Raw genomic sequence first — 139,691 nt, 5'->3', positions numbered from 1 at the left:
CATATAACTTTACAAAAGAAACTAAATGTTAATATGTAATTTTTATAATATTATTTGAAAAATTGTTTCATTTACGTTAATTTTCACGATGATTAATTACATATATATCCTTAATAAACTAAAATATTATATATGATTCATATTAATAATTTATTTTCTATTTTTCATAATAAGTTTTTAGTTAAATTTTTAGTCTAATTTTCCTTTTTGAAAACACAAGAAAGGAAACATTTATAAAATATTAACATATAAAATTAAAATGAACTTTAATTATTATTTTAAACTTTCCTAAAAAAATATAAATAAAAAGGAAAATATAATTTTAATATATACATATATAACATAGATTCACAAACAATTTTAAATATAATTTCTTTTAAAAATCTTCTTTTAAAAGATAATAATATTTTACTTTGAATATATTAAATTTTCCATATTTTATTGTTATTCCCTTTTCATAATAAAATTTTAGTTAACTCTTTAGTTTAATTTTATTTTTCGAAAAACAAATAAATAGAAAAGTAAATATTTATAAAATTTAAACACATAAATTTTAATTATATCTACTAAAGTTTCTCAAATAACCACAAATAAAAAGGGAAAATATATAAACTTTTACTATATATGAATATATAATGTAGCTTAACAAAAAATTGAAAGTATAAATTATTTTATAAATCTTCTTCTAAAAAATAAAATTTTCATTTGAATATAATAAATTTAATTATTCTATTGTTAATTCATTTTTATTAAGACTTTAGTAAGTTTTTTAGTTTAAATTTCCTTTTTTACAAAAACACATAACTAATAAAAAGGTAAATATATAATATAAATTCTATAAATTATATATATAAACGATTTATTTATTCTTTGTGTTTGTTAAAAACATAAATAAAAAAAGAAATACTTAAACAAATTTAAGAAATAATTTATAAAATAAATTGAAACTAAAATAATATAGACATCGTTATTCAAAAATAATAATTTTATTATAACTATATTTTTATCAATGATTAAAAACATTTTAAACAAGATAACTGATTATTTAATATCATTTTTCAAAAAAAAACAATTAGATTTTGTGACTATTTTAAAACCAAATACATATTTAAAAATGTGAGGCTATAAACAAGACAAATAAAAAATTACGATGAATATTAGTTTGACTAAATTATTATAAATTTTAGTAACAAAAACTTATCATATAATATTATCTTTTATTTTTTATTTTTTAATTACTAACTGAATAAACAATTCAAACAATGTTACAATGAAAATTAAATTTATTAATATTGCTTCATCTGAACTGAATATAAACAAATTGATGGGGATACAACTCATGAGTTTTTGGTGTACTATCTTATGAATTTTTCAACACTTCAATTTTGAAAATTTTATCAAAAACAACATATATCAAATTATACACAATCTTACAAAAATATTATTCAATCTAACCAAAATATAGCTAACAAGTTTATTCTTATTTTATTCTAATTGTAATACAAATGTTTTGATTTATTTCATAAAACAATAGATCCCAGTATACCAAAATATGAATAACCAAACTAGTCAAAATATGGAGATCAAATCAACCATTTTTTATGATTTAGTTTTATTTTATATATTCATAAATGTGCATGAATTTAAAAATATTACAAGTTATGTTTATTAAATGCAGTTTGATTTAATATATTTTCTATTTTTCTGAAACATTATATATCAGATATACAAAATATATATGAAAATATAAGAGGGCGAACTGAAATTTGATTAAAAAGAAAGGATGAACTGAAATACTTGAAGTTAAAATAATAATAATTCAACTTTAACATAATTAAAAAAAACAAAAATCGTTCCTCAATTTAAAAGAATAAAAATAACTTAAAAAAATAAATGTTTGAATTAATATAAAAATATAAAATTTTAATATCACATATCTAATTAGGATGGTAACATAATGATACTTAATATACTTTTTATTTACTTATCATACATATGAATTACAAAATAACCTAATACGAATAAAAAATACTAAAAATATTTAATAATTATTATAATTTAATCATTTCATAAATATTTATACATGTGCATGAGTACGGAAAAGTCACCTAATATATGTAAAAATGAATCAAATCCAAAATACTAATATTTATAAAAACGAATATCCGATTCAAACTGTTATATATATAAGTTATATAAATATTATATTTAATCAGTTTTACAGTAATTTTATTTACTTAATTTATTATACTAGTTATTAGAGTTTAAAAAAATAAATGATTTTTGTAAAAAAATATTATTATTTATATTATTTTATATTTTATATTTTAATTTATTTTTATGGTTCGAATCAAATATTCAGTTAAAATTTAAAAATTTCAGATATCCGGAACAACAAATATACGGGACAGTGGATATCTGGTTGGCTACTGATCGCCAGGAGATAGCTCAGATCACTCTTTTATTTGCCTATTTTTTATTGGCTGGTTGACAACCATTCTAACAAAACAACAAAGAATACAAATCTTTAAAACAATTTAATTAAAATACAGAAAATATTAAATAAAAAGATTGTTCAACTACAGTATAACCTCTATAAATAAATAATCTATAAATTAATATCTCTATAAATTAATATAATTTCATAGTTCCAAATTGATTTTTGGTTCAATTAGTATCTCGATAAATTAATAATCTTTATAAATTAATAAAAAATTATAGTTTTGGTGTAGTCCCAACATTATTAATTTATAGAGGTTTCACTAACAATCATGCGCTTTCAACGTGGATCAAATTCTAGTTTTTTTATTAAAAAAAATCATTTAGATTCAAATTTTTTTGAGAAAATTGCCAAAATAAAATAAAAATTCCGACATATTTTTCCTTGTAGGATATTACCAACTTAAACTTGTCTATTTCGTATAGTATTTGTTGAAACCCTAATTAAGTCGTCTTTTTATATTTCAACAAATATTTAAAAGCTTAAAAACAAAATAACTTAAGATAAATCAACTACCAATCCTCTTTAGCCTAACCCTAAATTCTTATCCCGATCGAGTTGTATTCTTTGTCACATTACCTTGTTCTCTCAGCTGCTCTCTCTTGGTTTCAAATCTCCGACTAGAACCCTTTTCGTTTTGAGTTTCAGGGTGAATCAAGTAACTTCTCACTCAGGTCTTTTCCCAATAGATTCGACGTGGCATTGCGTTTGTTTCCGTAATCAGAAACACAAGTCTTTCTCATCAATAGGAGCTGAAGGTTCGTGCTACTTCTGGCGTTTCTGAACCTCAAAGGTGAAAGCTTGATTTGTGTAATTAAAAAAGACTTTATATGACTTTTCCTTTGTTTTATGCATGTTGGCGGGATGTAGTCATCACTAGAGATGTTTGAAAATGCTATACTCACGCATCAAAGAACTGTTTGTATATTGGAGAGCAGATACATTAATGATCTTATAAACTCGTGTTTGGTATATGTATGATCGTCTTGTCTTCGTTTGTCATTAACCAACATTACTTCTCACTCTTCTGCTAGGTGAATGCAATACATTGCTCGTCGCACCATTACTTGGGTTGGCTAAGAGTTTTGGTTCATGAGGAAAAGCCACTAAAGCCACTAAGAGTTTTGACTAGTCTACCATTTGGTCTGGCCATGCGCCCTTTAGACCAAATGACTCCTATCAACTACATATCCATGTGTCCATAAGGTCACCTATCAACAAAGCTACCTAGGCTATATTCCTTGATAATATGAACTACAAATAGTTTGATCTCTCACTAAATGGTACATATGCAATCTCCACTGAATGATCCAACTACTCTTCCATGGTGACACGTCTATGTGTCCAAAAGACACCTTTGGAAATAGGAACCAACAACTGGAGCAGGAAGATCATGTGGTCATCACTATAGAAAGGCAGCTCTAAGCCATACGATCCATCTCCCCTGCTGCAATGAAGACATTAATAAGATATACTGGCACATACCATATGACAGTAGACTAAAGGCACGATCTCCTAGTTTATCAATAACTGAAGCAGGAGAAAGCATTGCGACATATTATTACTTCCTATCATTCCATAGAGATAACCACGAATCACCGTACCAAAATTACCATTAACAATTTGACACTATAAAGAGGAGAGAATGGATGCCAAAAAAAAAAATAAAGAAGAGAGAATTTAACTACATGACGATATGGTAGGCGGAAGAGATATTATACTCCCTCCGTTCCTGAAAGTAAGATTTTCTAGAGTTTTCACGTTTATTAAGACTACAATAAATATTTACCAACTTTAGTTTACTATTTATGTTTTATACAATTTCCAATAACTATCAACCAATAAAATTTAATCAATTCAAATATTCATAATTAATGATCCTCAAAAATATACAAAAGTACCTCAAAAATATACAAAAGTACCTTAAAAATATAGAAAATCTTTCTTTGTGGAACAAAAATAAAATCCAGAAAATCCTATTTTTAGGAACGGAGGGAGTACATCTTTTTGCAAAAATTCACGATCCGAATCATTTATGGCAAGGAAACAACTTAATCTCACCAGATCCAAAGCTTATGCAGCTGGAATCCCTAAACACGAATTTAAGGGAGTAAAACACGGTGCTAACAGTAGAAAGAAAAGTCAGCACATTAACTAGTTATGAGTTCCTGCAGATTCTGGGTCCCAACCACAAATAACACATCTACAATCTTTGGATCCAATGATCCCAACCAGGAGGAGTCATTACCAGCATCAATATCAGCGGGTAAGCCAATACCAACAATCTAGCGTGCCCTAAACGTCACCAATGCGTCCAGGTATACAGTTCTACCCCACATGAAAAAAATGTAAGGTCCCTTAGAATGAGACAATATATTTTTTCCTGGTTTTAGACTTAGAGGAATTCCAAAAGAAAGAGAAGTTATAAGAAAATTTGTTGGGAATACTACAAGCATATCATACCACCGCTAAGAGTTAATTGTAAAACCATCTTTCTTTCTGGTATCAGCAACTAGATAGTAGTTCATTCTTTTTTTTTTTGGGCAAAGTAGTTCATTCTTAAATCAGCTAAAAAGCAGGGTGAAAAGAACAGCTATCAAGTACTCAACAGATCCCATAAAAATGTTATGTGAAAGGAACAATGACTACAATCATAAAACAAATAAATACATCTCACTGGAGATGAGAATTATTGAACTTCTGAAAAAAGTTCCTTAATAGAGTTCATATAAAAAAAAGACAAGAACATACCAAAATCAGGAGAATCACTTCCCAAACACCAGGCGAGTTGCAATTACTACTTTACCTCCAGCTATTAGCATGTTTTCCAATCTTAAGAGCCGAAGAAAAATTCTAACTCTACATCATGACGTGTTAACCATCATATCCTCTACAACATTTAGAAGAAAAGGGAATAAAAGATGTACGTGAACACAAGTTCCCGCTGTAAAATGAGAAATTCTTGGGTTCACCCTGAACCTCCCTACTAATAAGATTTTGTTATTTCATATTCAATATCTTTTAAAAAAGAAATAAAATATTGTCAAATTTTATTATGTTTTTAAAATAAAAAATAAATAGAAAATAATAGTAGTCGCAAAAAAATATATTTAAAATACCGTCAGCAAAACACTAAACCCTAAACCCTAAATCATAAATCCTAAATCCATTGTGAAATCCTTGGATAAATCCTAAATCTTTGGATTTTTTTAAAAACATTTTTAGCACAATCAGCAAAACACTAAACCCTAAACCCTAAATAGTAAACCCTAAACCCTTGGATAAATCCTAAATTCTAGGATTTAGAATTTATCCAAGTGTTTTGGATTTACCAATGATTTACAGTTTACCCAAGGGTTTAGGGTTTAATATTTAGGGTTTAGTGTTTGGCTGACGGTATTAAAAATATTTTTTTCTTCAAAATGTGTTTTTGTTTGCTGTTAATATTATCTTTTATTTATTTTTATTTTTAGTTTAAAAATATAATATAACTCGACAATATTTTATTTCCTTTTTTGAAAGATACTGAATATGAAATCCTATTGGTTGGTCCCAAAAATTTCTCCTATAAAATCATTGTAAAAGGAAATAATCTGATCTTAGAAGGAAATAATAATCTGAGCTATTAGCAGATTTTCCCTTCTTAGGAGCCGAAGAAAAATGCTAACTCTACATCATGACATGTTAACCATCATATCCTCTACAACATTTTGAAGAAAAGGGAATAAAAGATGTACGTGAACACAAGTTCCGGCTATAAAATCATTGTAGAAGGAAATAATCTGATCTTAAAGCTGTAAACAAAGGCCACCTCCGACATTCCATGCAGAAGAAAGGATTATGTACATTCAATCCAATGCAGAAAAAGCCAAGATTGCAACAAAGGGAACAATAACTATGAGTTTATGTCCGCTTACTTGATAAAGAAATGAGTCTCGACTCCCTTACTACTGCTTATCCTAAGAGGAGGCAGAAATCTATCAAGTTGCAACTACTTACTCCTGAGAGCATGTTGCACGAATCAGAATGATACGCAAATGATGTAAATCCTACAACTTTCTTAGTTGTTCACCCCAAGAAAGAAGCAGCAGCCGTCACGTTTATTTCTGCCTACCCAAGGAGAAAACATAGTTCAACATAATGGATCTCCTTACCCATAAAAAAATCAAAGCTATTTCCTCACAAGCTCCTACAAAGCCATAGCCACAAGCTATCAACAAATCTGACATAGAAGAAAAAATAAGCCTTGACCACTTTACTACTGCTTTTCCTGGCAAGTTACGCTGATATACTTTAAAGTGAAGCAAGGTAACATGCTTATACAAGTTCCTTAGGATGCTAAGGTCATGTGCCTCTACAAGTTTCCATGGCTATGTGCCTCTACAATGTTCTAGGAACCAGAAATTCAACGAGAGGAAGTTAAGGTTACATGCCTATATAGGTTTCCAAAGCCACATGCCTCTACAAGTTTCTAGAACTAAGATTTTTCAGTAAAGGAGCCAAAGAAATGCGTTTACAAGCTTTCAATAAAGTAGGTCCAAGGCCACATGCCTCCATAAACTTCTTAGGAAAGGTTAAAGGGTTACACAATGCAATGTCCTCATCGTGGCTTTAGAAAAGAAAGCTTATTGAGCACATTCTTCAGAAGCGTTTTTTCAGAGTAAACATGCTTGACATTGCAAGCTGTTAACACTTCTTGGGAATGTTTGAGTATGAGGAGATGGAACTTGTTGAGAAATTGGCTCAGAGTGACCCAATTTATAGTAATGATTATAGAAGAAACAACAGAGGAGCTGGGTATGATGATATGCATACCAAAAAAGAATTGAGTTTCTGAAAACAAGCTAAATCTCCTTCTTTTATACATAATTTAACATGGCAAGGTTAACTTTGTTAGGATCAAGAGCAGCAGCACCCCATTGAGTTTATTGAGGTTGAAAAGGTTTAGAAAGTCAACAAGTAATGTGTTTTGTCAATGCAAATGGTACTTGGTACAAGAGGGATCGAAGATATCAATTTCTACCAAAAGACTAATGTTATCAATTTCCCTTTAGAAATACATCCGGTCCAACGAATACTGACTTTTTACTAATGCACAAATATTTGAGACATTTCTAGAATTAACACTTACTATATACTCCATGTTTTAAATGCGTTGAATCAAGCTCATCCCTAACACATTGGTATCATACAAGTTCTTCTTGAATTAAATTTTTGTTTTTCAGTGATACTGATAACAAATAGCATCTTCCATTTCCGCAAGGAGTTTTCATAAGAAATTATATCCTTTGAACTTATCAAGATCCAAAAAGTCAAAAAGGATAATAACAAGAGAAGTTTTCTAAGATACCATTAAACATATTTATCATATATATATATATATATATATATAATACCAGGATTAAAATAACTAAAATATTTTATTAAAGAGGTAAATATATATATATATATATATATATATATATATATATATATATATATATTTATACACATAGAGTTAACTAATCTAGATGTAGGGTTTAGATTTGAGGGATATGGCTGTGGGGGGGAGTGGGGTGTAGGAATTAAAAAACAATAGTTAATATTTGAAATAGAGAATTTTAAATAGTTTCAAAAGAATTTTTAATTTCACAAAAAAATCCAAATATTATTTTTTGAAAAAATAAAAGAAGTTTGAATTGGAAAAATATTATATTATTCAAAAATAATAAAAAGTTATTTCATTTTTATTTCATTTTTATTTGTTTTTATTATTTATTTAAATAATTATTTTATATTATGTTATATATTAATAAAATAAGGGTAGAAGAATCTTTTAACTCTTTACTAAAATTTCATCTGATTATCTTCCCTTTATATGTTTTTGGTTGAAAAAAAAATATTTCAGTGTCTTAGGAAAATTGCCCTAATAACAAAATAAAAGAAATATCCTCTACCAATGCAAAAACCTTGTTCAGAAAATTAACCTTTTCAAAATACTCTTACTAATTAAGCCAAAACAGCTTAATCATGAGAGAATAAATTAGACGGCTCATGATATTAATTGTGGACACATATGGTCGGTAGGTGCTTCTCCAGCTGGTAAAGATTTTCCTAACATTAGTATATTTGTGAGATAACTGAACCTGTTAACATAGGCTTTTGAAGCACTCCTAAAAGAATATTGTAGCAATTAACTTGTTAAGAAGATTCATCATGTAAATATCCTGGTCTCTTCCTGAGACGAAGAGGACACAAGTAATATGCAAATAGGGCAAAAACACTTCAGTACTTATCCATGTTGGGAGCAACGGTAACTCGACATGAGTTATTGTGGAAACAGAACCGTAATATTAGGATGTCTTCTATATCAAGCTAGGATACGTCATATTTTTTTCCTGCTCTTTTTTAAATATTTATTATTCTCTTATCATTTAAGAATTTAACCTAAACCATTCTACTGTAGAATTCTAATAATTTTCTTTTATTTTTATAACTACAAGTCATGAATATATAACATATTATTGTTCTAAAATCAATCCCTTACACTATGTTTTTTTTTTATTATCTGGAGGTTCTGGGGACAAGGTCCATAGGTCCGGGATCCGGCGGACACTGATACCATGGGAACAAAGTCCATGGCGTAAAGTATCCCTTCCACGGTGGATCGAACCCAGCAGCACAACAACACTAATGTATGCGCTTAAACCAACTGGGCTACTAGCACTGTGGTCACTATGTTTTCTTTCAAGGTGGCATTATATATAGTTACAAATTTAGATTGAGAAATATTGTTTTTTGTCACATGCATTTTGAGAAAAACTCATACAAATAGACAAATACAAATTAACTAGTTTTTTGGTCTAGTACCAAAGCTAGCTTAATCCTAAAATACAGAAAACATAGATAGCATAATTGGATTCCAAGAAGTGAAGCATGGAACAAACATGATCTGAAGGGATATCGAGCTTCAAATCACACCTAGCTCTCTGAGAAGAGAGACGGACAGGTCCAAGAAGAGAAATTGAGGTCCATCAGCTTTCTGGATGTCCAGCACGTACTTTCCCTCACTTGCTTTGTACAACTATAACCAAAAAATAAAAGATACAAATTATTTTCGCATTTAACTTTATTCGATAAATTAACACCCTTGTATATATATACCTGAAGTTCAAACTTAAGAACGGTTGGTGTGATTATCGCAAGTTCAGCTTCCATCATGTTAGATTTCTCTTTGGAGATACTACTCTTGTGAACCCATCTGCATTTCATGTTGTACTCTCCAATCTGCTTCCAGCTCACTTTAAGGTCTTGAAGAGCCTTAAAAACAGCACTCATTATGTCCTTAGGACGCGCTTGACACTGTCAACATAACAAGAACAAAACTTAAACTACAGTAATCATAAGTTTTGACTGGTAAAAGTTATAAAGTAACAACATGTGAAATTCAAAAGTATTTAAGATGGAAGTGAGAAAGAAAAGATTTATGAAAACATATTCAATATACTATGAGTTAATCTGTAACAATTCAAACTCAACTGTATCAGTTTAGACAAATAGTGCACGGTATAAAGTCATTTTAGTATATTATATAATGATATTCTACAAACAAAAACGATTAAGTCCAAAAGTATAATGTTTGTATATTGGAGAGAGATAGCACGATTATCAATTGTCCTAAATTTCCAACCATTAAACAATTGAAATGCCAAACGAAAAAGATTCAACAACCATGGGCTGACCTGAAGTCCAAGGGTCCATTTTTTGTCAGCGCTAACCCATGGTCTTAGTCCAGCCATGAGTTGATGATTAACCAATGCAGGAAACGGAGGAACTGCTTGAGTTGGAATCGTCGAATTAAAACCCTAAAACAAGAAATTACGACACAGGCTATTAGATCAAAATTTAGGATTACTGTAAACTACCTAAGATCAAAAGTTGAATGGCAACAAATGGTAAGATCAAAAGTTGGATGGAAACATAACAAATTAATAAACAGCTAAATTTTGAGCTGGAAGTTTTATATTGAATAATCATAAAATGCATCAGAACTTTTTCGAAAACGAAACAGCACTTTTTCAAAAAAAAAAAAAAAAATTCAAAAACGTAAAAAGATGATAATGTTGTGAATGTTTAAAAGTAGCAGAATTGTATTCTCAAAACGTGAAAAGATGAGTAATGGGTATTTTATTCATCACCAATGTGCAAAAAACAGAAGTGTTACTGCATCCATATCCATTTCTTTTTAATTAGTTTTATTGATTTCGTATAGAGTTTATGTTGTAGAGAAAGAGAGACAAATAAATACCGATATCCTATTAACATTGGACTTGAAATAGTCACTGGGACTACGACGTCGACTGTCCAGTAACAGATAGTATGCAACGGTTGCCTAAAACAGCGACATATGAAGCTTTAGTAATCTTTTTAAAAACTATTTGGAGCATAAATATAACTAACTAATAATTGGAAAAATACTTTATACCTCGTTTTGGATTCTGTTAAAAAGAGATTCCATAACCTGGTTTCTATCAAACCCTATGTTGACCACGTCTCGAATGATCTCCTCATTAATCTGGAAAAAAAATATGCGAACTTCACTAATTCATACAAAATACAAATGATGTTATTTTGCTACGAAATAATGAAAAGGGCTCTGACCTCTCTAGCTTGTTCTGTATTATCCAATGGAGGAGCAGCAAGATAAGGAGGAAGTTTACTATCGAACCAACGATGTTGACGAATCCCAGGAATGCTAATTCTCATCATAGGATCAACCGTAAGAATTCTTGGTATCAAATCTCTAGCCTCGTACGATAAATGATCTGGAAGAACATACTCTCCCTTCTGAAAAAAGGACATAAATATTTGACTGGTAAACATGTTAGATGATTTTGTGAAAAGATCGTTGGATAATATACCTTGATTTTGCTGAATAGACTAGGCATACTTTCGTCATCGAAAGGAAGATAACCGCATAGTAGAGCGTATAATATCACTCCACAGCTCCAAATATCCACTTCTGGTCCCGCATACAGTTTTCCTGAAATAACCTATGAAACACATATTTTCGGATGTCATTAATTGAAACTTGAAATATATACTGAATTTAACTAAATGATTATTAATTTTTCCAAATGATATCATATATACCTCCGGAGCAGCATAGTTAGGGCTTCCACAACTGGTCTTCAAAAAGTGACCATCAAGCATGACATTACTTAATCCAAAATCTGCGATCTTTATGTTGCATTTCGTATCCAAGAGTATATTCTCCGGTTTGAGATCTCGATGAGCGATCTTATTTTGGTGACAATACTCCACACCAGATATGATCTGAATATTTTTAAGCAGATTCTCGAAATCAAAGAAGATATGATATATTTTGCAAAATACCCTAAAAAGTTTAAGAGAAAAACTAACCTGCTGAAAAAGATAGCGAGCCTCGTCTTCATGTAATTTACCTTTCTCTACAATATAGTCAAACAGTTCTCCAGACTTAACATACTCCATGACAACGTAAATGTCTTCTGGTGTCTCTATAACTTCATATTGACGGATGATATGAGGATGCATCAACAATCTGAGAATTTTGATCTCCCTTTCCACTATGAGGTTAAAGAATGCATTAATCAAGGTTAGATGACAAAGATTGAGCTCTTACGTATATAAGAACATATGTATGAATAATATTAAACAATAAAAGAGTGACCTTATGTACATAAAGCAACATAGTTGTTCTCTGTCGAATATAGGTGATGACATATTGACAACACTAATTTGTATACGTACATACAAGTGAAGATTAAACGAAAAAGTGATCTTATGCATATACAAAGACATTCAAATTATTTTTTTGGTTGAATATGGATAGTAACACATCAACAACAATAGCACAAAACTATCAGTTAGGTTATATTTGATTGTCACATTCCAGGTCAGTTTCGAAATCGAATATGAGACAGATTAGAATACATTCCATACCGAAAAGAACTAGTTGTACTATCAAGAGCATACTTTAGCTATTGATTACCATGGAAGGATTGCCACAATCTTGTAATTTTTTCTACTTATACCGACGTTATATACCTTTTGCTTCAATTGTCATCTCCTTAATCTTCTCACGATTAAGGATTTTGATAGCAACGTTGTGTCCAGTAGTTTTATGCACAGCTAATTTCACTTTCCCAAAAGATCCTTGTCCAAGAGTTTTACCAATCTTATAAGTTGGTAGAACTGATTTCCTCTTACTGGAAGTTTGACTCGATGATTCATTCATTTTACTGTTGGAGAAAATCTGCAATAGATAAAATTCAAGATCAAAATCGGAAAAAGTTTTGACTGATAAAGAAAAATGAAAATCTATAACACATATATGAACACATACACGAAAACAGGGACAAGGAGGAGTAAAAGATAAGAAAAAGCAATTGTATGGCTTCTTTGCCCACGGTCGCAACTCTTTGGTCTTTATCTTGATTTGACTTATGTAAGAATCTGAGTCAAGAGTGACAAAAGAAAACAAAAAAGAAAAATGAGTCACACTTTTTCCATGAATCATGATGACTCATTACATAACAATAAATTAATTTTGACACCCGAACCTTAAAACTAATGGTCAATATCTGTTTTAGCTAATACTGGATTAATTTGCAAAATGACAATATGAATTTAAAATATATTAGTAAAAATGGTTTGTTTTATATGGTATCAGAATCCACATATATATGCAACATTTCTTAAGGCAATATTATATTCTTTTTTTAAACAATTGCAATTAATGTTAATGGGTGGTTTGACTAACTAGACAATTTTATTTCTTAGTATATTTATTATAGCATATATACATGATATGTATCCATAAGTAGAACAACCTGCGGAGAAAACAATTAAAGACCGGACTGGTTCAAACGTAGCACTTGCGATTGCAAGTGTGAGAGTTTACGGATGTGGGTGGTTGCGGTTTCAAGTGTTATTTAGCGTTTTGTATGGGAAAATTGCCAAAACAGAACAAAGATTCAACATGGTTGTCTCTTTAGTATAAATCTATTTTGTCCATTTTGTCTCTTTTTTACCATTTCTATTTCTGAAACTTAATTAAATAAATAGTTTTATGAATCAAAAAAATATTAAAAATATAAACAATAAATAAAACACCCATATACACAAACTGGTAATTTGTTTTGGTTGAAAAAATGATAAATAAAATTTTAAATTACGTTCTATTAAAAGTAGATTTCGTTTTCTACGGAAATGAGTTAGTAGAAAACGAATTCTATATTAAACAAGTTCATCTATTTATCTTAGAACACACCATCTACTTTTAATTAAAATTCTAAATATGGAGAATGCGAATTTTACTAATTATAAAAATAGCTATTTTTCTACCGAATGCAGTTTTTCCTTTTATAAAGTATTCTAAAATTTCTGGAATGCGAAATCTAAAAACTATTCGAACGTCTACATTAGGTAGAAATTGCATTCAAGATTTTTGTCATGGTTCTACACAGTGTAGAATGTGACTTCTACGAATAATTTTTTTTTTTGCAAAAATTAAGGAATATTCAGTTAAGAAAATATTATAATTTCCTTGTCAAAATATCAGAAAAAAACATTTTTTCCTTTTTTCTTCAATTTTTAATAAAAATAAACTTTTTAATTTAAACATTTTAAAAATGTTTGTAAAAAATAAAAATAAAACTTTGTAAAACTTTTTTGTAATTAAAATAAAAATGTTTGTAAAAAATAAAATTAAAAACTTTTTTTCTAAGCTTTATAAAAATAAAAATAAAACTTTATATTTTTTAATAAAAAACTTTAAATGAACTATATTAAAATGTTTGACAAAGTTTTATTTTTTATTTTAAATTTAAAACATTTGTAAACTTTTAAGTTTTATTAAAAAATTTAATAAATTTTTTTTTAAAATTTTAACGTTTTTTTCGTTTTTGTTAAACTTTTTAAAATTCAGTTAAACTTTTAAAAGGTGTTTAATATATTTAATTTGATTAATCAATGGTTAATTTTGGAATACGAAAAAAATTATGCTAAAGGGACAACTCAAAGATGGTATTATACCAAATGGACAACCATGCTGAATTTTTGTTCCGTTTTGACAATTTTTTCCTTTTGTATGACTGGCACAATGTTTGAAAATTGTTACGTTTGCGGGATATTTGTGACGGGTAGATTATCAGCTGTTGCAGCTGTTTAATAATAAATTATCAATATAAACATATTATAACATTATAAAAATATATAAACATACTATTGTAATAAATTATAATAATTATCAGTATATTATGGTTAATAATAATATTATGTTTATTTATTTAATTTTTAATTAGTTAAGTTATCATTTTATTATTTTGAAGATTTATATATATTAAAATTTTTAAAAGAATATTTTGCTTCGATTTGTACATGTGTTTTTTAAACACTAAAAAAACACATATATAAAACGAAGCAAAATATACTGATAATTATTATATTATCAATATAAACATATATAACATTATAAAAATATAAAACATACTATTGTAATAAAATATAATAATTATCAGTATATTATGATTAATAATATTATGTTTATTTATTTAATTTTTAATTAGTTGAAAGTTATCATTTTAATATTTTTGAAGATTTATATTAAAAATTTAAAAGAATATTTTGCTTTGTTTTATATATGTGTATATCTTTATATATGTATGTATATTAGTTTTTTTAAATTCTAATGAACAGTTAGTTTAATTTTTTTATAAAACTAATTATGATACTTTTGTGAATTTAAAATAATATATAAAATTTGTAATTATTTTTATTTATAATATTATCATTTTTAGTTTTAGTTTAAAGTCTTAAAAATTTTATATAAATTGATTTTATATTTATTTATCCACCTGCAACCGCAAACAATGACTGAAATCAGCTTTTGATTTTGAGAGGTTCAGAGCAGTTTAAAGCTATTTTTAGTGGTTTATATGATTGTTTTGAAACATTGTCAAACACTACCAACCGCAAAAACTGAATTTGCGGGTGGTAGCGGGAAAACTAATCAAGTCCTAAAACTAGAAGTTAGGAAACCAAAATATTTTATGTTTATTTTAGTCCATGCAGTAAAAGAAACATATGGATTTCAGATGGAATTTTGGACAAAACTAAATCTGTAGGAATTTTCGAAGGAATCTTGACAAAACACCGATAAAATTTAATTAGTTAATAGCTGTAGAAAAAATCTTGATAGATTTCCGAAAAAAATAAATAAACAAAACTCTATATATATCCGTCAGAAATATTTTTGAAATCATGATAGATTTCTAACAGTATAAATAAATATTTATTTTAAATATACTATCGAAAATCTATCGAAATTTTCTAAAACTTTTAGATAAAAGTAAATAAATATTTAATTTTAAATATATCCTTTTGAAATCGGCCTCGAATCCATCATGAACTCCCAACAAATTCATGATGGAATTAAATAAATATTTATTTTAATACATTTATCGAGAATCTATTTATTTTAATACATTTATCGAGAATTTTTTAGGAATTTCTAACATATGTCTCTGAAATTAAGTAAGTATATATTTTTAATATATCTGTCAGAAATTCTTCAAAGATTACCGGTAAAGTTTTTTTTTTTCCGTCTAATATTGATTTATTTATTATGAAGGCCCAAGGCCCAAAGTACAAAGCCGAGGCCCATAATAGACAATACATAAGCCCACAAACCGAAACAGGCAAACTGGTTAAAAAACGAAATGGGCCGACCATGCCCCACTAAAGCCCACCAAGCTGAAACGGTCTACGCGTCCAACGAGACGAACACGTGTCGAAACCTCGACTCTGAGGAGACACGCGTCGTAGATATATCGTTGCGACCGCCACCGCTCTGTTCCACCACCGGAATCCGCAAACCGACACCTTCGGTTCGCCGGAGCCTACCGGAATCTACTCCTCACACCTTACGCATCTGAGCTCGTTTTGCAGAGAGCCTCCATCGAATCTTAATTCGAGATCTCATCCCGAGCCTTCAGACGCCGCTCACGACTGTAACACCAAATCTTCTCCGCCTTCGATTCCTTCGATCACCGAGGAGCTTCATCGTCGCATGAGATCTCACCCGTTCCCACCGAACCGAAATCGAGAAGACGAGAAGACATATCCAACCGTCTCACGGTTCACTTGAAACCAACCCCGGAAACAAACCTTCGAGAGCCGCCGTCAAACGGAAAGAGACCAGACGACTCCAAACTTAAGCCGACCATTCACCTGAGTCGACAAGGTGCAACGCCGGAGTCAAAAGCCGGCCGACCACCGCGAGTAGAGTGCGTCGCCGGAAGCAAAAAGACGATCCTATACAGGATTAGAAACGAAAAAGCAGAAAAACAAAGAAAAAGCAAAGAAAAAACCGGACCGACGGCGGTTAAATGAGCCTGCTCCGTCGGCCGGGAACCCTAATCACGGCAGAGGTTTTGTTTTTTTATAGAGAGAAGACAGAGCTCTTTCCTGGATTACCGGTAAAGTTAAATAATATATATTTTATATAAATTTTCCTTAATTTTCTATGAAATCAATAGAAATTGATTGATATCAGGAATCTGCTGGGCCCTATAAATTTTCCAATAAATACCAATTTAGAGTCGGAAATATATATTGGTTTAAGGGTTAAAGTCTCAAATAGGTTAACGGGTCATATAATAAATGTAAGAAGAATGTTGTTCATTATAAACGCTCAATATTTGAAAATAATAACATCACCATTTTGGTAATTCATGTATCTTTATATAAATGATTAACAATTTCGCAGATAAGTTTCTTAAAACAGTGTTTAATTGTTTTTGATAGTGTGTGAGATAGTAATCCTTTCTGTATATGTTGTATGATGTAATCGTATATCCTAAATAATTGTTTTTCATTTTTCATAACCTGGAATGGCAATTCGTTTCCGATGGATTTTCAAGTCTATTAGGAATCTGCAACAGTTTTCTATGGGTTTTTGACGGAAGATATATTCAAAAAATTCAGAAGAATTTTTGATGGAAAAACTATTTGCATCCATTCCCGAAACTTTATGGGAAATCAAAATTTTACAAAATCTAATTAAAAATACTGACAAATTCCCGGCGGATAGGAAATAGAGTCAAAAATCCCAAATAAATTGGAAAACATGACCGCCAAACTTTTAGGTTACCACAAAAAATCAACGGACTCCTGATGAATTTTTTTGTCATCAAATTATTAATACATATTTGCCAAAAAATATTTTCTTCTCCACCCGTCTCTCTCCCTCCCTTAAAGCACCAAAAACTCTCCCTCTCCCTCTCCCTCTCCCTCTCTCTCTCTCTCTCTCTCTCTCTCTCTCTCTCTCTCTCTCTCTCTCTCTCTCTCTCTCTCTCTCTCTCTCTCTCTCTCTCCCTCTCTCTCTCTCTCTCTCTCTCTCTCTCTCTCCCTCTCTCCCTCTCTCCCTCCCTCTCCCTCCCTCTCCCTCCCTCTCCCTCTCCCTCCCTCTCCCTCCCTCTCCCTCCCCTCCCTCCCTCCCTCCCTCTCCCTCCCTCCCTCCCTCCTCCCTCCCTTTCCCCCTCCCTCTCCCTCTCCCTCTCCCTCTCCCTCTCCCTCTCCCTCTCCCTCCCTCCCTCTCCCTCTCCCTCTCCCTCTCCCTCTCCCTCTCCCTCTCTCTCTCTCTCTCTCTCTCTCTCTCTCTCTCTCTCTCTCACATGAAATCACCTCCAAATTATGTAGTTTTCCATTTAAAATGAGATTTTTTGATTAAAAATATGTTATGTTGTTGGTTTTAGTGATTTGGATTTATTTTAAAGGATTTTGAATATAGAATTAAGATTGAATGGTAGTTTCAGGATTTTGTCGTTTGTATTAGGTTCTGTTAGTTTTAGGAATAATATTTATTTTTATCAATTTCTTTTTTAAAGAATTATATCTTGTGAAAAAATTGATTGTACATATATCTATATATAACACAAAATTTAGTTATTTTTTATAATTTTAAAAAAGTTTTAAAAAATATTTATGATTTTTTGACAGACAATTTGTTATGGAAAATTTTCAACAGAAAATATTTGATGAAACTTGTTCGTTGAAAATTTGTCGGGAGTTTTCTCAAAAGAATTCTGATACAAATGTTATCGAAGGAAAATATTTTCGGAAAATTATGTGAGAATCCTTTTTTTTCTAATAATTCTCAGTAAATGTTTTTCCTGAAAAGATATACGATATACCAGATGAAACGTATTCCTCAGAAATTTGTCTAGAATTGTTTTTTCGACAAAATTCCAACGAAGACCATCTGTCAGAATTATTATATTTTCTTGTAATGAGATACTTAAATATTTTAATCTGAAACAGATTGTACATTTTTACAACTGATGAATTTTTTTTAATAAGAACCTTCTGTCGAGAATTCAACTGCTTAAATATTCATTCCAAACATTGCATTTACAAATATACTATATGTAAAATATATATCTTATTGAAATAAAAAATTTCCGTAATAATTTACTATATGATAGCTAAAGTAAAAGAGTTAAAACCAATATATTCTGATTTACCTAATAATTTACTATATGATAGCTAAAGTAAAAGAGTTAAAACCAATATATTCTGATTTACCTAACAATATCATACAAAGTAAAGGAAAAATAGACAAAACATCAAAAGTTCAAAACTAGCAAGGTAATGCTATTTTGTAATTCTTAGTTTCTTTTTTTTTTTTAATATTGGTGAACCTTTAATACTATTTAGTTTTGTTTTAGGTTGGAATAGGTTGCTTATCAATAAATACTTGTCATCTCAATTGTAAATTTGCAAAAAAAAAAAACCAGTTAAAGTTTAGTTTTTGTATTTAAGTTATGTTTTCCTATATACCAACTCAAATCCGATAATATATATTTTTTCAATAATGTAAATAACATACGAATTAAATCGATCATATTTTTTTAATGTATGCATTGAATGCTAAATAAGCAAATCGGTAGAGTTTGATACTAAAAAAGAACGGAATGAAAACAGAGAAAAACACACAACAGCTCAACCTTAAGTTAAAGGCCTATGAACTATTAAACGAATTCTCTGAAAATCTGATTGTGAAACCATGATGGTCCTCCTAGAGCGTGGCAAAATTGAAATTGACTATCCCACAGGACATTGTTGGCAACCTCTTGAGAAATCTGATTTGAGGTAGATGACTCTGACTCAAAAACTACTAAACTGAAAGCTGAACATTGCAAACCAATCCGTTGCAGCAAAAAACGATAATGTGGCCAATCTGAAGGTTTTTTCACCGCTTCGACAATCTCCTAGAAGTCTGTTCTAATCATTACCTCTTGATATCTCAGGTCCTTCATACTTTGTAGAGCCCATTCCAAGCACCTCAACTCCTCTGTGAATCTATTTCACGAGAAGGTAAAGGCGTTTCTTCCATGATGTAGTACCCCACCTCTAATTCTTTTTAATGAAAGACACACCACTATGTAGTGAGGAATTTCTTCAGATCACATGAATGCTGCACTAACATAACCATGAATCGGTGGCTCCCACCTTTTGTTATCTTCCAAATGACTGATATCAACTTCATTGCTTCTTTTATCCACATTGAGTTAATTCCAGATACGGGGTTCCTCTTTTATGCCTTCTGTATTATCCACATTGAGTTAATTCCAGATACGGGGTTCCTCTTTTATGCCTTCTGTATTTGGTAAGAAATTTAATCTTGTACACCTGCATACAAAATCACATTTTGATACCACAGAACCCAAGGAATCGATCTTCTGTTCGCTATAAGTACTGTTTCCTCCGGTATCATTGGTAGATAAAATGTTAAATGATTCATCGGAGGAGGGAAGTTGAAAACTATACAACTCCAAGCATCCTTTGCAACCAGACATAGAAACAAAACATGAGCAATCAATTCTGTTCCTGTCGTACACAGCTTGCATCTAACATCCATGGGTATTCCACTTGAAGTCTATCTCTTTGCTAGTGCAAATACACCTGAAGCAGCCGCCATAAAAAACTACGAATTTTAAGAACTGTTGGAACTTTCCATATATTTCTCTTAGCTCCAAAGCCCTTGTTCCTGTGATCCTTTTGCGAGTGCTTGAGATTCTTTAGATTTTTTAGTACCCACTCTTCGTTGTATATAATCAATAAACGGTTAAATCCCAAATATCCCTATCCGAAACATCCCAACCATAGTTGTAGAATGCGCTTTAATGCTGAAGGAATGCCATAACCCATTGGCCATTAGTTCCTGTTAATGCTGAAACCTTAAGACTCACATCAATCTCATTGTTTTATTCACCGGTCTTCTGGGTAGATCATCCATGATCCATTTCTCTGTCCATGCATGAGTCGACTTCCCACATCCAGTCGACCTAATTAGACCATTGTTAAATCAATTCTCGTCCAAATAAGATACTTCTCTAGGCATAATAAGGTCTATACCCTTTTCTACATTCCATAAAAAATTTGTTAGCAAGGTACCGTACTTTGTATATCCGTGCAATCAAAATGTTGGTTCATTCAGTAACCTCCAAGCTTTCTTAGCCAATAATTCTTGATTGAAATCTTCGATATCCCAGGAGCCCAACCCACCTTTTTCCTCTGAGACAGCTTATTCCAGGAAATCTAATGTATTTTCTTCTTAATCCCACCAAACTCACCATCACACTCGTTATCTTTTGACAATGATTTCTTTTAAACCGAAAACAAGACATCGCATAGAGAGCCATAGCAATCGACTTAAGAAACACCTCCTTTCCACCAAGGGAACACTTTTTGGCGAACCACCCTTTGAGTCTCTTGTTAAGATTCTGACCTATAAATGCTAACAACTTCTCCTTTGATCCACTGAAACATTCCGGCGACCTGAGATACTTTTTTATCACCTTCCTCATTTTTTATGTTCATGAATTTCATCGGGTCAATATCCATCACAAAAGTAATGGCCAATTTTTGAAAATTAATGACCTGACTCAAAAAAAAAAATTGTAACTTGATGACCCTTTAGGGATGTTAACATGGGTTATCACCCATAGATTTACCCAAACCCACTAATAATGAATTGGGTTTTTATTAATCTAAAATTAATTAGGTCAACTATGGGTATAAATTTTAAAACCCATATTTATGTTGGGTAAATACAAAAGGGCAATTGGATATCCATGGGTTTTCAATTATATTATTATTTTTTTCACCATTTTAATTAAATTATAAAATTTTCAAAAACCGTTTCTTTCCGCCAAAATCAGAAAAACGATTTTTCCGCCAAAATTGTAAAACCGAGCTTTCCCACCAAAATCAGAAAACCTAGTTTTCCCGCCTAAATCGGAAAAACGATTATTTCCGCCAAAATTGAAAAAAAAATTCCCGCCAAAATCGGAAAACCGAGGTTTCCCGCCAAAATCAGAAAACTTAATTTTCCCGCCAAATCAGAAAATTGAGTTTTTCCGCCAAAATTGGAAAACCGATTTTTTTCCGCCAAAACTGCAAAATCGAATTTTCCTGTAATCTTAATGTTTCTGGGTTTTCGCAGACTGAGTATAAACTGGATTGGATTATTTTTGGATAGGGCTGGACTGGGTTATTTTACCCCAGGTACGGAAGCAAAGCCAACATAACGGGGTCACCATCTAAACTTTGATTTTCCTATAGTAATATGTATGAAATCTAAAAAGTGCCCCCATTTAGAAAGTTGGATGTAATGTAAAAATTTCATGTGCCCCCATCTGAGTTTAGGCATCCGCCACTGTTTTTACCCTACATTAACATCCATATGACCCATGATAGTCCAAAACCTTTAAAAAGATGATCCGTCATCCTATTAATGCCTGGTGAACAGAGGTTTAATCAAACCTCTGTTCATTCTCTCTGTGATCAGTCCATCCCATTCAATAACTCCGAAGGATCAGATGCTCCCGTGGACCAGAAAAAGTCAGTGAAATATTGACTGCGATCTCCTCTTTCTTCGCATTGGAAAAGTGTTCCAGGCCTGATTCATCCACTAGGCAATGAACCTTGTTTTTCATCTTCCCTGATTCCACCCAGCCATGGAAGATCTTTGTGTTTTTGTCACCCACATGTAACCAAGAGTTCTTACACTTCTATTTCCAAAAAGCCACTTCCTAATTAAAAGCTTTCTCCAACTCTGTCTGAAGTATTGGTAACATGTTCAAGTCCAGTGATTGTTTACTTTCTGCCAGCTCTAACTCTTGCCGTAGTCTCTTAATATAGAGAGTTTATATTCGAGCCTCTTTTCCACTTCGATAAATTCTTTCTACAAGACTTAATTCTTTATGATACCGTCCCTTGACCAATAGGAAAGTTCAAACACCAAACCTTCCATATCACATCCGTAATATCTGGTTTCTCATTCAAGCGTTTGTCAAACATGAAATGCCCTGTCAGTCTTTGCCGAGATTTTTTCAAACTCGTTATTTAGTGGCCTACGATCCGAACCCAATCTCTCCAAATGTGAGATCGGGAATAGCCTAAAACATTCAGCATTGAAAAAAAATCCCTTTCTAATCTACAGTGAATCAAAACCTTCTTTTTAATGCAGTCACTCAAGATTTCTCTGACTCCTGTCCATGACAGACGATTTCCAAAGCTTAAGAGTTTATTTAAACGACACTCTCTTGCCAATGCTCTGAAATCAAAAAATGAACTCTTCTGTCTCCTTGGTCCTCCTATTTCTTTTTTTCAGAATTATTCATGAGCTCATTAAAATCTCTCACTATAAGCCAATTTTCAAACCAATGTTCTTTAAAGAATTCCAAACTGGAGACCTGTTGCCGGAAAGGATCCAGTAGACGGAAAAAAATATAGAACACCAGTTAACCTAACTTCACCTTTGTATAAATTATCCTGTCCGATGCTGATAGAATATTCACTTCACAATTACTTTTTCAAAATAGAGCGCTGAACCTCCACTCAGCCTCACTAGGTTCACTAGATAATAATGGTCATAAGTCATAACCTAGCGAACTTTGGAGTTTTAATGGTCATAATGAGCACTAGAGCTTTTAGTCTCTAAAAAATAATCTGAAAAATATTCACAACACATCTTTTTAAAGCATCAAACTGTCAACTTGCTCTTTAAATCCTTGCAGTTCCAACCGGATATTGTCATCGAGCTTTAGATGGTCTTTGGTGAACTATCACATGGATGATATATAACAGAAGATCCAGGAATGCTAGCTCTCGGCTAAATCTGCAATTGCTTTCATATTATATGATAGAGAGTGCGGTTCATAGCCAAAGGGAGGGGGAAGTGCTCGTCATGCACGGCTGATATGGGAGAAGAAAAAAGTTTTTTTAAATTTGGTTTAGACTTTTGAATTAGGTTGATGATACTAAACCAGTTTTCAGAGTAATTTTGACTTATTGTTTCTTTCATTTACATTTGTTTTTATCTAATTAACTATTTAATTTTAATTAAATATATTAGTTTTTATTAATATATTAATTATAAATAATGTGAATTTATGTTAATTATATATATATATATTCATCAATTTTTTATTTTTAACATATGTTAGAATCATTTAGAAAACTGATATAAACATAAAATTAGTTATGTATAAAATAATAATAACAATCTGATTAGTAATTATAAATGATAAAACTATTAAAATTATTTTGAAACATTGATATTAGTTTTGAATCATTTAAAATAAGTGATATAAATAAATGAAATCAATTTTTTAGTCGATACTAATACTAATATCATTTCACAAAATTGACGTAAAAGTTAAAATCATTACAACTAATAAAGTTTAACATCACTTAAAACAATTGATGTAAATATGTAACATTTTCACATCAATTACTAATAAAATGATACAAATTATTTACAACTCCATTTTCAAAGTCATTTATTTAAGTGATGTAAAATTCACTTACATCATTTATTACTAATGCAATATAAAATAAATTATGCAAACTAATCTTTTTCTTTTGTATTGATTACTGACATTGGTAAACGACCCAAAGCTATTTGATTATAATTCAACATGTGACGATCATAAGTTGAAAATTCATATTATTAAGTCATCGATAAACAATTTGTTGGACATAACTCAACACGATTACCGCAATATATACAAATTCCAAAATAAATATTGTAGTTAATCAATCATTTTTTGAATATTGGTTTCGAATTTACAATCAACAACAGGCAGATCTATAGGACATACTAGAATGCATACTTCACAAGCAATGCCTTTATCAAATTTGAAATGGATTTGACTGCGAAAACTTTCTGATATTATTAATTTTTCATAAGGATATTGCATATTACATGTAAACAATTTGTGTGGGATAATGTAATTATGAAATCCTGACCAATATACCTTGCACCTCGTAGGGGTTGTTGTGAATCCGGTTATCATAGGACATATTGTAATTATCTATGAAATTTGATATTTGTTTCTTTCTCTTGTTTAAAACAAGTAATGAATATTTTGGATTCATTTTCAATTTAGAGTGAAAAGATTTGGAAGGAAGTTTTTAATAATAGATTACCGAGGGAAATCAGTAAAAGAAATTATCATCCAAGATTTAATAGTTTATCCATTCTTAGCCTAGGTAAAGTCCATCTGGTTGCGAGAGAAATAAACAATAAAAATTATTAAGTTTTAGCTTATGTAATAAAGATACTAATTGTTGTTCCAAAATTTTAATCCTTGTTAAATAGCTCCAGAATAAATATATATGGAAAAAAAAATATTTCAACCGCCTAAGTATAGAACTGTTACAAATAATGAGGCAATTAATGGATTTAGAAAAGAAGCAACGTAAAATAAAACAAATTTGATACTGGAATATTCAGTTTGATAACCTGGTGTTAATTCTTCTTCCTCTTCTGGTAAATAAAAAGGTAACATCTCACATCCTGCTAGGGAGAAATTAGAAAAAATGATAAAACCTATAGGTTGACGCCACAAATTCTATCCCAAAAAACTATATTTTGATTGTGCCTCAACTATATCAACTGTACTTCAACTATTAAATAATCATATTCGGTGATAACATTATTATTCTCACCTCTATTACAAAACCATACATGAGTTCTTCACCTCATACGGCTCCTCGGGGGCCATAAATAAACCTAGACAATTTTAGTATTATTTAGATGGATACGATGTGCTCTAAAATGGATTAAATAGAAATATATCCAGAGTCCCGAATTTTACCAATGGAATTACATCTGCTCAAATTTCTAAATTAATAATGTGCTTCAAAATTCATCTCATCCTTTACAACTTTTAATTTCTATTTTTTGAGTAATAACTTAATCCTTTAAAAAAACACCCATTGTAAACATCAAATTAGGTACTTCAGCCCGTCGCCGTCTTATTTAGTTTATTATTCATGATAGAAATTCTATTTTAATTTCAAAATCTATCAAGATAATTTCTTTGTTTTTTTCATATTCTTCTTTTTTTCTAGAAGAAATTTCGGTGGACTTTAAAAGTAAAGGATTATTTTGTTTCTCATATTCATTACATTTATTGGTAAATGGAGCATACTCTAAATTTGAATCGCGGGGAGTAATGTTTGATCATTTCTACTAATTTCAAGCCTCAATTAACCTTTTTTCTTGCTATCTTATGTTATGCATAAATATTCTTTCAATTTGATCCACAATGGTCCAGTGTTTCACGTCATCGTAATATCAAAATCATAGCTATGATTTACTGGCTTGAGAGTGTGAGAAGCTAGAATCTGAAGCTTCCCTTCCTTATCCAAAGAAGGCTTCCCAGCCTTATCCCTCTTAACAGTGTCCTCCGCATTTCCGTGATCAGCAGTTACAACATAAACGCCTTTCACTTGTTCAATTGCATCCAGGGTCATCTGCAACAACCAAACAAGACAGCACCATTTGTGGACTGAGTCACTAACTCATAAAATCAAGAATCTTTGATGAACATAAAGAATAAAAACAGTACCTCCACAGCATCATCAGCAGTTGTTGGGTCAAAAACGATAATCTCGAAACCAACTTCCAAGATTGCTACTCTTAAGGAACTGCTGGGGTCAAAATCAGTAACGACGAAACCACAGTTAGAAAGTTCCTGAGAAACTTTTCTAAAAAGAAAATAAAAATACGGAAAACTAAACATCATAATTTTAAGAGCAGAAAACAACAAGATCCTCGAACAGATGATAACCAAACATCAAAACGATCAAACAAGTGTCATCCGACCTGCCATCAGACAAGATTGGACGCACCACATCCAACTCGCCATTGAGCGAGTTGGATGCACCATATCCAACTCGCCCAATGGCGAGTTGGATGAACCACGTCCAATTCGCCATCAGTCGAGTTGGATCAGTCCCGACCATCTTCTCCTTCGAGCCTTGACTACACTGTCTCATGTTTTTTCTTGATTGAATTTACCGTTGAAGTTTTACGATAAAAACAACAAAGACTTGTCTTTCGTAAAAGTTAAAAATTAATTGTATAAAAAGGTAACGGCAAACTTACACCATTGTTACCTTATGATACGCTCTATATTGAAGGATCACTCTAAGGTTGGTGGATTGTATAAGCCTTGCACCGAATGAGATAGAAAGCAAAAATGATCAAGGGACGTGGATCGAATGGTCGCACAAGGGCTGCGGAAGACCCTTGATTGAATGACTTGATTTGTTTGAAACCAGAGATGGTAGTCCGGATTTTGTACTGGTGTGGTGGTTTTATTGATAACTATGTTGGCAGCATGCTGAGAGTGGATATAGTGATGAGACCGAGTAACCTCTGAGCATCGGAAACACTTCAAACAAACGCTTTCAGAGGATGTATTTCTTCTCTTCTCTTTGAGCTTGATTTTGATTATCTCGACTATAGTTAGAGTGAGAGGAATATAAAGTTGTATGGCTCTATAGTGCATAGCTCTGATACCATAAAAAAGTTTACAGAAAGAAATAAAGAAGATGAAGCTTAAGCTTTATTGAGTTTCATTCAATCTTCCTTAACTGAAGTGTTAACATCACAGTTTGATTTATACAAGACATGGAAAACCCTATAAACTCTAAATAGATGTGAAGATAATATTGTCTCTAGTCATCAAGGTATGCAAATCAATTTGACAATTTGAGGCTATTAAATTAAATCTTTCGTGCATGCTTTCGTCATGGTCTGCAACTGTACTTTGCTTTTCCCATTCTTATCTCAAATGCAGAACATAGACGTTGCACGATTGATTTAAATTCGGGCCACTACTTGATGCTTGTTGTTTGGGCTTTACTTCTTCACGACCCAACTTCTCTTTGCCTTTCTGTTCTTCTTTGTCAACACACTGCCATTAGACATTAACAAAGCATTCTTGTCTGTGTTCAACAGAATCTACATCAAGAGAAATCCGGTCACAGAAAAGGATAATATATTTCCTATACAAATATACAGTCTCAATCCCAACTAATTTTGGTATTGTTATAAGTAAAACTAATTTTATTATTTGAGGTTCCTACCAATGATTTAACTATCTAAATTAGGCTCGACGAAAAACCAGAACTGAAGAACCGAACCGAAACAACCGAAACCAGACCAAAACCCTCAAATACCCCAATGGTCATATAACATAATATATATTTATAATTTGAAAATCTAATAAAGGTATCCGAAAGTATTTAAAAAAGAAATTAAATTATTACAAAATATCTGAGTTATCCCAAAATATCCAAAAGTATCAGGATATTTTTATCCAAAATATATACGATTTTTTATCAAATCATCCTAATTATTTGATATTTTACCTCAAATACCCGATATTTAACTCAAATTACCCCCAAATTATCCGAAATAACCAAACCGAAACCGAAATCAAATGAGAACCGAATTGTCTGATATTTTCTGGTTCTTAGTTTTTCTATAAGAATTGAACCGAACTCAAAACTACCCAAACCGAACCTAAAATAAATCAAGTAGTAAAAGGATTCTCTAGCTCCCTACCTGAACTACTCGATACCCAAAATATTCTAACCGAACCGAACCGATTCCCCAAATGCTCAGCCTACTCTAAATCTTAAAATCCGTTCAGAACAAATATTTTATACAATAACACAAAGAAGATGTTAGTAAACAAAAAAAAAAAGAAAAACAATGTGTAGAAAGATATAATGCATTTACACGGAATATAAAAAGTTTTTTCTCTCTGTCTATGACTTCCTTTAGAGAGAGCAGAGGGAAAGAACGGAGAAGCTGAACCTTTCTTTGCAATCGTTTGTGTCTGTGTTTGGGATCCGAATTTTGAGGGTCCTATCCCCTGAACCATCCCATCTATATGTTTGTCTTTCTTTTCCTCCCATCGTTTGTTTTTGTCTAGCTTATATTTTAACGGATAACAAGTTTTTTTGAACAAACAAAAAAAGAACATTTGAACAAATCCTTTTTTCTTTCATAACTCTGTTCTATACATTGCTAGTCATTGCATGAACTTTGTGCATAATTTGGATTTATTTCAATTCAGCCAAGAATCGATTTCGAACTCCATGTATTGCATTTGCCATGTGATATGTAATGTTCAGTGAATCTTTTTTATTCAACTTCTTGTATGAGATGTTGACATTCTTGCCATATTTGTCAATTCAAATTATATGTGAAAATGTTGTTACACGAACCTCACTATAATTGAAATCTGTAATGTCTTTATCAATGAAAATTCTGAATATTGTTCCCAAAAGCTACCAATCCTGAACAATTTTATTTCTATAACCCATAAATCTTCAAATTAATAAATATAATGTTTTCTACCAAATTGTATGACCCGTGATAGCAGCATTAAGGTTTGGTTTAATGTATGAACCATGTTTAGTTCTTTTGTTTCATCATATGTGCCCTTCTGAAACAAAAAAAAATTGTAACACCCGCATTTCCAAAATAATAATAATAATAATAAATAATAAATAATAAATAAATAAATAAATCTGAAATCTTCATTTATTACTCTGCATAAATCGTTTCTAAACTCCATAAATCCATAAATAGCCATAAATCAAAAATAGCATAATAAATCTCAAGAATATCAATAAACCATAAAAACCGCAAGTCTGAAAATGAAAGAAAGCAAACTCTCAAAAGCACCAATCCGGAAACAATCACTCTTGTTTGTTAGTCTCACCTGAAAGGGGAAAGAAAGAGAGATGAGCAACCGGGAAGTCATCCAGTGAGGTATGGGATGCTAACCCGCAAACCACAGACTCAGTATATAGCACTATGACTACGTAGACCTAGATCTAGCATGAAACAAACACAGTGTCTAGTACACCACACCGAATAACAATCAGTGCACTAATAGCACATAGCTACTCTCTGCACCACGCATTTCCTCATAAGGATATATACATATACTCGTAGTGTCGCTACTACAGTATGTCTTTGTACCCCCGCCCATCGTAGCGTCGAATGCAAACGTCTCTGCACCACGACCCCACGCAGTAGCGTCGAAGCTCAAACGTCTCTGAACTCACGCTCAGATCACACCGTAAGCGTCGAAGCTCGGACATCTCTGAACTCACACCCCACCACATAGTTCCTACTCATAACTATGTATATACATATATATAACCGTCCTTAACATCAATCATTTCACACAATCTGTTGAATCCTTTATTATTCTATTTCCGGTTTAACAATCAGTAATAATAAACAAACAAGACTCTCAAACCGACTCACTTCACAGAAACAAACATGTTTCGAACCTAAACTTTCCATAATAGCAGTACTAAACTAGTTCGGGATTTAACAGAAATAGTCCTCACCTTTGCCACGGGTTCTGAAGAAACCTGAGAAAACACATAATGGACTTGACAGCTCTAAAATAGCAACTCTTAAACTCTCTGAAAATAAAAGAATATAATGACTCTGGCAGAACTGAACCATAAATAAAACAGGTGAATATATCAATAACTGACCGTTCACTTTTCAATCCCTCTGGTCATAATGTAGTCATAGATGTCCTCTGTCCGTAGCCACCGAGTTTACTCCGATCGGACACCGTTTGATCAACCAAAATGGCTTCACCCCTAGGCTGATCACAAACGCAGACTGCACCAACACCTCTCACGAAAACAAGCATAATTCTCAGAAAATAACTCGAAATGACGATCCGCTTGTTGAAAATGATAGATAAAGAACGAACTACTTACTGCAAAATTTCCAGTTTGAAAGCTTTCGTTTAGGTCGACCGTTTAACCTTTACGCTGACACTGATCGGAACTGTATCTTCATCGCTACAGCTTAAACTTATCCTTGGCCAAGAAGCAACGTCCATTACTTTTGCTGTACAACTCCGATCTCGATTCCGTTTGTTGCTATAGATTGTTTGCAACGAGATATATCCAAAAAGCCATGGTGTGAAGCCTAGAATCCCCTGAATCGATCTAGGATCCTCCCGAAAAACCACTCCTCAGCCATGGATCCAATATAGCTCATATCTTCTCCTCGGCTTAGGACATGGCGGAATCTCTGGCGCACAAAAGCATATCCGGTTTATATGAGCCTCAAATCTGGTGGCTTTAGCCTTACAGTGGCGCAAAACAATGGTGGTTGGTGATGATGAGATGGTGGCTCCGGTTCGTACGTCTCTTCTCCACGTCAAAGCCTCTCGGATCCGATCCACGCTGACAATAAAGAGAGGCTGGATCTATGACGGCAAGGCTTGTCTCCAGCACCGTGTGACATCTCCGGTGACACAAGGTCCCCCCAACGGTGAAAGCTGCGTAGTGGTGATGAGGCGTGACATCTCCTTCTCTTTCCATGGGATACCTTCCCTCGAGTTCACCAAATAATGACGGCATGAAGGTGATGGTGTTGACTTGGTGGAGGCTTGGTTTCATGAAGACAAAGAAGATGGTATGAGGAGGTTGACGGCGTTGATCCTTTTACAACGAAAGTGGAGACGTATACAATATTTATATTGCACGCTTAGGCCAAACTAAAGTAGAGGAGGGTTATAGTTATAATTTTAATTTTAAGATTTTGATCCGCGCTTCGAAAGCGCGGGTATTATTTTTCACTTTTATGAAATATATTATTTGTTTGTATTTATTGAATGTATTTATCTTAATAAAACTTTTTTTATAATAAATTCGACACATATAGTGTCTCTGGTAAATTATTTGCTTTTCTGGCTTTGTTTTATTCTATTTCCAATCAACATATTTATTTGGCTTATTGTTAAAATTAATAATTTTAGAACGCAACTGTACAATACTTTTACATTGATATTTTGTTTAAACAATGTGACATATTTCTATATTAATTAAATATTTACATTTTAATTTAAATTTGTATACAAATCAACATATTTGTGTAGTTTGTTGTTAAAAGAAATGATTTTGAACCCAAATGTACAATACTTTTATATTGATTTTTTTCAGTTCATATAATTTTTTAAAATATATTTATTTCAACTGAACCAACTAATATTTTGTTAAATTGGCCCCTGAAACATATTTTTATACATTGATATTTACTTTTCATAATTAGTGTTATATATTTTAGATGTATTATAATATAACTAAACGATATTCAAAAGACCTGGACCGAATCAGGTTATATGACTATTTTTGTTACAAATATCTGAACCCGTTTTAGATACATTGGTTATTTAAATATTTTTAGGTTCCTATACATTAGAACCGAATTCATCCAGATCCAGAATGGACAACATGTACCTAAATGGACAGATAATATTCATGTCTAACTGATGTTATAAATTTTTCTATGCGTTTGGCTAAATTAAGTGAAATAGAAAGAGTTTTTTATATATCAATATTTATTTTTCATAATTAGTTTTATATATTTTAGATGTATCATAATATAACTAATGATATTCAAAAGACGTGGACCGAATCAGGTTATATGGCTATTTTTGTTACAAATATCTGAACCCGTTTTAGATACATTGGTTATTTTCAAAAGACCTGGACCGAATCAGGTTATATGGCTATTTTTATTACAAATATCCGAACCCGTTTTAGATACATTGGTTATTTTCTAAAGATCTGGACCGAATCATATTATATGGCTATTTTTGTTACAAATATCCGAACCTGTTTTAGATATATTGATTATTTAGATATTTTAAGGTTCCTATACATTAGAACCGAATTCATCCAGATCCAGAATGACCTAACTCAAAATCCACACATAAGTTTATAATATTTAAGTGAGAATTGGTTTTAAAAAAAAAAATACCCGAAAGGAATAACATGTACCTAAATGGACAAATAATGTTCATGTCTAACTGATTTTATAAATTAATAAAAATTCTTTCTGTGTTTGGTTAAATTAAGTGAAATAGAAAGAGTTTTTTATCAAGTAAAATAATTATATGGAGTGAAAAATTAAGTGGCAATAAATGTAACACATTTTAATTATTTTGATTTAAGTTATTATTTTATTCACAAAAACATATCTTTGAACTATGTTTTTGGGTACGTAATTTCCACCGATTGAAACTAAAAAAAAATATTTTAGTAAAATAAACTAAACTAAACGTTTAATCATATGTAAAACCTAATTATTTAATATTTTTATCTTATAATTGGCACAAAGTTAATATTGATTAACTAATAAATAAAAATATGCAGTATTATTATTATGATAATATAATTTATGATGTAAATTATTATTAAGGTAATATAATTAATTAAATTGTTAAATTAAGTGAAATATGGAAACACAATTAATAGATACTACTATTCATGTACCCAAACAAATTTCATTAAGACTACTATTCAAGTTTCCAAACACTTTAAATTTTTTTAATCTTTCTATTCAAGTCTCCAAACACTCTAATTTTGTACTTCAGTTTTAAATAATATAGATTAAACAAAACCAAACCGGTTTGGGTAAAACGGGTGGTTACAAAATTGTTGGAATCTAATGACATAGTATTGTTTGATCAGTTTCCTGGAAACTTCCACTTGTGGTTTTTGGCCTCATATAAAACTCTTACATGTCTTAAACTTCCACTTGTTATTGCTAAATCTTCATGTGTTCCACTTTGTCTTTTTAACTAGTTTTCTATGTTTTTGAGAGACGGCTAAACATTACTAAAATTTTGTATTTGATGTTGAAGACAAAGTCAGGCAATGACTTGATCCAATGTAAAAGTAAACTACAAAATCATGTCTTAGTATTTCTAGGGATGATTATGTTAAAAGCTTGTTCAGCTCTGATCTCCTAACTATCTCTCTTTTGAGGAAAACAAATCACATTTGTTGCTTATAGAAAACGTATTTGTTGTGTCTTTGGCAGGATATAAATTAAACGAATAGAAAGAAAAATGGGTACGTGTATGTCAACACATTCAAAAAGCATAAGGCCATGGAGGAAGAAAGGCCGTCGCAGATTTTCCAAACACATTTCTAAAGTCTCTGATGTCATCTCCCATCCAAAGATTAGACGGGCAAGTGATGTCGGGATCCAATCCGCTTTCGGTAAGTATCATCAGGGAGCGTTGTGAAAATCGATATTTTTTTAATATAGAAAAATATAGCTGAAAATGTTGATTTTATTTTTGGTTGCAGATGTTTATCAAAATGATGCTTGGTATGATTCTTTAAGTATGTTTTCGGACTCGGATGATGAATTTATCAGCCTACATGAAGGTAAGTTTCATACATTTATGAAAATGTTTGGTTGTTTCTTTTTTATTTTATTAAGCATTACGAATGATGGAATCGCTCTCCCCAACTAAGTTCTGATTTTCAATAATCACTTTCAAACCTTGATTTGTCGAGTAATTAGCTCAAATCCTATAAAAGTGTTCCGATTAACTTAGTTCACGAAAATGTATTCAGTTAAATTCTCCACGATCCACTACGGGGTATTGGGAATTGATAGAATCTAAATTTTGTTTACCAGGTGATAATATTTGGTCAGAGAATGGTGAAGTGGTTCAGTTTGAGGCTTCATCATGCATTGTTGATGAAAAAGGAAATTATGAAGAATACCATGAGAGTTACTTGAAGATTGATAGCGGTTGTAAAACTGAGAAGTTTATGAGCAAAGGTTCATACAAAGATCTTAATAGTTTATCGGTTATCACTGGGAACAACAAGAAACTATTGGATCATACTGTTGGAAGTTTCAAAAATTCGAAGGAACAAAAACGCGCCTCTCAAGAGAAAACATTGATGCCAAACTTGAGCCGGTTGATCCCAACGGTTAGTTTCAATGACAAGACTTTACACTCTCCCACATCTCAGAAAAGAAAGTCTGCAGTTTACAGGCTTTCATTCAAGAGGACATCATGCAACGGTGAGGAAGTCGTTGAGCATAGTAAGTTTTCCCAAAGTCTTGCAGAATATGTACATATTGTACTGGGCTGGATATAAGATTTAGGAGACAAACACTGTTAGGTTTATTTTACTTCAAAAAGAACTTTTTGACAGTTTAGGGTGGCTTATGTACAATAGTTCTTTAAATTTTTGGGGTCAGGGCAAATGTTTTATTAGGTTGTACTTAAAACCGGCACTGATATTGTGTATGAGCACATGTTTTGATAAAATTGTGTATGAGCAATTGAGCAATTAGTTTTAACATTTACCTGTTTTTATATAAAGGGTCGTCCAAGAGCTTCTTATACCGTCCAAAAGCAGGATTCACGGTTCCTTGTTTGGCCAAAGAGAAGCAACAATCCTCAGGAACTTGGTGTGAGATACCTCCTTCAAATTTTAAACTACGTGGCGAAACATATTTCAAGTACACTTTTGTTTCTTTATTTTTATATCTGCGTTTCAAATTATTCAACGTGGACAACTCTTGAGTTGAAACTGTTGAATCTGCAGAGATAAAAGGAAGACACCAGCTCCAAATCAATGTCCATACACTCCTATTGGTGTTGACCTGTTTGTGTGTCCAAAGAAGATTGATCATATATCTCAATACATTGAGCTTCCCAACGTCAAAGCCGAGTCAAAGCTCCCTGCTCTTCTGATTGTCAACATTCAGGTAATAACCGCACGCTAAAGGAATCTAGAAATGTGTTTTTCGTTAAGACTCAACTATATCTGGCTTTTGTAGTTGCCAACCTATCCAGCCGCAATGTTTCTCGGTGATACTAATGGAGAAGGCATGAGCATTGTACTTTACTTCAAATTACGTGAAGATTACGAGAAAGAAATCTCTCCGCAATACCAAGACAGCATCAAGGTTAACCATTAAAAGAACAAAAAGAACATCCATTTTCTTTAGTTTCTTGTGACTTACGTAAACTTTGTTAACAGAAACTAGTGGACGATGAGATGGAGAAAGTTAAAGGGTTTGCAAAAGACAACATTGTTTCGTTCCGAGAAAGGCTTAAGATCATAGCAGGATTAGTTAACCCTGATGATCTCAGTCTTAACTCCACTGAAAAGAAACTTATACAAGCTTACAATGAAAAACCTGTCTTGTCACGCCCTCAACATAACTTCTTCAAGGTTTATTATTAATTTACAATCACTCTTTTTTTTTGTCCGATAAAATACCATATTAGTCGCCTAATCTAACACTAACATGATGTATACCTATAACCAGGGTCCTAATTACTTTGAGATTGATTTGGACGTTCATCGGTTTAGTTTCATATCAAGAAAAGGGTTTGAAGCCTTTCGTGATCGACTTAAAAATGGAACTCTTGATCTTGGCTTAACTATCCAGGTAATGTTCCAGTTAATTATATTTCATCTTTTAATAGAAACTATTTGTTGCTGAAGAATGCAGAGTATTAGTTAAGAACTTGTATTTGTTAATAGGCTCAGAAACAGGAGGAGTTACCAGAAAAAGTCTTATGTTGTATAAGGCTGAGCAAGATTGACTTCGTGGACCATGGCCAGATCCCAACGCTTCTAATCCCTGAAAAAGGAGAATCACTTGATTGAACCAGAAACAGTGTGAATTGTTTTCAGTGAATTTGTTGTGCATTAACACTAATATATAGCATATCATTATCTATCTATAATCACAAATTGTAACAACTGAATGTCTTCTTCTTCTTTTGAACAAAAAAAGAAAAAAAAAAAAAAGAATGTCTTCTTCTTGAGTTTGTCCTTTGTTGCGACGTGTTCTTGCAACTTTTTGCTAACCTCTTTATTTTATTTTACTTTAATCAAAAGGCTGATCTAATAATCAAACTTGAGATAGTAATTCAGGACCGTGCTTGATACCAAGCAGATCAAGCATTGACTTTAGGACCGACAAAGTACTATTTATTTTAGGGGTCAAATGTTACCGAAATTCTTCGGTAGGTCTGTTGGTAAAGAGTAGGAATAAGATAATTTGAGATTCTAGGTTCGACGAACGTGGGTATAACTTTTAATATTTTTCTTGTTTTATTATATTATGGGTCAAAATATTTTTGTTTGTTTATAGGCCAAAAATTGTTAGGTCCGGCTCAATATAGGTTTCCGATAGCATTACACTATCTACCTTTGTCACTAATATTAATAAAACAGATCATAATACATGGTTGGATACATAGACAGATACATGAGCCGGCGAAATCATATATATAATGCCACAGTTTCCTCTATTCCTAAGGTGTCCACGTCAGCGATTTTTTAATGTTTGTGGGACCCACTCGGTTTGGTTAGGACATTGTGTTCTCGGGTCTTTTGTAATTAGGCGGTATGATTTCGGTTGGAAATAAAATGTTCGGTTATGTTATTAAACTCAGCGTTTTGTGTTCAAGTTAATCAGGGCTTTTTTTTCCTTCGTCTCTTTAGCGTCGCCGTCCCTGTTCGGCTTCTCTGCAAATACGAAACAGTTTTTCTCCAAACTTTTAATCTTCTCTGTTGTTCAACTTATGGGAGTCCCAACTTATGTCTCTTGATTTACCAATTAATGTTTTCGTCATTTACTTCAGAAGCGATGCTGACCTCTCCGTATTCTTCACATCAAACCTATAAATTGAAGAGGGTCGAGGGTTGGATGAATCTTCAGAACCTCTGTCAGTTAATCTTCTTTATCAAGCGTTCATCGTTGCTCGGATTCTCCGTTTTTGGGACTCAAAAAACATCAAGAAGCATGGTGAATTCATGGGAATCACTCTTCTTCTACTTGATGAAAACATACTGTATCGACAAAAACTTAGGAGATTATTTACTTTCATTTTTTCCGTTGCTGTATGTTTCAGATTGTCTCTCATCACACTGCAAGGAATTATATGAAGTCAAAGAAGGCAAATAAGAAGTTTGATTTCAAGGTGTTCACCGAGACTGTTCCAAATGAGCTTAAGGTGAGACTTTTTCTCCGTTGAGCTCTATGGCTTGGTCAAAGAAGAGTCTGATTACAGATGGTACACAACAAAGTAAGCGTACAACTGGATTTCTTTTTATGAATCAGAATTTAAGAAGAAAACATCAAAACAAAACATAAGAATTTTATATGATTAATTTTCTATATTATAGCTTCATGATGGATGATAGTGACCTTAAGAATGGCGAAGGCAAGCCTACTGTTAGAATTGCTAGCCTTGGCCACGCGTCGCATGTCTGGCTCAATGGAGAATACCTTGGTAAGATTGAGAAGCTACACCATTTAGATGTTATGTTTAGAGAACTGGAATAATTAATGAATTTGTTCAGGCAACGGACATGGTAGCCATGATGAAAAGAGCCGGTGGCCACTGTCAGGAGCCTGCTTCTATTGCTTTCGCTGTGTTAAGCCTAGGCGATGCATTTCCATGGCTGGCTCTCCTTCATTACACTATACTATAAGTTGCCTCTCAAAGAAGATAAGATGGGTTGCTATGAATACCACGGTTTGTACGGTGTCCTGTCCATGAACTCTTGGTTCTGGAGTGCAGTTTTCCATACTCGGTAATCATCTACACATTGCTTTTATCATCCACAATCTTCTGGTGATCCGTCTCCATGGTTTCTATGACATCACAAAGAGGTTGGACTACTCATATGTAATAGCTGTTCTCGGATTCACACTCATCGTATCCATTTTAAGAAACTTTGATGTTCGGGTAAAGGCTGCAAGAGTCATGGTATCCCCCCAGTACTAGCTTTTGTCACCACCCAAATATTGTACATTAACATCTACAAACTTGACTATGGTATACAAATTCTTTCCTCTATCTGAAACAATTTTTACTTTTTTTCCCCCACATTCTCTATGAGTTCACTGTTGTTTACAGGTTGGAACGTGATTGTGACTTTTTTGTCTCATTTAGAAGAAAGAGTTTTGTTGAGATTTGCATTGACAAAAACTTTAGAGAATAATCTGAGGCTGTTTATATAGAGAAAAATAGAAAGTAAAACATGATATCTTCTTTTGGACCAATCCAACATTCGTTTTTAGATTTACTTTGCTAAAGTCCTCTTAGTTTGTTTTCGTCCTCTTAGTTTGGACAAAATATCAAATTATTGCTTAATATTTCCATGCCCACATGGAAGTTCTGAATAATTTTTTTATTACATTCACGTTTAGGGAATGCCAATTGGATTGACTTGATTTAAGCTTAGTAATGTTTAAGCTAGGTCTAATTTTAAATCAGGTTCGACCCTGAGAGAATTATAGAACATTTTTGAATTTTCAGAATAACTATTATATTTATATTTATTGTTTTTACTATTGCAAGATCAAACATGTTACTTATACAACTCAGCAACAAAATGGTTTTGGGCCTGAAAACCTAAGTCCTACAGCAATTAGGATGAATGGAAAGGGAAAGGGTTTGATTTGGGTTTAACGGGGAAGGTGTTGGTCGATACTGAATGTAGATTTTATCTCCTTTGAACCAGTCAACACGGTCGAGTATCACACCTCTAGGTAGTTCTTGAAGCCCAAGAAAATTCTTCTGGTTATATTCGAGGAAGAATCAAGTGTGAAGCTAGAGTATAACATTTCTAAAGTATCACAACAAGTTTAATTGTCAATGACCCCGCGCTTGCGCGGGGCTCCGCCCCTAGTAATTTATTAATCCCTAAACTTAGTGCGGATATAAATGTTTGTCGCGTTTGTATATCAGAACATTGGAGTAGTTGAATAACCATATGACACCGACCGCGCTATACACAAAAGAACTTCAAATCTTGAAGCTAATCAACAGCTAAAGTAAAGTAAACATCTTTCAAATGCATTATATTTCAAAACCACCATGTTTCATGGACCTACTAGCAGGTGATTACAAAAAAAATCTCACGAATCCACATTTTAAGCAAAAGAAATAATAAAGATTGAATGAATCAAGGCTGATTTACTCATCAGCTCTCAAAGTTACCATCACATCTCTACAACATTGGATCTCATTACTGATTTGATTGATTAAACAACAAACATACGTAATAAATATATTATTATTTATTCGATGAATCAAAAGATATGATGATCTGTTACTTCCTTTACGACAATGACGTGTAATTTACATAGTGGTCGTCATTGTCGGTGGTCACGAACCTCCATAAAGACTTTTCTCCCACAAAAGATCTCTCTCTCTTCAACCCCAAAAGTTGTTTCTCTGAATCCGTACCCGATCACACGATGGACCCGACCCAAAAACCCAGCCCGGTTTACGACATCGTCATACTCGGAGCATCCGGATTCACCGGGAAATACGTCGTCCGGGAAGCTCTCAAGTTCCTCCAAACTCCGTCTTCTCCGCTAAAGTCACTAGCTTTAGCGGGTCGTAACCCGACCCGGTTAACCCAGTCTCTCCAATGGGCGTCCCGCCCGAACCCGCCTCCTTCCTCCGTCGATATCCTCACTGCCGATACGTCGGACCCGGATTCGCTTCGCCGTCTCTGTACTCAGACCAAACTCGTACTCAACTGTGTTGGACCGTTCCGTATCCATGGCGATCCCGTCGTCGCCGCTTGTGCCGACTCAGGGTAAAAATCGTCTTTTTACTCTTTTTCACTAGGTAGTTACTGTGTGAAGAATTAAGAAAAAAAAAGTGGAACTTTAGTGTGTTTATGAGCTGATGCAATCTAAGGAACGGTTAAAGCTTGTAACTTTGATGACAAGTTTGCTTATTACATTGGTTCTCTCTGTCTCTGCTTGTGCGGACTTAGGGTAAAATCGTCTTTCCTCTGCTTTCTCTATTGTGTGCAGTTAGTGAACTAAAGAAGTTGAACTTAGTGTCTTATGAGTTGGTACAATCTACGTAATGGTTAAAAAAAAAGGGTTAAAGCTTGTAACTTTGATGACGAAAGTGCAATCTTGTTATGTTATGGTTTGCTTGTTACATTGGTTCTTTCTCTTTGCTTCTGCGGACTCGGGGTATAATCGTCTTTTTCCTCTTTCTTCTCTAATGTGAACTAAAAAGTTTGAACTTTGCATGTGTTTAATGAGTTGATGCAATCTAAGTAATGGTTATGTTTGGTTTGCTTGTTATATTGTAAGGTGTGATTATTTGGATATAAGTGGTGAACCTGAGTTCATGGAGAGGATGGAAGCAAAGTACCACGAAAGAGCAGAAGAGACTGGCTCTTTAATCGTTTCCGCCTGTGGTTTCGACTCAATCCCTGCTGAGTTGGGTCTTCTCTTCAACTCCAAACAATGGGAGCCTCCATCGGTTCCTAACCAGATCGAAGCGTACCTCGCCTTGGAGTCTACCAAAACGATGGCTGGAAACTTCGGGACTTACGAGTCCGCGGTTCTAGGTGTTGCCAATGCAGAAAAGCTTAAAGAACTTAGACGTTCGAGACCAAGAAAGCCTAGACCATCTGTGAGTTAATGCATTAGAATGTGACATTTCTTGAAGTGATTAATATTGAATGTGTTTTGCAGATTCATGGTCCACCTGCTAAAGGGCCAACGCTAGAAAACCAGAAGAAGATTGGTCTTTGGGCTTTGAAGCTACCTTCTGCTGATGCTGTAGTCGTTCGTAGAACACTCACAACTCTAACGGAGAAGCCACGTGGTCTCCCTGGGGTTAACGAGAGTCCTGATCAGATACAAAAGAGAGAAGCGTTCTGGTCAGCGATCAAACCGGCTCACTTCGGTGTGAAGATAACATCAAAATCACTCTTTGGTATATTTAGATACGTTACGCTTGGTGTCTCCCTCGGTCTGCTTTCAAAGTTCTCCTTCGGGAGATGGCTTCTACTGAAGTTCCCTTCGGTTTTTAGCCTCGGTTGGTTCCAGAAGAAAGGACCGAGCGAGGAAGAGGTGGAGAGCGCTACGTTTAAGATGTGGTTCATAGGTCGTGGCTACAGCGAAGAGAGTCTTGTCTCGGAAGGGAAGACGAAGCCTGACATGGAGATTATCACGAGAATCTCGGGACCTGAGATTGGGTACATAACCACACCGATAGCACTTGTGCAATGCGGTTTGATAGTCTTGGGACAGCGGGGAAGCCTAGTTAAAGGAGGTGTCTACACGCCAGGGATTGTGTTTGGTTCAACGGATATCCAGCAGCGGCTTGAAGACAATGGCATATCCTTTGAAGTCATTTCAAAGAACAAGATCTAAGACTAGAAAGTGATCATGTTCCTCCTCTTCTCATGCTTTTTCTTCTTTTCTGTTTCCTAAGTTATGTTTTGTCCACCTACGTAGCTTGGTCTAAGAGCTTAACGATGAGGACGGTTTAGTCAACTTGTAATAAAATTTAAAACTTTACTCAGAAGCAGACTATCCTCGTGAAAAATGGATGGTGAGAGAAGTCCAAAGATCGCATTACTCTCTATCATTTTACCAAAATTGCAAGTCCCTTCTACAAAAAAGAATGTTGGGTGTTTGTGTCATTTGCCTTTAGCTCTACTTGCTCTTGCTGCTAGTGTCTGAAGATTTCTCACTTGCCTCTCTGCATTTGTCCAACGAGATATTGCCATTTTAAGCCAGTGAAGTCTTTGCAGGATCAGCTGATCAATTCATAAATAACTCGTTTGTGGCTGATCTTCTGAAACAGAACTTCTGAGTCCTTCCTTTGAGCTTTGAAAAACAATGATAATTCAAGGTACGAACTAATAATAAAAATATGATATATAAACAATGTTAGCTAAAATCACGGAGAAGCTGATAACTAAGCAAAATTATTTCATAAATAATAATATAAATTGCTAATACAAAATTTCACATTTAAAAAATAATATTTTACTTATATTTATATAATTTTATTAAAGTTTATAATAAACATATTTTACTTATATTTATATAATTTTATTAAAGTTTATAATAAACATAATTTGTGTTTATATGATACTGTATGTCTAAAGCACAAATACAGTAGAACTTCTATAAATTAATACTCGATAAATTAATAATTTCTATAAATTAATAAATTTCGTCGGTCCCAACTTGGACTGGTGTAAAAAATGATACAAATCGATAGGATAATAAGATAATAATATTTTTTAAAAATTTCATGTAAGAATAAAGTCCCATTAAATTCATAAATTAATATTCTATCTATCTATATTTTTATATAAGTACAAACTAAACATTATATTAATGATTTTATATTCACGATGAAAATACATTTATTTTTCTTAACATTTTACTATATTTTGATAATATTTAGTAAAATTATATCGAAAACCATATAAACAACATAAAAATATACACAAAATAAGATAATTAAACAATACGAAAGTTAAAAAAATATTTTATAAAAAAAATTTAAAAATAAAAAAAAATCTAAATAAGGAAAATTTTGTAAATTAATATCTGTATAAATTAATAAAATTTGAAAATTCCAACATTTAATTTATAGAGGTTTTACTGTATTATTTTTGGAAATATAATTTTATTAAAGTCTATATGTATCGTGGTCCTAAATAGAAGTGTGCTTTTAGGAAATATTAACTAAAACCAAACCTTGTTAGTTATGCATTTTATATTTATAGATATTTCTGTTTTTTTTAATATTTACTGTGCATATTACATTCTGTAAAAAGTGATAATTTGGATAAATACATTCGTTTGACATTTTTGAATTTCTTTTTTTTGAAAAGTACACTTATGTATAAATAAAATGACTAAATTATCCAACCTTGAGATTTATAATTATTCTAGTGATTTTTAAAATCTAATAAATAAATAAAAAAAATATCTTCAAAGATGTAACAATCTCTTTGATTTTTAAAATACAGTGTTTTTGTTTGCCGGTGTGTATAATTGTGTTTAAATAAGAATTTCAGTGATTATCATATATTACTAATAGAACTTCAAATTCTCTGATTTTGATACAACCAAGTTAAGTTTCATTACTGTCATTGTTGTTCTAGATTTTCTGTAAATTGCAAAAGAACAATAACATAAATAAAAGTCTTCAAAAATATTAACAATCTAAATCTAGGTATTCATTAATTTGGCTTGATAGAGAATGAATTACAACAGATTTGTATATGTTGGGTGAACGAAAATTGTTTTATGTGAGGGATGAGAGTTATTGTGCAACATTTTCTAAAAAGATTTATAAAATTATTTGCAGAGATGACTTAAAAATATTTCTTACGATGTTCAAGTGTTATTTTATGATAGTGATAATAATATTATTGAATTTTTAAAATTTTGAATTATAAATAGGGTATTTTTCAAATTGTCCCAAAAAAATGGTATTTGTATATAATTGAACAAAGGGAAAAAAAATTATTACCTTCTGTGGTTCCAGAAAAAAGGAAAAAAAGTGATGTAAGAAGTAAATAATTGAACAAATTGTGAGCGGTGGTATCTATATATAATAGAACAAATTGGAAAGCGATGGCCCCAAATATACTTCTCGAGCAGAACCCCTAACGATTCGATTCTGTAGATCTACTTCCTTACTTCCTTGTCGATTGACGGCGCGAGCATTTCAGATTTGTACGGTAGGCGATTTCAGTCTCTCTCTCTGGTTTATAATTTCAATCTAAAGGTAGATTGTTCTCTGGTTTGACGTTTTTTTGTTTGTGTTATGTATTTCTAGAGAGGATGTCTTTAAATAGGTACGAGGAGGCACCTCCTGAGTTACGGACAGCTAAAACGATGGTGTGGTGGGACATCAAAAGCTGCCCGGTTCCGGAAGGTTATGATCCTCTTCTTGTCCGTAGGAGTATAGAATCTGTCTTGAGCGATAAACAATACTGTGGTCCTCTCACCATCATTGCCTTGGGGAACCTAGAAGACATCCCTCTCGAAGACCTGCAAGCCTACTCCTCCTCTGGCATCGTTATGAAACACGACCCGTTCGTTGAATCTTCTTGTACTGAAAATCAAGAAGGTACAACTATCTCGAGCATTATGGAGGAAGTGCGACGTTGGACATTTTTTAATCCAGCCCCTGCTTCGATAGTGTTCATATCCAATCCCACATGTTTTCTGCGCTTCTCTTACCAGATGAACTGTCTTTCAACGAGAGAATATAACATTCTTCTCGCATTCGAAACCGCTCCTCGCGATGGCTATTCTCCTCCTAGTCCTACAAAATTTCTCTGGAAAGACTTGCTTAAAGGTTTGTTTGTTGTTCTTTCTTGTCTTGACAGTTTTTGTTTGTTTTTGTGTTTCTAAACTATGCATTGTTTGTTTCTTTCAGATGCAGTGAGGAAATCACATTCTACAGGGCAAAGAATTGAGGAGAAGTTCTCAGGTGAACCTGGCGGCATTTTTTGCGCAGCATGCAAGTCTGGTTCAAGAGACGGACGCATTGAAGATGGTGATTTAACCACGCATCTCACGAGTGAAACACATGAACTGGAAGTAAGCATTATTATCCTTGTTACTTTCTTATTTTGGTTTTTGTCACCAGATGTATCACAGAACAAAACTTGTACTTGTTGACGGATGATTGGGAAATCCCCTAAAGATCTATTTGAGCACGACTTGAGCTTATTATACAAGTGGGCTGCTTACAGTGGTATACCTCGAGAAAGAATGGATTACCTTTTGAAGAATCACCCAGAGGCAAGTTTCTTTTTCTTTCTCTTTTTCCTCAGAAACAATGAAGCTTTGTCCCCTAAATATTGAATTTGATTTTGGTTGGTGAAGAACAAGGGAAGAGGAAGAGAGGAAGACAGCGAAGAGGAAGACAACGAATGAGCGTCGCTTTGAGCCCCTTTTTATCATGTGTTTTATCTTCTTTTTTTTTTTTGAGCAACGCACACTTTTATCTATTCTATGTTTGGTGGAAATTAGCCTTTTATCTAATCTATGTTTGGTGGAAATTAGTCCAATACACTTGATGTAATACCGACGAAAATTTGAAACCTTTATGCTTAGGGGTTTGCAGAAAACATTGTTTTTGTCGTTTGTGTGCGTCTGTTTTTTATATTTTAAGTTATGCTTGTGTTATAGATCAGGCTGAGTTGTGCCTCTATGGCGCTTCATCTCATGACGAAGTCGCTCACCTTTACAACAAACCCTGTTAAGTTATGCTTGTGTTATCTTTCACTTGTTAGTTACTGTGTAAGAGTGGAACTGTGTGTGTTTATGAGTTCATGCAATTCAAGGAATGGTTAAAGCTTGTAGCTTTGATGACAAAAGTGTAATTCTTGTTATGTTTGGTTTGCTTGTTACATTGGTTCTTTGTCTCTGCTTCTGCAGACTCAGTGTAAAATCGTCTTCTTACTCTGTTTTCATTTGTTAGTTACTGTGTGAACTTTAAAAAAAAAGTGGAACTTAAGTGTGTTTATGAGGTGATGTAATCAAAGAATGGTTAAAGCTTGTAACTTTAATTGCAAAAGTGTAAATCTTGTTATGTTTGGTTTGCTTGTTATATTGGTCCCTAACCAGATCGAAGCATACCTCGCCTTGGAGTCTACCAAGAAGATGGCTGGAAACTTCGGGACTTACGAGTCTGCGTTTCTAAGTGTTGCCAATGCAGATAAGCTTTTAAAGAACTGAGACGCTCAAGACCAAGAAAACCTAGACCATCTGTGAGTTAATAATGCATATGATTACATCATAATGTGACATTTCTTGAAGTGACTAATATTGAATGTGTGTTTTGCAGATTCATGGTCCACCTGCTAAAGGGCCAACGCTAGAAAACCAAAAGAAGATTGGTCTTTGGGCTCTGAAGCTACCTTCTGCTGATGCAGTAGTTGTTCGTAGAACACTCACCACTCTAACGGAGAAGCCGCATGGTCTCCCTGGGGTTAACGAGAGTCCTGAGCGGATACAAAAGAGAGAATCGTTCTGGTCAGCGATCAAGCCGGCTCACTTCGGTGTGAAGATAACATCCAAATCACTCTTTGGTATATTTAGATACGTGACTCTCGGTGTCTCTCTCGGTCTGCTCTCCAAGTTCTCCTTCGGGAGATGGCTTCTACTGAAGTTCCCTTCGGTTTTTAGCCTCGGCTGGTTCCAGAAGAAAGGTCCGAGCGAAGAAGAGGTGGAGAGCGCTACGTTTAAGATGTGGTTCATAGGTCGTGGCTACAGCGACGAGAGTCTTGTCTCGGAAGGGAAGACGAAGCCTGACATGGAGATTATCACGAGAATCTCGGGACCTGAGATTGGGTATAACCACACCGATAGCACTTGTTCAGTGCGGTTTGATAGTCTTGGGACAGCGGGAAAGCCTAGTTAAAGGAGGTGTCTACACGCCAGGGATTGTGTTTGGTTCAACGGATATCCAGCAGCGACTTGAAGACAATGGCATATCCTTTGAAGTCATTTCAAAGAACAAGATCCAAGACTAGAAAGTGATCATGTTCCTCTTCTCATGCTTTTCTCAAATTATGTTTAGCTTGTCTACGAACTTCACAGACAGTTTAGTCTTTAAGTTGTAATAAAAAAATGAAATCTTTACTCAGTAAACTTTAAAACTGGAAGCAGACCATCCTCTGTGAAAAAAATGGATGGTGAGAGAAGTCCAAAGATCACATTGCTCTCTATCATTTACCAAAATTGCAGTCTCTTCTACAAAAAAGATTGTTGTGATAATTGTTTTGTTCTGCGTCATTTGCCTTTAGCTACTTGCTCTTGCCTCTCTGTATTTGTCCAAAGAGATATGCCGTTTTAAGCCAGTGAAGTGTTTGCAGGATCAGCTGATATAACTCTTTTGTGGCCTGATCTTCTGAAACAGTGCTTTTTAAATCATTCCTTTTTGAGCTTTAGTGACTTGGTTTTGAAGAACAGAGGACTCAGGAAAGAGAAAGGTCATCGCGGGGTTCCAGATACGGAAGTAGCTGGACTAAAAAGCAACTCCAAGCTAAAATCAGGACCAGATATTGATCTTCCATTGCCACCAACTTTATCTAGCTCTCCTATGGAAAACTGGCAGGAGCAAGAATAGCTACCGATAAGCAATGTCAATGAGAATAAGTAATGGTGGCTTGAAGGAGATTTGGAGAAACTTACCTGAAGCAAGCCATTGGTTATAAAAGCTGTATTGAAGCAAGTATAAAAGAGACGGCTTCCAATCATTTTCTGGTAGAATGTGATGCGTATGTCTCCACTCACCTATCCAATAATCACCATATGCTCTATCAATCATTTTATCAAACATTAACTGTCTGAAAGATCCTGTTTCTTTTTGTGAGACTTACTCTCACAGGTTTGTCAAAGTAGAAATCAAGACATGTTTTCTCGTCGATGATGGAACTCTCTGTATCCATTTGAACAACAAGACGCGGCTCTTCTCCATCTATTAACACCTCATCCTCCTCTGAATCACAGTTCACATGGGATATATAATACCGTGGACTTGAGTTTCTACAGTATCCTTTCTTGAATTGTCTGCAACAACCTCTTGCAAGCTCTACAGATGGTCTATACATCTCATTTGGAACCTAACATAAGAAACAGAGTCAAGATTGCATTAAAGTGTATCTATAAATCAAAAATGTATATATTAAGCAGAAAAGAGTCTACAATGCATCATAACCTATATATATCAAGCAGAAACAAAGTCTTCTTTTCATTAACATGTATATATCAAGCACAAACAGAGTCTATAAGGCATATATCAAGCGGAAACCGAGTCTATAATGCATATATCAAGCAGAAACAGAGCCTATGAGGCGTATATCAAGCGAAAAAGGAGTCTAAAATGCATATATCAAACAGAAACAGAGCCTATAAATATAATGCATCAATTTTTATATCAACAAGAGCAGATTATATGCATCAGGGTGTACATATCAAGCAGAACAGAGTCTATAATGCATCATAATCTATATATCAAGCAGAAACAGAGTCTACAACGCATTAGAGTCTATAAATCAAGCAGAAACAGAGTAAGTAAAGCATCAAAGTGTATATATATATCAAGTAGAAACAGAGGCTACAATAGATCAGTGTGTATGTATTAAGCAGAAAGAGAGTTTGTGAAGCATAAAAATGTATATGTTAAGCAGAAAGAGAGTCTGTGACGGCTCAAAATGTACTATAAATTAAGCAGAAACCGAGTCTTATTACCTCCTGAAGTTCTGAGACCACAAAGAAGACAGAATCAACGTTGGCTGTATCGTAAAGTCTAATTCTTAGCAACTCTCTGCTATGTTCTTGAGGTAATTTAACCTCTGGAGGTCCTTTTCCAATTCCTTTACCAAGTAAATGTGACCAGTATTTCACGTAACGACGCTGGCTAGGTATTGAGACCTGTCGTGGAAGTAATCAAGTGATTAAGGGTTTGGTTAATTAATAATGTTTCTATGAGATTATAGAGGACATACTCCATTATTGTTAGTGGTTCTTCTGCTTGCATACATCTCAAGAGCTTCTTCAGCTGTCATTCCACTATACACAAGGTACGCTGATACCATTAGCCCTGTCCTACCTTTCCCTGCCTACACCAAACCGTACATTAGAATCTGATGGTTCAAAATTATGGAGTAAACCGGTTTTTCGGTTTGAATAAATACCATGCAATGGACAACAGCAATGTTTTTGGGATCTAATGAGAGCCAAGAATGAACACTTTGGCAGAAAAGTTGGATCATTTTAAGAGATGGGACATGGTTGTCATCAAACGGGAATCTCTCCACGCGTCCGTAGAAGTTCTCTGGATCATAACATTCCTCTATGCATAGGTTATAGACCTTGTAATGATGAGGATGTCGCATATCTAGCACGGACTTGACTTGCCAAAGAGGGTTTCTATAAACTGCTCTCATTCTTTCGGCGGGAAAAGACATAGCCAAGAGTTTGTCGGAAATGTAAGACATGTCGAGATCGTATCCAGCGGTGATTAACCGCCTTCGTTTCTTGGACACCAAGTTACGTAGGTAAAAACTTGTGGTTAGGTACGTCAGAATGTGAACCCTCGTTTGTTGCAGAAGAGTTGATTTCTCTTTCCCAGGCCCTCTTGAGAGCTTTAGACCCATTCTGAAGACAAATAAAAAAAGTTAGGTAGCGTGTGACGCAAGAAAAAGAGATTAAAAGGGTTTTTTTTTTTCTTTTCTTACCTGAAGAATTGATCATGAAAGCTGAGGAATCGATTTTCAGGTCCCCAAATTGAGAGAAATGGGAACCCGAGAAAGAGGAAGAAGAGGGGGTACGTGAGGTGAAACAAAACGGAAAACGTTTTTTTAACTGTTTTCTTTTTGGAGAAAATTAATGGGTTTTGTTTTACTTGAAAACGGAATGGAGACTAGCGATGAACAACAACGACGCAATTCCATTATTGGAGCTCCTGAAATTTAGCAAAGCTTTTTTCTTTTATAGTTAGGGCTCGGGCTCTCTATCTCTCTCCTCTTCTTTCTCTTTCTACCCTTAGCCGTTAGTTTTGGCGGGAACTGCAAGATGGTGCTCAAGAACAATTAATGATTTTGTTTTTCTGCAAAACAATAATTAAAACTATATAGAGCAAACCGCTAATTCGGAAATCCAGACTGGTGCTAAGTGACAGTTATAGTACACAGTAGAAGGAGAATTTCGAGCATCCCCAGTAAATATGTCCGCTTCTCATTCAAGTTTGAAACAGAGGGATTAGTAATAGTTAACATATTACCAAAAAAAAAATCAGATCTGAGGAGAATGCGAGAAATGTTGCTGGAGCTGCCGATGTTGTGAGCATGATGTTGCGATGGTTTGTTGCGTTGTGGTATGTTTTGTTTTTGTATTTTGATCCAGTGAAGTCTTCGCGTTTAATATCGCTTTTATTGAGTGTGTTTTTATTCCTTTATTCATGCTTCTTGTCTGCATTCCCGATCTTACAAATCTTTTTGCTTTTTAGTTTAATTGTTCGAGATTGCTCGAGTCTGCCAGCAGGAAGAGAGAAGAAAAGGCCAAGAATTGCTCGAGATGCAGCGGCTCTGAGGTTGGCTTCCGACGTGACAGCTCGGAAAGTTAATTTTGATAGAACCGTATTTTATAGACTACGGATCACTGAATATTGTAAAAAATAAAATAGATAAAATAATACCAAAGATTAAGAAAAGGATGATACAACTGCAGAGGCGAGATATTATCTCTTTCCTTAACTCAAAATACGTCCCGTAGTGCGACGGTTCGATAACGTAATGAGTCCCAGGATACAACTGCAAACAATCTTCTGAATTTGCGTCACTCTATTAGAAGCCTGGCGAAACTAGTTTTGTGTTGTACTCTCAGACACAAGAAATAAAAAATACTAACATAACTTTTCAATATGGAAGAATGTGATTTTTTCTTTTGCTATTGATGTGTGTTTCTTTCTACATTGCCATGAGGCTTTATATAGAAAATAATGTGAAGCACAAGTTTCATTTTTCAACATAAAAATGAAACCTCCATGGTGCACTAATGGAGACTTTATTTCTTGTCATTATTATGTGAATTCATTTTACATTTTGACCAAGAAAATAAAGAGTATAATTATTATTATTTGACTCATTCAAACAAAATAATATACTTTAAATGGATTTCTTTTTTTATATTTTATCAATATAAAAGATCACATATATTTGGTTTATAAGATTAAGTTAATGAACATGAAGTCCAACTAACAAACCAAAACCCAAATCCAAATATCTAATGTGTATATTTGTAACTCTATACAAGTTTTTCAAATCACACACATTAGACCTCCATTTCTCATTCACACTAACTCTATTTTTAGCATATGAATACATTGCTAAAAAAGTAGTTCCAACAATCCCCCACATGAATAGAAATGCTTCTAGACACTAGACGACTCGACAGACTTGACTTCCTAGACAAGACTCGACTAGACTCAACTAAGGACTTTTGAGAGTACAAACGAGAAATTCACTGCATGATGAGTTGGTAGCAATTTTTCAGCCTTGAACCAGTCATTGTTAATAGCTATCGGATTTACTCGGCCAGGAGGTGGCCATGATGTCTTGAACCTCCCGGGCTTTGGTGTAAACCTAGACAATAGCCAAAACACAGTTTCATTCTCTCACAAAACCAATTTCTCTATTGTGTTCATTTTGGCCGTGAACATTCCTGGTAATCATGAGTGAACTTTAGAGAATATAGCCATTTTATTCTCCTAGAAACGGCCCCATTTCACACCCAGAAGGTGATTTGCCATTAGTTTTGTTTAGAGGAGTATCATGTACTACTCCATTCATATCTCAAAACAATTGGCACAAATCATTAAAAGCAAATGCTTATCCTCTATTCCTTACATGTAGCACTGTTTAATCATCCTAGGAATTGGGTATAGACCGAAGTCTTACAGTGCTTTGGGCAGATTTAGTTTGACTTAGTTGTCTCCTTGAACCTATTTCTTGGGATCTCCAATCTGATAAGTAGAGTTACCGCCAAACCTCATCTTAGTTCATAGGCTAAACTCATTCCTCTTGATGATATTACAATTTGATCTCATGACACACCTTTAATAACAGGATCCTAGGTTGTCATCACATTGAACATAATCTCTTAGGATTAGTCGAGATCAATTGCTTAATGATTTTTGTCATCTTTTTTCTTTCAAGTTACAATCAACCATTATACATAAAACTCAGTGTATGACACTAGTTTTTTTTTTTTTTTTTTAATATCATAGTTTGATAACTATCACTAAGTTCATTTGGCCTCTTGCCAATGACTTTGTATGGTAAGCAAAGCTTCCCCCACATTTCTTGAGATAGCTCAAAACCATGCATATTTACATTTAACATCTCTTAAGAGTTTAGAAAGTTAATCTATAACTCTTTTAGATTTAAATAAATAATAAAAACAATTTCGAAAATAGTTACAATTTCCTTTAGAATGTATTTCATTCTTGAAAAATCATATTTTGGATACAACTATTTTCATAGTTCTCTCATGTTGATTTAGAATCCAACTTGTATATATTTTGATTTTTTTTTTCAAAATATATTTTTGCTTTATAGCAAATATATCATATCATTATATGATATTATTTATACCATCAAAACCACCATTTTCTATAGTTATTCTCCAACATATTGACTTTAAAAACTACAATACACATTGTCAGTTTCAGTCATATTGGTCTAAAAATTCTCATTGGTTTTGTATGGTCAACCTTTTTAAAATGTGCATTTAAGCATTGACGAAATACAAATGTTTTGATCAATATCAACAAACATTTTATTTCTTATGACAAATGATTTATATGTGGCAGACCTCTCCCAAAACTAATTTGAGGCGTCGACTCACGAAATCCATTTCCATTCATATAACATGATCCCTTAAGAATCAAAATGTTATTTATGACTATGGTTTCACCATATTTTTGAAACTTGAATCAGTTTTCTTTTCTCATGGTCAACATATGCTTAATAACTAAATTAAGTTATCCCAATATCCGAAAAAGAAATCAAAAACGTTAAACCATTCTTGATAATTAAAGCAAAATAATTATCATTTACCAAGTCAAAGCAATATCACATTTTTGACTAATATTAAAAAAATGATTGTAACCACTAGATCCATCAATTAATGATTTTTATCCACATAGAAATCATCAACAAAAATAATCTGATGGAATGAACATATTCTTTATCACCATGAAATCTCCAATTCCTGTTTTCATGACAAAACACTTCACAAAATAATCAGTTTTGTTAGTATAATAATACAAACAAAAAATTTACTAGAAAGATTATTTTGAAATAATCATAGAGATCTGACTCCGGCATTTTTTTTTCCAAAGATCAATCAACCTGTTCTTACAAAAAAAATACTTTTTACAATAATCAGTCCGGTTAGTGCAAAGCAATAAACGAATATTTTGAGTTAAGACTGATAGAACCGTATTTTATAGACTACGGATTACTGAATATTGTAAAGAATAAAATAGATAAAATAATACCAAAGATTAAGAAAAGGATGATACAACTGCAGATGCGAGATATTATCTCTTTCCTTAACTCAAAATACGTCCCGTAGTGCGACGGTTCGATAACGTAATGAGTCCCAGGATACAACTGCAAACAATCTTCTGAATTTGCGTCACTCTATTAGAAGCCTGGCGAAACTAGTTTTGTGTTGTACTCTCAGACACAAGAAATAAAAAATACTAACATAACTTTTCAATATGGAAGAATGTGATTTTTTCTTTTGCTATTGATGTGTGTTTCTTTCTACATTGCCATGAGGCTTTATATAGAAAATAATGTGAAGCACAAATTTCATTTTTAACATAAAAATGAAACCTCCATGGTGCACTAATAGAGACTTTATTTCTTGTCATTATTATGTGAATTCATTTTACATTTTGACCAAGAAAATAAAGAGTATAATTATTATTATTTGACTCATTCAAACAAAATAATATACTTTAAATGGATTTCTTTTTTATATTTTATCAATATAAAAGATCACATATATTTGGTTTATAAGATTAAGTTAATGAACATGAAGTCCAACTAACAAACCAAAACCCAAATCCAAATATCTAATGTGTATATTTGTAACTCTATACAAGTTTTTCAAATCACACACATTAGACCTTCATTTCTCATTCACACTAACTCTATTTTTAGCATATGAATACATTGCTAAAAAAGTAGTTCCAACAAATTTCGCGTATGTGTATATCAGTGTATTTATCTCATTTCATGGAGCAGGCATTTAGGCATTGCTTCAATGATATTGTCCACTTAAAATGAAATGATGAAAGTGGCACGATTCAGTGACAAAAAAAGAAAAAAAAAAAGTGGCATGATTTAAACCGTTTGCCCCCACCACAGAAGAAAGCGAAGAGTGAAAAGCCTCTTTTCTGCTTCTTTCTAAAACCCATCAACTTCACATGCATCTTATATATGCATGTATATTGCCTTTGTTAAAAGATATGCATGTAATAACTTTTTCACTAAATTTGGTTCATCTCTCTGAATTATTCGTTATTATTGGAGCTTTTGGAAGAAGGAAAAGGAACTAAATCTAGAAACACTTGAATACTTGAATTCGGTTTTGACAGAAAAACTCAATTTTTAATTTTCGGCAGAAAATTTGGAATTCTCAGTTTTGGCCGAAAAAATGATTTTCCGGTTTTCGGCGGAAAACTCGATTTTCCGATTTTCAGTGTCAATTGCAATCATAAAAACTTTGAACATCTCTCTAGCATCATCCATCAGTGGTGGTGGTAGAGACCAGCGCCTACTTAAATTTCTCTCTTAATCATAAAAATCCATATTTGTTAGCTTTCTCGGCAATGCATGTGGTTTCATATTTTCTTTATAGTTTTTATTAAAATATTATGTATATTAATATAATAAAAATTGATAAGAAATGATAGAAGTGATAAGACAGTAAGTGTTCCAGATTATTAAATTTTAATAGAAGTCATTTATTTACATTTAATAATATTTTGTTTTGTTTTCACCTAGCCAATATAATACTTTTTATTTTCAAAATTATGATTTAATAATAATAATTTTATTAGTTTTAAAAACACATGTCTCCACCGATTTGCAGCGCATCTTTTGCTATCCCTGCAATCGCTTCCCTCCCAAATCCAGCCATGAACAAACCGTTTCTCCGCTTCCAGTTATGATCCTGGAACAAGTCTCCATCATCGATCTGAGGAGAGCACATTGAAACAAAAACACATTGTTTCTCAGAGTCAGAGAAGACATTTGTCTTATGATCCAGAAACATACATGAAGCCATTTCAGTAAAAACATAATATAGAAACAGAATTAGCTAAAATCATGGAAAATATGATAATTCAAGCTACAAACAAATAAAACATGACATCCCTTTCGAAGACCTGCAAGACTACTCTTCCTCTGGCATCATTAAAAACGACCCATTCATTGAATTTTCTTGTACTGAAAATAAAGAAGGTACAACTACCTCGAGCATTATAAAGGAAGTGTGACGTTGGACATTCTTTAATCCAGCCCCTACTTCAATAGTGCTCATATCTAATCTCAAATGTGTTATGCGCTTCGGTTACCAGATGAATCGTCTTTCAACGAGTGAATATAACATTCTTCTCACAGATGAATCCACTTCTAGTCCTCCAAAATTGTTCTGGAAAGACTTACTTAAAGGTTTGTCTGTTGTTCTTTGTATTGACAGTTTTTGTTTGTTTTTTTGTGTTTCTAAACTATGCATTGTTTGTTTCTTTCAGATGCTGTGAGGAAATCTGTGTGGGATTCTACAGGGAAAAGAATTGAGGAGAAGTTCACAGGTGAACATGGGGGCATTTTTTGTGCAGTATGAAACTCTGGTTCTAGAGACGGATGCATTGAAGATGGTGATTTAACCATGCATCTCACGAGTGAAACACATGAACTGGAAGTAAGCATTATTATCCTTGTTACTTCCTCTTCTTATTTGGTTTTTTGTCAACAGATGTATCACAAACCAAACTTTACTTGTCAACAGATGTTTGGGACATCCCCTAAGGATCTATTTGAGAACGACTTGAGCTTAGCATACAGGTGGGCTGCTTACCATAATTACCTCGAGAAAGAATGGATTACCTTCTGAAGAATCATCCAGAGACAAGTTTCTTTTTCTTTTTCCCCAGAAACAATGAAGCTTTGTTCCCTAAATTTTGAATTTGATTTTGGTTGGTGAAGAACAAGGGAAGAGGAAGAGAGGAAGACAGCGAAGAGGAAGACAACGAATGAGTGTCGCTTTGAGATCCTTTTTATCATGTGTTTTTGTACCTTTTTATCTACTCTATTCAATGTGCAAAGCAAGAAACAGATCAAGGTCTGTTTTATCTACTCTAAAGTGTAGTTTTTCAAAAAAAAATATAGAATTTTAAATTTTGAATTATAAATAGGGTATTTTTCAAATTGTCCCAAAAAAAATGGTATTTGTATATAATTGAACAAAGGGAAAAAAAAATTATTACCTTCTGTGGTTCCAGAAAAAAGGAAAAAAATTGATGTAAGAAGTAAATAATTGAACAATATATAATAGAACAAATTGGAAAGCGATGGCCCCAAATATACTTCTCGAGCAGAACCCCTAACGATTTGATTCTGTAGATCTACTTCCTTGTCGATTGACGGCACGAGCGTTTCAGATTTGTACGGTAGGCGATTTCAGTCTCTCTCCCTGGTTTATAATTTCAATCTAGAGGTAGATTGTTCTCTGGTTTGACGTTTTTTTGTGTTATGTATTTCTAGAGAGGATGTCTTTAAATAGGTACGAGGAGGCACCTCCTGAGTTACGGACAGCTAAAACGATGGTGTGGTGGGACATCAAAAGCTGCCCGGTTCCGGAAGGTTATGATCATCTTCTTGTCCGTAGGAGTATAGAATCTGTCTTGAGCGATAAACAATACTGTGGTCCTCTCACCATCATTGCCTTGGGGAACCTAGAAGACATCCCTCTCGAAGACCTGCAAGCCTACTCCTCCTCTGGCATCGTTATGAAACACGACCTGTTCGTTGAATCTTCTTGTACTGAAAATCAAGAAGGTACAACTATCTCGAGCATTATAGAGGAAGTGCGACGTTGGACATTCTTTAATCCAGCCCCTGCTTCAATAGTGTTCATATCCAATCCCAGATGTCTTCTGCGCTTCTCTTACCAGATGAACTGTCTTTCAACGAGTGAGTATAACATTCTTTTCGCATTTGAAACCGCTCCTCGCGATGGCTATACTCCTCATAGTCCTACAAAATTTCTCTGGAAAGACTTACTTAAAGGTTTGTCTGTTGTTCTTTCTTTTCTTGACAGTTTTTGTTTGTTTTTGTGTTTCTAAACTATGCATTGTTTGTTTCTTTCAGATGCAGTGAGGAAATCTGTGTGGGATCAAGTTTTGATCCCACATTCTACAGGGCAAAGAATTGAGGAGAAGTTCTCAGGTGAACATGGGGGCATTTTTTGTGCAGTATGAAACTCTGGTTCTAGAGACGGATGCATTGAAGATGGTGATTTAACCACGCATCTCACGAGTGAAACACATGAACTGGAAGTAAGCATTATTATCCTTGTTACTTCCTCTTCTTATTTGGTTTTTTGTCAACAGATGTATCACAGACCAAACTTTACTTGTCAACAGATGTTTGGGACATCCCCTAAGGATCTATTTGAGAACGACTTGAGCTTAGCGTACAGGTGGGCTGCTTACCATAATATACCTCGAGAAAGAATGGATTACCTTATGAAGAATCATCCAGAGATAAGTTTCTTTTTCTTTTTCCCCAGAAACAATGAAGCTTTGTTCCCTAAATTTTGAATTTGATTTTGGTTGGTGAAGAACAAGGGAAGAGGAAGACAGCGAAGAGGAAGACAACGAATGAGTGTCGCTTTGAGATCCTTTTATCATGTGTTTTTGTACCTTTTTATCTACTCTATTCAATGTGCAAAGCAAGAAACAGATCAAGGTCTCATGTTTGTAGTCGACCGTAGAAATAGAGAAATGGATCAAAGTAGTTCGAATTATAGATTTCTAAAACAGATTAGGTTTCTAATGTCGTCCATGAACAAACAGTAAATCAAGAGTAGATGGTTAAAACCACAATAATCCGATTTCTAAATATAATTTAGCTCTTCACCAAAACCGTCTACTGTTTCAAGTCTACAGTCTTTAGCAGAGGTTCGGAGGCAGGCAGTTGCCAATCATGCATTATGTTCAGATTCGATGAACAGAGATGTTGATCACTTTTAAAGAGGATTCCTCTTAGAGATCATAGCCAATCTAAGGATCACACCAATGTGACAATGTCAACTTAGTTATCCCAAAGATTTTTTTCTTTTCTAAAAAGGCAATGAGATTACAATCACACTTGCGATCAAATCAAACCAAACATGCTATTTAAGCAAAAACCAAACGTCAGCATATATTACAAACAATATTAAAACGTCTCACTTCAACTTTGAAACATCTTCCTCAAGGGTAGTGAGCTTCGTATTGGGCAACTGCAAAATAATAAACAAACGACCATATTTTTAGATAACATAATTTTCTTTTTCAAACAAACGAATTTATCATTATACATAGTTACATTTTTAAGTCAAAAGTCATATTTTTTATTTATTCAAAGTGAACACATAATTATTTAATTTTGTGTTTAAATCCACATACAATTTGGGATAGCTTAGCTCTGATTATTTAAACATTTATATGTAAACACAAGTCCATGTTGACACTTTTATTTAAACTTGATTATTCGACATCCCCTTGAAACATATATTTCTTCATCTCCCCATCACTTCTTGAAACTTAAGTTCATCATCACTTATGGACCTTTTCCTTTGGTTGAGTTAGAGTGGTTCCGATTCGATAAAAAAAAAGAGTTAAAGAGTGGTTCGCACGTGTGCCCATCGGGGCAGGGACGGAACATCCTCGCCGATACTGACCTGGAACAATATGAAAAAAAAGTTACAAAAATCAATGGAAGATCATATGATTAGTCTTAAATCAACATTTTTTGTGATTTAAGTGGTGGAAACAAATCCGATCTAGAGTAGTGGACTATAGCTTTAAATGGGTAACGCGAATCAAAATGTTGATTCTTACAATGATTGTCATATGATCTTCCATATGATCATATGAAAAAAAAGTTACAAAAATCAGTGGAAGATCATATGATTAAATTTACTTATCCTAAGGCTGTACGATAGTCATAAATTTATTTTTGTAATGTTTCAAATATTTTATCATGTTTACTTATCCTTAGAAAATATCATGAATGCGCAAAATTCGTTTTTGGAAAATTGCACCTACTCATTTTTAAAACAATTTGATCGATTTTCTAGCCAAGAGAATTTTAAACTGTATCTATGCGGTTGACAATAAAAGCTGAATATACGAACTATGAACCTTCTTTATACACGTATATTCTGCTGACATTTTAAGTAGTAACAATTGTTTGACGATGTATGAAACCGACCGTTCATTAATCTTTGAGAAAAGGAGTAAGATATTGCTTGAAGTTAAAGATTGTATTTAATTTGAAAACCGACCGTTCATTAATCATCATTAATATATTGTTTACAAACAAATTTCTTATTCCAGCATTTTATTTCTCCAACGTAAATGTAGGAGTGGAGAACAAAAGTAGCTGCGTCATATTGTGGTCTCGGAAAAGTTTGAGAAAAAGTTTTTTTTTTTTTTTTTTTTTGCTAAATTTTTTTTTTTTTTTTTTTTTTTTTGAATGAAATATATATTAAAGAAATTTCTATAATATTATCTAAAAGTAAATTTTTATATGTCAACGTTGATTCTTACAATCATTAAATTACAATAATAACTAGGTATTTTCCTACACCATATACACTAAGAATTTTTTTTTAAATCTAACCTATATTTAAAAATAAAATTTATTATATATTATAGATTTTATAATTTTATTACTAATATTTAATATACATTTTATATATATTAAATCAATTTTTTTTAAAACTAATAAGAAACTAATAATCTTACGATTAGATATATTTTTTTTAAAATTGTAGAAATTTTTGAACGTTTTAGTAATACAAATTGTATAATTATACAATAAATAATAATATTTCGAAATTTGAAATGTTATATATGAATATATTTATTTTATTGATGATGTATGAGCTATTACCATATTTTAAAAAGTTTACCAAAAAAATATCAATATTAAATATAATATATGAATTATTACCATATTCTAATAAGTTTGCTAAGAAAATATCAATATTAAATGTAATATATGAATTATTACCATATTCTAATAAGTTTGCCAAAAATATAAATCAACATTAAATGAAATTATCTATGTCATATTTTTCCGGAAGCCATGTCATCAATTTTAGTAGCTATATCATATATATTTGTTTAGTGAAATTAATTGTAGAGAATACATGTGGCAAAATCACTTCACAAATATAGTCTAGAGGATCTTAACGAGTGAAGTTACTTATCAAAATGTTATTATTAACTTTTTGTTAACATTTGTTTTAAAATGTTATTATTAACTTTTTTGTTAACATTTATTTTTTTTCTTCAATATTATTATCTTGTGTATTTTATCTAAGGTTTCAAAAGCAAACTTTTGAAAACTTATATTAATTTAAGGTAATTAAAAACACTTAAAAATTGTCTATAATGGAGATAACAAGAACGATAGACATAAAGATATCATCTCTAACGGTTTGGATCAACCTTTTCAAGGTTCTTGAGTTTCTTCTCCGTATCACTTTCCAACTCCTTACTAGGAGACAGCATCTCAGAGATTTTGATTGCCCCGTAAGCGACATATCCAACTGTTAGCCATTGGATCCCAGTGGTACATATATCCATCGACATCAAAATCACGTCTCCAATAAACTTCCCCAGCATAGCTTCGTCTCTCCTTAGACTTAGACTTAGGGTTCCTAACATTTGTTTTAAAATCATCTTATTATCAAAGAAGCAACATCTTTCACGTAAATATATAAAATTTAAATTTAAAATATGTAATTTAATAAAAACTAATTTCCATTTATATAAATGAAAAGGAATATAATATAAAAGGAATATATATATATATATCAGTTTTATATTTTAAGCATATAGTTTAATTAAAACAAATTTCTTTTATATAATTAAAAAGGAATAGAAGATAAGGATAATATCTTTAACATATATATATATATATTATATATATATATATATATATATATATATTATATATATGTATATATATAAATATTAATTTTTATTTTTGAAGCTTGTAATTTAATAAAACAATGATAGTGTTTTCCTAAATGAAGTTGGTTAAATCAGTTATTTATCCGATTTTCACGCTATTTAGAATTTTTTTAATTATTATTTAATTTTGAGTGTTAACATAAAATGAATGAAAATTAAATTCTCATAGTTATAGTATATTTTAAATAATGCAGTTTTAGAATGGTATTAAACAGTAACTTTTTCAATTTTGGAATTTTATTATTTTATAAATTTTACTCTTTCGATGTTTTAGGTTTTTTTCTCTTACACAAAACGATGTTTTAGCTTTAACTAATAATTTAAAAATAAAATATAAATTAATCTAAAAGTATGAGTGGGAGAATAATATTGGTAAGAAAATAATATTTTTTTAAAAACAGTATATCAATATATGTATTTAATATCTATTAACATAAGTGAAAATATGGAGTTCTCTTTCAGTTATGATTTATATTGATTCCACCTCTCTTTTTTGATTTTCCGAACCGGTAGGTCCAGTTATTTAGGTTTTTTTCGATGTTGTCAAAAAAATATAAGTGAAAATATTTTTTTTTAAAATTACATCCAGAAAGTTTATAAGTGATTTGTGCATTTTCAAAAATTCACAAACACCAATAATAAACCAAAATAAACAATGTACAAAACCATAATTATAATCTCTATAATATTATTTGAGAAGTCAGTTTTCTGTGTGTCGCACTCACGTTAACTCTCACGATAGTTGATTACACAAATACATTTAATGAATTAAAATTATTACAATTAAATACTTTATTGATTTTTTATTTAGTTTCCTTTTTAATTTTTTCCAAATAACATATATAATAAAAAAGAAACATTTATAAAGTTTAAAAGCAAATTAAAAAACGAAAAATAAAATATGATTTCATTAAAAAGAAAAGTTCACAAAATAGTAATGTTCCAATTAAAAAAATAACATAAAATATAATTTTGAAGTAATTAAATACTTTATTTATATCTATATTTTCTTAGATGAAAATATATATTTGTATATAATGTGATTTCATAAAGAAAATTTCACATAGATAACTCTGATATTAGAAAATAAATATTATTTATTTTAAAACATAATTTTTTGTTCAAATATTTAGAAAATAATTTACAAAAAAAATAAAATTTCAAAGTAATATAAATATATATATATATATATTATATTCTTAGATAATTACATAAAATAATTAAGTAACATAAACAAATATATTGTTAATTGACTAAAATTGTTTATAATTAGTATTATTGATTTTTTATTTATTGTCATATATTTATTTGACTATAATATCTTTAAATTACAGAAAATTATCTATAAATTATATTTTACTTATATAGTGTAATTTCTCAAATAAAATCACAATTTTTTACTGTTTATTTTTAAAAGATATTAGAAAATGAAAGATAGATTTTTAACAGTAAACATTTTTGATCAAATAATTACAAAATATTTTTAAATTAAAATAACATGATATACTTTAACAGAATATATCAGTTGATCATTGATAAATATATGAAAATACATGCACATTAAATGATAAATAAAATTAATTTTATATGACTTAACTATATCAACAATAATTATATTTTAGTTTGAATTTGAAACAATATATGCAACTTAATTTACTCACAACATGAGTAACTAGACTAATCCAACTTATATCTAATAGCATAGATTAAACTACAATAAGAATATATAATTTAATGGCAATAATTAATTTTATAAATATAAATTATAGGATGGTTCAAAATATACTAACAAATGAAAATAAAATATTAACCAATGGTTACAATTTAGTTCTTTTGTAAAGTTTATATATGTAGGCATGAGACTTTATAATATCATCGTTATATTAATTTATTTAATTTGGAAACCGACACTTTAGTTTATCTTTTATTTCATTCTAAGCACAATATATCTTAATTTGTAAATAATCATTCTAAAAATTATTACATATATAAGATAAACAACCAACCAACCTAAATGAAAACAAGAAAATTAATCAAAATTTTAATATATTTAGAATAAAAAATATTATAATTGAATTCAAAGAAATAATGCAAACCAATATATCCAAATGACAACTAAATCGATTGTAAAAACAACAAAAATGACAACCTACAACATATCTAAAATCGTATGTCTAATTAAAATAATATAATTTTATTAATATAAATTATGCATAAAATTATAAATTAATATAAAATTAAAGTAAATAGCAATTAGTTATTATAGTATATTTACATTATAGATATTTATAATCGTGCATGAGCACAGGAAAATCACCTAGTACCATATAAATGAGAAGACATTAACTACACAAATTAAAATAAAATTAGCATTTTAGAAACAAATATTATAGCAAAAAATGGAATTTTACAAAATCAAAACCATAAAACATCATAACTCAATAACCCATAAACAACATCCTTTACTAGAATTAATATAGAACATAAAACTAAAAAAATGTTAATAAACTATTACAAAGTATTGGTGGATTATTTTCTTCGTATGCGAGATTAACTTATTTTCATACGAAATATTATTATTGACAGGTACAAAATTACAAATTTAAACCACATAAGTCACACTATATTAAATTATATAGTACTTTGTAAGACAATTATAGTTACCATTTATTTTGCCATTAAAGTTTTAAAGATATTTTAGCAATTTTACCAAAATTTCTAAATTTTGGCTTCATAAAAGTGGAAGAGTATCTTAAAACTTATAGAAAATGGTCAATTCCATGTAACTTTTTATATTCATATTTTAATTTAAGATTTTTCCTTATTTATTTTGGTTCAAGTCCGGTTTGGATCTTGGTTACGTGTAAACCCCAAACATCTCGTCCTGGTTCGGTCTTACTTAAGCAAAAACAGAGGAAAACCAAACCATGTGCTGAAAAGTAAAGATCTGTACTTTATGATAACCCCACAAGGTCCACACAACTTTCTCTATCTAAAATCTAGGAGGAATAGAGGAGAAAAAGGGAGGTAACATTATTATTAAACTGCCCTTCTAAATTCTGCGACAAACGCGGAAAGCAAGGAGACGAAGAAAAGCCCTCACCACCACCTTCGTTAAATAACCTAAAGAAAAGTTTTTTTTTTTCTTCTTCTTCTTCTTTTAGTTGGTTGCACGATCTCGACGAACACGGAACACCGACCCAGAAGAAAAGGACTCGTAAATTCTGCACCTTTTTCTTCTTCTCCCGTGTTTTAAATCATTGTTTTGTCAAAAAAGTCTTTTGCTTTTCTTTTGAACAGTTCTTCTGAAACACAAAGGTGAATTATTATTATTTGATTTATTTCTCTGCTTTTTTTTTTTGATATTTTCTTCTAATTTTGAAAATTATTTCCCCCCATTGAAGTTTCTGATCGTGGGAGGCATTTAATCGGTTACTGCGAAAATGGGTTTCCTTCGAATCCGATATTTTCTAGTATTTTCCAATTTTCAATAGAAACGTAAGAGTTGGATCTTATGCTTTATTTTGTGGGTCTTTGGTTTTGATTATTCTCAGGAAAAAGAAAAAAAAATGAATGCTTCAAGATGAAAACTTCTCTTTAAATGCGATCCATTCGGGTTCCCTTTATTTAATTATTTAGAGAATCGCATTTGTCTCTGTCTCTCATGACATTGTTTGCTTAGTTTCCGAATCATTTCTCCATTTTTTTACATATAGCTTATTCTCTGACCCCTTCTTGCTGTTTATCAGATTTGATCTCTTGGTAAGCCAAAATCCAAAGCTGTTCAACTAGATTTTGAAATCCTTTGTTAGGTATGTTAGTGCAGAAAAACGTTTGTTTCAGTTAGTTTTGGCTTCTTGTGGTGGATAATGTTCTCATCTTTATGACATAGTCTATTTTTAGTTTGAGTTTTGGTTTCTGTTAGTGGTTGCTCTTGTGTTTAATCCTCTGATCTGTTTTGTTGTTTGTTGTTGTAATCAATGCTATATTGATTTAGTGACAAAAAGAAAAAAAAAACTTTTTCTTGTTTGTATATAGACTATTATATGAAATAGTAATTGATTTTGGTGTCTTGTGTTTGAAAATGTGAACAGGTTTGTGTCTTGTTGTGTTTTTAATTAAATGGATGAAGAAGACAGTGTGAGTAGCTTTGGAACGCCTGAGATGATGGGAAGGAGAGACTCTACGGGGAAGGCAAAAGCATCAAAGCCTTTTGAGAAAGAGATCCCTCGTTACCTCAGAGCATCCACCGGTTCTTGCCATGATATCTGCAAGTACGGCAAGAGGCAGGTGACGCTGGAGAAACCATGGCGTTCCGCTAACAGAAAGATCTTCAAGAAAGGGGATGATGATGCTTTGGTCGACGAAACTTTGAAGCCTGGTTTGTTGAGAACCAAGAAGGCTACTACGAAGAAGGTCACTCCTGATGGTGATTCTTCTTCTTCTGAGATGGTGATCAAGAGAGAGGTTGTGAAGCATCAAGTGAGTGGTGGTGGTGTCTCTAGTGGGATTAAGAAGCCAATACCATCTGGTGATGAAACTCCTGTGAAGACAATGAAGAAGAAAGTGACATCGAGTTCTAAGCTTAGACCTTCACCAGATTCTGGATCTCGTAGTGTTGATGCTGTGAAGCCGAAGGTCTTGAAGAAATCTTATTCAGCACTAGCAACGTCTAAATCTAAAGTAAACAGCGAGAAAGTTGCTTCTTCTTCAGTTCTGAAACCCAAAGTGGGATCAAGAAGTGAAGATGCAAAGATGAAGAAGGCTACAGCTTCATCTAGAGTTGTTTTAAAGAAGGTTCAAACAAAAGTGACTCCAAGAGCTTCACTTTCTCCTAGATTGAGACTAGCTGGAACTTCGAGTTTGAAGAAGAGTCAGAGCTTAAAGACTGCATCCGCTTCATCCTCGATTCAGAAACTAAGACGTGTGAAGCGCAGTGACGAGTCTAACAAGGAGATAGATGGTTATCCAGTGGAGGAGAAAACATTGCACGTTGTGGAAATGGAAACAAAGAGCAAAGGTGTCTCTGAAGATGATCAGAATCAGCAGTCCGTTGCTGAACCTTTTCCTCATCTTCTACAGACTCAGTCAACTGAGAAAGATGATGAGTGTCCTGTTTCAGAAACAGAGGAGTATGATTACCCTTCAGGAAGCAACGAAGCTGAGAGCTTAGTAGAAGAAGAGACTGGAGCCTCCATCAATGGAGAGAGGAAAACAAGAGTGAGAAAGGAAGGAGAGTCTGCAGAGGAAGCTGCTCGGAAACTACATTTCAGGAGAGGAAAAGTTGTGGATGCTGATGATGTGGGTGAGAGTGCAAGGAAGCTCAAGTTTAGAAGAGGAAGAGATCTTGGGGAAGACAAAGCGCAAGATGCACAAGTCAGAAGAAGCTTTAAGAAGAGGGAAGATGTCAAAGAAGATGAAGAAGAAGACGAAGATGGTGAAAAAGTTGTGTTGAGGCATCAAGATGTTCAGGAGAAAGATGCACAGGGACTACTCAACAATGTCATTGAAGAAACAGCGAGTAAACTTGTTGAAGCTAGAAAAAGCAAAGTTAAAGCTTTGGTTGGTGCTTTCGAAACTGTCATCTCTCTTCAAGAATCTAAACCTCCTGCTGCTAACTCTGGTATGTGCCTTGAGCATGAGCAAAAACTAACATTTGAATCTTAATAGTAGTTGAATTGGTTTTGGTTTTGTATGCAGAAACTGTTAACTCGAGCCCGGTTTGATGTGGAACTTCAAGAAAGATTGTTTAATGCATTCATATTAAGGATATGATGTCTGATGTCTCAGCCAAATATTGATATGGTGCTTTGTGAATAATACTCTGATGGATTGTGTTATGTGTTTAGTTTTGGTTCTTCTGAACCAGTTTGTTGGTCTCATTTGGATGTGTTCGGTTTTGTACAGACAAAAAAGACTAGTTTTCTTTACATTTTCATTTCTTATTGGTTGTTGTTTTCTTCTACAGATTTTTTTTCTTTCTGAACAAACCGGATAGTAAACCGGATCCACAAACCGACAAAAGATATTCCTTCTGATATGCTAAACATGTGATCGATCACAATGCACCAATTGTTTGTTAAAAATTTCATCAATGCATTAATTGGATTTGCTTACTAGGAGGAGATGAATCAAAGCCAATGGAGAAAGTTTACATGTCCATATCCACTTAATTTTTTCAACAAAAAGAATGAATATCAATGTCCTTATGACTTTATGTGTTCACCAATACCATTAGACTTATTAACAGCCTCAGATCTTTCTTCTAATATTATTAACATCAGTTCAATCTACCAACCATCTTTTTCTAGAGAGATTTCATATCCTACAATACTTTCCTCTTGTACATCTGAAACAACTGATGTTCATAGTAGAACAAATTGGCAAGACACTATTTAACATGAATACATGAATACATGAATACATGATTATATATTTATATTGTAATCCAACTCTAACTGGATGGTTTAATGCATAATCATGATGCTAAGTTCTAACTCACTTTCCTTGCTTTAGTTACTGTAACCTACTCTTTTATCTTGTCTTTTCACATTTTAACATGTTTCAAAAACTCTCTTTTATTGTCAACATCTTTTCTCCACTTTTTCAACCTTTTCCCAATTTTTTTTGTAAATTGGAAATTCAGCTATAATGGAGACAAATCAGTAGATGGAACTAATTTAACTTCACATTAACCAAGAGCTCTTGGCCTAGTGGTAATGGAATTGCAGCTGGAGTGCCCGCCCTGGGTTCGAGTCGTCTTGGCCACCTTCCCGCCTATAACCGTGCGTGGCCGGATGGAAGGCCTCGTGGGGATTAGTCTGGGCTTACCGCCTGGGAACCCCACCGGTTATCAAAAAAAAAAAAAAAAAAAAAAATTAACTTCACATTAACTGAAAAACAAATGTAATTTTAAAATGCGCCGCCGTTGCCGTTAACGTTAACGGAGTCACCAACTCTTTGTAGGATCAGCTCCAATCAAAACAGATCAGGCACACCACACCGTACACCTTACCGTACTTTAACATAACCCTTAGAATCGCAGACAAACGTACATTTCCCACTTACATAGAAAACAATCAGAAAAAAATAAAATTAGGAAAGAAGCAGATTTGCTTTGCTTTGCTTGCTTGCTTCTCGATAGGACCCTCTCTCTCTGCATGCATCACCTCATCTTCTTCATTCTTTAATCAAAGTTTAAATCTTTTCTCTCTGGGTCTTGCTGGGAAGTATCTAAATCAGTTGAAATGCTAACCCTTTTCTCCTCTTCTTCTCTATGTTTCATGGTCGCTCCAGCAAAACCCTAAAACTAGTATACTCTCGATTCAGCTCAAAGCTCCCACCTTTACACTTTACTGAACCTCTTGTGTAATAGATTGGTGTAAGCTAAGGTGAGATGTCCCTTATCTTTGAAGTAAGGAGTGTTATAGATCTTGGCTATTTTGATTTTTTGGTTATGTGGGTATCTTTAAAGGTTGAACAAGAAAACGAATTTGGTTTCTTAAGACTGTTTATATATATAAAGAATGCATCTTTGATTTGTTCACTTTACCAATTAGTTGAAAGTTTCTTGCTTTTACTCAAATGCATTTGTTTAGTGAGGTTAAGGCTTACTGTTTACCTCTTGCTAGGCTTAGAGGATGATAATAGCGAAGCAGTACCGTTGTGTTCACTCGGCGACTTGTCATTGCACGAAAGGACATCTTAGTGAAGAAGTACTGTTCCTTATGGTTCAGCATCTTAACTGGAACCCTAATGTAATCGCCACTCTGTCTTGTGTCTGCAAATGGTTTGATGATCTTGCTAAGAGACTACTGTGGAAAGAGTTCTGTAGAGCCAGAGCGCCCAAGATGATGTGTGATCTCCAGTCTAGTGGTAGCCACAGTGTTGATGGTAGTTGGAGAGCTCTTGGGAAGCTTTTGATTTACTGCTCAGGTTCAAGTAAAGGTGGGCTCTTTAGCGATGTTCAAGTCCCTGGTCACTTTGTTCACAGGACACGTTTCTCTAGAACTTCAGGAAGGAGCTTCCTCCCTCCCCAGTGTCGAAACGATGACATTCTGTATGTTTCTGACCCTTGTGAGCATTTGGACCAAGGAGGAGAAGATGGTGATTTGGGTTTCTTCCGTGGGATCTTCAAATCGTTTTCGATGTCAAAGGTGAGGAAGCTGCTCATCAGGAAAGGGACGTCGTTTCATCCCACAGAGGTTTGTCCTTATTGCAAAGCGAAGCTGTGGAGTATGCTTCAGGCGAGGATGATACCACAGAGCGCTAGCTGTAGATTGGGGGCTTATGAAGACAGCATTGAGTATTATGTTTGCCTCAATGGGCATATGCTTGGAGTTTGTACACTCTTACCTTTGTCTGATTCTGAAGGAGCATCAGAGGTTCAGTGACTCTATACAAGTTGCTTGAAGCTGTCGTTAATGTATTTTCTGCTGGTGAATTGTTGTTACTGCTAGACTTGGGTCATCACTTTTGCATAGAGCTGGTGTGAAGTTGTGGCAACTTCAGATTCTCAGTCTTATCATTGTTGTGCAAACTATTTATTGTCACAGTTCATGAATGTGTATGAACAACATTTGCTTGTGCTAAATTTATCATTAGTTGACCCAAATAAATCTAGGAACTCTTCTTTAGATGTCTTTTTACATACCTTATAGCATTTCGCTGACAAAAATGATATAACAAATGTTTGATGTAACTTCTGTTCATAATCATTGTCTAGCTCATCTTACATTAGCATGAGTTACTTCTGAACTCGATCGTGCTGTGACCTGGTTTCTTTCTCAATCCAACGTCCTCCATCATTTTCCTCACCTTCTCCATATCTTTCCATCGTCCCAAAGCCGCATAGATATTTGCCAACAACACGTAATTTCCTGTGTTCTCTGGTTCTAGCTCAAACAGCTTGTTTGCTGCAACTTCTCCAAGCTGGACATTCTCATGTGTGACACATGCAGCGAGCAATGCACCCCAAACAGTTGAGGTTGGTTCAAACGGAATTGTTGTAATGAGATTGTATGCTTCTTCTAACCGACCTGCTCGACCAAGAAGATCAACCATGCAAGTGTAATGGTTTGATCGAGCTATCTTCTTATGATGCTCAAGCATAAACCTGAACAGTGTCAAGCCTTGTTCAACCAAACCGGAATGGCTGCAAGCGTTTAAGGCAGAAGTAAATGTGATTTCGTTCGGCGTCACACCAGACCGAACCATTTCCATGAAAATTTGCAGCGCGTTATGGCCATCTCCGTGCATCCCGTAGCCAGAGATCAATGCACCCCATAGAACTATATCTTTGCTCTTGTGCTTCTCCTGGATCCCATCAAATATCTTGTGGGCGGAGTCTAAAGTTCCACACTTTGAGTAAAGATGAACCAGCCCTGTAGCTGCATCAAGGCTTGACATAAACCCGGTTTTGGTTAGGTAGCAATGAATGTCCATTGCTTGGCGCAGATCTGCCAAAGCTGCATATGCTGGAAGGAGACTGTTTAGTGTAGCAATGTTCGGTTCAATATCTTCCCGTCGCATCCCTTTGAAGAGATATAACGCGTCACTCATAAGTTCATTATGTACACAACCGGCAATGATCGCACTCCAGGGACCTGTCTGGTTTTTTGAAGCCCCAGAGAAGACTTTGAAGCAAAGGTCTACTCGATTGCATTTAGCATACATGCTGATCAGAGAAGTTTCTATGATGACACTGGAGAAAACCCTTTGCCTTATCGCCCAACCATGTAAACATTTACCATCGTTCACCTCCAAAGCATCACCACAAGCTGACACAAGAGAAGCTACAGTCACATCATTAGGTCTCACGCCATCAAACTGCATCAACCTACACAACTCCAAAGCGTTAATCACATCCCCATCTTCTGTATATCCGTTAATCATACAAGTCCATGTGATCACATCCCTGCGCTCCATCCTATCAAACACAAACCTAGCCTCGTCCATACGACCACATTTCAAATACATGTTCACCAACGCATTCTTCACCTCTATCTTATCCCCCAACCGCTTCTCTTCCACAAGCTTATGAACACTCCTCCCCATTTCAAGATCCTTCAAGTGGCCACAAACAGGCAACATGGAAACAACAGTAGCGTGGTCAGCATCAACACCCTCACTAACCATCCGATCAAACATCATCAAAGCATCACTCATATAACCATTCCTATAAAACCCACTAATCATCGTGTTCCAAGAAATCACATCTCTGTTCATCATCACATCAAACACTCTCCTCGCCATCTCAACCCTCCCAAAGCTCATGTACATCGCGAGCAACGCGTTCTGCACATACTTATCCGTACCAAACCAGCTCCTCAATACCCTCCCGTGAACAGCCAACCCTAAAGGCACAGACTTTAACTCTCCAGCAGCTTTGGCAACAAAAGGGTACGTATAACCATCGGGACGACACTTAGTTCCCTCTCCGACCATCTTAACGAACGTGTCGACAGCGTCTTGATACATCCCGTCGCGCACGTACATTCTGATGACGATGTTGTAAGAAAGCAGAGAGCTTTGAGGCATTACGTCGAACAGGTTGCGTGCATAGGCGATGTGGCCGCATAGAGCGTATGTGACGGAGAGGGTCGAGAGAATGTGGTCGGAGACTCGACCGTTGGTGATGACGTGGCAGTGTAGAGCCTTGGTTTTGGAGAGTGATTGAGTGGCTGCATAGTGGTTCAAGAGAGATTGGTACTGTTTGACGCTGAGTGTGTGTTTGCCTCTGCGCAAAACTTCATTCATTTGAGAATTACTGAGCGAAGTGATCATAACGGCGTCGTTTACTGCTATTTAACTTCTTTCGTCAAGGCCAAAAGATACGGCGCCGTTTAATACGATTTAATTTTGTAGACTTGTGTATGTTTCAAGCACTTTGTACATATACACTTCTTCTTCATATGATTTTATGAGATACAAAATCATATATTAGGATCAAGGTTCAGATTATATATTAGGATCAAGGTTCATCAAACCAAAGCGATTGATAAAGTTACACGGTACTGATCTAACAACAACAATCACCAGTCTTTTCCCACACATTTGTAAAAAGTTTTAACTAAACAATAAAATCCTGAGGATGCCAATCATCATCATCATCATCATTATCATCGATCTGTTCGTCCACAAGTAGTTTATATATCAACCTGAGGGATTCTACCACCAGCTTGGACGATCTGCTGCTCAAGCTGCAAAAAAAAAAAAAACAATACAAGAATCACTGATGAATCCGAAAATTAAAAAACTATGTTCTTTTTTCACAGTTTATCATAACCTTCTGTCACTTACATTGAACAAATCTTGAAGCTTTGCCTTCAATGACTTGTACTCAATATCCACCTGCTGCAAACATCTCACACACCTGCAGCAGAGATTGTTCCACAAGTTAGTCTCAACAATTAAAAAATGAACATATCAGAAAAAGAGCTTTTTACCCTTCAAAGTTCTGAGAGTCACAACACTCCTTGAAGGTAATACAAAGACCTTTGACCCTCTTGGCACCAACACTACACAGAAACAAGAACCACCTCTTCAATAAGACTAAGTAGGAGGTTAGAGACAAAGGACTGAGATTATTACAGATCTGAGTAAACATTACCTTGAGCTACTACCTTTGAGTTGATGAACACTAGAACCTACCAGATTGAAATCTACGTTTCCTGTCTGATCTCTGAAGTATGTTACAAAAACAAATATTAAACCAAAACATGTCTTTTTGATAATACTAGACGTGGAACAAAGGTCAAAAAGAAGAAAAAAAACACTTACAGAGCTCTAGCCATGTTACCGATAAGCTTCTCACAGTCTTCAAAGAAGAGAGAAACAACCTCTGCCACAAAATCAGGGCTACATTCATCTTGCAGCTTTTTCAATTCAGTGAACTGATCATCCAGAAACCCCTTCACATACCAAAACAACTAATCTCATAAATCAAAGCCTTAATTTCCAAATTCAAGCTAAAATCTATAAAGGAGGAAAAAGAGACGATAACTCATTTCACACACTTATTAAAACCAATTCTTAAATCCTCAATTTCCAAATCCAAGAACCCTAACTACTATAATGGAGGATAAAAAAGGAGCCACCTTTAGAAAAATAAACAATAACCCATTTCACAGGACACTTAAAACTAACTCTTTAACCCTCAATTTTCCAAATCCAAGCTTTATCAAGAACCCTTACAACTTTAGAGGATCATCTCTAACAAAAAGGATCCACCTTTGAATTCATTTTCGTAGCCAGATGCTAAAATTTACTAACTTTATCTCTAAGTTTAAGCGAAGAACAAACCTGGTGATAGAGAGAGATGGTGTAGTCACGAAACTGTCTCTGCAGCTGAGCGACGAGTGTGTCCATGATGGTTGGTTACTTGTGACGATGAAGCAGAGAGAAGAAAGAGATTTGAAGTTTGATATAGGAGGAAAACAAAATGAGAAGTTTTCTCTGAATTTTTGGACTTGAAACGCTAATCCCAATAAAAGGAGATTCTTACAGATCATTATTGTATTGGACAAAAATAATAAAGAAATATTCAGTCCATAAAGAATACAAAATTAGTTGTAAAAAAGAAAAAAAAGAAAGACAACTTTGAGAAAGTGAGATAGATTGATTTCGGCCATGAAAAACGGAATCTCATTCATGATTTGATACATTCATTTCATTCTATGCGTTTTCTTTTTCCAAAACCCACAGACATCAAGAATCTCTCACGCTGGAAGATTCTCTACAGAAACACAAAGGACTTATCTTCATCTAAGGCATCATTACTCTGTCGACAGCACTCCCTCCAGAACATCGGTTTGATTCTTTGGACCGAAATCCAGAGAGTGATATGTGAAAATGGATGAACTCGTTTGGTATAAAAAATATTTAAATTGTTTTAGTTTTCTACTTTCACACCTAACTAGTTCTCTGACCAATTATTGAATAACTAGCTTTAAAAAGAAGGGTTCCCATCTTGACAAAAAGGAAAAAAAATTGAATAACTAGTATTCTACCTCTACTGTGCGTACAAGAAACGGAAATGATATTAGTTAAAAAAAAAAAAAGTCCCTTGACCGATACAAAAATAATTTGATTCTAATTTCTCTATTTATTTTCGTTTTTCATTTGTTTTTTATTTAGTAAATTACATAGCAATATATTATTGGTCAAGTGATTTGTAATTTAGTATATAAATGATTACTTTAGTAGTTGCACAGAAAAAAAGATTACTTTAGAAAGGGGAAAATGATAATTTAATTTTCTATGTATTTTTTTTTTAGTATATAAGTGATTTTCTATGTATTTGCAATCAGTTTTGTACCGTTCGTACAAAATAATACATAAGTTAATTACGCAAAATTATAGCTCAGGTTTTCCAATGCTGAACAAAAAATTATGTCAATTAGCATGGCCTGCGCAAGGTCACACAAATCGAAAATACTCCGAAGTATTATTAATGCTATTACTATCTTAGATTAATCAAATTAAACTTAATTTATTAAATACACACTATTTGTTAATCATATTTTATATAAAAATGCTTTAAAAAGAAGGTGTCCCATCTTGTCAAAAAACAATAGTTGGGAAACAAATATGTTAATTAGTGAATTAAATACCCTCACTTTTATTTTTGGATTTAAAATTAAAACCATGACCACATTTAAGAATGTATTAATGTTTTCCTTAATTATTTAATCGTTGTTTCTGTCAGCTAATTATATAATGATTTTTTAATTACAACTAGATCTTTTGTCCGCGCTACGCGCGAAAAATTGTGTTTAATATGTTAGTTCTAATTTTGTTGTGTGAACGAAAAATATTATAGAAATATATACGTCTTAAAAGTATTAGAAGTGTAAAATGCAGTATAAGAGGAGGTAGATGCATTGATTTATGTTGTTTGAATATTGTGTGTAGTTTTATCTACTCCTATTGTTTTGAAATATATATTGTCTTATTTGCTTAGGAAAATAGTAAGATTGGCTTCATACTGCATAGATTGACGGGAAGATGATGAGATGCTTTTCTTAGTTGTGGTTTATTGGTGATGGTCTTCTTATTTGTTGAAGAGAATTTTTTCGGAAAAAAGTTTCCTACCTACACAAAGTTTACACTAATGTGGTAAAAACCATCCGATGTATGAAAATTATTAATAACTACACCAAATTTATGTTAATACATGTCAAATATGCAAAGTAAATTATTATATGGTGGCAACATCATGATCGAGTTTAATTGATTTAAATCTAAGTTAATAGGATCAATCTGTAATTTATTAAACTTAATAAGTTTAATGGTTTTTTTAAAAAGCTGATTTATTAAGATTAATAAATCTAGTTGATTTTATTAATAAACTTAGTAAAATTAATAATTTATTGAATTTAATAAATTTATTAAACTAAATAATTTTCTAAAATTTATAAATTTAATAAACTTATTAAACTTATTACACTTATTAAACTTAAAAATTAATAAAATTAATAAAACCAATAAATTTATATATTTTAATAATTTATTAAGTTTATTAAGTTAAGTTTAATAAATTTATGAAGTTTAATTAATTTATTAAGTTTCATAAATTCTTAATTTTATTAATTTTATTAAATTTAATAAGTAATAATTTTATTAACTTTAGTAAATTATTTTATTAAGATTATTAAGATTATTATTTTTAAGTTTTATAAATTATTAATTTTATTAAGTTTATTAGTTTTATTAATAGATGTAATAAGTTTAATAATTATTATAATTTTATTAATATATGTACTAATTTTAATAATTTAGTAAGATTTATAAATTTATTAAATTTGTTAAGTTTAGTAAATTATTAATTTTAACTAATTTATTAAATTCAATTAAGTATTAAGTTTATTAAGTTCATTAATAAAATCAATTAGGTTTATTAATCTTACTAAATCAGTTTTTTGAAAAAAAGTCAGTAAATATATTAAGTTTAATAAATTACGGATTGACCTATTAACTTATAGTTAAAATAATTAAATCCGACTGTGATGTTACCACCGTATTAACATAAACTTCGTAAATATGATATGTATTAATATAAACTTTGTGTAGTTATTGACACATTCTAATACATCAGATAGTTTCTACCACATTAGTGTAAACATCGTGTAGTCAGAAAACTTTTTTCTATTATTATTAAAGAAAATGTTTATTCGTTTGGTAAAGTTTTACTTCCCTTTGTCGTTGAGAATATGCCAATATATATTCTTCTAATTAAATCGATATCTGGAAAAAAGTTTCATTACTTAGCTTTGGTTACTTTTTTGTTCGGAGTTGTTCCTGAATTTAAATGTGATCGTAGCTGATTTTTGAAAAACTGTTTTGATGGAGTGTATTACTTATCGACGTATAAGAGGTACCTAATAGCAATCAATACGTATGTCTCTCACAGTCTCAGTACTACACTCATTTGAGCTACCACAGTCCCAAGTTAAATAATAAGTGTTTCTTCTGAAAATTCTTTATGTATTTTAATGGAATCGAAGACTAAATAAATAAGCATACTGTTTGCAAATATTAAAACAAAGCTGCAAATATTAAATCAAAGCAAGATCGGAAGTTTATAATTAAAAAAGCTTAATTGTGGCTGCAAAGGAAATAAAAAGACCATGACCCTGCATCGTATGGAATGAGTTGTTTAACCTCTAGTTTCCATGTTTAGGACGGTCAGCCTTCTGTGAATCATCCCTGTTACTTGTACTTTCATTTTCCTAATCATCAATAGATCCAGAGCCAGCAACGACATTTGCAGAAGGCACATCAACTTCATCATCTTCATCAAGTGGGATTTCAGTTGGAGTTGGTACAGGTGATAGAACTTCTGGTGAGACAATCTTAGTAACAGTTATCTTGCCTGTTGAGTTGAGGTCTGTTTGTCCAAGTGTCGATCAAAAGCTTGGGTGGGGGGTGGGGGGGGGGGGCGAGACATCTCATGGCCAGCACCAAATTAGCCTAAAAAAATTCAAGGAAGAAAAAAGTGAGTTTTAGTGACCTGGGAGAGGCCACAGGGTTTTAAGTTGATGGGTTACCTCAAAGTAGTGGTCAAACAATTCCGCAGCATTCTTCTCAGTCAACTCAGGTCCTGGTTCACCAAGTAGGAAGAAAACAGCCTGGTCACTACTATCGTAGCTATCTGAAAATTAAAAAAAAAAACACAAATAAATCTCTAGAAAAATTAAACATAAAGTTGCGAGGTTAGAGTTCAGACTTTGCTACACCAGCAAGGTTAGCGTTGCCACACTTGGCGCACATCAACAGAAAAGGGCCTTTGGTGGCCTTACTTTGACAACTGTTGCAGGCAATATAATACCATGCACTGTCACGCCCAACATAACAAATTGTGACTATGTACTCAAAAGAAGCTTCCTGCAATAGTTTAAAAGCTAGTGACTTACATAGACATGGATTTTACAGAGTTATCTAAAGCATATTCATGCTTGATGTTGTAAAATATTTGCCCAATTGTAATTGTCTCAGCCTTTGTAACATCATCTGCATTAACCCGCTTAGAAATCTCTTGGTTAGAACTCAACCTGAGACAAATTACAAAACAAAAGATTTGTCAGGTTCACTCAATAAAGTCTGAATAGAACATTATTTGGAATTGACAAAGTCAACACTGTTGTCTCTACATACCAGTCTTATCACCGACGGAGACAGATGTTTTGTGCCTCACGCCGATTCTTACACCCGAAGAAGCTCCGGTCTTCACGACCTGTTTGCCTGGACTGGAAGAGACCGGCGCACCTTTGTTTGGCTTCACCGAATTCACATCGCCGGAACCGCCACCGGAGTTGACGGCTGGGTTTACCGGACCGGCGGAGACAACCGCCGAGATCGCTTGCTTCACCGAGGGGACGACGCCGGATTGGTCACCGGTTTTGACCGGAGCAGAGAGGGCCGCCGCTTCGCATTTCGAGTTCACAGGGTCGCTTGAACCGGTAATCTTCATCGCGATTGAGATTGGAGAGAGGAAAAGGAGCGATTGAGATTGGAGAGAGGAAAATGAAGTTTGGATGTAAATCCATTGTCGTGAAGTGCAGGTTTTATAGAAGACCCGAAGAGGAAGCCAACGGACCCCATTAATGGGGTTAATGGGGGATTGAAGAGTGCGAAGACGTGGGGGAAAATTGATTACACGGAAGTCTGCATCGCAAACAGAAGGAAGAGGAAGATGAACAGGAGCGGTCTCGACAATCCCATTCGGCCCTTAGGGTTTACGCAAGGAAAGTGATGTGAGCATTACTTTGGGCTTACGGGCTGGCAGCCACACCACGGTTTCGAAGCCCAGAGACCGAGTTCGGTTCAAGCCCATCAGAGGCAGATAAGTTGTGACGTGGATGTATGCTGAGCTCCCATTGGTTGGAATTAAAAGAGTGACGTGGACACTCTATCTATGAAGTTTATTTAGCTTTTAGTATAGTATTGATTCTTACATAATCAATTATAAATCCGTTATATATTATTTGAGAAATATTACAACAATTTAGTTATAACATGTGTTATCACTAGAATGTTTCTCAAAGTCCCTAGAGATATATGTTGGTTTATCTAAATATATATTATATTTTTATTAAACTAACCATAGAATTAATTAATGGTGTACAATTAGTATTTTTTATTTTTAAATAAAAGTTACAAAATTATCTAATATGATTAATATATATATATATATATATATATATATATATTATATATATATATAATAAAGACTTTTTCAAATTTGGTTCAAAACTCAAAGTCAAATACAAAACTAATTCATAATTTTTTTTTGAAATTTTCATTTGCCATTAATCCTAAAATTCGGATTTTTCACGAAATATCATTATTTTTTTTTGAAAATGAGTATTTTACTCTATCAGCTTCAACAAATATTTACAATATTGTCATTGTTATCAATACACCAACCACCATGTACAACCTATTTGAAGATTTTAATGCATTTAAAAATAGATTTTCAATTTTCCTATCTTATTTTTATGCTCAAAAACTACACTTCTTTCACTTTCTCTCTATATTCATCCAAAATCCAAAATTTTGATTCTAAACTTTGTAAGGTTCAAATTCATGATTCTTGGTCATTAACAAGTGAATATGTTTCGGGGTGAAGTTCTGTAGGAGAAGCTAATCAAGTTATCTTATTGGTTGAAAGTATGAAATTAATTTTTTTTTTCCAAATCTGTTCGTCAAAAGACTTTCGTGTAAGTCTTCTTGTCGTAGAAGACTTATGCGAAATCTTCTGGTCAATACATAAGTTATTTTTGCAATTGACTTTATGTGTGTGTTTTTAAAAACGACTTCTTTAAAAGTCTTCCAACTTTTCATTATTAACAAAAAAATCTAGAAAATACCAGAAAATACTTTTCGTAAGTCGTCTAGGATAAACATGTTAGTTTTGCAATTGACCGGATTGTGTCAAAAAATTTACTTTCTCTGGAAGACTTACACGAAATTCTTATGTGCGCTTCTTGACATCCATGTAAGTCTTCCGAACTCTCGGTGAAAGTTTTCTCATTGTCACTGAAAATCGTCTCAGGTTACTTTTTCAATTGAAAAATAAAACTTTAATATTTAATTATAACTAGACGACTAGGCCTGGGCATAATGTCCAAAACCCGAACCCGGACCCGAACCCGAACCGAAGTGGAGAGATCGGGTCGGTTATGGATCCATTGAAATACCCGATCGGTTTAGCTAAGCGATACATTGGGTTTCGGGATCGGTTCGGTTTAAACCGATAACCGATGAGTACCCCGAAGTAACCCGAACCTATACAACATATTACATATATGTATACATTAAGTAACACGTGTACGACTTATACATTAAAAAAAACAGGCGTGAGAGACTCTCTCCTTTCTCGAGACTTTGTGCTTCAATACTTGCTGAGTTTCGATATAGAGACGAAGAAAAAGCATTAAGCAAGAGACAAGAGTGAAGAGTTAAGAGTCTATTGATCTTCTTCAACCCTTCGAAATCCCGAATCGTATCTGCTATAAAACCTAAGGAGCCTCTCATGTTTCAAGAACTCATTCACTCTCCATTTTCTTCGTTTTCGCTTAATCAGTCTCAGGTAAAAAATACCTTTCAATTTCGAATCCCTAATTTTTTTATTCAATTGGGCCATTGGGGTTTGAAACTTTGAGTTTTATTAGATGAAATCTGATTTTATTTCTTAAGAAAATCTGAGTTCTATTTGAGTATTTATAATCTATTGAATGTTGGGGGTTTATGTTAGGTGTTTTCGATTTATTAATCTCTTTGGATCATGAATGATTCTGACTCTCTTTTTTTTACAGATGGATTCATCCGCAACTCCAAACCGTGATGATCGTGATGATCGTGAGAATGACAAAGACGTAGAAGGTGATGAAGTACAAGAGTTGATGACTCCGGATAGCAAAGGCAAGCGTAAAGTATCATCTGGAGGCAGTGAAGAAACACACAAAGCGAAGAAGTCTCCTCGGGTTCTTCCTACAAGGTCGAAAATTTGGAACCATTTCACAAGAACAAAGGAGAGTCGTGATAGATGTATGTGTCATTACTGCAAGAAGACGTTTTGTTGCGCAACAAGGTCGGGAACCTCAAACTTGCTGAAGCATATCAGTATCTGCAGAAACTTCAGGTCATTCACAGAGGGCCAAAGTTCGACTCAAACCAATATCAATGAAGAAGGAACACTGAAGTCTGCAAAGGTCAGTGAAACCACTTTCAGAGAAGCTACAAATGAGATGATGGTGATAGGACAGTTACCGTTGAGTTTCATAGAAAGTGCTGCGTGGAGACACTTCTGTAAAAAGGTCAGATTCTCTTATGTTTTATAACTTAGACATTGTTTAATTCTTTAGTTTAAATTGGTATCTAACTTTGTATGTTATGTGTGTAGATGGATCTGGACAAACCTGTTTCAAGGAGGACATCAACAAGAGATATTGTAGAGCTGTATGTGGAGAGGAAGGCTGCTATGAAGAAATGGTTTAAAGTTAATAAGCAAAGAGTTTCGGTGACTACTGATATCTGGACTGCTCAAGTAACACGTAAGGAGTTTCTATGTTTTATCTACTGTTTTGAATCCTTTGTTTTTTGGCTTGATCCTTCTGTGTTTTATCTTTCTGTTTCGTTTGATTCTTATGTGTTTTTTTCTTTCTGTTTGGCTTGATCCTTATGTGTTTTATCTTTCTGTTTGGCTTGATTGCAGGTGCTAGTTACATGGTTGTCACTGCCCATTTTATTGATGAATTCTGGCGATTGAGGAAGCTTATCCTTGGGTTCAAACACGTGATTGATCACAAGGGTCAGACAATATCTCAGGTTCTTTTGGATTGCTTAGCTGAGTGGGGAATCTCCAAGGTCTTCTGTGTAACCGTGGACAATGCAACGGCTAATTCTTCTGCTTTAAGAAGATTTCAGAGTCAGTTTTCTTTACAGTCTGAAGATGCGTTGGTCTTAGACGGAGAGTTCATGCATATGAGATGCAGTGCACACATCATCAACCTGATCGTAAAGGATGGAATGGCTGATGCTAGTGAGAGTGTTGAGGCTGTCCGTAATGCTGTGGTCTATGTCAGAGCTTCAACTAATAGGCTGTCCTCGTTCGAGCAGAAAGTAGAAGCTGGTAAAATTACTAGAGGAAGCTTGCCATTGGATGTCACGACTAGGTGGAACTCCACATACCTAATGTTGAGCACAGCCATGAAGTTTCAAGTTGCTTTTGATAAGATGGAGCAAGAGGACAAGCTGTACAACGATTACTTCTTGGAAGTGGAGAAAGGGAAAAAGAGAACAGGTCCTCCGCAGATGCTTGATTGGAAAGCAGTAGAAAGACTAAGCCGGTTCCTTATCATCTTCTACAACTCCACTGTCGTTGTATCAGCTTCCACCTCTCTCAATGCTTTCAAGTGTTACGGGGAGATTGTAACCATTGCCGCCAACCTGCTGGATTTGAGTCATAGCAGAGATCATGAAATGAAGACGAAGGCTGTGGAGATGTATAAGAAGTTCGACAAGTACTGGGATGAGATTAAAAACATCAACAAGATGTTAATTGTGGCGACAGTCTTTGATCCAACGAAGAAGATGGATCTTGCAAGCATGTGCTTTGATGAGCTTTATTGGGAGGGAAGCTTGGAAGGCAAGGAGATGTATGACTCTGTGATAAGTGTTCTGCGCAGCTTGTTCAAGGAGTATGGTGAGCGATATGGGAAGAGTCAAAGAGGGAAACATGATGAATTCAAGAAATCCAGCACCCAAGCCTCTCAATGTAGCCAACAAGTACAGTCCAATGTTACTTTGGACTTGGTTGAAGATGGTTTTGGTTACAAGAGGATCGACAGAAGGTTTAAGGAGAAGCTAAGCGAGATAGGCGTGAGAGACAAACGTGATGAGCTCGACATCTACTTGAAAGAAGCTGTTGAGAATCCAGATTTGATGCTTGGTGTGGAATACGATGTTCTATCCTTCTGGAAGAGAAACTCTACCAAGTTTCCGGTTCTGTCTCTGATTGCAAAAGATGTTTTGGCTCTGCAAGTGTCTTCTGTAGCTTCTGAGAGTGCCTTCAGTACAAGTGGGAGGTTAATTGAGCCATCTAGGAGCTGCCTTACTCACTACATGATTGAGGTTCTGATGTGTACTGAGCAATGGCTCAAAGAGGACATTCGTTGTGATTCAAGAGTGCTCAGTAATGCACAGATTCTTGAGGATATTGAAGAGCTTGAGAAACTTGAAAGAGGTATGTTTTCAATCTGCTTGTTCACATTATTTTGATTCTTATATGCGTTTGTTAGTTTATAATGATCTGCTTGTTTTTGTATTTGCAATAGAATTTGCTGATTGAATTCATGGGTGATGTCTGTTCTGATTGAAGACATTGCTTCTTCTGTCATAAGGTAATGTCTGTTCTTTCTATGTTTGAGTTTTCTGATTGAAGACATTGCTTCTTCTGTTTATAATTGTTTGTTCTAATGTTGTTGTTATTCTGTTTGGCAGGAACAAAAGCTTATCAAGTGGTTGTGTTCTCAAGATTATCATATGCTATTTGTCTCTGTTTTTTTTTAAACTTTGTTGTTGTTATTTTCTTGCTATTTCGGAGTTGAAGTGTTTTGGATGTTTCGCAGTTGATGTGTTTTGAATGTTTTTTGTTATGGAATGTTTCTATTTTCAGATTATTGTGTTTCAGATGCATTTGAATTCAGTTAATCTATAATGTTTTCTACGAATTTTTTTTTATTATGTATTTACTTTGGTATAACCCGAACCGAACCGAAAAACCCGAAACCGAATGGTATATGGTTACTTTACGGGTTTTAGGATGCAATACAAATTATAACCAAACCCGAAAAAATATTATCCGAATCCGACCCGTAATAAAAAAAAATTACTATGGGACCTAAAAGTCTAAACCCGAAAATCCGAAAACCCGAAATACCCGACCCGAATGCCAACGGGTACCCGAACGCCCATGCCTATAGACGACTTCCATATAAGTCTTCCTTAAATCGTCATTCTCTATACATGACTAAAATTTCATTTTTAGGTGTTCGTAGTTTATCATTAACACTATATGCTCATACGAGAAGAGCCAATTTTAGGTTCAGATTGATGAGAGATTTCATGATGTTACATGATGTTCAAGCAGTGGAGTAAATGGCTGTAAATCATGTACAGTCACGAACTTCCCAAGAATTTACATATATCTCTAGCCATTTTCAGAGGGATGCAAAATATAAACTTATTTCTATGGATTTGTTGGTGCTCTTTATAGAACGCATGTGTGGTCTCATCAGGTCGAGAAGGTCTTCGATATACAAATAGAAAAGGAGTTGCTAGCATTAATGTTTTGGCCACATGTGATTATTACATGCTTTTCACATATTGATATGTTGGAATACAAGTGTCGTCGACCGCAATACAAGACGATCCAATGTTTCTTATACCTCGAGAAAAGTAATTAATACTATCTTGTTGATTCTGGATATGTTTTTTTTTCCTTCGAATTTTAATATTAATAGAAAAGGGCCAAGCCCATGAATTACATAGTCAAAGCCCATACCAAAGCTCTCGGACCATAAACCTACGGCCCAAATACAAACAGACAATCTAAACAGGCCTACGCCCCAAACCGGTATAGACCGGACGCCGTCTTACAGGCCCACACGTCAAGGAGGCCCACCACATTTAGGTTAATCCTCTATGGACGACACGCGTCCTTGTCCGCCTCAACTTGACCGACCGATACATCTGCTAGACGCCGCCGGCTCGACACCATCAAACCTCTCGTTACGACGGAGCTCGTAACACCGCCAAGCCTCCGCCGAAACCCTCTCTTCTCTTCAACTCTTTGCTTTCACTTCGGAGGTCTTCCTCGATTTCTTCGAGATCTCCTTCAATAAAGCAGAGCCACGAACCACCGCACCACGAACCGATCAAAAGAAACCCGATCTAACATCGGGAAAAAATCAAACCCCGCGATAGAAAATAAAAAACACCTAGAGCCGGCGACGTAAGACTATGCAAGCCTTCACCCCCCGGAAAACAAGAACCGGCGAAAACGGATCTAAAAAAGCCTCCACTTCCCGGCGACTTTAGCCGGCGGCGACGGAGCTGTATAAGCCTCCGCCTCCCGGAAACGAACCCATCTCTGACGGACTACTTCACCCCGCCCAACTCTCCACAAACGCGTCTTCACTCCAACCACAAAGCCACCATCTATGTCGGTTCGCTCCTCGAGTTAGCGACGAAGGATGGGATCTTGACCAGAGCTCGGACAAGGCAGTAAGGGGGAGCAGGCGAAGGAGAAGCAAACAAAAAGCATCTTGACTGCATACGACGGGCTCCGGCTCCGGCACGGTCGCTCACGCGCCGGCCGTCCGGACCCAAAAACTAGATCTAATTTCTCTTTCCTCTCTCTCTCTCTCTCTCTCTCTCTCTCTCTCTCTCTCTCTCTCTCTCTCTCTCTCTCTCTCTCTCTCTCTCTCTCTCTCTCTCTCTCTCTCTCTCTCTCTCTCTCTCTCTCTCTCTCTCTCTCTCTCTCTCTCTCTCTCTCTCTCTCTCTCTGAAAAAAGCTGGAAATTAAGTATATTGATTCTGGATATGTTAATAGGCACTAATATTTGGCTCCATATTTAAAAGAATTTAAAGAGAGCAAAAAATATCATTTCCAAGAATTTAATAATAGTGAACCACTTATAACCAGCAAAGAAATATATAATAAGTGTCATACATTGTTACGTTCTGGTATCGAATGGACATTTGTAATTTGGAAAAGAAAGAGGGTTCTTAATGAATTTTCTAGATATGATATTGCTACGTTCTGTTATCGAATGAACATTTGTAATTTGGAAGAAAACGGACTTGCGTAATTTTATTCGTCAGCGTAATTTTAGAGATTGTGATTTTGACAACATTGATATCGAGAATGATGGTGAAACAACGCAAAATATTGAGAATAATGAGCATGATGAAAATAATATTTCATAGACGACTAAGAATCATAAGCTGAGATGTATACACAAATAGTTCGTGATTAGATTGTTGAACAAACATGGACCGCAAATCAACGAAGACCTCGACTTTGTCACTAAATCTACTATAATTTTAATATCTATTTATTTATTGTAAACATAGCTTTTATTTATATATGCACTGTAATATGCTTAAAATAGTTTATATATTATAATTTAATGTAATATACATTTTGTTGTATTGTTTATAAGTTAATAAATATTAGATTTTTATTATTTTCATTTATTATTTTTATTCTCATTTATTCTAATCTATTACCAATCAAAATTTATTTTTATTCTATTTAACTCTAGTTTTCACTTTTTTTTCTTCTCAATTTTTCCGTTTTTATCTACCTCAGTTACTCTAATACTTACCAACTAGGATAAGACATGCGCTTTGCGCATGGTGAAGTTATATAATAAAAATTAAAACTATAGTATTGAAAAATTAAACATGTATATGTGTTTGAATTTTTTAATATGCATATAATTGTGTTTTCTTTATATAACTATTTATATGTTGGTCTGAGCATTTGTAATTGTAATAGTGGACCGAAATCTATTTTGAATTTATGGTGAGTCTGATCAATTTGAGCATAAATTTTTATCACTATGTTTATACTTATAAAAATCGTAATGTAGTCATCAAGTGAATTTTTACTAAAAAAAACATGTTTTACAATTTTTTTAATACTTTAATTTAACATCATTGAGAACTATTTTAGTTGTTTTAGAACCAACAGCTTAGTATTGTTTTCAAAATCGAATTGCTTTGACATTAGTCTTCCACATAGTTTTGAAGGGTTTCAATTATGCGACTAAATTGATGCAGCATATTTTCTTGTCTTATGTCGTTAGCTGAATATATATATATATATATATATATATATATATATATATATGAATATTTATTAAATAAAAATCAATATTAATACAATTTTTTATGATTATTTGTATCTTGTTATAACAAAACAAATTAAGACACTGATCACAAAATTTTCAAAGTGGGATTTTAAAATTTCTAATAATTTATGGTTGTTTAAAAAATCAAAATATAACATATAAGAAAAGTATAATTTTTATATGGTTAATGTTATTTTTAATATATTTTAATAATATAAAATTAAACAAAAAGAGCTAAGATACAAAAATTGTTATCAAATATTTATCATTCATAATTATTAATCGTCATATATATGTTAATCTTATTAGGTAATTATGTAGCTTTTGTTTGATGAAAGTGCGAAAACATTCTTTAGTATACTATTTATCGATTTGATAGTTAGTTTAATAAAAAATATAATATAAATTAAGATGGACCAACCTATCTTTTAAAAAATTCTGAATTTCATTCTCATGCTGACACGTAATTACAAAATAATGTTGTAATGTTTCTCAATTAATATATAAGTGATGTTAAACCATTGTTCATTAATTTTTAACATAATAATTTTAACATTTTTATTAATTATTGTCGGTTTTTATAATACTATACTATAATAAATTATTATTTATGTTTTCATTTGAATTTTTTTAGCATATTGTATTTTTGGAAATATATTTATACACTATATTCATTAAAAATAATAAATCTTAGATATCAATAAAATATAATTATATAAAATTAATAATATTACTTGATTAATATCTTTTATTTGTTTTTAAATTTTAATTTTTTCTATTAAAACATATTTTTGGATAACAACTAATATATATGAATTATATTTTATTTTAAAATATTTTATATATTTGGGATGATTCTTATTATTAATAATTTTAATCACTTATCTAATATATAAATCATTTTTATTTTGCAATTAGTTTATATATTTGATTCATACTTTAGGGCGAAGCACATGTATTGAACATACAGAGGACATCACAACATATATCTAGCTGAAATGGATTAGTTGTCTTGGAGCTAGGTAACAATGTAATCAACGTGTCTGCGTAGTTAAGTATTATGTAACAATTGTTTTACATTAGAAATTTAATATGATTTTTTGCGTATAAATTAATAAATAGACAGTGACAGAAAAAAATTAATAAAATAGATTTCTGAACATTATTAAAATAGAAATAAAATAGATTTTTGAACATTACTAAAGATAAATAACCGTCAGTCCATTTTCCTGATCATACTATATACAATTTCCAATATAAAAAAGACAACAAGTTGTGAGTTTTAACCATTTTGAATTCATTTAAAAAACAATGAATACATAAAATAAATTTAGATTTTTCTATTATTTTGTAATTTATGATAGGTTGTAATGTACATTTACACATACAAATATTAAGTTATAAATTCTAAAGCTATAGAATAATATCCGGGCGTAGTCCGAGACAGTTCCTAGTATATTATATTATAATATTGTTATGTGAAATGAGAGAAAATTGCTTTGGATAACCCTAATTTTTTTGTCATAAATATAGTTTTCAAAAATTAAAGCGACCAAAATATTTTATTAAATAGATAAATTTACATTTATATTATTTGGGTTAGGTAATCTAAACTTTAAAGTTTTTTAGAGTTAAAGGGTGAAATTTTAGATTTAGGTAAATTGTATAAATTAAAAATAAATAGTAAAATTTGAAAATAAAAATAGTTTCAAAATAAATTTTAAAAATAAAATTTGAAAAAAAAATTCCATTTTTATAAATAAAATCGAATTTGAAAACATATAATTCGAAACTATAATTCTTTTTTTATTTTTTTATATCTTTATTTTCTTTAATAATTTTTATTTATTTATTTATACTATATATTTAGGTTAGGATATATAAATCTTTTGTCTCTTTTAAATGAAATATTTTAGTCACTTCTTTTTCTCCGTGCTATTTTTATAACAGAAATATAAAAATGGTCTATTTAATAGAATTGTCCTATGTGAAATGGATCACATAACCGAAGGAGAATGAAGTCTTTTACTTAACGTTTTTATCATTTTATGCAATAGAGTCAAATTTGGGTTGGTGAGAAATTGAGTCGGTGGAACATTTTTTTTTTTGTTATTTTAATTAATTTTCTCGTTTACAGAAAAATCGAATTTCTCTACAATCCTTACGCACATTCTCTCATCATCAGCTATCTGTCACCACAGGATTACAAAAGAAATGGTTTCTTCGCTTAACGTCATCGACGTGTCACAAGTTACCCCTTCTGACTCCTCCGAGTCACTCACTCTCCCGCTCACTTTCTTTGACTTAATCTGGTACAAATTCCACCCCGTCGAACGAGTCATCTTCTACCGACTCACGGACGCAACTCGCACTTTCTTCGACTCAGTCATCGTCCCCAATCTCAAGTCCTCACTTTCCTCATCCCTCTCTCACTACCTCCCACTCGCTGGAAAACTCGTCTGGGACTCACTCGACAAAACACCTAACCTTGTCTACTCCTCAAACGACGCCGTTTCGTTCACCATAGCCGAGTCAAAAGCCGATTTCTCACTCTTAACCGGAAACAAACCGTTCCCCACAACCGAGTTGTACCCATTGGTCCCCAAGTTACAAACCTCCGACGAATCAGCCTCTGCTGTGTCGTTTCAAGTCACGCTTTTCCCCGACCAAGGATTTTGCGTCGGCGTAGCTGCACACCACGGCGTTTTAGATGGAAAAACGGCAACAATGTTTCTCAAATCATGGGCCCACACATGCAAACTCCAACAGGACCAAACGGTAAACCCTTCCTCACCGCAGGATCTAATCCCGATATACGATCGCACGGTCATTAAAGATCCGAACGATATCGAAACGGAGGTTATGAGTCACTGGAAGTCTAGACTCGGCAACGTGAAGAGCTTAAAGATTCTTCCGTCGCAGGAGATTAGTCCCGACATCGTCCGATTCACTCTCGATCTCACTCGTGAAGATATCCAGACGCTTCGAGAGCGACTCAAGAGAGAATCGTCACCTAAAGAGCTTCGATTGTCGACGTTTGTGGTTACGTTCTCGTACGCGCTGACGTGTTTGATAAGAGCTCGGGGCGGAGATCCGAAGAGACCAGTCGGGTACGTGTTCTCGGTGGACTGTCGAAGCCTTCTCGATCCGCCGATCCCGTCGAATTATTTCGGGAACTGCCTTACGCCGTCGTTTAATATGAAGTTAACGGCGGAGACGTTTATGGGTGAGGAAGGGTTCTTAAATGCGGCGAGAATGGTTAGCGATTCGGTTGAGGAGTTGGATGAAACGGTGGCGTTTAAGATTCCGGAGATTTATGCAGCGTATTCTAGTCTTAAACCAGGAGCGCAGCTTGTTTCTGCTTCCGGGTCGACCCGATTTGGAGTTTACGGGTTAGATTTCGGGTGGGGTAAACCGGTGAGGGTTGCGATTGTGTCTATCGATCAAGGGGAAGGGGTGTCTATGGCGGAAGGTAGAGATGGGACTGGTGGTGCGGAAATTGGCTTCTCTCTCAAGAAACACGAAATGGAGAAATTGATTGATTTGCTTCATGAGGGATTAAAAAGCTAAATCAATTTTCCTTTTAATTTTTGTTTACAATTATTTTCCTTTTCAGAAAGGAATTGAATAATAATTCTCTAACAGCTAAACTGAAACTGAGTTCGTGTTTCAGTAATAACAGTTGTGATCAATTCTAAGGGTTTCAGCTTATTGGAGGAAATTTTGATCTATAAATTTATGCATATTAAAAGACTGAGAAAGAGATCCATAGATGAAATTAAATAACATTAGTGAATTAGAAAGAAAACCAATGTATTAAATTATGTAAAAAATATTACAGTGACAACTTTTTTATGAAATGGAAGGAGCAAGAATTTGTACTATTATGATTTTTGATTTTAAAGAAAGTAAACATTATTGTTTTCCAACGAAATAACAAAAACGATGTAACCATATCGAGTACAAAGTCGTCTCTTTGACAAAATTTGAAGCACACAAATTAACGAGAAAACAAACTATAAAACGAAACAAACAACAAACAATAAAAGAGTAAGAAACAAAGAATCAGCCAGATTATTATCATATTATTATTACCTTCTTCTCATTCAGACAAAAGAAGGCATGTCCTTAACCCATGCATCAAGCGGCTTACCAATGGAGTAAACGATGAAACCAATCTCTCTCAACTTGTCCACATTCAGAACGTTTCTTCCATCGAAGATAAAAGCTGGTTTCTGCATGTTGTCAAAGATCTTCTGGTAGTCCAAAGACTTGAACTCATCCCACTCAGTCAAAACGCAGACCGCATGCGCGTCTTTAGTAGCTTCATACGCGTCCCATTTCACGCTCACTTGTTTCACCGTGGTGGGGCTCATCGGCTGCAAGTGTAGTGGATGGTCCCAGTCGAACTTTTTCATCGAAAGGTCTCTCTGAATCTGCTCTTCAGTAACTTGAGGATCATAGATGCTGATCTGCGCTTTGTCTCCCAACAAACCTTTGCACACGTCAATGGCCGGTGTCTCCCTCGTGTCACCCGTGTCTTTCTTGAACGCGAATCCGAGGATGGCAACCTTCTTGTTGGAGACGGTGTTGAACATAGAGGAGACGATTCTATTCACGAACCGGTTCTTCTGGTAATCGTTGATCTTGATCACTTGTTTCCAGTACTCAGCAACTTCTGGAAGTCCGTTGCACTGACAGATGTAGACCAGATTCAGAATGTCCTTCTGGAAACAAGAGCCTCCGAATCCAACACTAGCGTTCAAGAACTTGGGACCGATTCTTGAATCAGTACCAACGGCGTAAGCCACTTGAGTGACATCAGCGCCGGTGGATTCACACAGAGCCGACATGGCGTTGACTGATGAGATCCTCTGAGCCAAGAAAGCGTTTGCAGCTAGCTTGGAAAGCTCGGCGGACCAGAGGTTGGTCGTGATGATCTGGCCTTCAGGAACCCAGTTTGCATACACTTCCTTGAGCGTCTGCACAGCTTTGAAACCTTCAGGCGTCTCCCGCCCTCCGATGAGAACACGGTCAGGGTTGAAAAGATCAGCGATCGCAGTCCCTTCCGCGAGAAACTCAGGGTTCGAAAGGATCTGGAACTTGATCCCTTTGCTGTTATGCATCAAGATCTTCTCAATGGCTTCAGCTGTTTTCACCGGCACAGTCGATTTCTCAACAACAATCTTGTCGGAAACCGACACATCAGCAATCATACGAGCAGCACTCTCCCAGTAAGTGAGATCCGCGGCTTTGCCAGCTCCAAGACCAGTGGTCTTCGTGGGCGTGTTGACGGAGACGAACACGATGTCAGCTTCTCTGACGTGCTTCTCAACGTCGGTGCTGAAGAAGAGGTTCTTGCCTCTGCACTGCTTGACGATGTCTTCAAGGCCAGGCTCGTAGATGGGAAGCTGGTCACTGTTCCATGCGTTGATACGTGGGACAGAGATGTCAACGACTGCTACTTCAACGTGTGGACATTTGAGTGCAATCACTGCCATCGTTGGACCACCAACGTATCCAGCTCCGATACAACAGATCTTCACCATCCTTTTTTTTCTGCAAATAATCGAAATCAAAACTTCATAACAACATTCATACCAATTTCGATAGATCGAATCAAAACTTCACAACAACATTTATACAGTTTGCAATAGATCGAATAGTAGCAACAGAGATCCACATTCGTGATTCAAAATCAAAGCCAGAAACGGATCAGATCTGGAGTTAATATGGAAGAAAGAGATCACTCACGATTCGATCTGAAACAAAAAATCAATCGAGAATCACACGGATCTAGACACAATCTAGCTTGATTAACAAAGGATCTATACATTCATTAGAGTTTCAAATACATACAGATCCGATCTCTAAGATCTGAGAGATTATCAATCGGCAAATCAGAGTTAGAGAGGTAAGCTAAGAATCAACTACGGATTCGCGAGAAACAATGAGAAATTGAGCTTAGAGATTGGACGGAATAGGTGAAAAAAGATAGATCGGCGTTACCTTGGGAGATTAGCAGAGAAGAAGATGTTCTCTTTGGTGTAAGAGGAGAATGAAGTTTCAACGAAGGAGGAGAAGAAGAGGGGTGATATTTATAGGAGACACATTTCCGATTTTACCCCTTTTGACATGCTAACTTATGGTGGAGCAACCATTTAATCACACGCAAGGGTGAACGGAGAGTACGTTGGAAGTATCCTCGGAAATGACGAAAGTGCCCCTGATTTGCTGTTAGGAAAAAAAAAATTGTTTATGAAAAATCTGCTGAAAACGTTGACCAAAAAAAAAATTTATTATGATTGAACGGTGTTCACTAGAGAAGTGTTGTGTGGTGATGTTCGCTTAGCTCTTTGGATGAAGACTCTTCTTCTTCAGCGTCGCAACCACATCCTCTTCTTAAGCCTTGCTGGTCACGCATATGTATCTTCCTTCAGCTTCTGGTTTCTCAAAAACCAATAAGTAACGCTTCAAGCACATCTACAAAGAGCAAGGTACTAGCGTTTACTGTGTGCTGCTGCACTACATGTTCGTTTTGCTACTATTCAGGATGCATTAACCTCTGCAAAAACTCCACGTCTGACCAACAAATATTTTCTAAAACTTGTTTCTTTAACCAATTAGGGTTCATCATCATAAGTGCAGCAGCAAAGGAAACATGCGCAAACAGGCTTAACATTTGGTTCGACGCATGCCCGTCCAAATTGCAGTAGACATTTTAAAGAATTGGAGGAATAATTTAACTAATAAATCTTAAAGAAGCACGATCAAAGAAGAAGCAACTTCAAATGAAAATTACTAATTGCAAATCACAGGGTGGGATTAAGACTAACCAGTAACCACACAACTAAGTAGTAGAATAATAATACAACAAGGATTAGAGATAAAACGAAGCAAAGTCCCAATGCTTTAAGTAGTAGTAGGAAACAGCAAGGATTAGAGATAAACAAAGCAACGTCCAAATGCTTTTAAGTAGTAGAAAACAACACGGATTATAGATACACAAACCAAAGTCTCTCACCCCTAGGCTTCAGCGTTGACAATAGCACTCGACATTTGCTGAGAAGATGCTGCTTCACTCTCAAGAAGCCATTCCCTGGCGCAAATCAGAGCCTCCACAGTCTCAGGCCTCAGCGACGTCTTGTACTCATCCATCTCCCTCGGTTCCATGTCAAACACGTAGTCGAAGGCTGCAGCTGAGACCGGGATGGAGAGGATGTCTCTAGCCATCTTGCACAGTGTCGGGTACTTGAGCTTGTTCTGTTTCCACCAGTCGAGAACATCAAACTCCTGAACACGAGGAAGCAGCGTTTCGTCAAGGTACTGGTCCAGCTCTGACTTGAGGTTCTGCCCTGTTGTCTCCAGTATGTAGTTGTCGAAATCAGACAGCCCGTCTGCTTCGGATGCTGGCTTTAGAGGCGCAGGGAGTGCCATGTACTCGTTGAAGAGCTCGTGGATCCCATCGTCCACGGTCTTGATGTTCTTCCCAGCGTCTTCTCCGAATATCTTGGAGAAGCTGAACTCAACTAGCTTCATCTTGAACCGAGGATCCATCACAACCGCCATCGCCAGAACCAAGCTACACTCCCTCCAGTACTTGTCAACCTTCTCCTTCATGGTTTTAGCTATACCAGCTACATAAGGATCCTCTCCCGCTATGGCACGAGAGAGATCAGACTGTGTCTTCCACACTTCATGGAAGAAGGTAACCGCAGAAGGGTTTCCGGTAGACTGAAGAGTGGAGGCTGCTTCGTAAAGAGGCTTCAGGAACGTGCAAAGACTCTCCACGTGCCTCCAATCTTCTGCTGAAGGAGGCTGCTTGAAGTCAGGATCAGCAGTGTCTAAACAAGAGAACACTTCCTTCAACTCCGAAGCAGCCACAAGCATGTTATAAGTTGTGTTCCACTGCGTCTTATCATCAAGACAGAGCACCTTGTCGCTAGGAACTTGAAGCTGCTCCTTGAGCTCAACAAACCTCTCCTCGTGAGACTCTGAGGTCTTCACGTGCTTCACACTGTCCCGTATCTTCTTGATCACGTCTTTGCCTTTATCAAGAACATCTTTAGCAAGGGCACTGAACGTTCTGGCCACACAGTTCCCTATCACCAACTGACCATCCAGAACCCCAGGGTTCCTGACACAGAGCAGAGATCTGATATTCTCAACTGCGGTCTTACTCGCGGGATAGTTGAAGGCAACAGAGAACAGCTTCCCCTCAAGACCCCACTCTGAAACACAGTTAGCAACAGCGAGACTCAGCGCTTCTTCGGATTCTGGATAAGGCTCCATCAAAACATTGAGAAGCTTCTTCTGTATCTTCCAGTCATTATCAATGAAGTGACCCGTGATAAACACGTAGCCAAGAGTCAGCTTGGACGTCCACATGTCCAGCGTGAGACACAAGCGTCCAGGGATCCCTTCCAGAGACTTGATAACGTTCTGCTTCTCGGAGAGGTAAGTCGCCACGCAGTCCCCTTGCACGTTGTTGAAGCTCAGATTGTCGAACTGAGGGTGAAGCGCCTGCACGAAGGAGACGAACCCTGGATGCTCGACCATGTGAAGAGGGTAGTCATGCTTGATGATCATCTTAGCAACCTCGTGGCGACACTTGTCCTGATCAAACGGGACGTAAGTGTTCTGTGTTCGGTAACGCCTCCTCGGAGTGTGGTCGCTCTTGGGAGTCGTCATCATCTGTTGGCTGCTGTTGTTGTCGTTGTTGTCGTTGTTGTCATGGTGGGTGTGGTGATGAAGAAGAGCAGGACATGTCCCTTTGTCGATGTGACGCTTGAGGTGGCTAGTCCCAGCCACTTTGGTGCCACTGCTGTAAGCAAAGCTCTGGTTACAGCCCTTGCAGAAAGCCCTTCTGCAACCTGGCTCTGTAACACCGATGGTGAAGTGCTCCCACACCTTTGACTTCTTCTTGCGTCGCTTGATCGGTGGTGAACTCATCTCAACGTCATTGTATACCTCCATTGCTGTCTCCATCTTTGGCTACAGAAAAACAAAAAAGAGACACAAAACGCAGCGTTTTAATCAATATTATTGGGGGAGGGTAGATTCGGTATTTTAAACTGATAGCGTAGATCTGGGAAGAACAGATCTGGAACTTTTTGAAATCGATTAGACATGATGAACTAGAGCCCAGATTTATTACAGATCCGAGTCGGCCTTTATCGATTTATAATTAAAACGATTTTCGAAAACCTCCATGAGTAGATATATTTGTTGACGGGTTCGAATTAGTTTTGCAGATCTGTTTCGAAATAATTGCGCGAAGAACAAACAATTTTAAGTCGAAATTAAAATCAAAGGTCGGAAACATTACCTTCGAGCTCGAGGAAGAAAACGCTATGTCCAGATCTGTTTGGGCTTGAGAAACCCGAGAGGCTTTGGTCTGGAAGAAAAGCACAAGAGGTAAAGAGATAATTTGTTAGGTCAATAACAATTAATAGGTCGAGAAAAAGTTCTTTTAACAGAGCTTTTGGGTTAGTTATTGGGCTTTTTCGATAACAGCCCATTCATAACTTAACAACGATTACGAGGTAACTATCTCACCGGTTTGGCACTTCGGTTAACGGTCTAGATTTGGTTATTAACGATGTGTTGTGTTTCTGCAGTATTCACGAAACATCTCCAAAATGGAATAAGGTTTTACTCTAATGTATTATTCTATTTTCTACTCCAAAATTAAATACTTTTAATATTTTATGTTTATATTTATTTTAAAATTAGTAATATCATCTTTCATTTATACTATTTGCAAAAAAGTCAATTTTCACTTTGTAACATTTCTATTAAATACAATATTAACCACAATTATTTTTTATTATATAATTAAAATTACTCAACAAAGTTTAAAAAGGAAATATTTAATACACTAAAAATTATATTACATTGTTTAAACACAATAATACATTAACTTAATTATTCATTAGAATTATTATAATTATTCACTACAAATCTTTTTTGTTTTATATTATATATTTTGTTACATAAAATATTTCATTAGATGGCTGTTTATATAATTAATAAATATTAATAGTAAAATTTATAATATATAGTAAAATAACATTATTACACTTATTTATAATAATATTTTATTAAAAACAAAAATATTTAAATGTGAAAGACCATTTTGTAAATAAAAAAGTTCAACTCCATTTTGGAGTGATGAATTGGTTTGCTCCCTATTTGGAGTAATCATGTCTATTACTCTATTTTGAAGTGAGTTTTGGAATGAGGTTGGAGATGATTTTACTGCAAATGGAATTTGGAGTGAGTTTTTGAGTGGGGTTGGAGATGTTCTAAAACCGCTTTTGGCGACGCCTTAAACCTCATAAAATCGTGACGATTATCTTGTAGAACACCTAAATAATTTATATTTAATGATAAATAATATATAAGTTATTAATCAAAAAATTATAATATTAAATATAAAATATATTATAGATTCTTATGAAAATAAAATAATATGGATTTTATCATTAAAAGATAATAATATTTAATATTAACATTTTATATATTTAATATACTATAATTTTCAATTGTTTAAACCGCTTAAATTAATAATCTCAACGACCCCTTAATTGTTTTAGACATTCGAAATGTTGAACCACCGTCCGTCGTTTAACACCTAACACTTTCTTGAATATTGTATTTATATTTTTGAAAAGTATAGCTTAAAAGGAGAATAATGAACGGGTGAAGAAAAAAATTTATATGCATCAATGAAAGGAGTCAATCATCAAATTTTTCAAATGCCAAGTTATATCCTTCGTGATTATTTTCTAATGTAAATATTTTCTGCTTTATCAATAATTTGTATTTTTGGTAAAAGTTAACTAATTATTCTGGTAAATAGTTCCTGCTTCTAATGTAAATAGTTTATGCTTAATCAATAATTTGTTATTTTTTTGATTAACGATAATTTTATTGGTGTATGTTTTGGGTTTAGTATTTAGTGTTTAGTGTTTTGTTGACGATATTAAAATTATTTTTTAAAAGTTTTTGGTTTGCAACTAGTATTATTTTTATTTATTTTTATCTTTTAATTTTTAAAAATTACTCTTTTAAAAAATTAAAAGATAAGAATAAATAAAAAATAATATTAGTTGGAAACAAAAAAAAAACTTTATAAAATAATTTTAATGTCATCGACAAAACATTAAACCATAAATCTTAAATGATATACCCTAAACCCTTGGATAAATCTTAAATCATAGGATTTATGATTTATCCAAGGATTTAAGATTTACCCATGAGTGTAGGGTATAGTATTTAGAGTTTAGTGTTTTGCTGATGGTACTAAAATTATCTAAAAAATCAATGATTTAGAATTTATCCAAGGGTTTAAGGTTTACCTAATGGTTTATGGTTTATGATTTAAGGTTTAGGGTTTAGCATTTTGATGATGGTATTAAAAGTTTTTTTTTAAAATATTTTTTTTGCAACTACTGTTATTTTTATTTTAATTCTTGAGTTTTTATCTTTTAATTTTTTTTAAAAAACATAATATAACTTGACAATATTTTATTTCTCTTTTCAAAAATATTGAATATAAAATGGTGAAATCCTATTGGTGGGTAAACCTAGAGGTTCACCCTAGAGAGTGAACCTAATAATTACTCTTTTTTAAAGGCAACTAGACTTTAGCCCGCACAATCGTGCGGATATTTTCCATTTTATAAATGTATTTGTTATTATTACAAATATTTTTTTAAAAAAAATTATATTTTAGTATTATATATTGTCGGGATAAACTTAAAGTTAGTTTAGGTTACAAGCTATCCTAATCACATATGAATATGGTTTACTAAAGTGATTAGGAAAGTATGAGTTTGTGCTATCTCTTATAGGAATAGGAAGTTTCTATGGCTATATAAGAGAATGCCGATGTGTGGTTAAACATATGAGTTTTGTGAGTGATTTGTGATTGAAGGTTTTGAGTGATTTTTATCCTCTGTGATTAATAAGAAGCTGATACTTATTAAACGTGTTCTTGAGTTCGTGTCTCTACAAACTGATTATTGACAATAATTGGTATCAGAGCCAGGTTCGATTCAGTTCGTGTTCAAAGGAGGAGAGAAGAAAATACTAGGTAACGTGTATTATATTATGGGACTCAAGAATAACATAGTTAGCTTGGGTCAAGCCACAGAAGCAGGTTGTGAAGTCCGAATGAAAGACCATCATCTTATACTGTTCGATCGAGCTGGAAAGATAATGGTGAAGACAACTAAAGCCAAAAACGGACTATACAAAGTCACTCTCGAAGTAGATAGTTTCGATTGCTTACACAAAGAATTCGTTGAAGTTGAGACTGCATACACATCACCATGAGCGACGTGAAAGAAGAAACGGTGATGAATAAGGACGCTGGAGCCGCCTATGTAAATTCCCTATGTTAACCTCTTCAAATTATAATGTATGGTCTATGAGAATGAAGATATATCTCAAGGTCAGCAAGATTTGGGAATCAATGGATCCTGGAACCAAAGATGAAGAAAAAAACCAATATGGCTATTGCATTCTTATTTCAGTCCATACCCGAGGCACTGATCTTTCAAGTTGGTGATATAGACACATCAAAAGGAGTATGGGAAGCAATAAGAACAAGGCATGTTGGAGCTGAGCGAGTAAAGGAAGCGAGATTGCAAACACTAATGGCGGAGTTCGATAGGCATAAGATGAGGGATGAAGATACAATTGATAACGTTGTCGCGCGCCTCTCAGAGATCTCTTCAAAGTCAGCTTCGTTGGGGGAGATGATAGAAGAACCTAAATTGGTGAAGAAATTTCTAAAGAGTTTGCCAAGAAAGCGTTATATACATATTGTTGTCTCGCTTGAGAAAGTTCTTGATCTAAATACCACAAGCATTTTTTTAATCATTATAATCATAGAATTTTTTAAAAAAATATTATAGCATTTTTTTATTCTTGTTTTATAATGAATTTCAGTTAACTTTGATTTATAATAATATTTTATTACTAATTTCAAATGTTAATGTGTTATTTATAAAAAACATTTCAAATTTTAACTAAGATTTTGTTAGATTCTTTCTCAACGGATTTTGTTATAATTAAAAAAAAATCAAATTTATAGTTGTTTTATTGTTAATGTAAATAATCAAATATGTCATATATATTAACTAATTCTTTAAGTGGTCCTATTATGATTTGTTAATAGTAGATAAAAATAAGACCATAAATTAATAGATTAGATAGTAGAAGGTTGTAATTATTTTGAAAAGCCAGGAGCATAATCCAAGTAGAAATTCTGCTTTAATAGTATAAATGGTTTGTATAAACTCAACAAATTAATATAGATATATTTTAATAGTATTGAATAAATGACTGTTAGAGAATTATAAGGCAATATGTTGTTAGTCAAATATTATGATCTTACCAAAAATATTGTTAGTTAGTAAAAGAGTCCAACAAACTTGTATATTTAGATTTTTCAGAATTTTTTTTAATAGTATAGATGGTTTGTATAAATCCAACAAAGATAGATATATTTTAATAGTATTGAATAAATGAATGTTAGAGAAATTTAAGGCAATATATTGTTAGTCAAATATTATGATCTTACCAAAAGTATTGTTAGTTAGTAAAAGGTCCAACAACCTTGTATAATTAGATTTTTCATAATGTTTTTTTTAATAGTATAGATGGTTTGTATAAATCCAACAAAGATAGATATATTTTAATAGTATTGAATAAATGAATGTTAGAGAAATTTAAGGCAATATATTGTTAGTCAAATATTATGATCTTACCAAAAGTATTGTTAGTTAGTAAAAGGTCCAACAACCTTGTATAATTAGATTTTTTAGAATGTTTTTTTTAATAGTATAGATGGTTTGTATGAATCCAACAAAGATATAGATATATTTTAATAGTATTGAATAACTGACTGTTAGAGAAATATAAGTATATTGTTAGTCAAATGTTATGATCTTACCAAAAAATATTATTAGTTAGTAAAATAGTCCAACAACCTTGCATAACTAGATTTTTCAGAATGTTTTCTTTTAATAGAATAGATTCAACCACATTCTCTCTATTCTCTCTACTCTATATGGTATGAGAGTAATCTCTACAATAAGGAAATAATATATATACAGTATATTCTTATCTATCTCCTATAGTAACATCATCATGAAAAGTGTATAGTGAATTATATATATATATACACACATATATATTACACAAGCTCCCATATCTATCTTATTAAAACAGAAACATTCTGTTGGACCTAACATTTATTTTGTAAGTTTTTAAATTAAATACACCTTTATACTTTATAGTTAAACATACATTAAGTCACTAATGTTCCTTTCTTTATACTACTATCCATGTTTCCAAACAATATACTTATTTCTTTATACTACTATCAATGTTTCCAAACAATATATTTTTTATACTACTATCAATGTTTCCAAATAATACAATAATTAATCTTAGTTATTTTATATCTATCATTTTCTCTTTAAAATTTTGTAGAAACGTCATAATTTCATAAATTGCAAAATAGTGAACTTTAAAATTTCGATTATAAGATTACAAATTATGAAACTATTACAATTTAAATCCAATTAGATTACATATCGGTCATCAATCAGTTCAATCGGTTAGTCTCGGGTTTTAGTGATTTTTAATATGAATATTTTAAAAACATAAATTGAATTGTCAGATCTCCGGATTAACCGGTATAATCACAATCGGGTTGAATTTAAAAATATTGATTTAAATGCAAAAATATTTTAAATACACACTCTTTTAAAATAACCAAAATATTTGTTAAATTATTAGTGAATTTTTTCATCGTAAAATATCCCGCGCTTCAAAAGCGCGGGTCAAAATCTAGTTAATATTAGTCATCATTCAAACTTAAGTTTAAAGTATAGTAAGAAGAGATAGAAGCATGAAACTCAACTTAGAAAAAATGATGTATGTAAAAGTTCTGATGATGGTAATAGCGATATGTTTCGTGCCCATCACCTACAGTAATAGAGCCGAGGCACCCGCTGGTGATGTAGCGGAGGCACCCGCTGGTGATGTAGCCGAGGCACCCGGAACCGACGCATTCAACAATGGTTGGTATGACGCACGAGCCACATTTTACGGTGACATCCATGGTGGAGAAACTCAAAGTAAGTTTTCAGTTACTCGTATATTTTTAGAATCTGTTTATTGAAACTATTGTTCTATTTTGCTAAGGACTTGCACGGGAAAAATATAAATATATTCAGAATTGAGAATTGTCTTTTGCACAAGAAACTTTTTGACTAATTCAACACCGTATAGGCTGAGTCTTTTTTAAACGCTAATTAATTTCAGCATATGTGATCTCATCATCATATATTTTCGAAAGTAAATATGTTAGTTTTTCTGCATAATATACTTTTACAAAGTAGTATAACGCAAACACCAACATAGTTTTTCCTTCCGTTTACGTATTGCGTTTTCAGTAGTCAAACGAAAAAAAAAACAAGAATAAACAAACAATCAAATACATAATATTTTTTGCTCAAAAAACATAATATTGATTAATTATTACATGCTCACATTTTCATTATATATTCAATAGTGGGAGCTTGTGGATACGGTGATCTATTTAGACAAGGCTATGGTTTAGCCACGGCGGCGTTGAGCCCGGCGCTCTTCAACGAAGGCTATACGTGCGGGGCTTGTTACCAGATCATGTGCACGCGTGATCCACAATGGTGTTTGCCCGGATCCATAAAAATCACAGCTACAAATTTATGTCCAGCAAATTACACCAAGACGACAGACATATGGTGCAACCCACCACAAAAACATTTCGATCTCTCATTGCCAATGTTCCTCAAGATCGCCAAGTACAAAGCTGGGGTTGTCCCGGTTAGATACAGACGTATTCCTTGTACGAAAAAAGGTGGTGTCAGATTCGAAACCAGCGGAAACCCTTATTTCTTAATGATCTTGCCGTACAATGTAGGAGGAGCCGGAGATATTAATGCCATGCAGATTAAAGGAAGCAAGACCGGATGGATAAACATGAGGAAGAATTGGGGACAGCACTGGACCACCAATATTGTGTTGACCGGACAAAGTTTATCATTCACGGTTAAAACAAGTGATGGAGTTATTAAGCAATTTATAAATGTTGCACCAAAGAATTGGGGATTTAAACAGACTTTTGATGGAAGGATTAACTTTTAGGAGACTGATTTGAGTTTTGTTAGCTATGTCTTACAAAATTATACAGATGTATCAGTTGCAAAATTTTCAATAATTAAACAGACAACACTAATAAATGAGATTTTTATTTACAAATATATTATGTGTTGACTGTTGAGATCATGCATTTGGTTTAAGCGTCAACATCAATAGTCTTTTGATCATGCATAACTATTCAACCTTTTTTACAAAGTTTATGTTTTTCCAACTCATAAGCAGACTCCCAAGTCTCAAGTATAAGAGCACCTTATCACAATTAAGTAAATGTGATTTAATATATTAAGATAAAAAAACACAATAATAAAACATATATAGCGGCAACACTTGTATAAACAAGTAGACGACAAGTCTTGGTCTACTATCAAACGAGAACTAGATTACATATATAAGGAGTATACGACGGTCTATTATTTATAAAGAACAAAAATAAATGTAGTGTTAAATAAAAAATGTACCATGTGTTGTAAAAAGATTAATACAGGACCAAAGAACATTTGTGTCTAAACAGTTAAAACCTGAAGGAGCTTTAATGTGATTAAAGAGTCTTAAAAGCATGTTTTCATTTCCAATCAAGCATATCAAGAAGCCACAAAACCTCTTCTTTAGTCTCAGCAACATCACAGAAATCCAACTGAATCCCGAAAACGTCGAGAACCCCATCGTTTATATTCTCAGCATCCATGAAAAGCAAAGAGACCCATGCTCGTATCCCAGAGACAAAAGGGTAATAAGGAGATAAGTCGAGATACTCAAAAGCAAGAGCCCGGTACGACGAACGGTCGATATACTCAAAGACAGACCGGTTGATTATCCTAGCAACCTTGTCCGAATCATTCCTTCCCACAAGCATAGAGACACTCACCGTCTGGTTTAACGGAATAGTGAATCTTGGCTCAGCGGGAACAACCATTTTGTAATCGGGTTTCGCCAAGTGAATCCTAAGAACGTTGCTGATTCCTGATGGCAAAGCTTTGATCCCGGTTTCCATCGCAAGACCGGGTATTAAACCGGAGTAAACCGGTTTATCTTCCGACCAAATGTCGACGAAGAACTCCAAGTTCTCGAAGGAGAGTCTTGGAGGAGGGAGGGTGCGGTTTAGCCTCCGTTTGCTACACGTTTGAAACATCTTGTAGTATGTTCCCGTGAGGGGAGGTTTGGTTCGTTTGCAGACGGAGGGCCATTTCTTGGCGCATTGACATTTCCAGTAAAAATCGTCCTTTGCTACGTGTCTCCACTGTTTGCTGACACCCATACAAGCTGCTAGATCTTCTCCTTCAAGCAATGGAAAAACATTCTTCAAGACTTCTTCTGTGAACATCTTCTGCTCAACAAAACCACACACACAAAAAACAGTGACCAGTTTGGTTGGTTTAATCAAAAATATTCAGACAGATGATCGAACTACTTTCAGACAAGTGTGAACATCAGAACAGAACCTGATTGATTCTGTGATCAATTTTCTTCAACAAAAGCTTTGAACTTTAAGATCAGACCAGAATTATCTAATTGGGTAAATCGAATCTTCGATTTTAATACAATTACAAGTAATCGACAACTTTTTCTTTTTAATTTCAGTATTTTTTTGTGAAGACGAGCGAGATCCGTATCGTAAGGTTGAAATAAAACATGATCATGGTCAAACGAACAAGAATCAGAACGCCGTCAGCTTTCAGATTCAGCAATATTCAAGAAAAAAAAACTAACCTTTCACAAGATCTGGGGAGGCTGAACCTGGATGATCATATAGATACGATGCTGGAAGAATCCTTTGCTGGGCAATTAAGGGAAACGGAAAGCAAGAAAATGCATCGGTAAGTCTGTAGAAAATTTAGGAAAATTAATTAGAAAAAAACTAAATTAACTAAATGGGCCTTAGCCCATTAATCTAGCCCAAGCTCTGGATTTGAAGTGTTTCTTTCGGGTGTAATTCTCCGTGGGTGTAAACTAATTCACGCTAAGAATAAACATGTCAGTTTTTTCTTTTGTGGAAGCCCCATTGGTCCAGTGGTTTGATTAAAGGTTCAATTACTTTTACACCCGGAGGTTTTGGATTCAAATCCCAGAAAATACCAAATTATGCAGATTATGGAGAAACAGGTTACAGAAAATCTTCAGCTTGGTGCAGAGCGTACCATCGAACATGGATCTCATAGGACGGCTCAGAGTGGTGCAGTCAGGCGTGTATTCTCACAAGGTGGTAGAATTGTCGGCTGTAAAATCGTCTTTGTAATATTCTCATCGTTGTAATAGCATAATTAATTGATAATAATCGATCCAGACGTTTAAAAAAAAGAATAGACATATCAGTTACGGCGAAAGTCCGCATCCGGAATCCCCCTGGCTCTAAAAATTATTGGATTTGAGTTTAGTTTTATAAGCCGGACTAAACCCATTTGGACTTTAGATATTTTGAGTTTAAGCGTGTTTGGACTAGGAATACCTCGAAAACCCGAAACTTTGTATTTTACTTTAGATATTATCATTCTTGGAATCAAAACCTTTATTAGTATTAACATGTTATTTTAATATTTTTAATCCAAACTCTAATAAAAAAATATGAAAAATATAAGGTGTCAATGTATCTTACTGTTTGATCATTACAAATGTCATATTTTAAATTTTTTCAAATGTAACTTCTTCTTTTATAACATAGTTTAAAAAAAAAAAAGTCTGAAACGGTTAATCCTATTTATCATAAATTTTTTTTCTCTTATATGTTTAGTTTAAATTTATTTTTGATTATTTAAATCTTATTAAATTTAGTTAGTTTATAATATATTTTTAAAGCATACGAAAAAGTAAAATATTTTTGATAAAGAAGAAAAGTTTAAAATCACTTTACATTCTTTTAAAAAAAGTTAAAACTAATTTTTTAATGAAATTCATATGTACTAAAACGTTAGAAATGATAATGACAAATTATTTTTCGGAAAAATCTAAAAAACCCGAAAAACCCTATAACCCTATAAGAGCCGGCGGGGCTTTGAATTCTAGACCCAAAATATTTCCGGATCGGACCGGGCCGGGTTCAAATATTTGCGGATTTGGGGTAGTCCGGGCTTAAATATTTACGGACTTAGCGGGAATGGACCGGGCCGAATCGGGCCAGTCCAAATTGGCACCCCGGCCCGGGCCAGCCCGAATTGACACCCTACCTAAGAAGACCACCTGATCTTCAGCTCTTAAAAAGAAGGTAAAAAGTCTTGTGTTGATTATTATTTTTGCATGGTGTAAAAGTAACACGACTCACCAAGGTTGACCAAACGGTTAGAATGGGTTAGGTAAACAGTTAATATTAATAGATAACAGATTTTTCATTCGTATTTTGTTATGATAAATAAGCCACAATTAAAATACCTAAAACAAAATTACTGTCTTTTAAAATGTACTACTAGATTTTGATCCGCGCTTAGAAAACGCAGGTTTTGTCGAATATAAATAAATATTTGAAATTGTTATATATTTATGTTATATTGAAAGGGAAAATATATTTAAAACTATATATGAATTATTTTATTATTTTTTTTGTAAATACATTCTTATATAACTATTTTCAGACCTGATATATTACCCGGATTCGAGAGACCAAATCAAAATTGATTTGAAAATATATGTTTGGTTCAGAAGCGGATCGAGGGTAAATACCTATTTGATATTTTCTGGACCTGTGGGTTTTGGTTTGAGTCTGCATCGGGTTTCTGTTCGAGTCTAGGTCTTGCTCGAAACCCGACCGGATATCTAAAATACCTGAAAATGTTTTGTGTATATTAGATATATTTGGATATTTTGAATGTATTTTCTGTTTTATAAATAATTTTAATGTTTTGGATTTGGTTTTAGTTATAGTTTCAGGTTTTGAATAAAATTTTAAAATTTAAAATTATATTTTGGGCATTGGGGTAAAAATTTAAGTGTGTTTTTTGGTCATATGTCAAATTTCGGATAAAACTTGATGGAGGTGGGAAAGGGGGCAGTTTGGTATTTGAATATCTTCATGTATGTGTTTGGATTCTTGGGTACTTTTGAATTTTCAGATATTTCAATTTTTTTTGGAATTTAAATATCCGGATCCATGTATTTGAAAATTTGGAAACACCTAGTAACTAATATTTTAAATATTTTTTGTAAACGCAGAAATTATTTTTTTGTTACATTAAATTGTACAATTTTATAAAGATGTCTTTTGTTATTTTATTTGAATTAAATTATTTTGTTTTTGTATATTTATGGTAAATATATTTTTATAATATAGAGATGGCTCGTTGAGTATAGATTCAAGTAGATTATTACTATTTTGAATATACAAACCGATAGTTTTTTTTTTTTTTTTTGTTCAAACAAACCGATAGTTAACAATATGATTTTAGGTGTTCTCCCAAAACTAAAGAATGCTATATGTTATTATATATAAATAATTAAATGAATCTGTATACTTTTGACCCGCATGTTTTCATATGATTTTTTAAAAAGCGTTTTAGTTTTTTTTTACTATAAATTAAGTTAATAGAAGTACACCACAAAACTCAAGTTTTTATTATTATTAAACTCATTTATTCTGGTTAAAAATTATCACTTAGGACTTTCATATGAAACTAAGCACATCGAATGTAATATAAAAACTTTACTATATATTTTAGTTGATAATATAGAATGAAAATCCTTTTAATATTTTATATTATATTTGGTGAATATAAGAACATTATTCATATTTTAAACCGAAACTTTAAAAATCTGAAGGAATAATATATATTTAGTATATGGTTTTAGTACAGTATGAGACATACTATAGGAGTTGCATAAAAGCATAATTTTACCAAAAAGAAAACATAAAAAGCATAAGTTCTTGTAACTCCACTTTTAAACTCCTTAGTTCTATCATTTATGTGGGTAAATTAACGTATGATTCATCAAATACCAGAAGTGAACATTAATGACTACTGTGATAAATAACTATGCTAGAATTATATTTTTGTTAACAATTACGGTAGAATATTGATATAAGTAACAAAGGTTGTTGCACCACAATTTTAAATAAGTAAAAAAGTAATTATAGAAGATTTGGTTGTTGAATGTTCAGAAAAAAAAATCGGTTGATTCTTTTAATAAGTAATACAGATATAGAATTAAAAGCAACATTTTAAACTGATCAAGGTAAATATTGTTAGAAAAATATATGGTAATATATTGTTAGTCTATATTTAAGGTAATACCAAAATATTAGTAGTCTAATGAATAAGTCCAAACAACTTTTATAAGTAGATTTTTCAAGACTGATTCTCTTTTAATAGTATAGATTTTTGGTAGTCTCAAGCCAATTGCTCGTAATTTTAGATCACTGTTTCACAAAAGCCTGTTGCTTATTGTGTTTTTGCTCGACCAGATTTGAGACAATTGCTCACTTTTCTCAAAATCTTTTGTCATCATGTTATCTGATTACTATCTTCCACATCAACCTTTAATGGAACAAACTAGAGATGTTAAAACGGGCCACCCACGTCTATTTATGCCCTGCTTATTTCAGACCCTGCCTATTTAGATCCTGTAATTTAAGTTCATTTAGACCCTGTAACTTAAACTCATTTATCTACATGCCCTTTTAAACCTGTTTAGTTTGGTACTGCCCGTTTAAGTCTGTTAGGCCTGTTTACTTTTCTTTTTTGTGAATTCCAATTTTCTCAATAAACTTTTGTTATATTTTAATATAGTTTCAATAGTTTTTATTTGATTTCAAAACTTTATAAAAATAGAAATGCAGACTAAAGCAAAGCTTTTGCTAAATAACTTTTTGGGCAGAAGTTTTGTTAAATATTAATATCATAAAAATATTAACAAATTCTAGTAGATTTTAAAAATAATTATAACATACTTAAAAAAGGAAACACAAACTAAATATAATATAATTATTTTGCTTCAAAATACACAAATTAAAAAAAAGTTAATGAGCTTTTTTAAACATCTTTAATTTCGCTTTAAATAAAACTTAAAAAATCATAAACATATCTAAAAGGGTACTCATTTATTTAATAGATACTAGATTTTGACCCGCCCTTTAAAGAGCGGATATATTTTTGTTTTAATTTAATTATCATATTTGTGTTTTCTTTGTAATTATATTTGTATTTTTCTTTATAATCATATTTATGTATAAATATTAATCAAAATATATTTTATTAAATAATAGCAATTTAAAAATTGATCCAGTATACGTTCGATTAAGGCTGGGTTGTCGGTCGAACACGCCAACCCGCGGTTTCAATTTTATTTGGTCAAAAATACGACCCGCACAACCCGCAAACAAATAATTTATACGACATCCGCCCAATTTAATTTTGTGGTTATCCGCGGGTTATATAAAAATATTTTTATAATCAAAATTCTTTTTAAAAAAATTAAATTGTTTTTTTTAAAATACCATATTTTAAAAAAATTGTTTACTTTTCTTTTTATTTTTATTTTTTAAATACTTTTCGGATCGTTAGGTACCCGCAATCTAAAATCTACCAACTCACACCCACCCCAAATAAAATATTCATAACCCGCATTCGCAAATCGATTTTTTTTCAAATAGTTGAACCAAATTTATGATCCGCCCTTAAAAGGATGGATATATTTTTTGTTTTATATTTTTTAAGAAATATAATTTTTATAAAATCGAGGTTATAACCAATTATATCTCTGAATATTTAATTTTCTCTAGGATATATTTAAGTTTTCTCTCGCATCTCTGAACCTATAAATATAGCTGCAAAAAATATACAAAATTCGAAATTGAGATTAGTATGATAAGGCGTTTGATATAAATAGGCCTTTAAAATAGAAATTTAAATTCCATGATAAGGAGTTCGATATACAAAAAATATGACATTCCTAAAAAAATAAGAATTTATCATTATGGAACTTTTTTTTGTTGTTGTTGCAGTTATATTTTGGCATATAAACAATTATATATAGATTGTTTCAGTTATATTTATAGGTTCCATGTATTTTTTAAATTGGATTCAACTATTATCAATTGGTCATACTGTTAAATTAATATGATAGATTTTTGATAAGATGTTACACAGTATTAGAAAATTTAATTTGTTGCTTTATATATTATGGCTTTTGAATATAACTAATATTTATCAAATTATTTATTAAAAATCAGTGAGATACTGAGATTGTTTTTTTTTTTGCTGAAATTTTAAATTGATTATCAACAAAAAGAAAAAATACAGGCCACTAAGGTTTATGCTCTCTCATGAGATACAAGTTTAAAAAATAGTGAGAAAAATGGATTTCAAATACAACTAACAGGCTCGAGAGAGCCAGCGTTGCATCATGTCTCCATAAAAGCTCGGCTTCCGCTTCCGCAAAGAGGTGATTCTGTTCTTGATGGTTTTGTCGATGTATCGTACCAGTTGACTCGTGCTGAAGGGAGAGCCCTGGTGGCGCCTGCTATTCCGCTCACGCCAAATACTATGAATAGTAGCTTGTAGTGCAAGCTTGAGGAGACAGGTATAGTTAGAGTCCTTTAAATAGGTTTTATCTTATTAGTTTTTGAATATATGAAGATATAGTTTCTAATTTCTTTATTTTTTCTAAAATAAGTTGTTCAGTATTACGAATATTTCTTTAATATTCAAAGATATCTCAATCAAAATATAAAAAACTGTATATTCAAAATCCATAATTTAAGGGGTATATTATTTTAAAATTTATAAATGTTTCCCATATTTTCTCAAATCTAAACAAATTTTGCTATATTTCAGTTAAGTATATTTCTTGTTAACTTTAATTAATCCAAATTAATATATTTTAAAACTTTTTTATAAGTAATATAACTAAATGCGTGTATTTATAATATTGATACTAACATTTCATAAACATGTGTAGATCTATACAATATGGTGGTCACCAACATTTATAAGTTAATAATTTAATATTGTAAATATATAACACCTATATGTATTACGAATAAAGGATAAACTTCTTCTGGATTTTATGTAAAACTATACAACTAAAATTGTCACGAAATAATTGTATTCATATATGTAGGTCAATCTCATTTTCATAAACAATTTGGTGTGACATAGTTTACTCACGTTTGATGTTATATGGACATTAAATTCATGTTAATGTAGTGGAGTAGATTTAGGAAATATTTGCTTGTTTAGTTTAAATAATAAATTAATTCAGATGCCATATACTTGTTTTATTTAATATTCTGAAATAGAAAAAATACTACACAAAAATAGGTGATGGTTATCTGTGATTTATTAAAAGAAAACAAAACATTTAATCAAAAGCATAACTTAAAAATAAGTCAATGGCAGAGAACGTAAATAATATTGAAACAGAAGGTCACCTCAAAAAAGGTCTTCTGTTTTAATAGTATTGATTCCCGCAAACGAAACGGACTTACCCGTTTAAACCCGTTTATTTTTACATGATAATAAACGGACCACGGGTCAGCTCGTTTATACTAAACTCGTTTGAGCCCGTTTAAATATCTCTAGAACAAACTATGAATGGTGAGCAAATGCGATGTGGAACGCATTTCATGCCAAAAAAAAATTGAACTTTATTGATGGACTCCTTCAATGTCTACAACTTGGCACTAACCATTACAAGTTGTTGGAAATCATAAACTGTACGATGGTGGTATTAGACACAAAGTGTCTCACATCAGTAGTGGGAATGGATCCTAAACAATATTTAAATAGATATGCCATTTTTCTTATCACCAACTTGTTTTACGTTGGAAATCCATCTATTTTAATATGGTATCAGAGTCTGATCCATGCATCCAACCCGATACACATCGATCTGGTCCAAAGTTGGCCCATCGATCTGGTCCAAAGTTGGCGCATCGATCATTGCCCCAAGTTGGCCCATCAATCTTTTTCCGAACATTCCAAGATTGTCGCTTAAAGAGGCATCGTCTCGACGGGGTGTATTAAATCACACATCCGTAGTTGGAAAATATCCTAAGAAATATATGAAATAGATAGACCACTCCTCTTATCACCAATTTGTTTTAGGTTGGAAGTTCATCTAGCTTAACATTGTATCAGAACCCGATCCACACAGCACACAAAATTGGTCCATCAATCTTTGTCTGAACATTTCGAGATAGCCATCATCTCGATAGAACGTAGTAGACACAAAACGTTCCACATCAAGAATTGGAAGGGATCCTAAGAATATATATAAAATAGATGAGTCACTCCTCTTATTACCAATTGGTTTTAGATTGTAAATCCATCTAGTTTAACAGGTGACAGCTACATTTATTTTTTGGGAGCTTGACAATCGGTTATAATAAAACCGATTAATAAACGCTAAAAGAGGACAGAATAGTGAAGCATGGGAGACAAGAGCAAGGATGTCAAAGTACTGGTCACATTTACTGGCTCAACAACTTACCCCTCGTGTTTAGTCTTAGGGTACCTTATTTCCCCACCAAAATGTCAATATTTATATTCCTTCTTCTTGATATTTTTTAAAAGAAAATATAAGGAATAAAGTGAAAGTATGTTGAGAGTGACGCTAAAAAATTGTGACACATGGAATGTTGATATTATCAAAAATAAATGGATACTTTTTTTTTTTGAAACCTTTTTTCAATAAATGGATACTTTACCTGTAATAATGTTATATGAGTAAATACAATAGAAAACATGGGTTTTAAAAAAAAAAGAAAAAGAAAAAAGAACATGCCTTTGAGTGTTTTCTAATTGTAGCTTTAAAAATTGAAAGTAACAAACATTTATGCAATTGTGACGTAAATTGTGTGTGAAGAAGTGCTATTTTTAACTCACAAAGGTATATTGGATTGTATTATACATGTAAAATAAAGAAGAGTGTTTCGGTAAAAAAATATTAAGAAAGGTATGAAAGATATTATCATTAGCCTTAGTTAAGTTATTTACAAGTTACTATAGTTTGTTACCAAAACGTTCTTTTTAATGTTAAAAAGCGTTCTTTTTATTTGTTATGGATGATCACCCCTAGAAGTGGGCGTTAGAGCACCGTTCGGGTTCGAATCGGGTATTTTAGATTTTCGGGTATTTTGGTACAGAGATATAAAACCCGTTCGGGTACTTTTTATTTCGGGTCGGATTCATGTATTTTTAGTTCGGGTTCGGTTATTTCAGATTAGGTTTGGATATTTAGACTTTAAAAGAAAAAAAATTATTTTTAAATTTCTTGTATTTAAAAATATAGATTTTACTTAACTGATTTTTCTATTTTTTTATAGATTGAATGATTAATAGATTTGAAGATAATATTTCAAATATATATATATATATATATATATATATATATTAATTTAGCTATTGTTTTTAAATTTTGGATATAATTTTTGTTAATACATAAAATAAAAAGTTTGGCGTACATTTTAAATGAATATCAAAGTATGTGTAACATTAATATAAATATTTTAAATAAAATGAAAGATATAAAGTTAGAAATATAAGAGTCAGTATACATATGTTTGGTTATCTTCGGATATCCATTCGGGTTTGGGTATTACCCATTCGGGTTCGGATATCCAATTTCTTCTAACTTAATATTCATTCGGGTATTTTGCTAATTCGGTTCGGATTTTGGTTAGAGTTTTTCGGATCAGGTTCTGGTGCAGTTTCAGATATCGGGTAAAGTACCCACCCCTAATCACACCTATATAACGTAAAAAGTAAAACAAATAAAGAACGTCTGAATCAAGATTTAGATATGGAGCAAACATCTTAACAACATACATTCAATTCTATTTAAAATATAAATCCCAGTGATTGAGTGTTTTACAAGTTAACATACTTTTTAAATGATGTCTAACAGTTTGACATGCTTTAAGTTAGAGGTGTACTTTGTGCAGCAAAAGATAACATAAATTGCCTTTTATACCTTCATTTATCTCATTCACGTGTTTAGAGAATGTGTTGTTAGTGGTAGTTAAATTTATGGCTAGAGTTGTGGTCAAGGTATTTGGGAAGCGGTGCTGGATAAATAAAATGTGGTTACTATCCTCTTTTCATTTAGCAATCTTCATAAAACCGATTTCAAACTGTGAACTATCCATAATGTTGTTTACGACCTCCATGATGCACTCCTTTGTAACAATGACCATTGAGAAAACAATACACATCAAACCCATGGATGAAGTTGGTGTGGTCATGAAGTATATCACTAGCTGGAAATATTTCAAAGTGTTAATAGAGAAGTTGAAAGTATGTTATAGTGTAATTTTTCCAGTAATTTTGATTTATGCTTTTTGCTTGGATTTTTATTTTAGAAAAGCCTTTTCTGCTTGAGTTTCATGGTCGATACATTTTGTATTTCTGGATACATCAGTTTAAGAATAACTTAGATTATCCTTATTTTTGTTTGGCCAAAATGTATCAAATTTTTAGAGTTTCCACTCAAAACACTAAGCACTGAGTTGATGATTAGTTTATCTCTCTTATTTGTTTTTTTTTTTGTTCACTATCTCCCTTATATGTGTGTTACATAATAGTTTTGATTAGGATACCTAACAAAATAAACCACTATCTAGTAATTTTCTTTTATTATTTGTTTTAAGTTAAAAATTCATTAATATGAAATGATTACATGAGTAGGATAAATTAATAAAATATATTGGTAAAATTTTAAGCCGGAAAATTTCAAACTTTGTAAAACAAAGCTCGAAAATCTAAAAAGACAGGATCACCAAACTTGAAAAAACAAACTAAAACAGAAAAGATCAAACTATTATCCACAAATCACAAAGATTGATTTTTAAATCGAAGTACAAGCAACAAGAATCACAAGACCCAAAGATGCAATCGAGAACATTTGAATTAGGAACAAGTTCGAAGAGATCCCCCCCCCCCAATCTACCGACAAAATGAAATTACTGAATCTTATTATTATATTACTACAATATCAGACCCTGAAAGCCTAGTTGCATGAACCACATGAAATGAAGTTGGAATCATCCAACACGGAAAAATGATTTCTCCTACAGAGAGAAAGCAAGGACAAAATTGAAGAACATTTGTTCTCTGCAACTACAACGAAGATGAAGAATTTGAAGAAGAGATAAACCTGTAACGACAAGAACAACAGCCATAGAACTAGGAACCCATACCGCAATCACCTGACTGAACATAAAACTCGAACATATCTTGATAAATAGAAGAAAAAAAAAACAAATCTAAGAAGACCCAGACATGCAAAATCCATAAATCAAAATCAACAAAAAAAAACTTGAAAACATAATCAGGAGAGACTCCAATAGGTTGGCAATACCTCTCAAACAGATAATACAATTAAGATGAAAATATCAAAAAAAAAGGATTAGACAGAAAAAGGATATACAAAAGACAGAAAAAGACAAAAGAAACACAAGAAATTAAGAGCATCTCCAATGTATTACTCCATTTTTTACTCTAAAATGGAATAACTCCAAAACGAAGTAGGGTTTTGCTCCAATGTATTACTTCATTTTCTACTCCAAAATTGAATATTTTAATATTTTATGTTTTATATTTATTTTAAAATAGTAATATCACCTTTCATTTATACTATTTGCAAAACAGTCCATTTTCACTTTGTAACATTTCTATTAAATATAATATTAATCACAACTAACTTTTTATTATAATTAAAATTACTCAACAAAGTTTAAAAAAAAATATTTAATACACTAAAAATTATATTACATTGTTTAAACACAATAATACATCAACTTAAATTATTCATTAGAATTATTATAATTATTCACTACAAATATTTTTTTGTTTTATATTATATATTTTGTTACATAAAATATTTCACTAGATGGCTGTTTATATAATTAATAAATATTAATAGTAAATTTTATAATATATACAGTAAAATAACATTATTATATTTATTTATAATAATATTTTATTAGAAACGAAAATATTTAAATATGAAGGATTATTTTGTAAATTAAAAATTTTAATTCTATTTTGGAGTAATGAATTGGTTTACTCCATATTTGGAGTAATCATGTCTATTACTCTATTTTGAAGTGGGTTTTGGAGTGGGGTTGGAGATGATTTTACTGTAAAATAAAATTTGGAGTGGGTTTTGGAGTGGAGTTGGAGATGCTCTAAGTCGACGTGTGACAATAAGGATGTGCATCGCCGAAACCACAATCACAGGCGGAGGAAGTGAAGAGCTTAAGAGAGATGGAAATATTAAAAACAGTTATGACTGTAATTTTGTTTTTTTAGTTGATGCTGGCAACTAATACTTACCTAAATTTTAACATTTTATTTAAAAAAACAAACTAATAGGTACCTAGTATAGCTATTTAGGCATTGACCGATTGCATCATTAATAGGGTTGGGCATAACTACTTGATATTCGGCTTATACCTGTTATTTGTCCAGTATTCGACTTGAAAAACAAGTATTTGCTATCGTCAAGTCAACTAACAAGTATCTATCTTTATTAGTTGCAAATACAAGTCTAAGTATCAAATCTAGTTATTTTTGTAATTACTTGACTCGTTACTTGCTCCCCATTTTTATATAATAATTATTTTTGATATTTATTAAATATGTGTTATTAACATTTATGTCTTTATAAACAATATAAATGTTGACAATTACATTTTCATAAACAAAACTCGTAAGAGATTAGTGATTTGGAAAATAGAAAAAACTTTATTAATATACTGAAGTCTAATTATCTAATTTCAATCCAAAATATTTTGTAGTTTGAGTTTCAAATATTTTAAATATAAATATAATTTAAGTAATCAAACCATTTAAATTTAAGTAAACGATTTAAGTAAGTAACAAAACAAGTCAAGTTATAAATAATTTGCAAATATTCAAAATTTTGACAAGTATTTGGTACAACAAATAGTCAAATACCCGTCTAAACGAATCAGATACAGATAGCAAATTTAACTACTTGAATAAATCAGTCCGAGTATTAAAATCCAAAATTTAGCGGGTATTTGCCCTGGGCCCATTTCTACATTACATAAATGGTTTAAGACATCCTGTTATTTTGAATGAAAATTCATCTATACCTCATCATCCGGATGTGTATAGTTTATCACGGTCAATACTATATAGATATTAATTTTGGGCCATATTTCACGGGTTAAAACTTAAAGTAAAACAAAGTAGGGCTTGGAAAAAAATCCGAACCCGAAAAACCAAACCGAACCCGATCCGAAAAAGTAGCACCGAACCCAAACCGAAATTGATTAAATATCCGAACGGGTTCAAAATTTCGGTATTTAAAGAACCGAAACCGAACCCGATCCGAACCGAAATATTTTGGATACCCGAATGTATCCGAAATAAATTTATATACTTAAATATATACATTATTTTTATATATAATGTATATTAAAAATATTAAAAATATATAAGATACCTTTAAGTTTTTCAGAATACTCAGAAAATATATGCAAATAGTTAAAAGTAAATGTTTAAAATAGCTAAAGTATACTGAAAACACCAAAATAGTTAAATATTCATTGTTTTTTATCCAAATATTCAAAGAAAACCAATTTATATGTTAAATTAAGGTATTTTGACATATATGTTATGAAAATTTATATGTAATATATTATCTTTCTTATAGATTTTGAAAATTTAAAGTATATAATGAATTTTGAAAATTTGAAAACATTTTAAATGGGTTATCCGAACCCGAACCGAACCCGGAAAGATCCGAACCGAACCCGAACCGAAATTTAGAAATATCCGAATGGGGCTGAAATCTTTGACCCCGAAAACCCGAAACCGAATGGACTGAACTGAAACCCGAATGGGTATCCGAACGCCCAGCCCTAAAACAAAGTGTAATCGAATGTTTTTCAATTTTGATTTGAGACGCAGAATGTTAAGGAAGGAACACAAGGCAGTAAAAAGATGTCTCGTCAACATCTAATTTTGTAGAGACTTTTTGTTACTTATTTATACAAAGAAAAATATATTGTCCCGGCCCTATATCATTTTGTCCCTCATCACTTCCACTTTCATCAAACAAACAAAACAAAAGCCATAAACTTTTGTTCTCTCACCTCCTTATTAGCACATGTATCCATTATACTGTGTAAGGCGTTGAGAACTTTTTATTGAAGATATAAATATTAAGAATGAATATAGCTGATACAGTGCGTCAGTATGGTTTTGCTTTATAAATTATCAAAACTTATCTACTTTCTTTGTAAATAAGTTTTGTTATATTGGTGGGTTACTGAATAAAATCAAATAATAGAAATTAGAATTTTATTTACTGTTTTTGTGTTGCCAGTTCATAACGAAATGTCGACACTCCAATTCAAATACAGATGTGAAACATGTATTAACACGTTGAGAAATAACTATATATTGGTTAGAACATGAATACATAATCAACTACAGATGTGCAACATGTATGAACACGTTGAGATTTGAGAAATAACTTTACATTGGTCAGAACATGATCAACTAAACACAGTACTGACTAAACAACATCTGTATTTTTCAAAATTTATCCTATGTTATTGACAAAAGGACTAATAGAAATACTGCATTATTCGTTATAATAAAGTTAACCGTGCTTGGTCACTGGTATTGAATCAGTTAAGGACGTAAACTTGTTGTAGCCCACGTTTTCCAATCTCTATGCATGAGCCAGTTTGATCATTTAGACTTTGATCCATGTGGTTTACCTATACAGACCGATCAGAAATTTAAAAGGATTAGAACATTTATTAAGAACATTAGTAAAAAAATAACTTTTGAGGCCAAAATTAATGTTTCACTGGTTTACGCCTATATCCGGCCATGTACCCATAGTTCATTAGCAGAAACTTTTTTACTAGAAGATTATAAAGTTCAACCCCTATCTGCTGGCACAATAGACCAAAAACGTAGTCTCACTACGGCCTCGTGTTCAGTTCTACAGAGTCAAAACTCTATGCATGGATCATTTGGTCACTAAGACTTTGGTTCCAATGCTTTAGCCGTGGACCGTGGTGGATTTATTGCTAAAGGATATGCTCATCTCCGAGACTAGTTGAACATTTCGGTAAACTAGGAATATCTAATGGTTTATTTGCCAAATAACCAAAAAAAAGAGGTAGTTAGATTTTTAGTGAGAAGTTAAAGAGAGATAGGAAGAAAAATAAAGAGAAAGAGGGTGTTTTTGGTTAGACAGTGGATTTGATTTTTTTTAATAGTTATAGGGTGCAATTTCCCAATATCTAAAGCTAGATAAATTATTATTATTATTAGTAGTAGTAGTCAAATGAACTTATTATTCCCATCAATGTACACAAATCAGTCACGGGGTGGAACAGCTAAACACATGCTATTAACCTGAAATCTAGATAGTAAACCATGTGCACCAAATCAAAACTATTAAAAGATAACCCCTTCCTTTTTATTTATTAAATTAATCAAATCTTAGAACCATCTTAATTATATAATCTTCCTATTTTTTGGCATTATCAAAAAAAAAAGAGCAGGAAGCTATTTGCATGCAGGGAATATACAGAACATGCTCTCTGATCACTTCCATGCTTCCTTCTCTGTCTCCTTTGCTTTATCTACTTCCATGTGCTTTCACATGCTCTTTTTCTCTGTCCTTTTTAATCAAACCGGTTCCGGTTTAATTTTTCCCGGTTCTCTTACTTCAAAACAACTTGTTTTTCTGATTCAAAATTTATCATTTAAAAAAAATAAAAACTGTTTGTCCAATGAGGGTTTGCTGGCTCATAACAGATTCACATGCAACACCTCTCTACGAAGCACATTTTGTTTTAATGCGCTTATTCTCTCCTTTTATTGACCAAATTGCCCCTCATAAGATAATCATAAACGCTATAATTGGCTTTTTAGGCTTTTTAGCAAGTCTAAAGTATATAATTGAAATCAATTTTAAAATTACCAAAAAATTGAAAGACGTTTTGGAATGGTGAAAATAGCAGTCACATATTCAAATAAAAATATAATTTCATAAATTGTCACTTGTTCGTCACTTATTTTACTTACTTTTGTTTACAAAAAAAACTTATTTTACTTGAACACAGTAGAAGAACAATTTTTTTTTTTAGAATATGTAGTCAGAAAGGAACAAAAATATCAAATCTTATGATATATTTTTTTTGAAAAAAATTGTCTTATGATATATATATTGTCTTATGATATTGACATTTAATATAAAGAAAAAGACATGAGTTATCACCCATGTTAAACAGAAGAGTAAACACAAAGATTACAATGAACAACATACGGGTCCAACCTTGACAGAAAACAAAAAGGGGTCCAACAAAGATATCAAACGAAAACACTTATTTGATCAAATGAAACTGACTGAATCATTTGATTATAAATAAACAAAGTGAACGTCCTTCTTCGTACATACAGTTAATTCTAAATATGTATATAAAATGAATTATGGTTATGCCCAAAAAATGAATTATGGATAACTATAGAAGGGTAATATAGGGAAACCATATTTGTCAAAAAACACTTATCATGTGCCCTCACAGAAGGCTCAGGCTTTTACTGTCAAATCATATGGCAAATGTGCACTCGTCACCCACTTCCTCTCTTTGCTAACTTAACCGATTTTCCCATCTTAGCAACTGACACATATACCCTTCTCTCCACATGTCAGTGCTGTCGGTATTCGTACAACTAAAACTTTCAGACAATTTGGCGTTTAGTATTTTAGGCTTGTTCTTCAAAGAAATAAGAAATGATCCAAGAAGACAGAATAAGTTATATAATAAGCTAATAACCAATGTAGCAAACATCATTCTATGTTGAATATGAAGTTCAAAATATAGATTGGATGAAACTAGTTTACGTACGGTTATACCTCTGAGAGAGATACTTGGCAACGAGCACGTGAGAGTAAGATATTATCAAGATTTTTTAAAACCACAAGGGCCCAACCAAAAAACAAAAGCGCAAGACGACAAACAGAGGAATGAAAGCACCACTAGTGGCACTATCGTAATAAACAGTAACTCCAGGGGCATAAACGAGTGACCAAGCGTACATAAACCCCAATCTTCTTTCTTCTCTCATTCAAACAAATAAAGAAACAAAAGTCTATTCCAACTAATCCTCTCTTCTTCTTCGTTCAGGATGAGAATCTTGAAGACTCAAAGATCCTCGAGAGGAGGAAGAAGAAACAGCAAGAAACTAGGAAGCAGAAGATCAGATGTTTCTTCACGAGCCAGCATTCTCAGGAACTGCTCTGGAAACAGCGTAGATAAGTTCTCCGAGAAGCTTCAGGCGCTTAAGAGTCTTCTTCCTCCGTCAGAGACGAACAAAACGGACCACAATCATCACGTGGAGAAGAAACCAAATAGTGGAGATACGGAACAGCTGTTTCAAGAAACGGCGGATTACATCGTCAGGCTTAGGAACCAAGTCGTCGTGTTGCAAAAGCTAATCGAGATATATGGATCATCACCAGCCTCTGATCAGACGGAAGACTTTGTTTTATAATGTTCATATTTTTAAATTATGATTTTGTTTTTTGAAACTTTAAGCTTTTTACTTTTATGTATTACGTACTTTAAACCTATATGGGTTTACGTAGTTTTATGTATAATGGTCTTATATATATTTGTTATTCGACATACTAATCAAAGCGAGTTGTTTGGCATGAGCGACACGATATGTAGTTTGTTTGATTGTTAATGTTAGATACCACCTACTAGCAACAACAATCAAAGTATGTTTGTTTTGTTGTTCCTGAAACGATTACTTTTTGCCGAAAGATTTCCGCAATTAACGATAAATTTTTGATGTTATAAATTAACTGCTTGGTCTATTTTTGAAAGTCTCGATCGGTTGAAGCAAATTACCAAAAGTTGCATAACGAACATGTTTTAATTACTGATTACTAGCAACAAAAATCGAACATGATTTTAGGGAAAAAACAATTATAAAAGTGAGAAAAGGATATTAGCTAGATTGTGTTTGATAATGTGACAGAAATTGCAAATTACTAAATGTTAAAATAAATAAATGTCGATGACATGTGTAATGAGTTTCCTCATAAGACTAATTAGGAATCAGATTTTCTTGTTCTGTAAGCTTTTAGCTTATTAAGCTATAAATTTTATAACATGCTTCTAGCACATTATTCCTCGTCTGTCCTTTTCTGTTCTTAAATTTGATTTTTGTAAAGCCTTTCTTTTATAGATTATGTTTAGCAAAAAAAAAACTAGAAGTAAAAAATAACAAAATATACTCCATAGAAGTATTATTGAACTATAGAACTAAAGATAGAAAGTGAACATAAAAGTGAAGGAGGAAGAGAGATAGGAAGATCGGTCTATATGTATATATGTGCCTTTCTTTTATTCATTTTGTTGCCATTTTCAAGAAAATGTTCAAATGTATTACTATCTTGTGGTCTGTAGCTAAGGTCAGAAGAACAAGATGTACTCCAACTGAAAAGGAAAAAAGAGCGCAGTGATGCTGAGCTTGCTAAGTTGAAGCAAGAACTTGAAGTTTTGAAAGAGACACATGAAAAACAATTTTTGGAACTAGAATTATATGCCCAGCAAGCTAAAACTGTGTTGGAGAAGCAATTAGAAGAGTCAGAGTTACGTGTAGTAGACTCAACTAATAAAGTGAAAGAGCTCGAAAAGTTATGTGAGACCAAAATGAAAATATGGGAGAAGAAAGAGCAAACATACAAGAGCTTTATACACAACCAGTCAGAGGCTTTGCAGGTTATTTGACTTAATTGATGGTTTTGTAAGCTTTTGTAATTGGGTTTTTAATACATTTGTGTGGTTGCCCAGAACAAAAAGAGTTCTTATAATTCTCTAACTATCATCAACTTATGTGAATTCTGTAGGAGTTGAAATCTACCTCTATGTCTTTGAAACATGAAGTTCTAAAGACAGGAGAAAACTACTTCCAAGATCTAAATTACTACGGTAAGATCATTTTTCTGTTTCTTTTTGGCTTCATTTTTTTATATGTACTAATAATCTACTTCTTAGGCTTAAAGCTTAGAGGAGTGGTTCATGCAGCAAAAAACTACCAGGTAGTTGTTGAAGAGAACCGAAGGCTTTACAATGAAGTGCAAGAACTAAAAGGTATAATTTTTTTTAAAAAGGTGTAATTTATGAAATCGTGTTGTGAAGAACATTTTTGGCATATTGGAAATAAAATCTTGGCACAAATATTAGAGAATCACTGAACTTTTTATATTGAAGAAATATTGTTACGTTGCTAACTCTTTTTTTTTGTTCAAAGTTAACGTTGCTAACTCTACTTCACCTTTTCAAGCATTTTGTAGACTAATAAATTTTGATTCTTGCCATCTTTTTTTTTTGAACAACTGCTTTGCCATCATATAAATTGTATTTCTTACATAAAGGGAATATTAGAGTCTATTGCCGGATAAGACCATTCCTTAAAGGACAAAACAAGAAAGAAACATCAATAGAGTACACAGGTGAGAATGGTGAGTTGGTGGTTGCAAACCCCTTAAAGCAAGGCAAAGACACTCATCGGTTCTTTAAATTCAACAAAGTCTTTGGCCCTTCATCAACTCAAGGTTTAAGCCTCTTCTGTATTTGCAAACGAGGAAAATATACTTAAAAAGTTGTACTGAATCTTTTTTTATGCAGAGGAAGTATTCTTAGATACTCAACCGTTGATTCGTTCCCTTCTTGATGGCTATAATGTGTGCATATTTGCTTATGGTCAAACAGGTTCTGGAAAGATTTATACAATGGTAAGGAAACATAGCTAAGTAAAAGATAAGATGATGTCATTCTTTATGAGTTTATATCAAACATGTGTTTTCCATTTTATGTATCCAGAGCGGACCAAGCATAAATTCAGAAGAACATCGGGGTGTAAACTATAGAGCTTTAAATGACTTGTTCCACTTAACTCAAAGTAGTCAAAACACAGTGCTGTATGAAGTTGGTGTTCAAATGGTTGAGATTTATAATGAGCAAGTTCGTGACCTACTTTCTGATGATGGTCCCAGTAGAAGATATCCTTCTCTAATCTAATCTAGTATTCAACACTGTACCATTTTTATTTTATTTTTAAAAGTTAATCTTCCTTAATTTGCGCACACTTGGGATTTGGAATACTGCTTTACCAAATGGCCTCGCAGTTCCTGATTCAAGCATGCATTGTGTAAGATCAACTGATGATGTTCTTGAATTGATGAATATTGGATTGACGAACAGAGCTGTAGGTGCAACAGCTCTTAACGAAAAGAGTAGTAGATCACACAGGTTTAAAGACAATTTTCCCTCTTTAAGTGTATATATATGCATTGCATAGCTAAGCCAAAAAATTGTTTGGTCTTCTTTTTTTTCGCAGTGTTCTTTCTGTTCATGTACGCGGTGTTGATGTCAAGACTGACTCCGAATTGCGTGGCAGTTTGCATTTGGTTGATCTTGCTGGAAGTGAGAGGATCGATCGCTCTGAAGTAACCGGAGATAGACTCAAAGAAGCTCAACATATAAACAAGTCATTGTCTGCTCTTGGAGATGTTATATTCGCTCTAGCACATAAGAATCCTCATGTCCCTTATAGAAACAGCAAGCTGACCCAAGTCCTCCAAAATTCCTTAGGTACTATCTCCGAATAATGATGAATTTCTTTGACTATGTGACATTCTTTTTTGTTTTATAACGCTTTTATTTTAATTTGTTAGGAGGACAAGCGAAAACTCTTATGTTCGTTCAGATAAATCCTGATGAAGATTCATATGCTGAGACAGTAAGTACTTTGAAATTCGCGGAAAGAGTTTCGGGTGTCGAGTTAGGTGCAGCTAGAAGCTATAAGGAGGGACGAGATGTTAGACAACTCATGCAAGAGGTACTTCTAATATTTTACGGTTCAATTAAACCCTCAAAATTTTATTCATGAAAAACTTAAAAAGTATCATATACAAATTTTTGGTGAGAGTTGTGTCTAATTATATTTTTAATCACTAAATCTTGATATTGCATGCAGGTATCTAACTTGAAAGATTTGATTGCAAAGAAAGACGAAGAACTTCAAAAGTTTCAGAATATAAACTGTACCAAAAGAAGTGGTTTAAACAATCTAAGGTTTGAGTCTACTTCTCCAAGAAGACATTCTTTAGGAGGAGCGTCACCAAACTCTTCAAGGCAAAGACAAGGATCTCGTTTACTCGGAAGAACAACTTCAGATTCAGCAGATGAACGTATACATCAAAATGAATCCAGATTATCGCCCAAGTTATCCGGTACGCCTAAAGACAATAATATATTGACCTATTAGGCCATTAATTTTTAAATTTTGAAGAAACACCGAGTGATATTTCTGATATTTATCTTTCAATGGGGATAGAAACTGATGGCTCGAAACTCTTCTCCGAAACCTCAAGTCCTCATGAAATGGCTGAACAATCAGAACAAAATGAAAAGTGAGTATATATCATAGTTAATTTTACTTTTAAATCCTATGATTTAGTTAAGAGTTAATCTTTGTCTGGTGTTCATTGTGTGTATCTGTTGATTGCAGAGCTAATGTTGAACCATCAAAGATACTAAAGCATACAGTAAAAGCAGACCAAACGAGATCTTCTCGTCTGTCAATTTCCACCTCCTCCTCTAAGGCTTTAACAGGTAATCTCACCATTGACTCTAACAACCAACAATGGTTGCGTTGTATGAAACCAAACGTAGCTTACCAAAAATGACAAACAAAATATCACTAAAATATTACTCCATATGTTGTAAGTTGTAACCATTCAGATCCATAGTGTTTGGCATGGAGTCATATGATGTGTTTCTCTTTTAATCACAGGTTCTAAAAAACCGATCAATGGCTTTTCAACTTCAGTAAAACCTCTTACCAGAAAGCGATGAAGAATATTATTGCGGTAACTTAAAAGATTCAAGTTTCTTCAGAAAAAAAAAATTTAAAATTCAAGTATATGCTCGGAAGCTTTCTTTCTTCTACACTACATGAACTAACAAATGTTTTGTTTATCAAAAACTCAAAAGTAATCAAATGTATCAAATGGAAAATACTTGTTATGATGTGTATGGTGTAACATACAAGTAGAATCTAACAACCTTGATTGTAAACTAAATGTGTAACATATTTTAGTAACTATTACAAACTTGGTTCAATTACTTGGTCAGTTGTTCCTAGATGTTTTCAAATGAAAAGGACAAAATTATTTTGTAAAATTTAATCCTCACAGCAACTGAATATAACCGGATTAAGATTTAAAGAGAAAAAAACATAAGCATGACGCGAAAATAACGGAAAATTGATCTTATCTTATTAAGCTTTAACATGAAAAATTGCAAACCTTATCATAAACCCAAAAATGCTAACACCGAAGCAGCCACAGCAAGAACCATTCCCCCAAGTTTATTACATCCTGTAGAAAAGAATAAGGGATCAAATAATGTTGCAGCTGTTTTGTACTTATTTATCGTCTTCAGTATATTTAATTTCTAAATTAGATAAATAGAAATTTGGAATATAATTTTTAGAACCTGAAAGCTACTACAGCTTATACTCTTGACATGTGAAAGTTACGTATCGTCTACTGATCTCTAGATATAAAGTATAAACCCATCATTATATTTAGAAATATATACATGCTCACCTCTGATCGAGAAGGACCCGCTATGAGTAGGGGATGAGTTGTAGGTATCAAAACTCACAAGACATTTAGGAGTCCAGATCATAGCCCAACGCTTATCACCACAACAGTCAATCATCTCTTGCAACGCAAGTTTCAGGCATGTGGTACAGTTTCCCGGATCCAAATAAGGAGTGCACTGAACAATAGACTCAAGATCATACACGTTATCGAATCTAGTCGTATCCATAAGATAATATGGAGTAAATGACGAAGATAACATAGACGATCTGACGATAACTTCACCCATTTTGTCAGACAGCCTCTCTCCAAATTTACCAAATGTTTTGGGTATTGGATCGGTAGACAACCAAAAGTTATTAGGCTGTGTCTCTAAAGTGGAGAGGAAGAACTTATCTGAGTAACGAACCATACAATTGAAATAGTAAATGATTGCTTCACGGTTGTTGGTACAGTTTTTGGAGATCTTGACTGTTGCGGTCTTAACGCAGGAGTTGCACGTTGTTCTGTTGACGTCTCCTATGCATACGAACATTCCGTATACTGTGTCTGAAGCTAGACCGGTCGTTAGGTTGTAATAGTTAGCGAGGGACGACTGGTTGCTTAGTGTGGCGAGAAGGGTGTTGAGATTTGTGTGGTAAGTTGAGCTGCGAGTGAAGTTTCCGGATGATTTGTTGCAGAAAGTCTCCATGTGGTCGGATTCGGACATCGTTTGGTTAGTGGTGAAGAGAAGATATAAGAGAAAGGAGTGGCAAAAGAAAGCAGATAGTTTCTTTGATGTTGCCATGTTCTTGCCTTTGTGGTTGTGAGAAATGATTTCTAACAAGTTTCTTTAGGCCGTATTTAACTTCTTTTTACGTTAGTCATCTTGGTCTTTGTTTAACTTAAACTTTTGTTTTCGTTTTTGTATTTCTTATCTTGGTGTTTGTTTTTCTTTTTAACAACATATCTTGGTCTTTGTTTATACGTATACTTTTGTTTTTCTTTTCTTTTCTTTGATTCTCCCAAAAAGAGTTGACCAATGGGTTTAGCATATATCAAACTAGGGATTAAATAAGGGTCCAAATTAACTGTGAAAGTGAAACCAATAAATATGTGAAATATATGATGAACGCAATGCAATGATCTTAAAACCAGTACAACGTAGTTAATGATGACCTATAACACTGTATCTCAGATCATAATTGAGCTTCATATTGACAGCTTGTTCTGCTGATGTAATTAACTAGTCTGTGTTAGTGTCACTAATACAAATATGTACTCCATACACTCCGTTTTTCAAATCAAAAGTGAGTGTTATATTGACAACATATTGGGATTGATTAGTGAGTATGAGTGCACTGGACAGTTCTCATTTTTCTCACAGCCAACTCACAGCCATAAAATCTATTACTCGAGCCCGTTATACTAGGACATGTATTTGATTAGTCTGTGTCAGTGTCATTTACACTAAAAATAATAGTAACAAATATAGATGTAGAAGATGAAAACAAAGACGAGATAGGGCTAATTCGAAAAACTTCACTTAGTGTTGGGTCAGATATCACATAGAAGAAAATCACAAGAGAAAGGGTATTTTAAAGTTTACAGAACTGGAACCCTTGTTTGTTGTAGTAGTCTCAGACAACTCCTTCATACTTGTCCATGCTTTTCTCTTCCTCTTATTCGATCCTCCACCACCACCACCACCAACTGTTGCTTTTTTCTCAGGAACACTTTCGGGCTCAACTGGTTTCTTACTTTTGGATTTCCTTATTCTCTTCTCTCTCTCCAGTGTAAGCATTGGCTTTGGTGTATTCTCCACAACACTAACATTCTCAACTCTTCTTTCAGGCGAAGAAGGAAGTAGTATGTTACTTCCGATTTCTCGAGGCGCTACCACCACCGTCACATCTTTATCAATCTTGGGACGTGGACGAGTTGTTTTCGGCTTGGGCGGGTACATGTCTTTCATCTGACCTTTTGTAGTACCTCTCTTGAGATTACGGTGAGAACACAAGTTGCAGTAGTAAACTACATTGTTCTGAGGCAGAAACATGTTAGGCTTCTTCTTGTACCTTCTCCTCATGTGTTTCTTCTTGTTAGCCGAAACCTTGTCGATTCTAACATTACAATTGAAGCCAGGCTGAAGAACAGTCTCACACCTACACGAGAGAAACAAACATATATTCCCTAATGAGAACAAAAGTACCTAATAGAAAAATCAGACAAACAAGACGTAAGACAAAAAGCTACAATTAAAATGTCTTTGAAAGACAAATCGTTATGGATTAATGTTCACCTTTGACAAGAGAAGAGGTCAGGATCGTGAGGAATGTCGGAAGCTTGTCCATCGGCTGCGAGACGCCGACCGAAGAAAGTAGCTAAGGACGGGATGGGAGAATCTCCGCAGGTAGACCAGAGAGCGAGATTCTTTAAGTGCTCGTGTCTGAGCACAGACTTGAGATTAGGTCCTCCTTGAGCTTTTGTAAGCTTGTTAGCTCCTCCCCGTTTCCCCATCTCTCCGCGTTCTTGCTCAGTTCTTGTTGGATTTTGCAGGAAGGAGAAATTGAGAAAAATTAGGGTTTGTTACAATATTCATTAAAGCCCGCAAAGTTGTTGGGCCCTAAACCTTCTCACTTTGTAAGCAATTATCATCGTAATAAGGAGTATCTCTATCTATTAAAATTCATTAATTAATTTTAAAAAAGAAAGCTTATGAGTTACAGAGTTGCCTAATAAAATCCAATTTGTTTAAATCAAACGCGAAACCTTCTCATCCACAATTCCTACCACTTACAAGATCACAGAGCCTAATCTAGAGATCATAATAGCTTTTAAATCAAGACCTCCACAATACTTTCTAGTTCAATTCGAATCTGTTTTTAAAAATTCAAAGTTCGTACCTTTTCGTTATTACTAAAGAGACGAAACAGATGAGAGAATATTATGGCGGCTTGAACTCCAGCTTCAAATCCAGAAGCGAAAATCCCTAGAGCTGCCACAGATTGCACCAGGATACTCAGAGAGAGAGAGAGATCAAGAGAGAGATCAAGAGAGAACATAAGCTATGGCACGAACAGATCTCAACGTCATTGTATACCTCCATTGCTGTCTCCATCTTTGGCTACAGAAAAACAAAAAAGAGACACAAAACGCAGCGTTTTAATCAATATTATTGGGGGAGGGTAGATTCGGTATTTTAAACTGATAGCGTAGATCTGGGAAGAACAGATCTGGAACTTTTTGAAATCGATTAGACATGATGAACTAGAGCCCAGATTTATTACAGATCCGAGTCGGCCTTTATCGATTTATAATTAAAACGATTTTCGAAAACCTCCATGAGTAGATATATTTGTTGACGGGTTCGAATTAGTTTTGCAGATCTGTTTCGAAATAATTGCGCGAAGAACAAACAATTTTAAGTCGAAATTAAAATCAAAGGTCGGAAACATTACCTTCGAGCTCGAGGAAGAAAACGCTATGTCCAGATCTGTTTGGGCTTGAGAAACCCGAGAGGCTTTGGTCTGGAAGAAAAGCACAAGAGGTAAAGAGATAATTTGTTAGGTCAATAACAATTAATAGGTCGAGAAAAAGTTCTTTTAACAGAGCTTTTGGGTTAGTTATTGGGCTTTTTCGATAACAGCCCATTCATAACTTAACAACGATTACGAGGTAACTATCTCACCGGTTTGGCACTTCGGTTAACGGTCTAGATTTGGTTATTAACGATGTGTTGTGTTTCTGCAGTATTCACGAAACATCTCCAAAATGGAATAAGGTTTTACTCTAATGTATTATTCTATTTTCTACTCCAAAATTAAATACTTTTAATATTTTATGTTTATATTTATTTTAAAATTAGTAATATCATCTTTCATTTATACTATTTGCAAAAAAGTCAATTTTCACTTTGTAACATTTCTATTAAATACAATATTAACCACAATTATTTTTTATTATATAATTAAAATTACTCAACAAAGTTTAAAAAGGAAATATTTAATACACTAAAAATTATATTACATTGTTTAAACACAATAATACATTAACTTAATTATTCATTAGAATTATTATAATTATTCACTACAAATCTTTTTTGTTTTATATTATATATTTTGTTACATAAAATATTTCATTAGATGGCTGTTTATATAATTAATAAATATTAATAGTAAAATTTATAATATATAGTAAAATAACATTATTACACTTATTTATAATAATATTTTATTAAAAACAAAAATATTTAAATGTGAAAGACCATTTTGTAAATAAAAAAGTTCAACTCCATTTTGGAGTGATGAATTGGTTTGCTCCCTATTTGGAGTAATCATGTCTATTACTCTATTTTGAAGTGAGTTTTGGAATGAGGTTGGAGATGATTTTACTGCAAATGGAATTTGGAGTGAGTTTTTGAGTGGGGTTGGAGATGCTCTAAAACCGCTTTTGGCGACGCCTTAAACCTCATAAAATCGTGACGATTATCTTGTAGAACACCTAAATAATTTATATTTAATGATAAATAATATATAAGTTATTAATCAAAAAATTATAATATTAAATATAAAATATATTATAGATTCTTATGAAAATAAAATAATATGGATTTTATCATTAAAAGATAATAATATTTAATATTAACATTTTATATATTTAATATACTATAATTTTCAATTGTTTAAACCGCTTAAATTAATAATCTCAACGACCCCTTAATTGTTTTAGACATTCGAAATGTTGAACCACCGTCCGTCGTTTAACACCTAACACTTTCTTGAATATTGTATTTATATTTTTGAAAAGTATAGCTTAAAAGGAGAATAATGAACGGGTGAAGAAAAAAATTTATATGCATCAATGAAAGAAGTCAATCATCAAATTTTTCAAATGCCAAGTTATATCCTTCGTGATTATTTTCTAATGTAAATATTTTCTGCTTTATCAATAATTTGTATTTTTGGTAAAAGTTAACTAATTATTCTGGTAAATAGTTCCTGCTTCTAATGTAAATAGTTTATGCTTAATCAATAATTTGTTATTTTTTTGATTAACGATAATTTTATGGGTGTATGTTTTGGGTTTAGTATTTAGTGTTTAGTGTTTTGTTGACGATATTAAAATTATTTTTTAAAAGTTTTTGGTTTGCAACTAGTATTATTTTTATTTATTTTTATCTTTTAATTTTTAAAAATTACTCTTTTAAAAAATTAAAAGATAAGAATAAATAAAAAATAATATTAGTTGGAAACAAAAAAAAAACTTTATAAAATAATTTTAATGTCATCGACAAAACATTAAACCATAAATCTTAAATGATATACCCTAAACCCTTTGATAAATCTTAAATCATAGGATTTATGATTTATCCAAGGATTTAAGATTTACCCATGAGTGTAGGGTATAGTATTTAGAGTTTAGTGTTTTGCTGATGGTACTAAAATTATCTAAAAAATCAATGATTTAGAATTTATCCAAGGGTTTAAGGTTTACCCAATGGTTTATGGTTTATGATTTAAGGTTTAGGGTTTAGCATTTTGATGATGGTATTAAAAGTTTTTTTAAAAATATTTTTTTTGCAACTACTGTTATTTTTATTTTAATTCTTGAGTTTTTATCTTTTAATTTTTTTTTAAAAAACATAATATAACTTGACAATATTTTATTTCTCTTTTCAAAAATATTGAATATAAAATGGTGAAATCCTATTGGTGGGTAAACCTAGAGGTTCACTCTAGAGAGTGAACCTAATAATTACTCTTTTTTAAAGGCAACTAGACTTTAGCCCGCACAATCGTGCGGATATTTTCCATTTTATAAATGTATTTGTTATTATTACAAATATTTTTTAAAAAAAAATTATATTTTAGTATTATATATTGTCGGGATAAACTTAAAGTTAGTTTAGGTTACAAGCTATCCTAATCACATATGAATATGGTTTACTAAAGTGATTAGGAAAGTATGAGTTTGTGCTATCTCTTATAGGAATAGGAAGTTTCTATGGCTATATAAGAGAATGCCGATGTGTGGTTAAACATATGAGTTTTGTGAGTGATTTGTGATTGAAGGTTTTGAGTGATTTTTATCCTCTGTGATTAATAAGAAGCTGATACTTATTAAACGTGTTCTTGAGTTCGTGTCTCTACAAACTGATTATTGACAATAATTGGTATCAGAGCCAGGTTCGATTCAGTTCGTGTTCAAAGGAGGAGAGAAGAAAATACTAGGTAACGTGTATTATATTATGGGACTCAAGAATAACATAGTTAGCTTGGGTCAAGCCACAGAAGCAGGTTGTGAAGTCCGAATGAAAGACCATCATCTTATACTGTTCGATCGAGCTGGAAAGATAATGGTGAAGACAACTAAAGCCAAAAACGGACTATACAAAGTCACTCTCGAAGTAGATAGTTTCGATTGCTTACACAAAGAATTCGTTGAAGTTGAGACTGCATACACATCACCATGAGCGACGTGAAAGAAGAAACGGTGATGAATAAGGACGCTGGAGCCGCCTATGTAAATTCCCTATGTTAACCTCTTCAAATTATAATGTATGGTCTATGAGAATGAAGATATATCTCAAGGTCAGCAAGATTTGGGAATCAATGGATCCTGGAACCAAAGATGAAGAAAAAAACCAATATGGCTATTGCATTCTTATTTCAGTCCATACCCGAGGCACTGATCTTTCAAGTTGGTGATATAGACACATCAAAAGGAGTATGGGAAGCAATAAGAACAAGGCATGTTGGAGCTGAGCGAGTAAAGGAAGCGAGATTGCAAACACTAATGGCGGAGTTCGATAGGCATAAGATGAGGGATGAAGATACAATTGATAACGTTGTCGCGCGCCTCTCAGAGATCTCTTCAAAGTCAGCTTCGTTGGGGGAGATGATAGAAGAACCTAAATTGGTGAAGAAATTTCTAAAGAGTTTGCCAAGAAAGCGTTATATACATATTGTTGTCTCGCTTGAGAAAGTTCTTGATCTAAATACCACAAGCATTTTTTTAATCATTATAATCATAGAATTTTTAAAAAAGATATTATAGCATTTTCTTATTCTTGTTTTATAATGAATTTCAGTTAACTTTGATTTATAATAATATTTTATTACTAATTTCAAATGTTAATGTGTTATTTATAAAAAACATTTCAAATTTTAACTAAGATTTTGTTAGATTCTTTCTCAACGGATTTTGTTATAATTAAAAAAAAATCAAATTTATAGTTGTTTTATTGTTAATGTAAATAATCATATATGTCATATATATTAACTAATTCTTTAAGTGGTCCTAATATGATTTGTTAATAGTAGATAAAAATAAGACCATAAATTAATAGATTATATAGTAGAAGGTTGTAATTATTTTGAAAAGCCAGGAGCAGAATCCAAGTAGAAATTCTGCTTTAATAGTATAAATGGTTTGTATAAACTCAACAAATTAATATAGATATATTTTAATAGTATTGAATAAATGACTGTTAGAGAATTATAAGGCAATATGTTGTTAGTCAAATATTATGATCTTACCAAAAATATTGTTAGTTAGTAAAAGAGTCCAACAAACTTGTATATTTAGATTTTTCAGAATTTTTTTTAATAGTATAGATGGTTTGTATAAATCCAACAAAGATAGATATATTTTAATAGTATTGAATAAATGAATGTTAGAGAAATTTAAGGCAATATATTGTTAGTCAAATATTATGATCTTACCAAAGTATTGTTAGTTAGTAAAAGGTCCAACAACCTTGTATAATTAGATTTTTCAGAATGTTTTTTTTAATAGTATAGATGGTTTGTATAAATCCAACAAAGATAGATATATTTTAATAGTATTGAATAAATGAATGTTAGAGAAATTTAAGGCAATATATTGTTAGTCAAATATTATGATCTTACCAAAAGTATTGTTAGTTAGTAAAAGGTCCAACAACCTTGTATAATTAGATTTTTTAGAATGTTTTTTTTAATAGTATAGATGGTTTGTATGAATCCAACAAAGATATAGATATATATTTTAATAGTATTGAATAACTGACTGTTAGAGAAATATAAGTATATTGTTAGTCAAATGTTATGATCTTACCAAAAAATATTATTAGTTAGTAAAATAGTCCAACAACCTTGCATAACTAGATTTTTCAGAATGTTTTCTTTTAATAGAATAGATTCAACCACATTCTCTCTATTCTCTCTACTCTATATGGTATGAGAGTAATCTCTACAATAAGGAAATAATATATATACAGTATATTCTTATCTATCTCCTATAGTAACATCATCATGAAAAGTGTATAGTGAATTATATATATATATACACACATATATATTACACAAGCTCCCATATTAATATTAGTCATCATTCAAACTTAAGTTTAAAGTATAGTAAGAAGAGATAGAAGCATGAAACTCAACTTAGAAAAAATGATGTATGTAAAAGTTCTGATGATGGTAATAGCGATATGTTTCGTGCCCATCACCTACAGTAATAGAGCCGAGGCACCCGCTGGTGATGTAGCGGAGGCACCCGCTGGTGATGTAGCCGAGGCACCCGGAACCGACGCATTCAACAATGGTTGGTATGACGCACGAGCCACATTTTACGGTGACATCCATGGTGGAGAAACTCAAAGTAAGTTTTCAGTTACTCGTATATTTTTAGAATCTGTTTATTGAAACTATTGTTCTATTTTGCTAAGGACTTGCACGGGAAAAATATAAATATATTCAGAATTGAGAATTGTCTTTTGCACAAGAAACTTTTTGACTAATTCAACACCGTATAGGCTGAGTCTTTTTTAAACGCTAATTAATTTCAGCATATGTGATCTCATCATCATATATTTTCGAAAGTAAATATGTTAGTTTTTCTGCATAATATACTTTTACAAAGTAGTATAACGCAAACACCAACATAGTTTTTCCTTCCGTTTACGTATTGCGTTTTCAGTAGTCAAACGAAAAAAAAAACAAGAATAAACAAACAATCAAATACATAATATTTTTTAAGCAAAAAACATAATATTGATTAATTATTACATGCTCACATTTTCATTATATATTCAATAGTGGGAGCTTGTGGATACGGTGATCTATTTAGACAAGGCTATGGTTTAGCCACGGCGGCGTTGAGCCCGGCGCTCTTCAACGAAGGCTATACGTGCGGGGCTTGTTACCAGATCATGTGCACGCGTGATCCACAATGGTGTTTGCCCGGATCCATAAAAATCACAGCTACAAATTTATGTCCAGCAAATTACACCAAGACGACAGACATATGGTGCAACCCACCACAAAAACATTTCGATCTCTCATTGCCAATGTTCCTCAAGATCGCCAAGTACAAAGCTGGGGTTGTCCCGGTTAGATACAGACGTATTCCTTGTACGAAAAAAGGTGGTGTCAGATTCGAAACCAGCGGAAACCCTTATTTCTTAATGATCTTGCCGTACAATGTAGGAGGAGCCGGAGATATTAATGCCATGCAGATTAAAGGAAGCAAGACCGGATGGATAAACATGAGGAAGAATTGGGGACAGCACTGGACCACCAATATTGTGTTGACCGGACAAAGTTTATCATTCACGGTTAAAACAAGTGATGGAGTTATTAAGCAATTTATAAATGTTGCACCAAAGAATTGGGGATTTAAACAGACTTTTGATGGAAGGATTAACTTTTAGGAGACTGATTTGAGTTTTGTTAGCTATGTCTTACAAAATTATACAGATGTATCAGTTGCAAAATTTTCAATAATTAAACAGACAACACTAATAAATGAGATTTTTATTTACAAATATATTATGTGTTGACTGTTGAGATCATGCATTTGGTTTAAGCGTCAACATCAATAGTCTTTTGATCATGCATAACTATTCAACCTTTTTTACAAAGTTTATGTTTTTCCAACTCATAAGCAGACTCCCAAGTCTCAAGTATAAGAGCACCTTATCACAATTAAGTAAATGTGATTTAATATATTAAGATAAAAAAACACAATAATAAAACATATATAGCGGCAACACTTGTATAAACAAGTAGACGACAAGTCTTGGTCTACTATCAAACGAGAACTAGATTACATATATAAGGAGTATACGACGGTCTATTATTTATAAAGAACAAAAATAAATGTAGTGTTAAATAAAAAATGTACCATGTGTTGTAAAAAGATTAATACAGGACCAAAGAACATTTGTGTCTAAACAGTTAAAACCTGAAGGAGCTTTAATGTGATTAAAGAGTCTTAAAAGCATGTTTTCATTTCCAATCAAGCATATCAAGAAGCCACAAAACCTCTTCTTTAGTCTCAGCAACATCACAGAAATCCAACTGAATCCCGAAAACGTCGAGAACCCCATCGTTTATATTCTCAGCATCCATGAAAAGCAAAGAGACCCATGCTCGTATCCCAGAGACAAAAGGGTAATAAGGAGATAAGTCGAGATACTCAAAAGCAAGAGCCCGGTACGACGAACGGTCGATATACTCAAAGACAGACCGGTTGATTATCCTAGCAACCTTGTCCGAATCATTCCTTCCCACAAGCATAGAGACACTCACCGTCTGGTTTAACGGAATAGTGAATCTTGGCTCAGCGGGAACAACCATTTTGTAATCGGGTTTCGCCAAGTGAATCCTAAGAACGTTGCTGATTCCTGATGGCAAAGCTTTGATCCCGGTTTCCATCGCAAGACCGGGTATTAAACCGGAGTAAACCGGTTTATCTTCCGACCAAATGTCGACGAAGAACTCCAAGTTCTCGAAGGAGAGTCTTGGAGGAGGGAGGGTGCGGTTTAGCCTCCGTTTGCTACACGTTTGAAACATCTTGTAGTATGTTCCCGTGAGGGGAGGTTTGGTTCGTTTGCAGACGGAGGGCCATTTCTTGGCGCATTGACATTTCCAGTAAAAATCGTCCTTTGCTACGTGTCTCCACTGTTTGCTGACACCCATACAAGCTGCTAGATCTTCTCCTTCAAGCAATGGAAAAACATTCTTCAAGACTTCTTCTGTGAACATCTTCTGCTCAACAAAACCACACACACAATTGAATTTCCAAATTAGATTAAAATAAAAAATATTAAATACATAAAAATAGTAATAGTTACAAAAAATAAATAAATTAATATTATTAAGCCTTCACTAAAATACTAAATCCTATACCCTAAATCCTAAAACATATACCCTAAATTCTAAACCCAAAAATTTTAGGTAAACCCTAAACCCTAAATCATAAATATTAAAAACTAAATCATAAAAACACTAAACCCTAAATTCTAATCACTAAACCCTAAACCCTTGGGTACACCCCGAACCCTTGGATAATTCATGAATATGTAGGTTCACCGACCAATATATAATGTTTGAGTTTATGATTTATCCAAGGGTTCGGGGTTTACCCAAGAGTTTAGGGTTTAGTGATTAGGATTTAGGGTTTAGTGTTTTTATGATTTAGTTTTTAATATTTGTGATTTAGGGTTTAGGATTTATCAAAAAACTTAGGTTTATCTAAATTTTTTGGGTTTAGGATTTACCTAAGATTTTAGAGTTTAGGATTTAGGGTATATGGTTTAATATTTTACTAAAAGCTTAATAATATTAATTTTTTTTTAACTATTACTATTTTATATATATTTATATTTTTTATTTTTCAAATATAATATAGTTTGGAAATTAAATTTTGTTACCTTTTTTAAAAGATATCAAATATCAAATACTCAAACACTATTGGTTGGTGAACCTTGAGATTCATCCTAGGGGGTGAACCTAAGAATAACTCTATTTTAATATAGTTTTAATAGTTTTTATTTGATTTCAAAACTTTATAAAAATAGAAATGCAGACTAAAGCAAAGCTTTTGCTAAATAACTTTTTTGGGCAGAAGTTTTGTTAAATATTAATATCATAAAAATATTAACAAATTCTAGTAGATTTTAAACATAATTATAACATACTTAAAAAAGGAAACACAAACTAAATATAATATAATTATTTTGCTTCAAAATACACAAATTAAAAAAAAAGTTAATGAGCTTTTTTAAACATCTTTAATTTCGCTTTAAATAAAACTTAAAAAATCATAAACATATCTAAAAGGGTACTCATTTATTTAACAGATACTAGATTTTGACCCGCCCTTTAAAGAGCGGATATATTTTTGTTTTAGTTTAATGATCATATTTGTGTTTTCTTTGTGATTATATTTGTATTTTTATTTATAATCATATTTATGTATAAATATTAATCAAAATATATTTTATTAAATAATAGCAATTTAAAAATTGATCCAGTATACGTTCGATTAAGGCTGGGTTGTCGGTCGAACACGCCAACCCGCGGGTTTCAATTTTATTTGGTCAAAAAATACGACCCGCACAACCCGCAAACAAATAATTTATACGACACCCGCCCAATTTAATTTTGTGGTTATCCGCGTGTTATATAAAAATATTTTTATAATCAAAATTTTTTTTAAAAAAATTTAATTGTTTTTTTAAAATACCATATTTTTAAAAAAATTGTTTACTTTTCTTTTTATTTTTATTTTTTTAAATACTTTTCGGATCGTTAGGTACCCGCAATCTAAAATCTACCAACTCACACCCACCCCAAATAAAATATTCATAACCCGCATTCGCAAATCGATTTTTTTTCAAATAGTTGAACCAAATTTATGATCCGCCCTTAAAAGGATGGATATATTTTTTGTTTTACATTTTTTAAGAAATATAATTTTTATAAAATCGAGGTTATAACCAATTATATCTCTGAATATTTAATTTTCTCTAGGATATATTTAAGTTTTCTCTCGCATCTCTGAACCTATAAATATAGCTGCAAAAAATATACAAAATTCGAAATTGAGATTAGTATGATAAGGAGTTTGATATAAATAGGCCTTTAAAATAGAAATTTAAGTTCCATGATAAGGAGTTCGATATACAAAAAATATGACATTCCTAAAAAAATAAGAATTTATCATTATGGAACTTTTTTTGTTGTTGTTGCAGTTATATTTTGGCATATAAACAATTATATATAGATTGTTTCAGTTATATTTATAGGTTCCATGTATTTTTTTAAA

At 33.0% G+C, this 139,691-nt stretch overlaps 22 protein-coding genes, 1 long non-coding RNA gene and 2 pseudogenes across 37 annotated transcripts; 12 read left to right on the top strand and 13 right to left on the bottom strand.

Moving 5' to 3' along the window:
* Window positions 1–6,997: 6,997 nt before the first annotated feature.
* LOC130512152 (small nucleolar RNA R71) lies at window positions 6,998–7,112 on the bottom strand (annotated as a pseudogene).
* A 2,126-nt stretch (window positions 7,113–9,238) lies between these two features.
* On the bottom strand, window positions 9,239–13,050 carry LOC108853080 (SNF1-related protein kinase catalytic subunit alpha KIN12). Its single transcript, XM_018626541.2, has 11 exons — window positions 13,023–13,050; window positions 12,569–12,841; window positions 11,903–12,087; window positions 11,633–11,815; window positions 11,401–11,532; window positions 11,141–11,326; window positions 10,965–11,054; window positions 10,788–10,871; window positions 10,222–10,344; window positions 9,644–9,841; window positions 9,239–9,563 (listed from the first exon to the last, which is right to left on the bottom strand). Exons 1-11 carry the CDS (start codon window positions 13,048–13,050, stop codon window positions 9,450–9,452), a joined length of 1,596 nt encoding a protein of 531 aa, XP_018482043.2. The 3' UTR covers window positions 9,239–9,449.
* Window positions 13,051–29,452: 16,402 nt separating this feature from the next.
* Window positions 29,453–31,411, bottom strand: LOC108853036 (uncharacterized). Its single transcript, XR_001949654.2, has 3 exons — window positions 30,416–31,411; window positions 30,263–30,340; window positions 29,453–29,622 (listed from the first exon to the last, which is right to left on the bottom strand). It is a non-coding gene; the product is annotated as an uncharacterized LOC108853036 (long non-coding RNA).
* A 2,249-nt stretch (window positions 31,412–33,660) lies between these two features.
* LOC108850630 (uncharacterized) lies at window positions 33,661–36,380 on the top strand. Of its 2 annotated transcripts, none has more exons than XM_018624127.2 (9): window positions 33,661–33,949; window positions 34,040–34,120; window positions 34,377–34,793; window positions 35,078–35,216; window positions 35,303–35,465; window positions 35,538–35,666; window positions 35,741–35,935; window positions 36,033–36,155; window positions 36,251–36,380. In XM_018624127.2, the coding sequence occupies exons 1-9, from the start codon at window positions 33,796–33,798 to the stop codon at window positions 36,374–36,376; spliced, it is 1,527 nt and encodes a 508-aa protein (XP_018479629.2). In that variant the 5' UTR covers window positions 33,661–33,795; the 3' UTR covers window positions 36,377–36,380. The 2 variants fall into 2 exon arrangements, with proteins under 2 accessions (XP_018479629.2, XP_056863769.1); XM_057007789.1 differs by having other exon boundaries at window positions 34,356–34,797; window positions 35,091–35,216.
* Window positions 36,381–39,914: 3,534 nt separating this feature from the next.
* LOC130511498 (probable mitochondrial saccharopine dehydrogenase-like oxidoreductase At5g39410) lies at window positions 39,915–42,072 on the top strand. Its single transcript, XM_057008546.1, has 3 exons — window positions 39,915–40,333; window positions 40,848–41,172; window positions 41,235–42,072. Exons 1-3 carry the CDS (start codon window positions 39,987–39,989, stop codon window positions 41,916–41,918), a joined length of 1,356 nt encoding a protein of 451 aa, XP_056864526.1. The 5' UTR covers window positions 39,915–39,986; the 3' UTR covers window positions 41,919–42,072.
* Window positions 42,073–44,118: 2,046 nt separating this feature from the next.
* On the top strand, window positions 44,119–45,668 carry LOC108830000 (uncharacterized). Of its 2 annotated transcripts, none has more exons than XR_008944980.1 (5): window positions 44,119–44,254; window positions 44,353–44,877; window positions 44,959–45,122; window positions 45,229–45,326; window positions 45,411–45,586. XR_008944980.1 is itself a non-coding variant. In XM_057008548.1 (5 exons), the coding sequence occupies exons 2-5, from the start codon at window positions 44,358–44,360 to the stop codon at window positions 45,602–45,604; spliced, it is 927 nt and encodes a 308-aa protein (XP_056864528.1). In that variant the 5' UTR covers window positions 44,119–44,254; window positions 44,353–44,357; the 3' UTR covers window positions 45,605–45,668. The 2 variants fall into 2 exon arrangements, 1 of the variants encoding a protein (XP_056864528.1); XM_057008548.1 differs by having other exon boundaries at window positions 45,278–45,326; window positions 45,411–45,668.
* A 364-nt stretch (window positions 45,669–46,032) lies between these two features.
* LOC108837741 (probable mitochondrial saccharopine dehydrogenase-like oxidoreductase At5g39410) lies at window positions 46,033–47,180 on the top strand. The gene is given in 4 exon segments (XM_057008549.1): window positions 46,033–46,253; window positions 46,256–46,297; window positions 46,375–46,883; window positions 46,885–47,180. Coding segments are annotated over 4 exon segments (909 nt in total). The 5' UTR covers window positions 46,033–46,073; the 3' UTR covers window positions 47,063–47,180.
* Window positions 47,181–47,328: 148 nt separating this feature from the next.
* LOC108838413 (phosphatidylinositol 3,4,5-trisphosphate 3-phosphatase and protein-tyrosine-phosphatase PTEN1) lies at window positions 47,329–49,928 on the bottom strand. The gene is made up of 7 exons (XM_057008547.1): window positions 49,772–49,928; window positions 49,229–49,691; window positions 49,040–49,153; window positions 48,783–48,965; window positions 47,912–48,154; window positions 47,724–47,825; window positions 47,329–47,639 (listed from the first exon to the last, which is right to left on the bottom strand). The coding sequence occupies exons 2-7, from the start codon at window positions 49,688–49,690 to the stop codon at window positions 47,523–47,525; spliced, it is 1,221 nt and encodes a 406-aa protein (XP_056864527.1). The 5' UTR covers window position 49,691; window positions 49,772–49,928; the 3' UTR covers window positions 47,329–47,522.
* Window positions 49,929–56,687: 6,759 nt separating this feature from the next.
* On the top strand, window positions 56,688–57,997 carry LOC130511276 (uncharacterized). The gene is made up of 6 exons (XM_057008189.1): window positions 56,688–56,781; window positions 56,876–57,400; window positions 57,482–57,559; window positions 57,606–57,625; window positions 57,724–57,812; window positions 57,955–57,997. The coding sequence occupies exons 2-6, from the start codon at window positions 56,881–56,883 to the stop codon at window positions 57,995–57,997; spliced, it is 750 nt and encodes a 249-aa protein (XP_056864169.1). The 5' UTR covers window positions 56,688–56,781; window positions 56,876–56,880.
* Window positions 57,998–64,357: 6,360 nt separating this feature from the next.
* LOC108829992 (uncharacterized) lies at window positions 64,358–67,319 on the top strand. Of its 5 annotated transcripts, XM_018603603.2 has the most exons (4): window positions 64,358–64,579; window positions 65,112–65,174; window positions 65,457–66,985; window positions 67,063–67,319. In XM_018603603.2, exons 3-4 carry the CDS (start codon window positions 65,485–65,487, stop codon window positions 67,086–67,088), a joined length of 1,527 nt encoding a protein of 508 aa, XP_018459105.2. In that variant the 5' UTR covers window positions 64,358–64,579; window positions 65,112–65,174; window positions 65,457–65,484; the 3' UTR covers window positions 67,089–67,319. The 5 variants fall into 5 exon arrangements, with proteins under 5 accessions (XP_018459105.2, XP_018459103.2, XP_018459108.2 ...); XM_018603601.2 differs by lacking the exon at window positions 65,112–65,174; XM_018603606.2 differs by lacking the exon at window positions 65,112–65,174 and having other exon boundaries at window positions 64,358–64,680.
* Window positions 67,320–68,444: 1,125 nt separating this feature from the next.
* LOC108830008 (EID1-like F-box protein 2) lies at window positions 68,445–69,980 on the top strand. Its single transcript, XM_018603620.2, has 2 exons — window positions 68,445–68,753; window positions 68,994–69,980. The coding sequence occupies exon 2, from the start codon at window positions 69,003–69,005 to the stop codon at window positions 69,753–69,755; it is 753 nt and encodes a 250-aa protein (XP_018459122.1). The 5' UTR covers window positions 68,445–68,753; window positions 68,994–69,002; the 3' UTR covers window positions 69,756–69,980.
* LOC108830004 (pentatricopeptide repeat-containing protein At5g39350) lies at window positions 69,981–72,151 on the bottom strand. Its single transcript, XM_018603616.2, has one exon. It carries the CDS (start codon window positions 72,145–72,147, stop codon window positions 70,099–70,101), a length of 2,049 nt encoding a protein of 682 aa, XP_018459118.2. The 5' UTR covers window positions 72,148–72,151; the 3' UTR covers window positions 69,981–70,098.
* A 152-nt stretch (window positions 72,152–72,303) lies between these two features.
* Window positions 72,304–74,245, bottom strand: LOC108829994 (histidine-containing phosphotransfer protein 3). The gene is made up of 6 exons (XM_018603608.2): window positions 73,666–74,245; window positions 73,144–73,274; window positions 72,974–73,045; window positions 72,810–72,881; window positions 72,664–72,736; window positions 72,304–72,563 (listed from the first exon to the last, which is right to left on the bottom strand). Exons 1-6 carry the CDS (start codon window positions 73,729–73,731, stop codon window positions 72,510–72,512), a joined length of 468 nt encoding a protein of 155 aa, XP_018459110.2. The 5' UTR covers window positions 73,732–74,245; the 3' UTR covers window positions 72,304–72,509.
* Window positions 74,246–76,919: 2,674 nt separating this feature from the next.
* LOC108854028 (uncharacterized) lies at window positions 76,920–78,824 on the bottom strand. Of its 6 annotated transcripts, none has more exons than XR_001949818.2 (5): window positions 78,019–78,824; window positions 77,778–77,915; window positions 77,591–77,698; window positions 77,412–77,515; window positions 76,920–77,334 (listed from the first exon to the last, which is right to left on the bottom strand). XR_001949818.2 is itself a non-coding variant. In XM_057008503.1 (2 exons), the coding sequence occupies exons 1-2, from the start codon at window positions 78,332–78,334 to the stop codon at window positions 77,911–77,913; spliced, it is 321 nt and encodes a 106-aa protein (XP_056864483.1). In that variant the 5' UTR covers window positions 78,335–78,824; the 3' UTR covers window positions 77,525–77,910. The 6 variants fall into 6 exon arrangements, 1 of the variants encoding a protein (XP_056864483.1); XR_001949819.2 differs by having other exon boundaries at window positions 77,591–77,671; XR_008944946.1 differs by lacking the exon at window positions 77,591–77,698.
* Window positions 78,825–88,847: 10,023 nt separating this feature from the next.
* Window positions 88,848–90,507, top strand: LOC108834937 (phenolic glucoside malonyltransferase 1-like). Its single transcript, XM_018608250.2, has one exon. The coding sequence runs from the start codon at window positions 89,001–89,003 to the stop codon at window positions 90,354–90,356; it is 1,356 nt and encodes a 451-aa protein (XP_018463752.2). The 5' UTR covers window positions 88,848–89,000; the 3' UTR covers window positions 90,357–90,507.
* Window positions 90,508–90,659: 152 nt separating this feature from the next.
* On the bottom strand, window positions 90,660–92,951 carry LOC108830003 (UDP-glucose 6-dehydrogenase 4). Its single transcript, XM_057007599.1, has 2 exons — window positions 92,796–92,951; window positions 90,660–92,345 (listed from the first exon to the last, which is right to left on the bottom strand). The coding sequence occupies exon 2, from the start codon at window positions 92,333–92,335 to the stop codon at window positions 90,893–90,895; it is 1,443 nt and encodes a 480-aa protein (XP_056863579.1). The 5' UTR covers window positions 92,336–92,345; window positions 92,796–92,951; the 3' UTR covers window positions 90,660–90,892.
* A 611-nt stretch (window positions 92,952–93,562) lies between these two features.
* On the bottom strand, window positions 93,563–96,217 carry LOC108834938 (zinc finger BED domain-containing protein DAYSLEEPER). Its single transcript, XM_057008813.1, has 2 exons — window positions 96,115–96,217; window positions 93,563–95,774 (listed from the first exon to the last, which is right to left on the bottom strand). Exon 2 carries the CDS (start codon window positions 95,772–95,774, stop codon window positions 93,813–93,815), a length of 1,962 nt encoding a protein of 653 aa, XP_056864793.1. The 5' UTR covers window positions 96,115–96,217; the 3' UTR covers window positions 93,563–93,812.
* A 5,498-nt stretch (window positions 96,218–101,715) lies between these two features.
* LOC108830001 (expansin-A22-like) lies at window positions 101,716–102,995 on the top strand. Its single transcript, XM_018603614.1, has 2 exons — window positions 101,716–101,944; window positions 102,382–102,995. Exons 1-2 carry the CDS (start codon window positions 101,716–101,718, stop codon window positions 102,993–102,995), a joined length of 843 nt encoding a protein of 280 aa, XP_018459116.1.
* A 404-nt stretch (window positions 102,996–103,399) lies between these two features.
* On the bottom strand, window positions 103,400–104,838 carry LOC108829996 (F-box protein At5g39250). 2 transcript variants are annotated; one of them, XM_018603609.2, is made up of 2 exons: window positions 104,718–104,838; window positions 103,400–104,334 (listed from the first exon to the last, which is right to left on the bottom strand). In XM_018603609.2, the coding sequence occupies exon 2, from the start codon at window positions 104,329–104,331 to the stop codon at window positions 103,573–103,575; it is 759 nt and encodes a 252-aa protein (XP_018459111.2). In that variant the 5' UTR covers window positions 104,332–104,334; window positions 104,718–104,838; the 3' UTR covers window positions 103,400–103,572. The 2 variants fall into 2 exon arrangements, with proteins under 2 accessions (XP_018459111.2, XP_056863300.1); XM_057007320.1 differs by having other exon boundaries at window positions 103,400–104,568; window positions 104,718–104,816.
* A 16,211-nt stretch (window positions 104,839–121,049) lies between these two features.
* On the top strand, window positions 121,050–121,733 carry LOC108829999 (uncharacterized). Its single transcript, XM_018603612.2, has one exon. It carries the CDS (start codon window positions 121,118–121,120, stop codon window positions 121,481–121,483), a length of 366 nt encoding a protein of 121 aa, XP_018459114.1. The 5' UTR covers window positions 121,050–121,117; the 3' UTR covers window positions 121,484–121,733.
* Window positions 121,734–122,008: 275 nt separating this feature from the next.
* On the top strand, window positions 122,009–126,001 carry LOC130511275 (kinesin-like protein KIN-14K; annotated as a pseudogene).
* Window positions 126,002–126,318: 317 nt separating this feature from the next.
* LOC108837628 (cysteine-rich repeat secretory protein 57-like) lies at window positions 126,319–127,401 on the bottom strand. The gene is made up of 2 exons (XM_018610657.1): window positions 126,618–127,401; window positions 126,319–126,386 (listed from the first exon to the last, which is right to left on the bottom strand). The coding sequence occupies exons 1-2, from the start codon at window positions 127,399–127,401 to the stop codon at window positions 126,319–126,321; spliced, it is 852 nt and encodes a 283-aa protein (XP_018466159.1).
* Window positions 127,402–128,070: 669 nt separating this feature from the next.
* Window positions 128,071–130,176, bottom strand: LOC130510693 (uncharacterized). 3 transcript variants are annotated; one of them, XM_057007265.1, is made up of 5 exons: window positions 130,055–130,176; window positions 129,697–129,720; window positions 129,500–129,591; window positions 128,896–129,135; window positions 128,071–128,758 (listed from the first exon to the last, which is right to left on the bottom strand). In XM_057007265.1, the coding sequence occupies exons 4-5, from the start codon at window positions 129,111–129,113 to the stop codon at window positions 128,173–128,175; spliced, it is 804 nt and encodes a 267-aa protein (XP_056863245.1). In that variant the 5' UTR covers window positions 129,114–129,135; window positions 129,500–129,591; window positions 129,697–129,720; window positions 130,055–130,176; the 3' UTR covers window positions 128,071–128,172. The 3 variants fall into 3 exon arrangements, with proteins under 3 accessions (XP_056863245.1, XP_056863246.1, XP_056863243.1); XM_057007266.1 differs by having other exon boundaries at window positions 129,675–129,720; window positions 130,055–130,167; XM_057007263.1 differs by having other exon boundaries at window positions 129,500–129,720; window positions 130,055–130,174.
* Window positions 130,177–135,010: 4,834 nt separating this feature from the next.
* LOC130510957 (expansin-A22-like) lies at window positions 135,011–136,290 on the top strand. The gene is made up of 2 exons (XM_057007698.1): window positions 135,011–135,239; window positions 135,677–136,290. Exons 1-2 carry the CDS (start codon window positions 135,011–135,013, stop codon window positions 136,288–136,290), a joined length of 843 nt encoding a protein of 280 aa, XP_056863678.1.
* Window positions 136,291–136,694: 404 nt separating this feature from the next.
* On the bottom strand, window positions 136,695–137,647 carry LOC130511827 (F-box protein At5g39250-like). Its single transcript, XM_057009534.1, has one exon. It carries the CDS (start codon window positions 137,624–137,626, stop codon window positions 136,868–136,870), a length of 759 nt encoding a protein of 252 aa, XP_056865514.1. The 5' UTR covers window positions 137,627–137,647; the 3' UTR covers window positions 136,695–136,867.
* Between the last annotated feature and the right edge of the window lie 2,044 nt (window positions 137,648–139,691).

The sequence above is a fragment of the Raphanus sativus genome, chromosome 4, assembly GCF_000801105.2.
Source record: "Raphanus sativus cultivar WK10039 chromosome 4, ASM80110v3, whole genome shotgun sequence".
NCBI lineage: Eukaryota > Viridiplantae > Streptophyta > Magnoliopsida > Brassicales > Brassicaceae > Raphanus > Raphanus sativus.
This window is presented reverse-complemented; position numbering and strand designations above follow the sequence as displayed.

Excerpts from the sequence above, each read along its gene's own strand:
- LOC108834938 (XM_057008813.1), bottom strand. The coding sequence starts at position 95,774 with ATGGAGACAGCAATGGAGGTATACAATGACGTTGAGATGAGTTCACCA.
- LOC108830001 (XM_018603614.1), top strand. The coding sequence starts at position 101,716 with ATGAAACTCAACTTAGAAAAAATGATGTATGTAAAAGTTCTGATGATG. Across the intron at positions 101,945-102,381 it reads CCATGGTGGAGAAACTCAAA|TGGGAGCTTGTGGATACGGT; the intron begins GTAAGTTTTCAG and ends TATATTCAATAG.
- LOC108830003 (XM_057007599.1), bottom strand. The coding sequence starts at position 92,335 with ATGGTGAAGATCTGTTGTATCGGAGCTGGATACGTTGGTGGTCCAACG.
- LOC108850630 (XM_057007789.1), top strand. The coding sequence starts at position 33,796 with ATGGGTACGTGTATGTCAACACATTCAAAAAGCATAAGGCCATGGAGG. Across the intron at positions 34,121-34,355 it reads ATTTATCAGCCTACATGAAG|AATCTAAATTTTGTTTACCA; the intron begins GTAAGTTTCATA and ends GGGAATTGATAG. Across the intron at positions 36,156-36,250 it reads ATCTTGGCTTAACTATCCAG|GCTCAGAAACAGGAGGAGTT; the intron begins GTAATGTTCCAG and ends ATTTGTTAATAG.
- LOC108829996 (XM_018603609.2), bottom strand. The coding sequence starts at position 104,331 with ATGTTCACAGAAGAAGTCTTGAAGAATGTTTTTCCATTGCTTGAAGGA.
- LOC130511827 (XM_057009534.1), bottom strand. The coding sequence starts at position 137,626 with ATGTTCACAGAAGAAGTCTTGAAGAATGTTTTTCCATTGCTTGAAGGA.
- LOC108829994 (XM_018603608.2), bottom strand. The coding sequence starts at position 73,731 with ATGGACACACTCGTCGCTCAGCTGCAGAGACAGTTTCGTGACTACACC. Across the intron at positions 73,275-73,665 it reads CCATCTCTCTCTATCACCAG|GGGTTTCTGGATGATCAGTT; the intron begins GTTTGTTCTTCG and ends TGGTATGTGAAG. Across the intron at positions 72,737-72,809 it reads GACTCTCAGAACTTTGAAGG|GTGTGTGAGATGTTTGCAGC; the intron begins GTAAAAAGCTCT and ends TCTCTGCTGCAG.
- LOC108830004 (XM_018603616.2), bottom strand. The coding sequence starts at position 72,147 with ATGATCACTTCGCTCAGTAATTCTCAAATGAATGAAGTTTTGCGCAGA.
- LOC130511276 (XM_057008189.1), top strand. The coding sequence starts at position 56,881 with ATGTCTTTAAATAGGTACGAGGAGGCACCTCCTGAGTTACGGACAGCT. Across the intron at positions 57,401-57,481 it reads CTGGAAAGACTTACTTAAAG|ATGCAGTGAGGAAATCTGTG; the intron begins GTTTGTCTGTTG and ends TGTTTCTTTCAG. Across the intron at positions 57,560-57,605 it reads AATTGAGGAGAAGTTCTCAG|AGACGGATGCATTGAAGATG; the intron begins GTGAACATGGGG and ends CTCTGGTTCTAG.
- LOC108838413 (XM_057008547.1), bottom strand. The coding sequence starts at position 49,690 with ATGGGTCTAAAGCTCTCAAGAGGGCCTGGGAAAGAGAAATCAACTCTT. Across the intron at positions 47,826-47,911 it reads ACTTTGACAAACCTGTGAGA|GTGAGTGGAGACATACGCAT; the intron begins GTAAGTCTCACA and ends ATTATTGGATAG. Across the intron at positions 47,640-47,723 it reads TAACCAATGGCTTGCTTCAG|TTTTCCATAGGAGAGCTAGA; the intron begins GTAAGTTTCTCC and ends TGCTCCTGCCAG.
- LOC130510957 (XM_057007698.1), top strand. The coding sequence starts at position 135,011 with ATGAAACTCAACTTAGAAAAAATGATGTATGTAAAAGTTCTGATGATG. Across the intron at positions 135,240-135,676 it reads CCATGGTGGAGAAACTCAAA|TGGGAGCTTGTGGATACGGT; the intron begins GTAAGTTTTCAG and ends TATATTCAATAG.
- LOC108830000 (XM_057008548.1), top strand. The coding sequence starts at position 44,358 with ATGTCTTTAAATAGGTACGAGGAGGCACCTCCTGAGTTACGGACAGCT. Across the intron at positions 45,123-45,277 it reads GTGAAACACATGAACTGGAA|TGGTATACCTCGAGAAAGAA; the intron begins GTAAGCATTATT and ends GGCTGCTTACAG. Across the intron at positions 45,327-45,410 it reads TTTTGAAGAATCACCCAGAG|AACAAGGGAAGAGGAAGAGA; the intron begins GCAAGTTTCTTT and ends TGGTTGGTGAAG.
- LOC108853080 (XM_018626541.2), bottom strand. The coding sequence starts at position 13,050 with ATGAGTCATCATGATTCATGGAAAAAGT. Across the intron at positions 10,345-10,787 it reads CCAATGTTAATAGGATATCG|GGTTTTAATTCGACGATTCC; the intron begins GTATTTATTTGT and ends TTCTTGTTTTAG. Across the intron at positions 9,842-10,221 it reads AATGGACCCTTGGACTTCAG|TGTCAAGCGCGTCCTAAGGA; the intron begins GTCAGCCCATGG and ends TTATGTTGACAG.
- LOC108834937 (XM_018608250.2), top strand. The coding sequence starts at position 89,001 with ATGGTTTCTTCGCTTAACGTCATCGACGTGTCACAAGTTACCCCTTCT.
- LOC108829999 (XM_018603612.2), top strand. The coding sequence starts at position 121,118 with ATGAGAATCTTGAAGACTCAAAGATCCTCGAGAGGAGGAAGAAGAAAC.
- LOC108837628 (XM_018610657.1), bottom strand. The coding sequence starts at position 127,401 with ATGGCAACATCAAAGAAACTATCTGCTTTCTTTTGCCACTCCTTTCTC. Across the intron at positions 126,387-126,617 it reads CGGGTCCTTCTCGATCAGAG|GATGTAATAAACTTGGGGGA; the intron begins GTGAGCATGTAT and ends TCTTTTCTACAG.
- LOC108829992 (XM_018603601.2), top strand. The coding sequence starts at position 65,485 with ATGGATGAAGAAGACAGTGTGAGTAGCTTTGGAACGCCTGAGATGATG. Across the intron at positions 66,986-67,062 it reads ACCTCCTGCTGCTAACTCTG|AAACTGTTAACTCGAGCCCG; the intron begins GTATGTGCCTTG and ends TTTTGTATGCAG.
- LOC108854028 (XM_057008503.1), bottom strand. The coding sequence starts at position 78,334 with ATGAAGATTACCGGTTCAAGCGACCCTGTGAACTCGAAATGCGAAGCG.
- LOC130511498 (XM_057008546.1), top strand. The coding sequence starts at position 39,987 with ATGGACCCGACCCAAAAACCCAGCCCGGTTTACGACATCGTCATACTC. Across the intron at positions 40,334-40,847 it reads GCCGCTTGTGCCGACTCAGG|GTGTGATTATTTGGATATAA; the intron begins GTAAAAATCGTC and ends TTATATTGTAAG. Across the intron at positions 41,173-41,234 it reads CAAGAAAGCCTAGACCATCT|ATTCATGGTCCACCTGCTAA; the intron begins GTGAGTTAATGC and ends TGTGTTTTGCAG.
- LOC130510693 (XM_057007265.1), bottom strand. The coding sequence starts at position 129,113 with ATGGGGAAACGGGGAGGAGCTAACAAGCTTACAAAAGCTCAAGGAGGA. Across the intron at positions 128,759-128,895 it reads GACCTCTTCTCTTGTCAAAG|GTGTGAGACTGTTCTTCAGC; the intron begins GTGAACATTAAT and ends TCTCTCGTGTAG.
- LOC108830008 (XM_018603620.2), top strand. The coding sequence starts at position 69,003 with ATGATAATAGCGAAGCAGTACCGTTGTGTTCACTCGGCGACTTGTCAT.